The following is a 142,034-nucleotide window of genomic DNA, read 5'->3' as shown; positions in this document are numbered from 1 at the left end:
GTGAATATAGTTATGCTGCCCTTTAATCATACAATAAGGATAACAATATTTCATGATCCCCAACATTCAATACTAAATTGGTTTGTAACTCAGTACCAGCCAGAACGGATCACTTGGCAGCACAGTTCTGTCTGCTGGATCCCTAGGCAGAGTAGGTGAGCTCATTTAAATATAGTCTGGTCCTGAAGCCTCCCCACTCCCCTGGCTCATCACTAGCTGGCAGGGCAGAGCTCATTCAGACCTTGCTTACAAATCATAATTTGAAATTATAAGGTTGGTTGGCCAACATTGCTGAAACGAATGTGCCAACATTGTCAGAAAAAACAAGAGCTGTGTGAAGATATTAGGCTTGAAAAGTATGAACAAAAACTATTATACTTTTTCAGGCACATGTTTTTAAAATGTGTATTAATGTTTCAATTTCCAACCAATGACTAAATTGGCAACACTGCATGTAGATAGCTGAGCACCGGGGAGGTGTTGGGAAAATTTAGCGGGGAGGTGGGGGGGTTTACGCACCTACTGGGGCGTGCATGAAGGGAAATCCCTGCTCTACACAGTTTGGGGCAGTGAGCCTCCCACCTGGGGTGACAGACTTGGCTAGTGCTCTGGAAATAGCCTAAGGAACAGGGCAGGTGCAAAGATGTTTTGTGCCCTAGGCGAAACTTCCATCTTGCTCTCTCCCACCCCCAGTCCTGTGGCAGTCCTCCGCCCTAAGGTGCCCCCGCCCCCACGGCAGTTCCTCCCGGCCCAGGGAGCCGTATGGCAGCTCCTCGCCCCAGCTCACTTCTGCTCTGCCTCCTCCCTGAGCACGCCGTCGTTGTTCTGGTTCTCCTGCCTCCCAGGCTTGCGGTGCCAATCAGCTGTTTGACGCCGCAGGCCTGGGAGGGAGAAAAGCAGAGCGGCAGGGCATGCTCGGGGAGGAGGTGAAGCAGAGGTGAGCTGGGGCGGGAAGCGGTTCCCCTGCGTGCCGCGCCCCCCCTTACTTGCTGCAGGCGGCCCTCCCCACGCCCCCGGTCCCTCCGCCTAAATGCCGACAACAACCAGGGTGGCCGAAGATTCAGCTGCCGCGGTCGCCGCTGAAGGACCTGAAATGCTGCCCTTCCCCAAATGCTAGCGCCCTAGGCAACCGCCTAGGTCACCTAATGAATTGCACTGGCCCTGCTAAGGAGAAGGGTGGGCATTAGAGCCCAAACTCTAGCCACAGCAACAAAGCACTCTCTGTATGGCTGATTTTAGAGTGCTGGCGTGAGCTCGAGTAGGTCACCTCAGGTTGGGAGGCTCACTGTCGCACGCTGTGTACACAGATCTCTAGGTGCCGCACAGACCCAGATCAGATGGTCCCTACCCCCAAGAGCATTCAATGTATGTACCGAACCCATTTCCAGGGAATGAAGCTAGAGCAGAATTGGTGTGCTTGTTTCAACGCACCACGTGAGCAAACTGCAGGGCTGCCCAGCAGTAGCTTCCAGCCCTCCCACAATAACCAAAGTGACAGCAGTTAATGCAGGGCTTTGTCCAGACACTGGCAGTGGTCCCATGCACACTTGGGATGGGGCTTGTGCCCTCTGTGGGGCTGATGTGGGGGCTTCTCAGCCTTTCCAGATCCCTGGGAATAGCCCAGGCGTGCTACATGGTGACCCCCACAGAGCTCTAGTGAGATCCTCGGGAAGCCTGGCCCAGCACCTGCTAAGTGGGGTAGTCAGTGCTGCTGGCACCCTTCAGGGCTACCCAGATGGGGGGGCAAGTGGGTCAATTTGCCCCAGGCCCTGCAGGGGCCCCCACGAGAATATAGTATTCTATAGTATTGCAATTTTTTTTATGGAGGGGCCCCCAAAATTGCTTTTCCCCAGGCCCCCTGAATCCTCTGAGTGGCCCTAGCACCCTTCGAGAGTTTGTAAAAGCTCCTGGTGGCCTGCCCTGGGCAGCATCACCCCCTGGTGGAGAGGAGCCAGTGGAGGGCACATCTACATTGTACAGGTGATTTCTGGCTCACGTGGGCATATGCACAATAGCTCTGATCTAACTTGAAGTGGATCTGCAGCAGGGTTCCTCCATCTCCAGGTCTGTGGGCATCCAGTCCACATCACATCTCTGGGCATCACTTCTTGTGGGGAATTAGTGGCACGGCAAGAGTCTATAGCTCGGGCCTGTAGGCAGAGGCCCAGCAGCAAACAGTTAGATGGCCCAGGTCTTCAGGCAGGATAGGGCCACAAAAGTCTAGGGCTTGGACTTGTGGTCAGGGCTGAGCAGCAAGGGGTTCCGGCATCTTAGCTCTGGTGTATGGCTGACAAACACTGGCTCCTTGAGAGGCGGAGACTGGCGCCCCAGGTTTGGGGTGGCAGGGGGGTGCAGGCCCACCCACTCCACTGCACCACAGCCCAGGGTCCTAACAGTGTCAGTGGGATTTGCCACTGGGTCAGTGGGGATCCTGACCGCAACACTCTGACCTACGCTCAGGCGGTGCTGCAGCCAGACTAGGGTTGGCTGCCCCTGGGCCACTTCCTAACTCCCCCTTGGGTTGTACCTGTGTCTGTACAGGGTTGTCCAGATCATCTAGGTAGAAGGCCTGTGGTAGGGTTGGTAGCTCCTCTACTGTTGGGTCAGTGTGCGGCTCTGTCCAGTCCTCAGCTCCCCAGAGGCCGGCAGCAGTCTCCCAATTCAGGAGCAAGCAGGAGACATCTGGCTCCTCTGGTGGCTGGAGACCAACTGACCTTTCAAGCCCACTTTTTATACTTCTGCCAAAAGTCAGTGGGTGGGACAGGGAGGAGTGAGAATGCCCTGGCTCCGCCCACCAGGACTCAGTGAGTGGTTCCTCGCCCTCTGCCCTACTCCAGCTGCTGGTCATTCTACTCTGGCTGTTCTGCTGGCTGGAGCTCTCCCATGGCTGCTGTTGCTGTTCCCGCTGTGTGGGGGACACGGCTGGCCAGCCTGCCTTTCGGGGTGCAGGGCCTGACCCCACAACCACCATCCCTGGGTCTCCCCTGGTTGACTGCTGCTGCTACCTCAGAGTTTGCTGCTCCTGTTGAGGATGACTCCTGCTGTGGGACATTGTGGAGGGGGTTTGTTCTGGAACTGAGCGACTTCTAGCATCTTCGCTGCTTGGGTGGTGATAACTCCTGTTGCTGTTGTGGGGAGCAAGGGGGAGAGGCATGGAGCCGGTATCCTCACTCCAGTAGTCACCCCTCCACACTCCCACCCCACTGGTGCACTCCTCCCCTGCCTGCAACCTAGTGGGGAGGAGTGGTTGGCCTCTTTCCTTCTCCCTACCCCTGCCATTGACACCCTTCTCCTCAGCTTGCAGCCTAGCCAGGAGGAGTGGTAGACCTTTCCCCTCTGCTTCCCTCCCCCTGGTGTTGCCTCCTGCTCCTTGCTATTATCGCGGGGGTAACTGTGGGTGGACTCTGGGCCCCCCTCTGCCAACTTCTTCGTCTCTCCCAGTGGCCAACCTCTTGACCACTGGTCTGGACTCTGCCCCTGCTATGGCCACTACCCTCTCCGCTTCGCGGGGAGCCCCCTTGGCCAGGAAAAAGGGCCAGGGGACTAAAATGGGCAAGGACCCAGCCCAGACAGCCCAGCCCCCCCATGGTTGGGGTCACCCACCCTGCTGCATCCAGTCATCTGCCACAGCCCCTCCATCCCCCTGCTGTTCCCTTCACCAGCTCTGGGGGCATTCCACCCTTGGCTCCCAGGGCATACACCCAGGTGGCTGCAGCCCCTCCACATGCCATCATGTCATCTGCCCTGACCACCACCTCCAGCTCCATCTCTGGCAGCCGGGGTCCCTTCCCACCATGACCAGGAAGCACAGCATGTTACCTCTTGGTGCCAGCCTCACCCCATGTGGAGACCTACATAGGGGCATTGGTGCAGGTGGTGGGGCTCACAGCGGCGGTGGCCTCCAAGATGTATGGGAAGATTGTCTTCTTCCTGGCATCAAAGACTGCTGCCCAGGAGGCAGTGGAGAAGGGCCTGGTGGTGTGTGTGTGTGTGTGTATGTTCCCATTGAGCCCCTGGGCAAATGGGTGGTTTTTACCTCCATCACACCCTTCCTTCCCAACACTGCCCTTTTACCCTTCCTCTCCACCCTGGGAAAGCCCATTTCTGTTATCAGCCTTCTCGTACTGGGCTGCAAGGACCCATCCCTCGGTCACATCTGTCCTTCTGCCAACAGGTCCAGCTCTAACTGCTGGCAGTGCATGATGGGGTGGCACTTGAGGGGTCCTTTTTAGTGCCCTACCAGGGGCCCCACTACCGGGTGTACTAGTCCTCAAGGGACGCCAGGTGTTACCTCTGCCGGGCAATGGGGCACGTATGGAGGGACTGCCCCCTGGCCCAGCACGGAGGGGTTCCTGGGACTCCTGAGATCTGGGGCCCCCATCGCTGGGATGACTCTGTTGGCTCAGACCCCATAACTGTCCTTTCTTCTGCCATCGCTCCCGCTCTGGCTCTGGGGGCAGCCCCCCCATTGTGCTCAGATGAGTGGCTGGGCCCCGCCTCCGTCGTGTGTAGTCCGGCAGGGCCATTACCTCCCCTGTGTCCCCCCCTTGCTGCCCAACCCATGGCACCTTTGCCCTTGCCCCCTGGCCCCACCCCTGCTGGCCAGCCCTCCTCGTGCAGGGGAAGTGCGGCAAAAGTAAGGCTCGGGCTCAGAACCTCCCTCTCAACGTGTGTGTGTGGGGAGTCCCCCGCAAAACCATGAGGGGGGCAGCTGCTGCCAAGCCTTCTGCCATGCCCATGATGGAACCCACCAGGTGAAGCGGCCACAGACACTATGGCAGTAGAGGGGGGCAGAACCACCTCCCTCTTGGAGTCTTTCCCTGAAGGCGCCTCAGATGGAGCCCCCACAGCCCCTTTGTCACTTGTGCCCCCTGTCGGTGTTGAGGTAATTGGTGCCTTGGTTGCTGGCGGGGAGGACTGTGGGGAGGTGGGGGGGTAACTTCACCTCCATCTTTGAGGAGATCAAGATCTGACCCTGATCACCCCAGGGGAGGATGACCTTTGCCAGGGGGCCTTGATCTGGGTGGCGGCTTGGTCATGCTGCCTCCTCCTCCTCTTTCCCCCTTGCCCCAGGCTGCCACTCTCAACCTTGGGATGCCTCTGGGTTCATCCATCTGCCCGGCCGCAGTCTGAGGCTGAGGGAGGAACCTTTAGACACCTCCCAGGATTTCCAATAAGGCCTCACTACACAGCTAATCATACACCGTAGCTGTGGCGGTGGGAAGGGCCAGCCACCCCAAGGACAATCCAGGCCCAAATTGTGGGGCAGTAGCTGGGTGGTCAGGCTGTCCCCCTGCTTCCACCATGGCTACCCTGCCACGTTCAGTCTGGAGGCTCAACAGCCCCTCCCTAAGCTGGACATTGCACCTCTAGTGATGATGTAGATGCCCTGAGGCGAGGAGCCCTGGCCAGGCCCTGCAGCAGCAGAAGTGGGAACAGAACCCACATCTTCTGGGTGTCTGGCCTACATGTTAAAGGGGCCCTGGGTGGAGCAGGACCCTCCTGGCTGGGTATGGCTGGCATCGTGTGAGGACTCTCTTATGCCCAGCAGGAGCTGTTTGGCTCCAGCTGTTTGGTTCGCTCTGGGGCCTGACAGCCAGGCTGGGGTCCTTCCCCCAGAGCTCTGTGGGGCTAAGGAGAATCCAGAGCCCCCAAGCTCCATGATGGGCAATATGGAGTTAAGCAGACCTCAGGGCCCCCCCAGCTCAACACTGGAGCTCAGCATACCAAGCAGACCTTGCTGCTTGTGGCTGACCCATGGCTGATGCACGAAGTGGGGCTCTGTGCCAAAGGCTGCACCTCCTGGTCACTCCCTGGTCCCCCAGCAGCGCTGTGTGGCCTGGGACATTCCTGAGCTCTTTGAGCCTCTGGTGGCGAGTTCCCCATCCTGCAGGGCAGTTTCAGAGCTGGATTTGGCTCCCGCCTGGGTGGTGCTGAGAATCCCCCCAAGCCAGTGGGAGGATTCTGGCTTTGCCGACCCTGGTGTGTCATTTGGCTGGGTGTCATGAGAAGCCCAGTTGGGAGGCAGGGGCAGAGCTGGGAGGGCAAAGCGCAGTGAGGTGCCCCCTCCTTCCCTGGCACAACATATTACAGTCGCCAGTCACATCCAATCAGCCTTGCTTATGCTGAGGCCTCTCAGCATGCTCAATATTTCATGGCCCGACTCCTGCCTGGCCTGCGGCTATCTGGCTTACGCTGTTGCCTCTCAGCCGAGCACCCAGCAACCCTGTGCACACCCCCACTTCCCCCCACTCTGCTGAACGCTGGCCAGCCAAACACTGATGGCCAATGGCCACTCCCTAGTGCACAGTCCCACAGTGGGGTGTGTAGAGACACAGCTGTATGAGTCGCTCTTATCCTTAGTATCGGTGCCTCATTGAGCTGTACAGTGCCTCTTGCAAACGGCAAGCACTATGTGCCATCCTCAGGACAATAGCGCTCTACCCTGCCATAACACTTTGTATGGGAGCCACACAGAGGAATTTCACCATCATGCACATCCTGCAATGTAGTGCCCCAAGGGACCGGCCCTGCCGTGCAGGCTACCAAAGACTCCGAATTGTAACACGTGTGCACAGTTCTGCTTTCATACCGCAGAGAGTAGTGGTGCCCAGACACACTGACTGACAGGCTGACTCCTCCCATAACCCCAGTGGGTGTCTTCACAGCTGTTCATCTGGGTGATCTCTCGCACACAGAAACACACACACACACAGTGTCTTCACAGCAGTTAACCACCCTGGTGTTCTCATTCTCACACACACACGTGCGCGTGCACTGTGTATTCACAGCAGTTAGCCCTCGTGGTCAGCACTGGGTCTCATCTCCTGGCATAAGCAGCTGCGATGCAGAGTCCAGTCCCAGTTACTGCCTCCTCACAGGTGCTGTGCTCTCCCATGTGCATTGCTAGGACTTCTGGGGGGCACATCCCACGGTCCTTGGTGCAGCAGGGAGCTGAGCTGTGCTATGATTCCTTCCCAGTGAATAGTGGGAAAACTTGTCTGTCCTTCTGGGCACAAGGGGGGATTGTGGGAAGGCAGAGGAGGACTGTCAGCACTTAGGCGTTTCACCTATGGCCTCACTGCAAAGTGGGTGGGTTCCAGCCCAACTGAAGCTGCTGCACCCATGCTCTAACCTACCCGCCCCAGCCAGGCCAGCCAGCCCAGGTTGATAACACCACAAAACTCAGGTGAGAAGAGAAGAGTGGGGCTTAAGGCAACACCTGGGGAAGAATCTGGGCTTATTCTACAGTGAAAACACACACATGCCAGCTCAAAGCCATGTGCTTATATTAGCGAATTAACCCTCAATCCCCCTGTGAGGAGGGTAAGTACATGTCATTATCCCCATGTCACTGACTGAAAAGTTGAGGCAGAGAAGTGGAGTGGGTTGCCCAAGAGCACAAAGAATAGGTGGCCAAGTCAGGATTAAAAGGCCAGAGCCTGCTCCTATGTCCAGTTCAGCTCTCTGTGTGGCAGGCGGTGGTAGCTGTGTACCACAGCCAGCAACACACCTGTGTCCAGATCAATCTAGGGAGGATTTTAGGGGGTGGAGTGTAACTATGAGTCCAGATTTGGCTGGGCCCTGGGGCTAACGCTCCCAGCCTGGCAGTCTGTGTATTGGGTTTTTCCAGGACCACAAATAGTTCAGGTCTTTCTTTGATCTTTGATCCCAAAGTTACCTGCTCCCCAGCACAACTCTCTTGCAGTCACCAGCCTACAGCCTGGGGTCAATACTGACCTAGAGAGGCGAGCACAACCTACTGATTCCTCAGCATCAGTTCTGGGGGTGCGTGGGCTCTGTCCCAGCACTGGACAGGCCTGGCCCTGTTTTAGCTTATGAGCACCCATGTGTACTGCTGGTGGCTACAGGCCAAACCCTGTCAATGTCACACCCAAGCACCATCGCAGCCAGCACGCAACAGCAGAGGGCACAAGAGCACCTTACTTGGTGTAACCAGTGTGAGCAAATGGCTTGTCCCATAAGGGTTCGCCTGCAACAACCAGTCCCAGCCTTTCCAATCCTATTCCTGCTCCAGGACTCTAGGGTGGGACATAGCTGAAGGCAGAGAAACCCCCCAAAAAAGGATCTCTGGGCACAGTTACATGTAGGTTTACAAGGTCTTTTTCTTATCACATGGGCATTGCTCAGCCTTGGGATGTTAGTTTTCTGGTGCAATTTCTTTTGGGAGGAGCTATTGCAAACAGCCAGCTCTCTGCCTGGAGCTCTCTAACTAGAGTCAATTTTTGAGGCAGCTTTATCAGCTGGGAACTGGGCATTGGGTTTGGGCTGAGAGGCCTGGGCAAGGGGGCTGCAGCTTGTCCTACCTGTGACCCCTTCTCTAGCAGAACTGGTGTAGCTAGTGTAAATAAACCAGTCAGGCTGAGAACATGCCCAGACTCCACGTCATGGATTCTTCCCAGGGGAAGCCAACCTGCCAGGCCCTGAGATCTGCTCCCCCTTGGTGGAGTGTTGACACCCTGGTTTGGGGGCTGCTTTACCATTGCCATGGCCCTGCTGTGGTCATTGACTCCCGTGCAAAGTGACTGTGGAATGCTCCCATTTGGATGCACAGCATGGCACCCACTCGGCACTGTGTGAGTGGGTGTGGGCTGGGCTGTGGGCTCATCATCTCTAATACAGAGCTGTGGTCTGCACAGGCGACAGGTCCCAGCATGCAAAGCTCCATCTGGGTCTGGATCCAAGTTGCATCCTCCTTTGCCTGAATGCCATGGTGGCATATTGTCAGTGGTCCCTGCAGTCTTTGCAGGCTGGGTGGGCACATGGATCCCCTTGCAGAAGCTTGCAGGCTGCAGGGCTGCTCACCCTGCATGGGCTCTGTAGGTGTTCTCCTCTGCCTGAAGTTGCCTGGCTGCCCCCACAGGTTCTGCGTTGGTCTGTCCTGCTCCATGTCCTCCTCTGGCTGGTTTGCAGGGGGCGGGGGGAGGGGGGATCTGGCAAGGGAGAAGGGCGTAGCGAGTTGGGGACTGGCAGGGGGTCCGGGCTGGGACAAACACTTTGGGCTCATGACAGCTTGGCTGTGGTTTATTTTCTGGCCACTTCAGGCTGTTATCAGCTGGGGGGAAGGGAGAGTGCTATCTGCACCCACTGTGATGGCCTGGGGGCTTGGCACGGTCACCACTGCCCCTTCCCTGGCATTCCAGAGCTGCCACATTCCATAGGGAGGGATGGGGGTTCTGGAGGTGGCTTGCCTGGCTGCCAACACAGCACAGAGCCTGCAGGTCCTGGCACCCAACTCTTCTTGTTCTCAACAGGTTTTATTTCCAGGCTCTTAATTCCCCCTAAAGGGCTGGTGGAAAATACAATTAGAAACCAGCGAGACGAAGGTCGTGGCTGTGCCCTGCCTGGAATGCTGAGGCGCTGAGAGATGGGGGAGGAGAGAGAAGCAGAGAGCACCAGAGCAGCGCACTCGGCCACACAGAGCTGGGTGTTCATTTAACAGGACACAGCGAGCCAAGTAACCCCAGTTCAGCTCCTGATCCCAGAGCAGGAGGGACCGTGCAAGATTCAGGTCCCCACATAGGTACAGACCAAGCTCTCTGTCTGGGGTAAATTTCTCCACATACGCTGGGCTGCTGTCATTCTCCCACCAGAAGGCAGGTTTTCCTGGGCTCCATCATTCTTGTTCCTTGTCTCTGAATACTCCTGGGAGCTTCCTGTAACTGGGCAGGCCAGGGAGGGCCGAGAGCTCAGTCCAGCCATGCAGGCCTGTCCCTAGCCCAGCCGGCTGGGGCCAGTGGGTGGGGCTGTGCTAGCGCCTATGTTGTTCTTTCATTAAAAACTGCCAGATGGATAAACAAGAGTGAGGTGTTTATCTAACCTGGGGGGCTGCTGCCCTTTGGGCCGAGACCCTGGCAGGACATGCAACAGTCAGTGCTCAGCAGGGCTGGGAAGCATCGGGTGCAGACTGAGTGGGCGTGTGACGCTGGGGCACTGAGGCGAGTGGAGACCTTGAGACCCTTTAACCAAGTGCTGATGCTAGAGAAACAGCCCAGGCCTCCCACAAGCTGCACCAGGCATGCTGCAGGGCTCTTCGCTGGGCAGGCCACACAAGGGGTTAACGTACCTGTCTTTCACCTGCAGAGACCTGGGCTTTAAATCACAAGCACAAGTAGGCTGGGTGGGGCTGTCAGCATGTCCCCAGGGGCACAGCACAGCCAGGGGATCCCCAGATTGCAAGAGAGGTGTGCTGTGACTGGTAGAAGTGTGGGTGTGAGATAGAGAGTGTGCGAGTGACAGCCCCTAAGCATCCAGCCTGCTGTGGGTTACAAGACTGGGGTAGCAGTGGCCTGTGAATTACTGCTGAGGTGCATTGGCTGAGCTGTGTGGTCCTGAGGAACCCAGGGCTGGGATAGCAGGGGGGCTGCAGGTTGGGATTGAGGAGCATCGGCAGAACTGAGGGAGACCAGGGCTGGAATAATGGGGGACTGTGGGTCGGTTTGAGGGGCATTGATAGATCTATGGGGGAGGGAGCCCAGGATGGGAGTAGCAGGGGCTGCGGGTCAGGATTGAGGGGCCCCGGCAGAGCCAGGAGGGAAGCCCGAGTTGGGGAAGCAGGGCTGTGGGTCAGGACTGAAATGATCTGGCCTTGCAGGGTCAGGTCACATGCCCCCAGGTGGTCTGATCTGTCTGAAATGGCGCAGGCTGCTGTGAGGCTGAGCTAGCAGAAACCCCACCCCCCCACACCACCAGTCAGTGCCTGGCTCCCAGGCTGGGTGGAAGGAAAGCCACAGACCTGAAGAGGGCCCTGGCAGGGCAGCTGGGGCCAATGCCACTTGGGGCCAACAGCTTGGCTCTCTTGGGGCGTCTCTCATGGCCACCAGGGCCCACCGCCTCTCATGGGCAGGCCATCTAGCCACAGTTGCTCTGGGCCAGGGGCACTGGGGGAGGCTTACTCTGAGCCAGGCCACTGAGCAGTTGGACCAGGATGTGATCCCACACTCCTGCCCCCCACCAGCTTCCCTGCTTCCTCCTCAATGCCCCTCACTGCCCAGCTCCACGCTACCCAGAGCTAGCTGGGGTCTGGCCTGCAGCCTCCCTGCTCCCTGCTGCAAGGATGCTGCAAGAGGCCCCTGGGGAGCTGAGTTTCCAAGGAGACAGTGGCTTGTTGCATCTGCCTTATATGGCCTGGGAAAGCTCCTGGGCCAGCAGCCTCTGCCCTGGCTCCAGCACTAACCTCCCAGCTATGAGTGCTGTGCTCCCAGCTCCCGTGCCTCCAGGAGTGTGTGTGTGTGTGGGCCTCTAACCTCCCATAATCGGAGAGGGTTGTTCAGAGGAGTGGGGGGATGGAGTGGAGCGTGTGTGCCATTTGTGGCATGTTAGGGGGCAGGATGCACAGGGCAGGGGCAGGGGCAGGGCAGCATGTGTGGGGCTGGGGAGACATGGCCTAGCTCTCACGCACACCAGGGATAGGGTGCATGTGGCAGAAGTGAGTAGGTCATGGGGTATATGTGTGTGTGTGGAGGAGGGGAAGGCCTCTAACATCTATGATGTGGGGCTCTGTGATGGAGGGCACTTGCTTCTCGTGAGTACCTCCTCTTGGCTGGGGGCACTCCTGCACTCTGTCCTTTCTCCGCTCCCAGCACCCTGTTGGCTTTTGCCCATCAGGAGGGTCTCTGGCCAAGTCACACACATGAAGGAACCCTTCCGGGATAACAGTCCAACACATGGTTGGTTTTCTCCGGCGTCTTCAGCCCCATCTCTGGGCCTGTTTACATTCTAGTCCTTCTCTTGGGCTTTTAGTGCTGAGTCTTCTCCCCTTCTTGGGACTTAAGCCACTTCCCCAGCAGCTGTTGGGGGGACCCAGACCCACCCACTACTCTGGTTCCCACCCAGGGACCCTATAAATAGCAGCCACGTGCAGCTTCCCTTTAATAGTCACTGCTGCATTCCCTGGTCCGCATCCCACTGGCCCCATCACCCTCTTGTTTCTCTGTCCGTTCCCTGTTTGCGCAGGGTCTCACTCTGGCCTCTCTGCCAGGGGAGCCTCACAACCTTCCCTCCCTTCCTTGCACCTTCTGCTTTCAACCAGCCACTGACCCACTATGTCCCTGCAGCTCCTTTTAACTGAGCCTGCTGAGCTCTGACTGGCTGCTTCCATGCAGCCTCTCTAGGCAGGCCCAGAGGATCCACCTGCACTACCCCCTTCCTGGGGCAGGGTGCAGTAGGACTGCAAGGCTTCCAGTGGGGGGCATCAAAGGGCTTGGTGAGCCCCATCACAGGCTCCAGCTCTGCTCCTCCTGGCTCCTGGTGCACTGTGCAAGCTGGTCGCACAGAGACAGCCCCTGCCCCGAAGCCAGGGAGTGGATCCGATGGCTGCGGGGAGTGGTGGTAGTGGGGGGGAATGTGGCCACGGAGCAACTCTCACATGCAGGGGCTGGTGCTGCGGCCAGCAGGAGCACATCAGGAGAGCTTGTGAAGGGGTGTTTGGAAGAAGCCAGGCAGGTGGCAAAGGCTAGCACCGCCCAGGTGGGGTGAGGGGGTAAAGGCCAGCAAGGTGGGCAGGGCGAATTCGTGAGGGCCCTTAAAGCCAGGCCAAGGAGCACCTGCCTGAGGTGGTGGCAGAGGAGACGCTGGTTTGGGAGATGCTGTGGAGGAAAATGTGGCAGGGTGTGAGGGTCTGTTGGGAGGTGTGCCAGGCAGGAGCCCAGGGCACCGGGGATAATGGAGGTGCCATCGCATGCACACATGCCTGCCCCCTCCCCCCCCAACACACTTCAGACTGCATGGGATCAGGATGGGTGGCCGGACGGGGAGGGATGAGGTTCCAGTTTCGAGGGAGGCCTAGGGCATGCTGGGATTTTGGCTCTAGCTCCACAGGCTCCTCAAGGGGTTCTGGCCGTCCTGACGTCACATGTGAAATCGTTCACTCCCAGCCAGACTGAGCAAAGGGAGACACTCTGGGAACTTCCTGGCCCGCAGGCAGGGGGTGGCAGGAAGGGAGAGAAACAAGTGGGTGGGAGTGAGAGACCGATGATGGGAATCAATAACAGTGCTGGGGGGAGGGGAGTGACCTAAATTTAGTAACAGCTAAAGAGCCTGGCTACCGCCACAATGGAGAGCTGGAGAAGATGGCTGAACAAACATGGTGTCCCTGGGGGCAGTGTGGGGAGCAGCCTGAGGTGCCTGTGATAATACCAAAGTCAGAGTGGCTGGGGGCAGGATTTGATGGCAGCAGAACCAGGCTCCCCAAGGAGTTGTTCCCACTGGGGAGCTGGCTTGGCCTCCACATTTTGAGCACAGTTGCAAGTGACTTGGGCTCTTCCTCTGCGCTAGGTGTGAATCCCCAAAGGAGTCACACGCTAGCATCCAGAGGGAATGGCAGGGTTGGCTTAGGAGAGGCCCAGCTCTGGGACAGCAGGGGGCTGCAGGTTGGGATTGAGGGGAACAAGCAGAGCTATTGGTCCATGGCTGGGATAGCAGGCACCAAACAGCCAGGGACCCTGCAGCTGGGGTGCCTTAGCCTGGGCTGGGCCACGAACTCAAAAGGCTCGGGTAGTAGATCAGACTTCTGCACTTCCAAGGTTTGGGATGCATCTGGGCATCAGCTCCTGAGATCAGCCCACCAGCATGCACTGTGGGTCCTCGGAACATGGCTTTGGGACTCAAGGAATGAGCAGGTGGGACCTGGGAACACCCATGGGGGCTACCCATTCAGTAGTGCTTGTTTCAAAGAGGAGATTCCCAGTGCCTGGAGCATGAGGCCAAGCCCAGGGCAGAAAATTGAAGGAGACAAAGTGGGGAGGTGAACTCTGATCCTAATGGCAGCCACAGAGGGTACCTTCTACTATCCCAGTGCAGCCAGGGGAGATGAGTTCAGGCAGCTGTCTTGGCCCCTGCAGGCTATCTGCCTCCTCTGAGCAGTGCAGCCCTGAGCCTGGCATGAGGGTGTATTGTTTGCTGACTGTGCTCATCCTGGAGTTGGAGTGAATCAGCTGTTACAAATGCTGGGGAAACAGACATGGTCCTCCCTGCAGCAAGGTTAAGGGCACCTGGGAGTGATGAGAGCTGGTGTTTTGCCTTCGCATCGTAGGCTTAATAGAAAGCAGGGGTGGGAACTGGAGAGACCAGCTGCATTAGCTCATAGTCCTTCCCTGGGGGCTGGTGCAGGATGTGACGAAGTGGGACTATTCTTAATGCTTCCTCTGAATACTGTGTGGGTGCCTCAGTTTCTGGCCGACCCTCTGTCGCCTAGCAACTAATGGCCTGGCCCTTCCCCCCTGCAAGGGGATGCTAAAGGTGTGGAGAACAAAGAGGTCAGGTGACCTCCTGGCCCAGGAAAGGAACTCAGCAGAGAAGGAGGGGCTGGAGGGGGTTTTCAATTTGGGAGCTGGCTGGGGATGAGGAGTGAGGGCAGATGTGGGGGTCTGCCAAGGGGTCCAGTTCTCTGTACCTACAAGCTCTGTTTTAGACTGTGTTCCTGTCATCGAAAAAACCTCTGTTTTACTGAGAGTCATGTCTGACTGTGAAGTGGGGGTGCAGGACCCTCTGGCTTCCCCAGGACCCCACCTGGGCAGACTCGCTGGGGGAAGCACACAGAGGGGCAGAGGATGCTAAATGCTGTAAGGAGAGACCCAGGAGGTGAAGCCGTGTGACCTTGCCCTAGAGACAGGCTCCCTAAAGTCCTGACTGGCTTGGTGGGGAGCAGTTCCAGAGCATTGCCCCGGGGAACTCCGTGACACAGGGTAGTTATCTATTCTATGCTGTATTCTCCAGGTCCTAGTTTTCAATGACTCAAGCAATGGAGTTCCCAGCCTGTCTGTCCCTTGGGATACTGTTCCCTGGGCTGGACAATTGCACTGGCAGAGAAGATCTCTCAGTATTCAACCTGCATTTCCCTTCACTCAGTTCCATCCCTCTGTGCAATATACCCCTTGCTCTGCCTGAATCAGTTCTTTCTGCTTGGCACTTACAATCTGCAGGCCATTGGCATGTCCCACTTCAGCCTTCACTTGGTCCAGTGATGTGTAACCTGCTCACATAGGCCTGCCCTCAGCTGCTCTTAAATTAAATTAATGGAGATATCCTATCTCCTAGAACGGACCTTGAAAGGTTATCAAGTCCAGCCCCCTGCCTTCACTAGCAAAACCAAGTACTGATTTTTGCCCCAGATCCCTGGGTGAATGCCTCAAGAATTGAACTCACAACCCTGGGTTTAGTAGGCCAATGCTCAAACCACTGAGCTATCCCTCCCCCCTTTGAGCCTGCTCCCAGTTTACTGACACCCTTCCGGGACAGAGGTGCTCACAGTTGATGTGTGCTCTCCCCTCCCTGCTGCTTGAGCTGATGTTGAGAGGATGGATTCAGACCCTTTCCTAACACCTCCTGCCTCTTGAACCTCTGAATCGGGGCGGGGGGAAGGGAGGCACTTTAAGAAAAGGATTGCTCTATTGTTCATCTTTCCCCTGGTTAGGTACGATGTGGTCTCTGTGCTGAATAGTCACTGTCGCTCATTTCTACTGCCAGGCAAATACTTGCCATATTATTTATTAACTCAAGCAGTCACGTAACCATAGCATTGGACTAAATATTATTTGGCTTCATGGAGGCCCAGGCCTGACTGATTTCTGCTCACTGCGCAGAAGTTATGCTCATAGCAGGGGTGTGAATGACAGGTGAGTTAGCACCATTCCAGCTGCAAAGGAGAGAGAGCTCTAATTGCTGAGATTAGCAAAGGCTTTTCAGCCCAGAGGAAATGAGGCCCCAGCTCTGGGGGCTCAGTGGCTGGAGTCCCCGGATTAGTTCCTGGGACTTGGGCTGGCTTGTTCTTTAATGTGGACGCTGTCCTGTCATTGGTCTGTCTGGCAGATGATCCATCAGCAGATTGTGGTTCCTATCAGATTGGTCCTTGATCACAACTGCTCAGCCAGCGCTTTATGCAAACACGTTCTAGTCAATGGGCCATCTGGGAATGGGGCATCACGAGCAGCCATGCCATGTAATTGGCCAGATGAGTGAGCTGGTGCCTGTGCCGATTGGCACATTGATGCTTGCCAGACAGGAGGAGGAATCACTCTTTCTGCTTTATGGGAGATCGGTGGAGATCCCGTCATGCGTGTGATGAAGCCAGTCCCTGGAGCTGGCGGACATTCCTGGGGTGAGTTCTCGTCCAGGCTGCTATTCATGCTGGTGCTGGCAATGCTCTGGCTTCCCTTGGATGCCCTTGGGAGTAAAACGGTTAACAGGTGCCATGGGTCCCAGCCAGTCAGATGAGAGTAGGAGGAGCCTCCCATGGGGTCTCTGCTTTCAGTCTCCTCTGGGTTGGTTCCCTCCCAGCCACTTGCTGGGGAGCACACATCAGCATCCTGGAAGGACCCCCTGGGCTGGGGCTGCTCACCAGGCTGCCCTGGGTATGTGCTGTATGGCATGGCAGTGCTGCACCCATCCCTGCCTGTTCCACTGGGGTGCAGCGGGAACCCTGGCCATGCTGGCCTCCTGCCAGCATTTTGGTTCTGCCCTGCTCTCCAACCATTCTTCCTCCCAGCCCTTTCCGCCCCCTCCTGGGGCAGATCTGCAACAGCAGCATCATTGGAAAGTGCAGCCATGTGTCTCAACGGGTTGGATCCCTGAGCCGACCCTGTTACAGCCAGCAGGGGCATCGGGGCAGGAGGGATTCAGACTAAAGGATCCAGATCCACCAGCCCCACACCCTGGCTCAACCCAGATGTGCTGCAGAATCTCTTCCACCTCACCAAGAATGCGGCAGGAGTGCCCAGGCCCAGAAGCTCAGCCCAGGGCTGCACCACCCCTTCTCCCTGTCCCATGACTGCCCCCGGAACCCCTGCCCCTGACTGCTCCCCCGGCTGGAGCCAGCCACACCACCGCGCAGCTCATAACACCAGGTCAGGCCCTGGCTCTGCAGCTGTGCTGCCCCAGGAGCTCGCTGAGGCTGCAGGGGAGGGGGAACAGCAGGGGCCAGGCCAGGGGTAACCTCCCAAGGCAGGAGCTCAGACAGGGGTGGCTCTAGGCATTTTGCCGCCCCAAGCACGGCAGGCAGGTTGCCTTCTGCGGCTTGCCTGCGGAGGGTCTGCTGGTCCCGCGGCTTCGGCGGACCCTCCTGCCTGCGGGAGATCTGCCGAAGCTGCAGGACCAGCGGACCCTCTGCAGGCAAGCCGCCGAAGGCAACCTGCCTGCCGCCCTCGCAGTGCCAGCAGAGCTCCCCGCATGGCTTGCTGCCTCAAGCACGCGCTTAGCGTGCTGGTGCCCAGAGCTGCCCCTGAGCTCAGGGGCTGGGCAGGAGGGTCCCGCCGGCTGGATGTGGCCCGCGGGCTGTAGTTTGCCCACCTCTGCTCTAAGTTCTCATGCTAAGTTCTTATCTCTCCCAGGCCAGCAAGGAAAGATAATCACAAATGGGGCTGGCTGCCCCTTCTAGTTCCTCAGGTGGTTGCCTGAGGCAGGGCCCTTGAAGCTGGGCCTGCTCTCCAGCAGCTGAGCCATTAGTGCCTTGAACTGCAGAAGCCCCTTGACCCCGTGACCTCAGCCAGCTAACTGGCTGCTGGTGGAGGGAGAAGGTTTTTCCATATCTGTACCCAGCAGAAATGCTGAGAGGTCAAAGCATTCGGCATTTTTCCTTAGCTGAGAGATAATAATATTTTACAGTTGCTGTGTGGATTGTCTTTCCGCTAATGAACCCCAAAGCAGTTTACAGACTATACATCAGAATCACTTCTCCAGCCACCAAAATGCAGCCACTTCTGGGGCAGAACATAGCAGCTGCTTAGCAGCTCCCAGCAATGGCTTGTGGCTATTTAGGATGCAAGGATGTGAGTACTTTAGCCTCCTGAGATTGCAGAGGGAATATGGATCAGTGGACTAGAGTTAGCGATGTTGGGATTTGGCCAGAGCTTTATGGTTAATAGCCACCCTTTCTTTCTCTTGTGCTGGGCAATGTTTCCAGAGTGCTCAGGGCCTGGGCTTAACATGTCGGTTTGCGCCTATATCAGCACAGCACCCTTGAGCGTCCTGGACCCATCTTGCCAATGCTTGAATGGGGCGTGGACTGATCAGATTTGACAGTCGCCTACTACGCTGTCCCCAGAGTTGTCCCTGGAACCCTTGCCCCTATTTACTGGGACGCAGGGGGCCAGGAGAGCGCTGTTCATGCAGTCTGTATTCCCAGCTGACTCAGTGCTTACTCGCTGGCTCGTGCCCCTCTCCTGCGGCCTCACTCCCTCTCCAAGCCAAGGGTAAGTCCTTCCCTGTTATAGGGAGCAGCTCTTCGCTCAATGTCTGTGCCTCCATGTCGCTCTCTCTCTGTGCCTTTCCTGGGGGATGATCCCACAGGCTCAGAGAGCTGGTGTGTCTCCTGGGAAGGCTCCCGTCAGGTGTTAGCAGCCAGTATCACCCTCTGATGTCCTTTGTGCTGATTGAGAATCCTGGAGAGCCCAGGAAGAGGAGGCTGATGGGCATCTCCTCTTAAGTGATGCCAGGCTGCGGCATCACTGCAAGGAGGCCCAGGAGACTGGCCGAGTTACTAATGCCCGATTAGCACATTGAGCCACTTACCATGAAGCTCACAAGCCACGGGCAGGCAGGGGCACTTGGGGATGTCCACAAACCTGGAGGTGCATCATTTATTGCGTCCAGAACGTGGCGCAGGGAGGGGCCAGGCCGAGCCATGTGTCCGCACTTCCCCTGCTCATTAGCAGGAGAAGCTGAGCCAACTGCATCTGGTTCTGGTGCTAAGGCTGTCCGGGTTTGCAAAGGGGGTGGGAGGAGGGCCGGGGGAGGGGGAGTGCAGGTCCTAGAGAAAGGCGCATGTCCCTTTAATTGCACCAGCCCAAGGAAGTTTCATGTGAGCTGGAAACGCAGCTCTCCGTGGTGAAGTGAGGGCACTGAGAGTAGAAGCTAAGTGCTTCGCAGCCTCCTAACGCTTATGGGATGTGACGGTTGCAGCCAGGCGTGCAGGCAGAAGATTGCACTCTGATGCTGTCTTTGGGGTGAGAGGAGGGGGAGGAGAGAGGTGAGTCTCTGCAGTAAAGCACAGGAGCACAGCCAGACCCACAGCCAGGCCCTCTCCCGTTTCCTGTCCATGTTCACACATACGTGTGCCTTTCCCATCCCTTCGGCAGCACCTCGCCAACTGCTGTGCCACTGCGACCCGCCCCCCAGGAGGAGCCGAGCATCCTAGCACTGGGGCGGTGAGGTGCGGGGCTCAGTCCATGCCCGGGGACAAGGATGAGGTTCCATCTATCAGAGGAGATGCTGGCCAAATGAGAGCTGATGTCAGAAGAAAGCCCCGCCTCCTCCCACTAAGAGCTGGCCTCCCAGTTTGCTGCATTTGAACCTGCTGATGCAATGGGAACAGCCACAGGGAAGGTGGAGGCTCAGCTCTCAGAGGAAACCATCAGGAATGTCCATGGGGCCCTTCAGTTGGTGCTATTGCCATCGGCCCACACTCCATTCCCTCTGTTAGCCACGCTCCTGCCCTGAGAGTCATTATTGCCCTGCTGGCCCCAGAGGCGCGAAACTTTCCTGTTGGTTTGTTTTTTAACCAACAGCAACCTTACAGTCATTCTGCAGTAGCTCCTGTGAGTTCAGAAGGGTTCCCTGGAGGATAGCCTGGGGCCCAGGCCAATAGCTGTGTACAGCTCAGGTTAGTCCCAAAATTATAGCCCCACACCAACAAAAGAAAATATGCTGGGATTCCACCATCTCTTGGGGGCTAAAGCAGGGTGGGGTTGGATGGGAAACCCCAGGGGAAAAGAATCAGTGCTCGGGGAAAAGCCCAGCGGTGTGTAGGGAAGAGGGCTGCTGTGCGTAGCAGCCCTGCCTGGTCTGGGAGATGTGCGGTCAGTGAAGCAGGAACTGCAGGAAGAGAAAGGATGGTCTCATAGCTAAGGCACTGCAGTGGGACTAGGGCTTGTGGAGATACAAACAATCCCTGCTCTGGGGACGTCAGAACTGGAGCTGGTGCTGCGATTCCCCCCGCGAGCAGACATACCCCTGCCAGTGCACGAAAACCAGAAGTTAGCCGCGGTGGTGTGAGTGATAGGAGGGACCAGCCGCCCGGGTCTGATCCTGTGCGAGGCCCTAGGCAGGTACTGTGTGGCTAGCCCGTCCCGCTGCTCAGTCACCGCGGCTACGTTGCTTTAGTGCACTAGCTGAATCCAAGCTAGTGTGGGTATGGCCAGCTGAGCTGGACATGACCCCTGCCAGCTGGAGGGTAGATATACCCTTGGCTGGTTTCAGGGGTGTGGAGCCTGCTCCGTAGCTACTCACCCAGCTGGCTATGGGCTTCTTGCTCCTGGCACAGAGAAGCAAAGGGGAGAGCTTCCTCCTCTCCATGCTCACTGCCTCCCTGGCAGTGGGGCACCATTCTCTGTGCAGGTGTGAGGGGAATACAGGCCCAGGGCCATGTCTCTGCGAGTTCTTTGTTCACCCCGCTAAGCTTTGGCTGCCCTAAGCAAACTGGCAAGTGTCCGTGTCAAGCACTCTGGAGGCACTCCAGCAAACAGTGACTGGATGCTTGGTGGTGCCAGGCACACCCTGGAAGAGCTGCCCCCGACTCTGAGTCTTTGCCCTGGTATGTGAGGCTCAGCGAGGCACTTAGCACTCAGTTATCCAAGGCCATATGGTGGAGCAGATAAGGGGATCTCTGCTCCCCTAAGCCCCCAGCAGAGAAAGCGGAGATGGGGGAGGGGAGAACAGCATGCCTATCCCGCTGCCAACGCCAAGTGATTCCGAGTTCTTTCCACCGGCGGCCCCAAGTGCTGAGACAAGCCAGACGGGGCAGGAGTGATGTGCTGCCCCTTTTAAGGAAGCGAGGACCCCAGCAGGAGCTTTTTTCCTTCACACCGGGAATGCTGTCTGCTCTCCTCCAAAGGGAGAGCTGCTGTCACTGCAGAAAGGGGCCTCCTCACACTCTCCTCACTGTGTGCCACCCCGGGGAAGCTGGGGTCTCCCTCGTGACAGCTGTGAGGAGGGCTGAGGGCTGCTGATGCAGGTGAAGGGAAGGGATTCATCTCTGTGTTCGAGAGGCCTGAGGAACGCTCCGCTCGCGTTTAAAGTGAATTTCTTGCTGGTGAAAGCTGGTGGATTGATGGCCCTGGAACCTGACACCCAGGTGAGCCCCAGATAGGGTGACCAAATGTCCCGATTTTATAGGGCCAGTCCCTATTTTTAGGTCTTTTTCTTATATAGGATCCTATTACCCCCACCCTCATCCCAATTTTTTGCACTTGCGGTCTGGTCACCCTAGCCCCAGAGTAGGGGCAGGTCGGGCAATGACAGTGCAAGCCTTTTTCCTCCTGCCCTCAAGTGTGCCCCTGCCATGCTCACACCCAGACACTAGGATGATGGGCATGGTGTAAAACCATAGCCAGCCAGATTAGATAGCTGGGTGGGTGATTTCAAGCCAAACGCACAGGCTTACAAAATGTGGATAATGTTTGGGTGCTTGTCCAAACTGACTCCCAGCCTGGTGAGGTTCGCACATCACATGCTTGTACTGAACCCACATAGCGCTGGAGATTTCCCCTGCAGCACTGTGAACATTTCATTTCCACACATGGCCCAGCTCTAGAGTTACTGCCTTTAGCTGGTAATCAGACTTCCAAGGTTCCACACCCTACCCCACCTCTTCCCCCCAGGTCCTGCCCCTGCCCTCGAGGTCCAGCCCCTGCCGTTTCCCCCAGGTGCCACCCCTGCTCCATCTCTTCCCCCCAAGGCCCTGCCCCCGTTGCTTGCAGAGTCGTCACCAGTATGGCCAAGACCACCTTGTGTGCCACCTAGGGGCTGCACAGGGCCATGCACTACTGCGACCTGCACAAGCAGCCGGGCCCCAGAGGCAGCAGCTCCGGCTCCTTTCTTCTGCTTAGGGTTCCCCTCTTCCACAGATAAAACAAAACTGGACATCGGGCCTTGTTAAATGGCACCTGGGCACACAAGCCAAAACCCGTACTGTCTGGGTGAATACCAGATGGGTGGCAACCCTATTCTGCTCTCCAGGCTTTGCCGTTGGCCCCGCTGTGGAAGATCTGATTCACCAGCAGTGTTCCCCCTTGTGACTGGGTGTGGAGTAGCAGATTCTCCTGCTAGCACTCCCTGCTGAGGGTTACTTTGGCCCTGCTGCAATCTGCCTCCTCTCCTGACTTGGCCTTCCAGCTAGGTCAGATTTTGGACCCAGCCCTTCCAGGTTAACAACATCCAACACACAATAGTCCAATGTCTTTATAAAAGTCTTTGGCTCCACCTTTGGGACTCATGGTCCCCAAACTCTTCCCTCAGGGCTCTCTGTTGTCCTTGTCCACTTCTCAGGGGCCTTATTCCTTCCCCAGTGGCTGGCAGGGGAACCCAGGCTCACCATCTACACCGAATTCCAGCCTGGGGACCCAGGTCTGCTCTGTCAGACTGCTTGCTGACTGCCATCGCCTTGCACTTACAATAGTCTCTTGCTTAGTCCTTCTCCCCACAAGCTCACTAGGTTCACCCTTTCCTCAGGGCCACGGCTCACAGGGCTATCCCTAGGAATCCCCCAGCAAAATCCCAAACGAAGCATAAAACATCAGTTCACTCTACCACATTGTGCTAGATCATTTCCCCAGCTCTCTTCCACAGCCGAACACGTCCCTGGGCTCCCTCCCTGGAAGTCCAGCTCCTGCCTTGTCTCAGGGCTCAGCACCTGGGTGGCTGCTCTGTCTCTCTCCCAGCCTCTTGCCAGATGTCCCCTAGGTTTCTCTTGACCCTGCAGGCCTCTCCACACTCTGTTCCCTGAGATAGGCTGCTGAGTTCCTTCTTCTCTCTCTTCAACGCCCTTCTTCAGTCTCAAACACCCCTGAGGCTTTTCCATCACTGCCTCCAGCTTCCTCCTGGCTCAGGATAACCCGCCTGTGGTCCAGGCTGCCTGGCCTCTCAGGCGTCTCTCAGCCTTCAGCCCAAGAGAGGAAACTCCCAGCTACTTCTCACCTGATGCTCCTCCTTGGCCACTTCTCTATTGCCCTCTGCTCCTTCCTGTATGCAGACCCAGCTCTGTGCATTGGGTTTGATCACCAGTTGTGCCTAAAACCCCTCCAGTTGCCACCCAGTGACCTCACTGGGCTCAGGCTCCTGTTAACCATTTCATTGCTTGTAACCCACATCCCATCCCATCACTCTGGGACTCCCCTGCAGGGGCTGGGCTATCCCAGGTGCCTTCGAGGAAGACCGGCAGTGCTGGTGTCTCTGATTTCAGCATACATCCCTCATCTCCCCATGATCTTGGAGGACAGTCTGGTCTGCCAGATGGGAAGGTTATTTGCACCACAGGCTTTGCCAACATCCTGGACCTTCTGCCACATGGGGTCTGCTGGGTCACCTGTAGACATTTGAGGACCAAGGCTCTCCCTCACAGACCCATGTGTCACTATTGATACATCCAGCTCAGAGTGAGCCAGTGCCTTGAACCTGGTACTACTGCCCAGAATGGGCCCTGGGAAACATGGGTGCTCCATTGTCTCTGAGAATTTCTTCTCGGGCCCTGGGAACCTAGGAGCATGCAGGGACGCATTAGGAATGCACATCTGTTCCTGTGGATGTGTTCGGTCTCCTGCAGGGAGACAGCTGAAGAACAAGGCATCACCAGCTTCCTTGGGCCTGCAGGAGGGGAACTAGAGGCTCTCAGACCAAGAACACCTCTGCAGACAGTGTCTCTCAGGTTATCAACCCCAGCTCAGAAGTGTTTTCTGGCAGGCTCTGGACTCTATTGGCTCTTCCCAGAGGGCTGAGGAGAGTATTCCCTGGGCTCAGCTTCACCCATACTCTAGGGTGGATAGTTCAGCTCCTCAGCACCTTGTGTGTTTCAGTTTAGGGTTATCCTAGGCTATATCAGTGCCACGGCCGGTCTGTTTCCTCCTGGCTGGGGGAACTAGAAGTTCTGTGGAGTTTTGTAGTTTGTTACAGATGCCAGTTCATAACTGGCTTCCTCTTCTAGCCAACGTGTCAACCAGCCATCACCAATTTCCAGCTGTAGGCCTCCTTAACCCGGGCAGTCATGTCCCAGTGGGCTAGCCCCAGTGGCAAGGCCTGGTCAGTAATTACTAGTTTAGAATGGTGAGGAGTTTCTTACGTTCTTCATAGATAAGCTGTTAAGGCTTCTGGGGCGTTGGAGAGCAGGAAACACGAGTGCCTGAAGGAAGAGTGCCCCCTGGCCTGGCTGGAGTTAGTGTCTGGTGAGGGTGTCGACAGTTCTTGGATGGCAGAAACCAAGACTTGGAGAGTCAGACCAGGAAATGGAGCCAGAGTCAGGAGTCAAGAGCAGGTTGGAAACAAAGCAAGAGTAGGGCTTGGAACTAGGCTGGAGCAGGAGGAGGGCTGGAATCCGAGCCAGGCTGGAGCAGGCTCAGGCCTGTGGAGTCTATCATCACTATCAGGTGGAGCGAGTTCCATGCAATGCCATGATGTTGGGCAAACTGATCTGCTGCTCCTCCTCTGAGGCTTAGATGCCTGCCCTGAGAGTCACCAGACCAACTCCTGACTTGTGGATGGGCTGGAATCTCGTACAGGAGTGACTCATCCCCGCATGCAACTTACTCAGCTCTAGGTCAGGGACGACTCCTCACCTTACGCTGGGATTCTCTGAGAGTCACCACTTGTGGCTCTGATCCTGTTGCCTATGGCCTGTGGGCTGGCTGGAGCATAAACCTGCAGGCTCCCAAACCACACCCTCCTTGGGACAGCAAGGGCGTCTCAGTTCCAGCATCACTAGGCCACATATCACATATCTACCAGGTCCCTTTTAGGTGGAGGCTGAATTGTCAGGCCATGAGCGATCAGTCTCTGGCTGGTTTCAGACTGGGGCCTATTGGCCGTTGGGTTCATGGGCATCCCTCAGCAGTGTTGGATCTGCTGGTGCTGGTTGTGTCCATGGTGACTAAGAGTGGTTGCTGGTGAGTGTGGAGTTACCCTACAGTGGTTAAAGTCATAACTAAAGGATAGGAGTCAGCACCAAGGGGTTCGCAGTGAAGTGCCCCTCCACCCCTCCGAGCTCTGTACCATCTCTCTTTTGACTCAGTGCATGTATAAGGCTTCTTGGCACGATATTTGCAAACACAGGGCAGGCTGTAATGAGTGCATAGACAGTATGCAGTTGAAAATCCCTGCCCCGGTGCAGAACTTCTGTTAGGTTTCCCCATCACCTGAAGCTTGTTCAGAAGACCAACTTCTGGTTGCTCACCACTTTAAGGACCTCAGAGCAGAAACATGTCCTTTAAAAGATCATCCCTGTACACCAGGAAGAAATGAACTCCCTTTGCACACAATGCACAAAGCCAGGCCTCGTTCCTAAGGAGCTTCTCTTAGGCAAAAGTGGGGAACAACCTAAAGGACAAGGGCTAGGAAGCTAGGGACCAGGCAAAAGCAAATTGTACCAAGGTCTGGACTCAGGAAACACCAGATATGGGCTAAAGGCAGTTTCAGGCCTTTATCTTATTGTATTGTGTAGATCCATTTTACTTCAACATGGTAGCTTGAGGCAGAATTTTTTGTTTCCAATTTCCTGATTGGAAAATTGAAACATTTCATCAAAATCTACATTCTCCTGGGGAGAAATATTTCATGGGAAAAACTTCAAGCACCTCTGTTGAGAGATTTATGCACCTTCCTTATCCTCTCCATGGAGCCCAGGTGAGACACGCTGAGATCTATGTGGCTAAGACCTCAGGGTTAACGGATCAGCTAGTTAATGGTCTCAGACTGGCCCTAAGGTAAAGATCCTTATTAAACCTTTGTCCCAGATTCAGATAGCAAAGCGGAGGATGGACCTTGCAGGCATGACTGGTGTGAAGGGCAGGGAGATGTTGGACTTGGTCCATGAGCTGTGAAGCATCTGGTCAGTGACGAGCTGCGATGATCTACATGCTACAGTTAATCTGCCGACCCTTCCATTTACACCTGCTCTGTTTAATGCGGAGCATTCTCTGAATCACTGAAACCCAGTCTCTGCGTGGCCCAGGAGATGCTGTAGCTACAATGGGGAGCATTAGCTGCTCCATGCAGAATGGGGAGCAGTGATTCAGAACTGGTGGCTCCGAAAAGAGAGAACTTGCTACAAACTGGGAGACCTAGAGAAAATATTGGATCTGTTCCTCAGGTCTGGGTAAGCTGCACTTTCGCAGGCTCTGCAGGTGGGGAAGGACAGGCTCTAAGTCAGCCTGCTCCTGGGGATGGCCTCTGCCAGAAGTTACATCACCCTCCGGGCTGCAGTATGGCCAGGGATCCGGCCCACAGGCTTACTAGATTCTCGGTCTGTGCCACATGAGGCCACAGAAATGGGAATTTCCCACCATCTCCCTGTCACACCACTTTGCCTTCCTCCCCACACCTGTGTGTTTCTCCATAGTGTAGGAGCTGCACAGCAGGGAAAGGCAGCTGTCATGTGGATTCTTGATATTCTGTAGGAGGGGAGCTAGATATGGCAATTACGTCCTCTTTCCCTCCTCTTTGGCCCTCCTGACCTGCATGGTTGCACTCCCCCAGCCAGCTGCAGTGCAAGGCTCTCCCTGCTGTATGCAGGAGTCTCCTCCCTGTCAAAGTGCAGAGAGCTCCTGTACAGTGTTGGGGCATTTCACCTCATGGTACATTTGAAGAATTTCTTCAATAAGTCAAAGGATCCTGAAAGGTTGTGTAACACTGCTGCAGAATCCCCCCCACACCCTCCGACTGCAGAACTTCCCCACCTGCCACCAAATCTGCCCCACCGTGACATTTCCCTGCTGCAAGATTCTTGCCCCAGTGCAGAATTCCCTCCTCTGTTGAATTCTCCCCGCTGTGGAACCCAGCCAGCCCTTACCTCAATTCCCCTTTACCGCAGAATTTCCCCCGTGCTGCGGAATTCCATGGTCTCTCTGTGTATTCTGTGTGCTAGGAGTGCACCATGAGTGTGTGCACTCCGTGTATGTATGCATGCTGTGTGTGCCCGGGCGTGTGCATGGTGAGGGAGGGCACTTCTGCTAGGGGAGATGAGCTCAGCCGAAGGAGCTAGGCTGTCCCTGACGGTTTGCACCATGCACTGATGTGATTCCTTCTGACAGCTCCTCTACACACCACCAGCAGAATGGCGGGTCTCCCTGAAAGCAGGGGCCAGGGCAGGGTGCATGGTGCACAGAGACCAATGTGGATGAGCCCCTGGGAGTGTAAGGATGGAGACCCCCTGTGCCAGCCTGTGCCGCAGGCACCCAGAGCACTGTCCTCTCGGGCTTTCCAGGAGCACAAGGGATAGAGACTACCGAGTTCCTCAGTCTCACTTCCCCTGCCCCCTCACATCACACATCCCCAAATCGCCCCCTCCCAGACCATGTTCTCTTCCTCTCAAAGGCTCATCCCAGGGAGAAGCCCAGCCCTCACCCGCCTCTGGGTGTCTCTTCCACACTCTGTTACGTCACTAACCCCTGTTCCTGGGCAAGCCAGTGGGCGTTCTGCTAGGAGACAGGGCCAGGCCTGCATCACGTCCCGTTGTGTGCTCACCCTCCTTCCTGTATCTGCCGCCCTGCTGATGGTGCAGTCCAGCCTCTAAAGCTGTGTTGCCCGGGCTCCCCTCACTGCTCCAGGCTGGGCCCTCCAGCTTGCACAGGGTTTGCTGCTGAATTGTAATGCAGCCAAGCCACAACTGCCACTTACCCAGCTTGGGCGACGGGCCACGCTCTGAACACAGGCCTTTCTAGCGCCCCCTATCACAGCCAGGTCCAATACTTCCCCTTCTTCCTCTTCACATTCCTCAGATCTGCCAACACTCTCCTCCAGGCCTCATCATCTTCCTCCTCCGCCTGCTCCAGCCCACTCAAGACATCACTGCTCAGATCAACTTTCTGGTCTGTTGCTCACCCTCCTCCTTGGGGCCCTCGACTGTCTCCCCCTTCTCCAGCATGTCTTGTCCTCCCCTGTGAGTCCCTTCTCAACTCTGCCCCCACTCTGCTGTGAGCCAGCAATGTCATCACTTGTTTATCCCGCCAGGGCCTTCACATCTTCTGCCTTATCAGGAGCAGCGCCATGGTTTTTGCCGCCCTAGGCAGCAGCGCTCCTCCTCTGAGCATTCAGCGACGGGGGTACTTCCGCTCTGCGTCTTTGGGGCATTTCGACGATGGGTCCCAGAGCGAGTGAAGGACCCGTTGCCAAATTTCTGCTGAAGACCTGGAGCAGAAGGACCACCTGCGGCCGAATTTCCGCCAAGGGCTGCAAAATGCTGTCCCTCAAATCCTGCCGCCCTAGGCGACCGCCTAGGGTTGCCTAGTGGAAGTGCCAGCCTTGTGTCTTATGCATGAAACTCTCTCCCCCTACTCGGCCAATAAAGCTACTACTGCCCTGCTTCAAATCCCCAGCAGGGCCAGAGGATTGCAGCTCAGCAGGGAACACAGGTAGGTTTATTTATTTCACATTTTCAATGGCTCTACACTTCCTAGGGTAACCACATGCTCCCATCACCGCTGCCTCCCTCCCCTCCCTGGGTCTGCTACACCTTCGCAGCATCTGTTGTTCTATAGCCAATGGTAAGTTCTTTGGGGAGCACAAGAATGCTTAGGGTTCTTCAGTTCCTGGCCCCAGTCACCTGAGCTGGGGCAGGGTCACAGGACCAGCATCAGTCTCCCGTGGCTTCAGCGGCTATTTTTGTTTTTGGCAGATGAAATGCAAATAAAATAGACTGTCAGTCCTAAATGACAGCCCTAGGTGAACACAGCCCCAGACACAAATCCCAGCCGAATAGGGGAATCCAGTGCCCGACCCCACCTGGCACATTAGAGATCCTCTTGCTTCTCATTGGACATCTACCAAGACCTGCTCTCTGCGAGTCTCTAAGGCTCTCTGCCCATCTGGCCAGTTCCTGTGCTCAGTCCTGCTCCATTTGTTTAGCGCTGAGATACAGCTGGGGTTAGGTGAGAGGAGCTCAGCTGAAGGAACTGGGTAAGTGGGTCGGCCTGTGCCAGCACAAGGCCCTGTCAGCAGTGCTCTGGGTGTCCTCTAGAAACAGAAACAGCATCCTCCTTGGCTTTGCTTAGCTGCCTCTGTTCCTCCCAGAAGCCTAACCTTGGTGTGAAGGGCCTTGCTGTTCCCTTGGCCAGCTGCACTCACTTTCTATTTGGACCAGGCATTCTCTGCCCTTGCCGGGGGGCTCCTGCTTACCATTCTTCTCGGAGGATTTCTCCTGTTCTAGTTTCCTGGTGAATAATGCTTTTGTAACTGCCTGGGCTAGGAGGGAGATTTTTTTGGCTCAAGAAGAGGTTGACATGAAAGTTTTCGTCCAGCTGTCCATGAGTCTCTGAACTGGGAGTCTAATAAAGTGGTGTGGGCCATGCTGCCCTATTCTAACATTTCTAAGTAAGCATGAATCCAGCAGTGCTATTATTTTATCAGGTTCTTTGCCCTTTTCACTGACTTGTCTGCCTACCCACTTGCCTGTACGTGGTAAGGGCTTGGCACATTGCTCTTGAAATCGGATTGCAAAGAGTATTGCTGAAATGAATCACTCAGCAATTGTGGGCCATTTTCTATTATTAACTCATGTGGGTCCCCATTGGGAGCAAACGTTGCTTTACACTATGCTATGACTGTGCTACTTGATGTGTTGTGCAATAGCTCTGTGTTAAAAAAACAACTGAGAAGCAGTCCACTCCTAAGAGGTGATCTTTCCTGTTTAATTCAAAAAAATCTACGCCAAGCTTGGACCAAGGGCAATTAGCAATTTCTGGTGACTTCTGTGGATCTTTTTCATTCTCATACCTTTATTGGCCTCAGATTTCACACATGGTTCCCTTCCTTCAATGGCATCTCAGGCTCTTTGTCTCACATTTCTCAATACTCAGCTGGGCAGGGTGCTTTATACTTAGCATTTCTGACCTCGGGCCATGTGGTATCATGACACAAGGTCCTTGGTGCGGAACTGCAGTAATTCCATCTCCACAGTCCCAATACTTTCTTATACTTGGAGGTGCCTGGGCTTTTTCTGTTGCCTATCCATATAGAGTCACTCTCTCAAGCTGTGGTAAGGTTGGATTAGTTTGTGTTTCTTGGCCGAGTCTCTCAAATTGTGTTTTGGAAACGAATAACACTTGAGTCATTTTTATGTCAGACTCCTCCTCGTGCAGCTCCTGGCTTTCACTATTGATAGGTAGTCTTGGAAATGATACAAACTTACTTTCTGGGCCTGTAGTTCACATTTAACAACTACTTGTGCAATTTCATGAGCATCATGCCTGCAAACTGCATGGAATTTTTTTTTTTTTAAAATAATCATAATAGAGGCTCAAATTAAGTGAATACTTCAAATTTAAAATGAACAAAAAACAGTAAGAAGACAAAAGAAAATGCAATCATGGCTAAACAACAGAGTAAAAGAGGAAGTCAGAGGCAAAAAGGCATCCTTTGAAAATTGGAAGTCAAATCCTACTGAGGAAAATAGAAAGGAACACAAACTTTGGCAAGTCAAGTGTAAAGGTATAATTAGGCAGGCCCAAAAAGAATTTGAAGAACAACTTCAAATAAAAGACAAAAACTAAAAACAATTTTTTTTTTAAGAACATCAGAAGCAGGAAGCCAACCAGTCAGTGGGCCACTGGACGATCCAGGTGCTAAAGGAGCACTCAAGGAAGACAAAGCCATAGCAGAGAAGCTAAATGAATTCTTTGTATCAGTCTTCACTGCAGATTCCCACACCTGAGCCATTCTTTTTAGGTGAGAGATCTGAAGAACTGTCCCAGACTGAGGAATCGATAGAGGAGATTTTGGAACAAATAGATAAATTAAACAGTAATAAGTCACCAGAACCAGCTGGTATTCAGCCAAGAGTTCTGAAGGAACTCAAATATGAAATTTCAGAACTATTAACTGTGGTATATAACCTATCACTTAAATCATCTCTCTACCAAATGACTGGTGGATAGCTAGCGTGATGCCGATTTTTAAAAAAGGCTCCAGAGGTGATCCTGGCAAATTACAGGCTGGTAAGCCTAACTTCTTTACCAGGCAAATTGGTTGAAACTATAGTAAAGAACGGAATTCTCAGACACAAAGATAAACACAATTTGTTAGTGAAAAGTCAACATAGCTTTTGTAAAGGGAAATCATGCCTCACCAATCTACTAGAATTCTTTAAGGGGGGTCAACAAGCATGTGGACAAGGCGATCCAGTGGATACAGTGTACTTGGACTTTCAGAAAACCTTTAACAAGGTCCCTCACCAAAGGCTCTGAAGCAAAGTAAGCAGTCATGGGATAAGAGGAAAGATCCTCTCATGGATCAGTAATTGGTTAAAAGATAAGAAATAAAGGGTAGGAATAAATGGTCAGTTTTCACAATGGAGAGATGTAAATAGTTGTGTACCCCAGGGATGTGTTCTCGGACCAGTGCAGTTCAACATATTCCTAAATGATCTGAGAAAAGGGGTAAACAGTGAGGTGTCAAAGTTTTCAGATGATACAAAAATTACTCAAGATAGTTTAGCAGACTGTGAAGAGTTACAAAGGGATCTCACAAAACTGGGTGACTTGGCAAAAAATGGCAGATGAAATTTGATATTGATAAATGCAAAGTAATGCACGTTGGAAAATAATCCCTCAAAGCTTCCATATGAGGAGAGAGAAGAAGACTGGGACTGTTCAGCTTGGAAAAGAAATGGCTAAGGAGGGCTGTCATGAGATTCACTCCATTCACTGCTGTGGTGCCTCCTTCAGGCTCATTTGGGGATTAGCTCACCACTGGTTTGATGCCTCCTCTTGCACTTTCTCAGGTTCCTTGTCCCAATCTTTCACTCGGCAGCATCTCTCATGCTCCAAGAGCTTCAGTGCTTCCTCTCTGTGGGTTGGGCCCCTGGCCAGGTCATCGTAGTTTCCCTCCCTCTCAGGTTATCAAAGTCTCTGTAAAGAAATCTCCTCAGGCACTCTTCAAAGTCCACTGCCCTGTCCATGCCATATCCCCAGTGGCCGGTACAGGAACCTACACCTGTCCTCTATACAGGAGTCACCAAATGAAATTAATAGGCAGCAGGTTTAAAGCAAACAGAAGGAAGTATTTCTTCACACAACGTACAGTCAACCTGTGGAACTCATTGTCAGGGGACGTTGTGAAGGCCAAAAGTATAACAGGATTAAAAAACGAGATAGATCAGTTCCTGGAGGATAGGTCCATCAACGACTATTAGCCAAGACAGTCAGAGATGTACCGGGGAGCATGGCAAGGCTGGCGGGTGGTGGAGAGACACTAGAAGACAGCCTGTTGTGGCTATGGACACAGGGAAGAGCTCCCTAGTCACAATGCTGGGATCCTCTGCAGCCTTTGACTCAGTGGCCGCTGGGTTCTGCTAACCCACCTACATGACATAGCATTAGATGGCCCAGCACTACAATGGCTCCGGTTGTCCCTCCGCAGCACAACTCAGAGTGGTGATGGGTAGTTGCTCCTCATCTCTGAAGGCTCTCGCTTGTGGGATCCTTTACTATTTCTGTTTCTCTTCAATGTCTGCATGAGCCCGCTGGGAGCGACAATGAGATGCCATGGGCTCAGCTAGATCTCACTGGCAGCTTGTGCAACCACTGCTGAATGTCAGAATGCCTACAGGAAATCAGCTCTTGGACGAAGAGCAGCTGGCTTCAGCTGAACCCAGGCAAGACCAAGTGACGCTAGTCAAAAAGGGGAATGCTTTGAAGAGCTGGCCAAGACATTGTCTGTCTCATCTTCCATCACAGTCGCACAGCCCCTGTTTCTCAGAGTGGGGCGAAGCCTCAGGATCCTGTCTGACTCCTCAATAAGTCTGGCTGACTAGGTGGCACAGTTTCCCCAAATGGCTTCTTTCTCCTCCAGCTCACTAGGAATCTTTGGCCATTCCTCTCTAATGAGGCGCTAGCCCCTGCGATCCAGGCATGCGTCCCCACTGGGCTGGACCACTGTAACTCATTGTGTCTGAAGCCATGGCTACACTGGCGCTTTACAGCGCTGCAACTTTCGTGCTCGGGGTGTGAAAAAAACACCCCCCTGAGCTCTGCAAGATACAGCGCTGTAAAGCCTCAGTGTAACTAGTGCCGCAGCGCTGGGAGCACGGCTCCCAGCGCTGCAAGCTACACCCATAGAGGATGTGGAGTACGTACAGTGCTGGGATAGCTCTTTCCCAGCGCTGGCGCTGCGACCACACTCACACTTCAAAGCGCTCGTGGCAGCATTGCCGCGGCAGCGCTTTGAAGTTGCAAGTGTAGCCATATCCTGAAGCTGAATGCCTTGATGATGCCCAGGTTCCAGCTGATACAGACGGTGGTTGTCTACTTGTCCATGGTTAAGGCTGCTGTGAGCATATCAGGCCTGTATTCTCATCCCTTCACTGGCTCCTGGTCAGCTTCTTATCCCAGTTTCAGGTTTTTGGTCCTAATTTTCAAAGTAGTTAATGGCTCCAGCCTCAGCTACATCAAAGACTGAACATCTTTGAAACCCTGCAATAGCTGCGCTCCTCTGGGACAGTGCAGATGACAGCTCAGGATGAAGCATGTGAGAGCTTCGCTGTCCAGAGGATCCAGCTTTGTAACAATCTTTCGGAGGAGATCAGGTGAATCCAGAGCTTGGTTGTCTTTAGGAGACATGGAAAGGCCTTCCCCTTTTGAGAAAGACTTTCCACCGTACGTAAGGTACAGGTATTTTAGTACAGGCATTTTTAGTAAAAGTCATGGACAAGACGTGGTCAATAAACAATAAATCACGGAAGCTGGAGCCCCACCACATGAAGCTGAAGCTGGAGCCCCTCCACACTGTGCAGGGCTGAAGCCACAGCCCCACTACACAGGGCTGAAGCCAGAGCCCCAGCTCCGCTGCGCAGGGGCTGCATTATTGGAATTTTCAGGCCGTCGAGGAAGTCTCGTAATGTCATGGAATCCGTTACCTCTGCAACAGACTCATAGCTGTAACCGTAAGGAACACTCACTATTCAAACACTCCTTTTACCCCCAACCCTCTACCAACGTCGCCCACAAATAAAAGCACCCTGCTCCGAGCAGAGTTCTGACCCCAAAATGAGGGAAGTGCCAGAGACTCCATGAAGTCCACTAAGGGCTTTGCTATTGCTGTTCTTTTTACGTGGAAGGTGCTCAGACACTACAGTGGTGGGCACCAGTATAAAACCTTAAGAGAATAGATAGATAGAGGGGGTGTATGGGGATAGATAGATAGATGATATGCGTTAGACCAGGGGAACATCCTGCCTCCACAGCCCCATGGGGACCAGCAGCAGGACTTCATCTCTGTGGGGTATGGTGCTGAGGTGAGAAAGACCCAGAGATGAGGTGAGAGTCATGGAATGAGGAGAGGTGGCTCTGGAAAGTTCCCCCTTCGGTCTTTTCCCTGCATGCTTCGGGGACTGGCAGTTGTGCAGCGCTGTGAAATATTCATCGGCTCGCTCTGCTCAGGACATGAAATTGCTCTAAACACCTCTAAATATTTCATCCTGTGGGCTGGAGTAGCCTCCCACCGCGCAGGCCTGCTCGGGTGAGGCAGCGGAGATGGCGAGGCTGCCTATTCTGCTCCTCACGGGCCAGCAAGGCAACCAGGCTGGCCCAGCCACAGGGCAGGGGTGGGACAGTTCCAGGTTCACTCAATGGCTTCAAAGACCAGACCCTGGGATGAGAAAGTCCCAGGCCCAGTTTTATAGCTTTCACTGTCTGTCTCACATGCTCCTGGCCTCCCTCCCCTTCAGCCCTCCCTTGCCTCCACTTCCCCTCCCTGTCTCTCACACGCTCCCTTTCCTCTGAGCTAGCTGTTCACTGGTATTTCTCCTCCGTCTCCCCATCGCCCAGCCTTGCCGTAATCCTCGTCTCGCTAACGCCTTCGGAAAGGAACATTTCTTGTCCATGTTTTCCTTGTGAGCAATTATTCTCATTAAAAGTGCAAGATCAGGACGATGTGTGGGATATTCTGGCCTCCTTCTGGCTGCTGGGAACGTGGGGCCTGATCCTGCAGTACTGGCACTCCCCATGGACATCTGAGGGGAAGAGGATTGTGGCATGGCTCCCACATGTCTAAGTCCTCCAGAGGGCATGGGGAAGGCTGAGGAAGCCACCTAAGGCAGTACTGTCTGCAGTAAGCAGAGATGCTGTGTGCATCGTGCAGAGGTAAATGTGGAGTCACAGCAGGATTATGTGCCAGATGTGGTTGCAGCTCTGTATGTATCATATGCACTAAGCAGAGATTCACTTACCAGACACATAGTCTGCAGTGACTGAGGCTCAGCAGTCTGTGGGGCAGCAGGGTGGGTTACACTGGCCTCCCTGTGTGCTCGCCATGCACGACGTTTGCTGTGAGACAGCATCAGCAGTGACTGTCAGGTGAGTTGTGGGTTTGCTTTGTGATGGTTTGAGCACTCTGGTCTCTTTCCCTACTGATGGAATCTCACTGGTTGGTGACAATCTGTCCGTGGTTCAGATTTATGTGATGAAGTTTGTTTGGATCTGGGGACTCTATATGTCACATAGTGGCACCTTGGGGTTGCCCTTGGCAGCCATGTCTTGGAGGACAGGACGCCCCCAAAGGGTTAATTCTGAGGAATGCCTGCACCCTGCACTACACAGAGCCAGTTCCCCTTGCATGTGCCAGACTCTGGCTCCCACTCTGGAGGCCTGGCTGCCACGTGGCCTCCCTTTGGCTCTCAGCTGTTGACTATTTAAGGCAAACCTCCTTGCCTGATTTTAAACAAAGCCCAGCTCCTCTCGCTCTCCTGGTTTTAAATAACTCGCCTGGAGTAAACATTGCAAGGCACGAGCCTATAAATCAGGCATTCCCAGGACCTGCCCAGCAGGGCGTGTGAGCAGGAGGGCAGCCCAGGCCTCCTGGACTCCAGCACACTCAGCAGCTCTCGCGCACTTTCCGGAAGGGATGACGGGGCCTGCTGGGGTGGGGGGAAGGCAATGAGTTCCCTTGGAAGGTAGAGCTGCTGACGGCGTAATGGGACAGAGGTGCTGGGTGTGTTGTAGCCATTGGGGTAGAAGTAACTGCTAGAATTAGGCTGCCAAGCAGTTTCCCTTACAGCCCATGCTTTCTCTTGACATTCCCCACTGTGACTGGAAGTTTCTAGCCACGACTCCTGCCTGACGATGAATTATTCCCCTGGGCACAAGCTCTTCAGACAGTTTGGGATTTGGAGAGAGTCAACACTGGGTTGCTTCGAAAATAATTGCAATGCCTTTTGTTCCCTGACAGGGATAATTCTAAGATGGCTGCCCTATGAAATGGCACCATCAGCATGGAGGGGTGCCTTGGGGAGGAGGTTCATACAGCAAACCGATGGCATAGAACATACCCAGCAAAAACGGCTGTTGGTTTGCACTCAGATGAGCACACGCAGCTAGCTGGGCTGGGAGCATTACTAACCTACGTGTAAGTGTGGGGAATGGTCCCCCTACTGTGGGGAACAATCCTGGCTTATACACTACCCCGGTGAAATGGGCTAGCGAAAGGATCTGAGACCTTGCTTCCATTCCCTTTACCCAGAGGCCTGACTGACTTCGTGGGCTCCCCTTCCACTCTCCTGTGTGGCAGAGTCCTCGTAACCCCAACAAGGGTGGGTCCAGGATTCCTGGGGGGCTCAACCCCCAATCTTGTTGTGGTCACTTAGGACAGGGGCTAAGGTGTCCCCACTTCGGGATGCTCTCTGTGCACTGGATGCTTCCCTGACCCAGTGATCTGTGCTTATAGTTTGAGCAAATACAATTTATTAAACAGCGACTAATTAAAAAAATAAGGAAAGGTGAAAGGAAAACCGTCACCTGACTCTGTGGCACGGTGACATCACAACCAGCCCTGGCTGGACTGTCAGGGCAGTTCACAGCCTGTTCCTCACACATCCCAGGCCCCTGCCCAGGCCCTGGCTGTGCTTCAGAGATGCCGCAGGTTGTACACTTGCTCTGGTGATGGCCACACGCTTTCAGATTCTAGGTGACAGGTCCTTCTTCCCAGCATCAGGCCCCCTCCCCTCCCCCGTTGGGGTCATGATCCCCCTCCAAGGCCTCTTGGCTGGTGAGGTCTCCCTGTGCTCAGCCTGCTGCCCAGGGTCCTCCCTTGCGCTCCCCTGTTGCTCACTGCACCTGCCTCCGAACTGCTCCAGCTCCAGCCCCAGCACTGCTGCTACACTTCCTCCAACTCCCTGGGCTGCTTCTCTGAGCTCTCTGGCTCTGGTTGCTGCAGCTCTGCTCCCAGCGCAGGTCTGCTCTCTGGGCTGCTTCTGTGGCTCTGCACCCAGCATTGACCTGCTTCCTGGGCTGCTTCTCTGGATCTGGCACAGCTCTGTTCCCCAGCTCACCTTGGGCCCCTGCTCTCTCTTTAGCTTGGCCCAGCTCTGGCCAGGCCGCAGCTCCAGCTCACATGGAGGACAGGGTCCCCCTGGCCTCCTGACCATAGGCGCCGACTCCGTGGGTGCTCTGGGGCTGGAGCGCCCATGGAAAAAAATTGATGGGTGCTCAGCACCCACCAGCAGCTCCCCGTGGCCCCGCTCCCCTGCTCCAGCTCACCTCCGCCTCCTTCGCGAGTGCGCCGCCACATCTTGCTTCTCCCCCCTCCCTCCCAGTGCTTGCGCCACAAAACAGCTGATTCATGGGCAGGGAGGGACAGGGGAGGAAGGGGAAAGTGGCACACTGGGGAAGAGGTGGGGCTGGGGTGGGGATTTGGGGAAGGGATCCAACAGAGGCAGGGAGGGGGTGGAGTTAGGGAGGGGACTTTGGGGATGGGATTGGAATGAGGTGGGGCCAGGGGTGGGGGTGGGGATGGGGTGGAGTCAGGGTAGGGAAAGGGGCTGGGAGGTGCGGGCATCCACCGGCGCCGAAGAAAGTTGGCGCCTATGCTCCTGAATCCCTCATTAGCCTACCAGCCCTGTCAATCAGTCTGACCTGGCGTATTGGCCTCTCCCCATTGTTCCTGGGGACTGTCAGTCTCAGAGTCCTGATTTCCCATCTACCCTTCCCCTTTCTTTTGGTACTGGGAGCTAGCCAACCAAAAAATCTCCACTGAGTTTTAGTAAGGGGCCAACAGTCCCCTTACATACAGGTTCCACTAGCAGAGTTTGGGAGGTTTGGGATTTGCTCCATCAGCTTCCACACCTTGGAGAGTAGAGCCTCTTCTCCACTTTGCTTCCTTTGAAAAGAAATCCTAGGAAATGTAAGGCTAAAATTCATACCAATGCAATGTCAAGGCTGCACAAAAATGTGGGCATTAGAGTTAAACATGTTCACTCAACTTCCATTCAGTTGCTTCACTGAACTGTTGAAAATACAGGATTTATAGTCACAGTTACATGTTAACTTAGGAAAAACTCTTACAGAGAAATACTCAAGCCTGAAAATGTCTAAAACATTGAGAGAAATGAAGATTCAGCTATAAGATATTTTGGATCTGAGAGATATCTGAATTTCACATCATCTGAAATTCAGATAAAAAGGATTTGAAAATCTGGAGTTTACCGATATCTAAACGTGTGTTTATGCTGTGGTCATAAATAGCTTTTATATGATATTTATATTAATTCAGAACTGGTAGCACCATCTACAGTGAAAGTTCCCCAACAGTTACCATTGTAAGACCCTATTTTCATTTGCTTATAACCAGAGCTGTGCAAATAACAAATTTGTCGATTTGCTTGGCATGACTGAAAAATTAAAAAAAAATAATTTCAGGTCAAACTGAAAATGAATGTTTTCAAAATTTTCAGTGAATCCAAAAGTAAAAAAAATTGATTTTAGGTTGAATGAAATGTTTTGTTTCAATTTTGACTATTTAAATATGTTTCTGATTGTTTTTTAACATAGAATTACAGGAAAATTTGAAACAAAAAGTAATGTTGAACCAATTTAAAAAAAATACAGGAAAAAGTTTTAATTTTTGGTATTTTTTTAAAAGTTTTTTTTAATTGAAACAATTTGCAAAATGTTTTGGTGTCACTGAATCTGCATTTTTTGCCAAAAAAGTTTCAGACAAAATTTTGCCCAGGTCACCTTATAACATTGCGAAACCATTTAGGATGAATGTTTCCAAGCCAGGTGTCCAACTCAGGCTGAATATTTTTGGAAAGTTTCAGTTTAAACAGTTTAGGCATTTTCAAGAATGATGTTAGGAAAAAAACATGTTTTGGCTTAGAGAAGGGACTTGAGATTTGGCAGGAGGGGTCACCCTCGTGCCAGGGATGTGCCTTTTGCTGTTTCTGTGAAAAAACACCCAAATCTGGACCAGTAATATCCTTTGAAAAATCTCATTTTGCACATGCTCAGTTGAGACTTTTTGAGCTGGACAACTAAATTATCTGAAGATTCCATCTGTACTGTGCTTGCCAGGGCTAAGCAGGACTTTCCCTGCAATTGCTCTTCCTGGATGCTGCAGGCCACCGTAGTGCAGGGCACCAGAACTGAGAGCTGGCAGACTGCTCAGTGCCTCCACTAATAGTGCGCAGCTGATGTGGAGGAGGAAGCAGCCCTCATGGAATACTGACAAGATTTGGATGGGGGTGGGAGAAGGAGACTGTAGATTCGGACAAGGAGTCTGTGAGGAAAGACTGAGGTCTGGGACAGAGAAAGACTGGGGCTGGCAGGGTTGGCAGAGGAATGAGGCAGGGGTTCTGTGGAAAAAAATTGTGATAATGTAATTACAGACTATTATAATGCATACATGCTAGGGAGGTGAATGAATGTTGCACAGGCTACATAAATTCTGACATCTCATAATGTTACTTGACTTTTCAACCTTCTTTTCATGTTGTTTTTTGGATGTAATATTGGATGCAATGAGAAATAGTGTGCAATGTAATTAAAGACTTGTGCAATGCAGACACAAAAGGGGGCAGAGTTAAGGTTATACTTTCAATCATTCCTTGGCCTGTGTGTAGTTATGGTAACTGTGCAGCCTCACGGCATCTTTTATTTGGAACACCTATTCCTCTCTAGATACCTAATCTCTTTCTCTACCAATGGGTAAGTCAAAGAACACGTACAATTATATAAAACATCTGCTAAGAGATAGAAAGCAGGAGTCTGTGGGCAGAATCTTGCAGAGGGAAAAATGCCAAAGAAATCCACCACAGTAGCATTTAACTTCAAAAAGGGAACTACATAGAAATGAGGAAACTAGTTAAATGGAAATTAAAAGGAATAATAACAAGGATGAAATACCTGCAAACTGCATGAAGACTATTTAAAAATCCCATAATAAAGACTTAAACTAAATGTGTACTCCAAGTTAAAAAAAAAACAAAACAGTAAGAGGACAAAAAAATGCCACCTGGTTTAAACAGCAGAGTAAAAGAGGTGATTAGAGATAAAAAGACATCCTTTAAAAAATTGGGAGTTAAATCCTACTGAGGAAAATAGATAGGAACATAAACTCTGGCAAGTCACATGTAAAAGTGTAATTAGGTAAGCCAAAAAAGATTTTGGAGGTTAACTAGCTAATGACACTAAAACTAACAGCATTTTTTTAAAGTCCATCAGAAGTAGGAAGTCTGCCAAACAATCAGTGGGGCCACTGGATGATCAAGATGCTAAAGGAAGACAAAACTGTGGTAGAGAAAATACATGAATTCTTTAGGTGACAAATCAGAGGATCTGTCCCAGATTGAGGTGTCACTAGAGGAGGTTTTTGGAACAAGCTAATAAATTAAACCGTAATAAGTCATCAGGACCAGATGGTATTCACTCAAGAGTTCTGAAGGAACTCAAATATGAAATTGCAGAACTACTACCTTTGATATGTAACCAATCTCTTAAATTAGCCTCTGTACTAGATAACTACAGGGCAGGTGATATAACACCAATTTTTAAAAAAGGCTTGAAAGTTGATCCTGGTAATTACAGGCCGTTAAGTCTAAATTCAGTACCAGGCAAATTGGTTGAAACTATAGTAAATAACAGGATTATCAGACACATAGATGAATACGATTTGTTAGGGAAGAGTCAGCACAGCTTTTGTAAAGGGAAATCATACCTCACCAATCTATTACAATTCTGTGAGTGTGTCAACAAGCATGTGCACAAGGGTGATCCGTTTGATACAGTGTACTCGGACTTTCAGACAGCCTTTGTCAAAGTCCCTTACTATCTTCAGCAAATAAGCAGTCATATGATGAGGAAAAATCCTCTCATGGATCAGTAACTGGTTAAAAGGAAACAAAGAGTCGGAATAAATGGTCAGTTTTTACTATGGAGAGGTGTAAATAACGGGGTCCCCCAAAGATCTGTACTGGGACCTGTGCTGTTTAACATACTCATAAATGATCTGGAAAATGGGGTGAACAGTGAGGTGGTAAAATTGACAATGATACAAAATTACTTAAGATAGTTAAGTCCAAATCTGACTGCAAAGAATTACAAAGGGATCTCACCAAACTGGGTGCCTGGGAAACAAAATTAGAGAGACAAGATGAGTGAGGTAATATTTTTTATGGGACCAACTTCTGTTGGTGAGAGAGACAAGCTTTCGAGTCACACAGAGCTTTTCTTCAGGGAAACTAAATAGCAGTTGAAATTCAATGTTGATAAATGCAAAGTAATGCACATTGGAAAAAAATAATTCCAACTACACATACAACGTGATGGGGTCTAAATTAACTGTTACTACTCAAGAAAGGTCTTGGAGTCATCATTGATAGTTTTCTGAAAACATCCACTCAATGCATGGCATCTGTCATAAACAGATAGTAAGAGTTAATAGAACAGAAGTACTTTATATCTCTTTTGACCGTAAAGGGTTAACAAGTTCAGTAAGCCTGGCTGTCACCTGACCAGAGGACCAATCAGGGGACAGGATACTTTCAAATCTTGAGGGAGGGAAGTTTCTGTGTGTGCTGTTAGTTATTTGGGGGTGTTCGCTCTGGGTTTCTGAGAGGGACCGGACGTGCACCAGTTTCTCTCCAATCTCTCCGATACAGGGCTCTTCTAAGTTCAGAATATGAGTACTAGGTAGTAAGGCGAGTTAGGTTTATGTTGTTTTCTTTATTTGCAAATGTGCATTGGCTGGGAGGAGTTTAATGTGTATTTGGCTGGAGGAGGTTCAAATTGTATTTTGCTGAAGGATTATTAATTTGTACTTGTATACTAGGCTGGGAGGGTATTCCCAGATGTCTTAGCTGAAAAACCCTGTACCTAATCCATTTTAATTACAAAGATAATTTTACTGTTTTCTCTCTTTAATTAAAAGTTTCTTGTTTAAGAACCTGATTGTTTTTTATTCTGGTGAGACCCCAGGGGACTGGTCTGGATCCACCAGGGAATTGGTGGGGAGAAAGGAGGGAAGGGGAGAGAAAGGTTAATTTCTCTCTGTGTTAGGTTACTTTCTCTCTCAGGGAGAGTGTGGAGGGGAGAGAGAAGGAGGGAGGAGGTGAATTTTCCTCTCTGTTTTGTGATTCAAGAGTTTGATCACAGTGACTTCCAGCGGACCCAGAGAGGGGAAGCCTGGGAGAGGCAACAGTGGGGGAAAGGCTTTACTTTCCTTGTGTTAAGATCGAGAGGGTCTGGGTCTTGGGGGTCCCCGGGCAAGGTTTTGGGGGGGACCAGAGTGTACCAGGCACTGGAATTCCTGGTTGGAGGCAGCGTTACAAGTACTAAGCTGGTAATTGAGCTTAGAGGAATTCATGCTGGTACCCCATCTTTTGGACGCTAAGGTTCAGAGTGGGGAATTATACCGTGACAGCATCAGTCAAAAATGCTAACAGAATGTTAGGGACCATTAGGAAAGGGATAGATAAAAAAACACAAAACATCATAAGGCCACTATATAAATCCATGGTGTGCCTGCATCTTGAATACTGCATGCAGGTCTGGTCACCACATCTTACAAAAAGATGTATTAGCACTGGAAAAGGTGCAGAGAAGGGCAACAAAAATGATGAGGGGGATGGAACAGCTTCTGTATGAGGAGAGAGAAAAAGCCTGGGACTGTTCAGCTTAGAAAAGAGATGAGTAAGGGGGGATATGATAGAGGACATGAAATATGTGGAAAAAGTGAATAGGGAAGAGTTATTTACCCCTTCACATAAGACAAGAACTAGGGGTCAGCTGGGGAAAGTAATAGGCAGCAAGTTTACAAGAAATGTAGGGAAATACTTCTTCACCCAATGCACAGTTAATCTGTGGAATTCTTTGCTATGGGGTGTTTTGATGGGCTCAGAAAAGAATAGATAAGTTCATGGAAGATAGGTCCAACAATGCATCTGATGAAGAGGGTGTTCACCCACGAAAGCTTATGCTCCAATACATCTGTTAGTCTATAATGTGCCACAAGACTCTTTGTTGCTTTTTATAGATTCAGACTAACACGGCTACCCCTCTAATACTTGAGGTCCAACAATGGCTATTAGCTAAGATGGTGCCCAAACCTCCAACTACAGGATATTGGGCTAGATGGACCATTGGTCTGACTGAGTGTGGCTGTTCTTATGAACCTGACAAGGTGCCTCTGGGAGCACCATCCAAATATGGGGAGGTGGAACCTTGGCAAGCAGAGGCAGCAGGGTCTATGGATCAAGCCCCAGCCAGGAGCCAGCAGAGCTCCTGAGATCAGCTATTGAGTTGTTATGTGGGTGAGTCCTTGGGTGAGTCCTTCCCCCTTCCCTGGCCTCTTGCTGCTCCACTGGACATGCGGATGCTGCTGCTTCCCAGGGGGAGTTTGGACTGGGAAGGGCTGGGGTGTGTGCAGCACTGGGAAAGAGGATGAAATGAGAAGTTGAGAGGAGACAGGTCCCTCACTCCCTTCCAGCCCTTTGAAAATGCAGTGCATTGCTGCAGGACTGTGGAATCAGAGGCACTCAGGGTGGACTCCGGAGAGAAGAGACTGATTCTCCTCATTTTGGTAATTCTGGGCTGGACTCCATGATGGTGGTGCCGGTGATCCAGTCTGAGAAGAATGCCCCCTGCCCCAATACGGAATGGCCACCACAGCCAGTCCAATCAGCCAACAAAGCTGCCAGGAGGTAGTGCAGCAGGGACAACATAGGGGCTGTGCACAGATGGGGCTAGGAACCTGTGCCTCATCTTTGTGCTTTGCACGAGCAGTGGTGGCATCCCAGCGGAGGTGAGCTCCTTCCCATCTGGTTGCTGTAGACCAGCACCATTCAAACCTCTGCCCCCCACTGGCTAGCTCCTTCACCCTCTCCTCTCTTCACCTCTCCCTTCCTCCTCTCTTGGCATCTCCTCAGGCTGTGGTGTCTCCTGGCCCCTTCTTTGACACACTGGGTCCTGGGCTGGTTCCCCTGGCTTATCCAGCTCGCCCTGTCTCATTTCCTCTCTCTCAGTCTCTTTCCTCTCTTGTCTGTGGGGAATGCCCTCCCAGACGCACGGCCCCAATGCTGGTAGCAGCGTTGGAGAGGCCAGTGTAGGTCAGTAAGTGACATTCCTCCCTTTCCCCATGTGTCCAGCCTTGCTCAGAGCAGGCCCAGCTGACACACTGGTACAAACAGCTGAGCCCCATCTTCACTAGCTCTCATGCCTCCACTGCCCCCAGGGAGCTGTGCTGGCTAGTGCCACGCTGAGGGTGGGAGTGTTGGCCTCTGCCATCACCAGTGCTGACCTGCCTTTGCTGTAATGCATTCACCTTGGGCCCATCTTCTACCCCTCCCCCGCTTCTCTGTTCCTTTCAGAGTGTCTCAGTCTGTTTTGCCTCCCTCCTCTTTCCTTTCAAAGGCAAACACGTGAGGGATCGAACAGCCTCTTCCAGGATGATGCTTCATTTAGCTCTCATCCCCCCCGATTTGCTAATCCCTCTTGTTATCCACATGACTGAGGGGCCGTATTCTAAGTTCAAAAGGAAACGGTGCAGTGTCGGTTACAGATCGGATTGCATCCTTGGACGGGGAGCATTAGCTCCACCAGCGCTAGGTTTGGGGGTGTGTGTGTGTGTGTGTTCGAGACCGCTCACACCTTCAGAGCAGAGACAATGGAAAAGACGGGGGTGGGGAAAAGCAGGGCTGGGGCTCAAGAGTGTGCAGGCTGCCATTGGGTGTGGAATGAGAGCTGCATCGTGCCAACACCGTGTGACCATCAAAGGGCTCCCAATTGGCATCTGGCTGTTTGGAGGGATTAGGATGCCAGATTCTTTAACTGAGGAGTCACTAAGGGATCCTTTACAATCCCCAGAGACCAAGCATCTGAGGGATGGTCTTGAACCTGTCAGTGAGGGCCTATTTCTCATTGCTTGGGTCATCATTGATACCTGTGCACGTGGGTGCAAAACTCCCCACACTCTCCACTCTGTAAAGGGTTGAACAAGGAGCTAGCCAATGGGGCTCAAGTCCTGCCTTTATAAACCATCAACAGCAGGAGGAGGGAGCAGTTAAGAGTCATGGGGAGGGAGATATGAAAAGAAAGGAGCTGATGAAGTGCTGGAGGCTGTTGCAGGGTGGTGAGGACTGCAAAGGAGAAGGCTTTTATACTAATGTTGGCCAGACTGTGAGGACAGACCAACTTTATGCTGCACGTCTCTGTCTTTCACTAGCTGCTGCTTTGACATGTCAATCTACCTTTGTAAATCAAACTGTTTCTTTCCTGCTCATGGAACTGATGGTGCTTAGTCTAGTGCAGCATTACCAGCACCAAGTGTTCAGAAATCATGAGTCAGATTCCAAAAATCACGAGATTGGTTTATAAATTGTGGAGTTTTTTTTCCCCTACTGAGCCTTTGGGTCATGCTCAGGTCACATTTCCAGGCTTTTCTCCAACCATGAGGGCTAAAAAGATGTTTCTTTCAAAAAAAGAAAGCCGGTTCTTATAAAATCACATGCCTCCAGGAGCTGGAGTTTGAAGGAAAATCCAGAATACTGCAAGGCTTATGCTAAAAACACAAGAGATGGCATTGCTGCTAGTGGCTGATTTTAGCATGACAGTTTCCCAGCGTAATTTTTGTTGGTGGCTGTATTTTTATTAATATTCCTACAAGCTTTTTTCCCATTATTGTGATTACAGATGGGTCATTTCTAACAATTTTCAATTTCTAACACCTTTGTTAATTTCACTTTTCTAACTATAAAAAGACATCGGATCACAAATGTGTTGGTTGGTACAAGGGCAAGCAGGGAAAATAATAAATCAATTCAGCCCTAAGAGATGTATCCTCCTGAGCAGAGGCTGCCAATTGTAGCAAACTGAAACCACCAAACTCTTTTCTTTTGTGCCCCAAACCCATTTCAGGTCTTGAGCAATGCAAGTCACTTGTTGCAACTGAAGGTGCCTGTTCCTTTAAACATTGCTTTGAAGCCAAGCTGAGAAGTGTTACTACAGCTATGGTGCTTGTGCCTCAGACCACCCAGCCATCCTCTGCCGAATTCCTGCTCCGGCAGCCTGGTTATTAGCAACTTCCATCTGATAACACAAGCTCCACTTCAGCTTATGGCACTTTGCAGTGACAGAGTGGGGCTGATGGTCTCCAGATCCTCCCCCGCAGGCTCTTAGGGCTCCCCATTGGCTGCTGGAGAAACGCAGAAAGCGTCAGTCCTCAGCTCCCTCCCTCGGGGCTCTTTTCAATGCTCTCTGAAAGGCTGGTAAAAAGCTGCTGCCCCGAAGGCTGTGCTGGGGTTAGGAACCTTGGCATGTAGACATGCTTTACAACTGCCAGGCCTTGAAACCCACATGTGACCAGCTCCAGTGGCTGGAGCAGAGCTCTGGTGCTGTCACCCACAGAGAACACATCCATTGTTCCCAAAGGGCAACTTAATGCCATCATCCCCATTTCACAGATGAGGGAGCTAAGGCAACAGAGAGGGGAAGTGACTTGACCAAGGACATACAGAGAGCTGAGGGCATTCCTGGGGCTTGAACCAGGAGTCCTGACATTGCAGCTCCTGTTTTAACCCATAGCCCCCTGCTCCCACTGAGGAGAAAATGGAGCCCAGTGTGTGTTCTGAAATGTAGGGGAAGGCAGTTTACTTCTCACTGGCGTAATGGAAGGAGTAAGTGTTTGGGACTGGGAGGGTCTGAGTCCCCTCCCCGTCATCTAGGTTGAGAGTCCCCCAGTAATCTCCCATGGGAACATCCAGACAGCTCTTCACTTGGCTGGAGGCTAGCAGGGAGTGAGTGGAGGAGATCCAACATTCCCAGCCCAGCACCAGGTCTGAACATCTCTCCTGAATGATTAGGGGAGCAATCACAAAGGCTAGGACTTTCCAGTGGGAGATTATCAGGAGGTTCCTGGGCTAGATTATTGGAAGGGGGCTTGTGAGGCACACTGGCACAGCGGGGTGTGGGGAGCCCCTGTCCCCCATAGCAGGGGGTGCAGGTCAGCTAAGGGGTACTGGCAAAGCTGAGTGTAAGGGAAGAGTTGCAAAGCACTGCCTCATGCTCTAGCCGTCACCCATAGTTCCACGAACACTAGAAATCTGCAGAAACATTTAAAGCAGAACAATTAAAATGCCCAGGCTCTACATGAAACATAGAGCTTTTCCTGGTCCTGCCAGGGCCAGCTGTTTACGTCTCTTCCCTGGAAGGAGCCCTCTTCACTAGCCTTCAGTCACCGACTGGCCTTCGTTAAATTCTCTGTGAATATCTGTGGCCCCATCTACGCAGCAATTTTTCAGGAGTCAGGCTCAGTGCTTTGAAGCCACTGTCTGAAACGGTTGTAGCTAGATTGGTTGTACTAGCATTCAGACCACAACACCATTCTTGGAGCACAGGCATGTTGGCCGCAAAAGCCTCTCTGCACCTACAGCACTCTGCATGACAGTTTGAAAATATAGACACTTGAACAGGGCTGTATGTGCCTGTGCATTGTGGGAACTTTAGGCAATTATCCCACAGTGTTTAAGCAACTGGTGCTAGGAGCAAGGCATTGTGGGTGTTTTCCTAGGTCATCCACTATTGTCACCTGGCAATGCCAGTCCCAGAATCCATTGGTGATGACTCAGGGTACGGTGGGCGATTCCAACCCGGGAGCCAATTCAGGGTGTTGTATTCTCTGGCTTTGCAAGTGTGTTGCTCTAAGCCTTTGGCAGGAGAGAGGCTGCTGCAAATCAGGGAGGCAGCAGGACTCTGTCACAGACATCCCAGGACATCTGCATTTCTGATCTGTGTCATAAGGGGATGAACACCTAGGCTGCGCGTTCCCTGTGGCTGGGACAGAGTAGCAAGAGGAAAATGGACCAACTGGGAATGGCTGGCCAACTTCTCAATGAGTGAGGCCTGTGGTCAAGATGCAGCTGGTGGGCAAGCAAATGGGTGTTGCTTTGTGGAAGTTGACTGCCAATGCTCCCTGGCACATTTATGTGGTACAAAGAATGGTATGACTGGCGGTAGCGGGATGTTATTGTGTTGGAAGCATGCCCAGTTTCCTGCCACATGTGGCAACCATTCACAATGTCTCTGAGGTAACAGAGGGGAGTGAGTGTGAGTGCAGTTTTGCTGACACCTGGGGATGCCACAAATGGCACATACATATCTCCACATCTTATAAAGCTGGAACCCCAAATGCTTTTCCTCTAGAGTGGTGCAGGCTCCACTAGGGTCCTATTGCTGGTTCATTGATACTAACACTGAGAATTGGTCAGAATTCCTAGGGAGGGGCAGCTTTCCCTGCTTCCCACTAGAGAAAGGAACGGGTTACTTTTGCTGCCATGTCTCGGGGGAATCCAAGCTGCCCCTGGTTCCTGGGTAATATCAAGATAGGAACCAGGTGTCTTCTGCTATCATCTCAGCATGTGCTGAGTGGTGGCGGCCAGAGGAGCTCCTCGGGGCCTGTGGAAGGTGGAGTGTTGAGTGAGGCTCACCAGCTATGGTATGAAATAAGTCTCCAAGGTTATTGCTGCATGCTGTGAGCTGCACATCTCTGATTAGAGAGGGGAGTGTTCTTCAGAGGGTGCTGGGCTGGGAAGCCAGTGTAAATGCATATTGGCAACTTGGCATTCCTGCTCCGAGGAAGGGAGTTTTGATGGCATCGGCATGTTCTGTGCCAGTACCTGGCTCCCACTGTAGCTGGGGAGGGAGATGCAGTGAAAACACCTATGGATTGAACTCGGTCTGCTTCTCAAGAGCCTTTGCTAGCTGCAACTTCCACTTGATGTACAGCTTTTTCTAAAGAATTGCAGCTCATCCCTATTGAACATTAGTACTGTGTTTCACATGGTGAGCTAAATCAAAGGCAACAGGAGCAAGGTTGAGTATTCCCATTCCCATTCTTTTCTGATTGTGAAATACTGATCCTTCCACCTGTAATCACGCAAGTGCCTCTGAACAGCTATGGGAGTTTGGTGTAACACCTGTCATTTGTTCATCTCCATGAACTTCAGCACCTGTTGTTCATAACTGGACACTTGCTGGGCATGCCTCTTGTTTGCATTATTCACAACTGTGTGTTTAGGGAGGAAGATGGCAGCATGAGGTGCTCCCCTGTGAAAGATGCTGCTTAGGTGAGCCCTGTTTGGAACAGTCAAGAACTCTAAGGAGCGAGCTGTATCAGAGCACAAAGAGTGGGGTTGACATTGCTATGATCTCAGGACATATCTACACTACAAAATTAAGTTGATCTAACTTGAATCATCAGCATATAGCCACAGTAGTAATTATATTGCTTGTGCACGTCTATGCTGTGCTCCTTGTGTCGGCGGTGCGCATCATCACCAGGAGTGCTTGCACTGATTGAACTGTCAGTGTGTGGCATTGTGGGATGGCTTCTGAAAGCCCGCAACAGTCTATTATGCAACCAACAGTGCCTATACTGAGACTGCATCGACCTAACTCCAGTGACTTTGACTCTATGCCTCTGGTGGAGGTGGAGTTACTAACATAGGTGCTCACTTCTTCTCTACCCAGGGGGTGCTTGACCCACTCTCCGCCACAGGCCCCGCCCCACTCTGCCCCTTCATCCAAGCCCCACTCCTGCCTTGCCTCTTCCCACCCTCGCTCCACCCTCGCCCTTGCCCCCACTCCACCTCTACCCCCAGGCCCCAACCCTCCCCAACTCTTCCCGCCCCTGCCTTGCCTCTTCCCTGCCTCTTTCCACCCCCCTCCCCAGAGCACTCCCCGTACCTTCTCCTGCCCCTACCTCCGAGTGCCTCCTGGACACCCTGGAACAGCTGATTGCAGCAGGCGGGAGGTGCTGGGGGGGAAAGAGGGAGGGAGGGGAGCTTGGCTTCCAGTGGGTGCTAAACACACACTAATTTTTTACGTTGGGCAGCAAAATACTATAGTGGCCCAAGTAAATCCGGCATGAAGAATAGCTTCTGGTTATATGAATTAGAGGTAATTACATGGGACACAAATTAGGACTATGCTGTAACTCTTCTGTAGTTAATGCACCTGAATTATGAATGTATCCAACAATACAATAGCAATCTAAAGTTAAGGTCCATACATCGCAGTGGCTATGGCTCTCTGGGTCACTGCTGTAGAATTCTGCAGCTTAGTCCTTCTCAGACTCTCAGGCCTAACATAACACAGCTAAAAACACCAAAGCCCAGGATATCCCCACTCTGCAATCTCAGTCATGAAACTGTATTCTTATTTTGATCCCATTTTCCAAACCAACCTGCCTTCTCCAATTGCAACCTGCCTGCCACCAGCGCTGCACATGCCACAGCTTGAGAATGGTTGCTATAGGCTATTTTCAGAGGATTAGAAATCAGGGGTATTTCTATTTGTTCTAAGTAACGTCCTACCTATCTCGTTTCTTAAAGGAATTCTCCAGGCAAAAGCCAAAGAGCTGAAGTGGAGACCAAAGCAACTATGTCATCGCACAGACTAACAAGCTGCAAAGCATCTCTCCTGACCAGGAGTGTCCCTGAGCCAGAGGAACACAAGGCAAATCACAACTGTAATCCATCAGAGAGGGGCACTTATGCTGGCTGTTCCTGTTGCTGTTGACCTCTAAACAATCATTTCACAAAACTTAAGTTTGGGGCACTGTGAAATTCACTTTTGCAAACTTAGCCCCCTCGCAGCCCGTGGGATTGGGAAAACCTGGCTGCTGCTTTTGGCTGGAAGCAAATTTAGTATTGGATTTGAAATGTCCTCATAAATGGCAGGCGAGGAACGTCCTCAAACCCTGGGCTGCAAGCAGTGCTGCCAAGAGCTGCTCTGAAATGCCCTTAAAAGAAGATTTGCAGGGATCTGATGCATCTGGAACAAACATTTCCCTACACCTCCAAGGCGCTTGTCTTTCTCCGTTAGCTTCAGATCATCCTCCCAGGGGAGGAGGACAGAGCCGGGGAAAACGGGCAGTGATGTGCAGACGGGCAATTAAAGATTGAAGACATACACTGAGGTTCTTGGAATATCTATGCTGGGAATGTTAGACAAGCCCTGACATTCTACAGCCCTGTCAAGCCACAGAGTCATGTTGTCTATTGCCCAGATTCCTCCAGGCCCCTCCTCAGCCCCAGTGCTGCATGATGTGCTACCCAGAACCCCTGGGGACCCTGTCTAGACACCAAACCATCTGCCACCCTGAGCCCTCTGGCACTACATCCCGTTCTTTGTCAGCCTGAACCACTAGCCTTACACCCTGTTCTCTGTCACCCTGAACCCCTAGCCCCATACCCTGTTCTCTGTCACCCTGAGCTCTCTGGCTCCACATGCCCTTCTCTGTCACCCTGAGTTCCCTGGCCCCACATGCCCTTCTCTGTCACCCTGAGCCCTGGCCTTACACCCCGTTCTCTGTTCCTCCTTGCCCTTCATCTCCTTCTTTCTGTCCGTGGCTCTGAAATTAGTTGGGCTCGGCTGGGGATTGATCTTGCAGCCTTTGCAGCCATCTCTGTGATGTCTAGGATGGCTCCTGTGTAGCACATGAGGCAGGGCCATGAACAGTCTGACTGTAAGGCTCGGCTTGCACAGACATGGACAGGCTGACTGTGAGTAGGGTTGCCAACTTTCTAATAGCAGAACACCAAACACCTTTGCCCCGCACCCTGCCCCACCCCTTCCCAGAGGCCATGCCCCTTTCCCGCCCCTTCTCCAAGGCTTCACCTCCACTCACTCCATCCCCCCTCCCTCTGTTGCTTGCTCGCCCCACCCTCATCCTCTCGGTCATTTTCACTGGGCTGGGGCAGGGGACTGGGGTGCGGGAGGGGGTTAGGCCTCCAGCTGGGTGTACAAGCATGTGGTGGGGCTGGGGATGAGGGTTTTGGGGTTCAGGAGGAGGCTCCGGGCTAGGATAGGGGGTTGGGATGCAGGTGGTGGTGAGGGCTCTGGCTACGGGGGTGGGCAATTACCTCAGGTTACTTCCAGGAATAGGCGACATGTCCCTCCAGCTCCTAGGGGGAGTGGGGCCATGGGGTCTCTGCATGCTTCCCTGCCTGCAGGCACCACCCCCACAGCTCCCATTGGCCGTGGTTCCCAGCCAGTGAGAACTGCAGAGTTGGTGCTCAGGGCGGGGGCAGCGTGCAGTGCCACCGTGGCCACCCCTATGTCTAGGAGCTTCAGGGACATGTCGCCGCTTCCCAGGAGCCGCATGGAGCTAGGTAGGGAGCCTGCCTGCAGCACCAACCAGACTTTTAATGGTCTGGTCAGTGGTGCTGACCGGAGCTGCTAGGATCCCTTTTCAACTGGGTGTTCTGGTCGAAAAACTAGACGCCTGAGTGTGAGGCTGGGCCGGCACGGCCATGGACGGTCTGATTGAGGCTAGGCCTGCACGGCTATGGATGGTCTGACTGAGGCTGGGCCTGTGCGGCCATGGACAGTCTGACTGAGGCTCCCACCTGAGTCAGCGCAGGGAAAGGAACTGAGAAGACATAATAGCTGAGTGGGCTTCGCATATATCTCTGGAATGGGGCATGATGAGAGGCTCTGTTGAGGGGAGGGAAGGATGAGGGAGCTGATCTGACCTTCAGTCACTTGTGGCAGGATTAATAAAACCTGTTGGTAAAAGTTTAGCAATGGCCATTGAATCAGTCACCAGGGCTTAAAGGGCCAGGAGGCTCCCGAATCCCACACAGTTACCTGGACACAGTGAACACCTGGAGCATGGGTTCTTAAACTGTGGGTCGGGACCCCTCAGGGGGTCGCAAGATTATTACATGGGGGCGTCATGAGCTGTCAGCCTTCACCCAAACCCTGCTTTGCCTCCAGCATTTATAATGGTGTTAAATATATTTTTAAAATGTTTTTAAATTATAAAGGGGGGTCACACTCAGAGGCTTGCTGTGTGAAAGGGGTCACCACTGGCCTAGAGCCCCGTGCGTCTTGCTATGGGATCCAGGTGCATGGTTATCGGCATTACTGTACTGTGTACAGCACCCAGTGCAAATTGGCCCCTTGGCACTGCCACAAGCATCATCCATTCCTCATCCTCCTCCCATCTGGGAAGCAGAGCCGGACGGCTTTGTGTGGGGGAGAACAGGCAGGAGCACCAGTCCTGGCTTGCTGGATTCTTTGTTTTTTAATTTTTAATTTATTTAACTCAGTTGCAAACTGACAGCCTTTCAAGAGTCCCACCGGGGCCCTGGCCACGCTGCTCTGAGCAGAGCACGGGAGTGTGCTTCCTCGGTGGGAAACATCCTGACATTAGGTCTTTCCCAGACTCCTAGATGCTTCTCCTCTGATGCTTGGCTCCCATGCAGAGGGAGATGTGTTCTGAGGGCAGATACCATTTGATAAAGCTGTACATGGGGCAGCATTCAGTTACCTGGGGCATACTGGGAATACATCATTTTGCACATGCTAGAGAAGTCCAGCCAGGACCAAGACAATCTCAGAATGTTACTCAGATTCTTGTCTTAACAACCCGTCTTTCATAGTGTTTGGATCAGAATCATGGCCCATTTAGCAGCACAGAAGAGCCATGTAGGGATCTAGTCTGGATTAGAGGTGGCATTCACCTCTGTGCAAAGGGCCAGCCCAAGGCCAAGGGAGGATCTAACTGAAGCTCTGTTTTGAGGAGTGTAAGGCCCTGCGAGTCTAGAACCAACCCGGCAGCAGCTGTACCCAGATTGCGCTCCCATTGGGAAGTCTTGCCTCAGGGGGTCTAACAGGCAGCAGCCTCGTGGCTCCTGATTGGCTTCCCACCCTATATAAACCCAAGGGGTATTCCAGGAAATGTCCAGGCAATAGTGTGGCTTGCTTGTAGCTGCCATGACCATTCCTACTCCCGGCATCAACCTCACCTTGATTGGACTTTGCCTCCTGACCTGGACCATGAAAGCAACTCAGACTCTGATCCTGGGTATCAGCCCTGGCCTGGAACCTCACTATGAACTCCTTGGCTACTCCCCGCCTCCGGTTTGACTCTGCTCTGACCCTTGGTACTGACTGCCCTTGTTAGGATCCTGACAAAAAGCTGCATAGGCCCTCTGCACAGGGGAGAGTGTTGCCGATACTGTAGAGTGAAAAGACTGGGCTCTGATGGGCCAGTTGTTTGTTTAGCGCAATCCAACTAGGTTTAATGCAATTAAACACACGGGAAAGGCTGGGGTTTTCTGTGCCATGCCATGTGTCTAATGGTTGACTGTGTTCTACAGTGTTATCTGTGGGGTGTTAGCGTGTGTGTTGCCTCCAGTGCATTTGTCTGTCCTTTCTGTGTCCGTTGCAATGATGCATCTTTTAGCTATCCTAGGAGCGGTCCTGTCTCCAGTGGGGTGGTGCTGTTTGTATGGAAGCTGGGTAGTTAGGATCATGGAGATGGACAGGTTCTGCCAGGCTCAGCATTCTGTAAGATCCCTCCTGGGGGGAATGGAAAATATGCTGCCTGAATTACCCCACCCCACTGTTCCCAAAGTGCTTGCTCATGGGAGGGTCCAACTTCAGACACCTGGGGTCTGAATCAGGGGCACTGAGCAACCCAAGCCTTATTATAATGAAACTAAACTATGGTTCTGTGTATTACAAGCATATTTAAAATGCTATGGTGAAAATTATGCAAGCTGTTGTCACTTTAGAGACTGGTACTCGGCCACAGCTGTTTACCTTCAACCGTGACTGTCAAAGGTTTTCCAAGTGCAAAACATTAAAGAAATTAGTGATTTTAAAAAACTCAATAAAATGAATGTCAGGATTACCCGAGACAATTACAATTCAGTTCTGAACTGTGGATTAGGTGACCAGAACTGGTGTGCGTGTTGTTGTAACAGGTTGGGCTGGACCATCTTGGACATCCTGGGTGGCTCTGTTTCACTGGGGAGAAGGACAAGCCACATATCACACCCCGTCAGATAGACAAGCAAAATCTTACGTAGCCTCCTGTATGATAATAGACTGGTTAGAAGTTTCCTCAGAGACCTAGACATATTACTTTAGAGTAGAGCCCTTTTCCTGTGGTTGACATCCCAGGGTGGTGATTCAGCACCTGCGGGTCTTGGCCACATAGTGGTTGCATCTGGAATTGAACTCATTAAATAAACTATAGCACCCTCGTGGCCAAGATGGAGTCCACTCCGTGGGTGGCTCTGGACAAGAAAAGGTGCATCCAAAAAAACAGTGGGGAAACTCCCCTCTACCCTAGAGGCACCTGTTCCAACTCCCCCTGGAGTTGACACACCCCAGAATAGTACAGTGGAGACAGGAAAGACAAACATTTATTTACAGAGGGATGAATGGAGAAAAACAGGGGGAGTATGACATTCTGGAGTACAATCCAGACCACTGAGGGGCTGTGTCATCTCTGCCCTGCAACCTTGGGTGCCTCACAAAGCTTTGCTCCTGTAGCTTTGTGACATTCCACTCTGGTGTTACCTGGACTGGTGATCTGCTAAGTCATTCCAATCTTTGACTCTGGGAGCCAGCCTTACCCTGCTCTGCTATGAAAACGCCCATTCCTGGGCTGTTCACGCACAGCCGCTGGCATGTAAGCTGCTCTCAACTACTTGCAACCGAATGACACTAGCCAATACCTCTGGTCCCAGAAACAACCCTAGGAACCTCTGTCTTGCAGTGTCCAGTTATACCCCCTGGATGCTGCAAGCTTATATGAATTCGTCACTTTAACAAAGAAATCAATATGTATCAGGCTTGTTATCCCAAGGGGATTCTCTGGCACACTTCATACCAAACGCACTGCTTCAGGTAGAATAAACAAAAAGATTTATTAACTACAAAGATAGATTTTAAGTGATTATAAGTCAAAGCACAAGTCAGATTTGTTCAAATAAAATAAGAGCAAAATGCATTCTAAGCTGATCTTAACACTTACAATGCGCTTACAAACTTAGAGACTTCTCACCACAGGCTGGCTGGTTGCTTTTCAGCCAGGCTTTTCCCTTTGATCAGCACTTCAGTCACTTGGTGGTGGTGTCTGTAGATGTAAGTGGAAGAGAGGGGAAGAGCATGGCAAATGTCTCTCCCTTTTATCATGTCCTGTCCTCCCCCTTGGCTTTGACCTTCCCACCTTCAGTGTCAGGTGAGCATTACTGAGTCTCTCCAAACAAGGCTGAGCAATTCCCCTGGTGTGGCCTCAGGCAGCTGGGTCACTGCATTGTAGCTCCCTTGCTGGACAATAGCTGTTGATGGGTTGTTTGACACCCCACCCAGGCATTGGTTACTTTCCTTGCTGTTGCCACTGGGGAGCTAATATCTGGCTGATTCCTCCAATTTACAGCATGTTTTAGTGACAACCATACTACACAATTCTCATAACTTCATTTGCATTAATGATATACATATATGGATAGAGAAATGACTTTCAGCTGGTTACAACCTTTCCCCGATACCTTACAAGGCATGATTTATACATAAGATCACAATTAGATGAAAATGAGGAATATGGAGATTACAGCATGCTACCCCAAGATATAGAATGTCACAAGGTTCCACCTGGGCTGCTCACAACCAGTCTGCAAGTCACATCCTGAGTGTGTGTAAAGCTGCAGCCTGCCAGCAAAACTCCAGTCACACTCTGGCTTTCACCAACCTGGGTTAACACTTTTAGGGTGACCCCAACACACTCTCAGTGCTGGAGCTCCCGCCAGAATGTGTGTTTTGCACTGTCCAGCTCTCTTCTGGACAGTCCAGATATATTAGATCCATTGCCCTTCTAAGGGGATCAAGATACAAAAGTTTGCTACCCTTGAATGGAGTTACCCACACAGTTCACAACACTGGATTAGTTTTGATGAAAGAATAAAACAAGTTTATTTAACAACACGGAGATAGGTTTTCAGCGAGTACAAGTATAAGGTATTAAAGTCAGAAATGATTACAAGACAACAAAGATAAAATGCTTCCTAGTACTACAACTTAACAAACCAGACTTGATTGAAGGTGAATTTCCTTACCCAGTAACATTGCTGACCAAATTTTCAGGCCCGTATCTGCTCCCAAAGTCCACAGATTGTTTCTTTTGTCCTAGGTGAAAAATACCTGGATAGGCGGTGATACTATGGGGGTGTTTTTGCCCCTCATTTTATAGTCCTGATCTCCTTTGAAATGCATTTTTCTGACAGTTATCCCTAGATAAAGTTCATTCCCACTGTGAGGTTGGAGTCATGGAGTTTCAGGGTGAAAAAGAAATGGGTTTACCCAGACTTGTATGGTAAACACATTTCAGACCTAATTTCAGCTTATGTTTATAACTTTATATATAATGTTGCTGCATGCATTTCATCATGATATTATTGGCAGTAAGTCTTGGGTGGTCCTGTTTATCTCTTGACTCAGTGAACTTCCCTACAGATTGCTCCAGTGCCATCTTCTGCTGCTCTCTGCAAACCCACACAGAGTGACAGCTTCCCCACTTAACTAGCTACAGCCCCCCTCCTTATCCCAGTGCAAAGTCACAAACCCCAATATTCATGGCCCCATTGAGTTCTGGGCGACAGTGATGCTGGTTCCAGCTCTGGTTTGTCCTTCTCAGATAATTCCTTCCTGGCTCCTGTCCTGGGATGTCTCCAGCTGGCCTCTCTGACGGGCTTTGGGCTGGTTCTTGGCTGGTTTACTGTGTGAGGGCCTGCTTACCATAGGCCTTCTTGTCTGAAGCTACAGACACCCCCCACACCCATGTCTCTCTCCCCATCTTGACTCCCCTCCACCTGGAACAACCTCCACTTCCTCTCCCTCAGGATGAGTTTTTTAAAGGGGCCCTGCTCTCTAAACCCCAAGGGGGTTACAAAAGTCCTTGACTTGATAGTGTTAGAACAACTTCTATGGGTCTTATTAGCTGAAGCCCAAAGTTGGGACCAAAGATTTCGGCCACGTGCTACCGAAGAGTCTGTAGAGAAGAGAGAGGCCTAGCTAGAGACCTGTGGTACTATTGAGTAGCTCAAACAAGGGCCCAGGTTAAGGGTATTGTATCAAGGGAAACGGGGCAGCGTCAAACCCCAACCCTCAGAGGTCAAAGGCATCATACAGGTAGAGAAATTTCTAGATGGTTTGATGCTGCAATTATCCCAGGAGCTACCAATGCACCAGGAGCTCCTGCAAACCTACAAAGGCCCACTGGGGTCACTCAGGAACACTATATGGTTTGTTTCCACTGTGCTCAGCCTGACCATATACAAAGAGACTGCCCCCTTATGGAATGCAACAACCTGGGTGCTATTATAGCCAAGTTTGTGACCTTGGAGGCTTTCTTAATTGGTGTCGAACCCAACTGTATATAATGCTTTTTAGATGAGGGCACTGGGTAATAAAAAGCCTGGTCGAGTCTGACTGCAGGCAGTGGTTAGTCTGGGGAAGCAGTCTCTGGATAAGTTGTCGGACACCTGCCAGTCCACATTTCATGTGTGCATGGCAAGACCCACATCTGCCCGATAGCAGAGGTCAAATGGAAGTATGGGGTCAGCAAGATCAGCTGAGGATAGGGGTGGTAAGGATCCTCCCTGGCCCATGACTGTGGGCTGAGACTGTGGGGTTTCCTGATGTTGATGCAACACAGGGTACCAACCGAGTCGATTGTTGACAAGTGCCAGGAGCCAGACTCGGGGCCGGTTAGCCCTGCCGAGCTGGCAGGAAGTGATCAGAGAGATCAGACGCTCCATGCAAGAGATATTGAAAGGGCCAAACAGGAGATTAAGTCCCCTCAAAGCCTGGAGGTGCATTACAAGAGGCAAGGTGAGGGGCGGAAGAAATTAAGGCCTCCTGGAAACAGAGAAACAGGAACAGGAATTAGTCCAGACAAAAACAGAACTGGAACAAGAAAAGTATCTTTGCCAACTGCTAGAACAAGAGCTGAATATGTGGTAGGCAGCAAAACAGGGCAGTCACTCCTGTAAGCTGGGAACAGGTATCCGTTGGGGCTGAAGAGGAAGGAAACTGGGCAGGCCTCTGGGAGAAGGACAGCCTCTGGGAGAGGACAGGGGAGGCTGCACTAGCCACAGAAACTAATTTTTGACTTCAGAGGAAACCGGAGAAAGTTGAAGTGAGGTCTGGAGCGCATGCACTGAGCAGGCTCTACAAAATGTGACACAAGTAAAAGTGGTTGAAAGGAGATTATCAAGAGGTCCTGGAGGAAAAAGACTGATGGCTTATGTGGGTGCATGAACTAGAAGAGGAATTGGAAGGTGGTTTAGACAAGCCTTGTAATGTCCAAAAAGCATCCCATTGGGAAGAAGCCAATTGCTGATTATGGCACAGGTGCAATAGATGTATCTAATTAGACGTTTGTTGGCCAGCAGAGTGGGATGGGGAGGCAGCAGGTGACAACTTAATGGACAGCTGGGTCCCATAACAGTGGAAAGAGTTCAGCCCCAAAGGAGGAATCACAGGGAGGAGGAGGACTTCTGTGAAAGAGCCTGAGTCAGTCTGCAAGAGAGCGGAGATCTCAGACCAGCTCGTTCTGAGGGGCCAGTACTCAATGCTGGACCTGGGGGAGGAGCCGCGGAAGAAGATGGAGGTAGATTTGTTGAGAGACTCCAATTATTAGTTTGAGCTTTTGTTGCCCTGAAAGGGATGGACTTAGATACTTCTCAGCCGGACGACTGAGGCATGCACAGAGACAGATGACTGGCAGGTGGCACCAGAGATGCCAATTTCTGCATCATCATACCCTGGTGCAAGGGGTTGCTGTAATGGAGAGTGTGCCCCAGAACACAACATCCAAACAACCCCACAGTCTTTGCTCCAGCAAGACCTAGGAAAGGAATGGTGGGGGTGGGGCAAGGACAGCCTGTCAAGATGGAGGGGTGTTGGCAGAGCTGAGAAACAGGCCAGGTCTGGACTGGCAGAGGGTTTGCAGGGCAGGACTGAAGGGCAGCATCAGAACTGTGGTTGTAGGATGCCCATCAGGTGGAATAGCAAGGGGCTGTGGGGTGGGGCGGAGGGGCCTTAGTAGAGCTGTGCCAGTGATGGTGGGGTGGGGGGGAAGCCTAGAACTGGAATAGCTGGGGGGAATGTAGGCTGGGAGTGTCTATAAATAAATACAAGCAAGGAGCATGGGCAACAAACAGGAAAAACTAGAAGTATTAATACATAAACTAAATTCTGACTTAATTGGTATCACTGAGACTTGGTGGGATAAGTCTCACGACTGGAATACTGGTATAAAGGGGTACAGCTTGTTCAGGAAGGACAGGCAAGGGAAAAAGGGAGGAGATGTGGCATTGTACATCAAGAATATACACACCTGTTCTGAGGTCCAGAAGAAGGTGAGAGGCAGATGGACTGAAAGTCTCTGGGTGAGGATAAAAAGGAGAAAAAAAAAACAGGGGCGATGGTCATGCCACCAAATCAGGAGGAGGAGATGGATGAGGCATTTCTAGAACACATAACCGACATATCCAAAACACAAGACCTGGGGGTAATGCAGGACTTTAACTACCCAGAGAGCTGTTGGAAAAGAAATACGGCAAAACTCAAACAGTCCAATAAGTTCTTGGAATGTAAAGGAGACAACTTTTTGTTTCAGAAAGTGAAGTAACCAGGGGCAGTCATTTTAGACTTAATTCTGAAGGTGGGAGGCAATTTGGATGCAAGTGATCATGAAGAAGTAATGGGCTTAAGGGAGACTAATTTAGATATTAGGAAAAGCTTTCTGACTATAAGGGTAAGTTCTTGAATAGCTTCCAAGGGAGGTTGTGGAATCTGCATCCTACAGGCTGGACAAACACCTGCCAGGAATGGTCTAGGTTTACTTGGTCCTTCCTCAGTACAGGAGGATGGACTAGATGACCTCTCGAGGTTCCTTCCAGCCCTACATTCTGATGTTAGCAGAGCAGTGTGTGGAGCCCAGAACTGGAATAGACAGGGATCTACAGTTGGTTAATGAGGTGCAGGCAGAGCCATCAAAGGAAATTTCCCAGCATCTCCTAGCACTGTATCCGGAGGAACTCATGGCTCTTAGCCCTTCTTTCACAATTACTAAATTCAGTCATAAATCTAAACAAGCAGGAAATAGCCCAACGTTCTCCCCTTTGTCCTAGGACGAGTTTCAGACCTTGCCGTTATCGCAGACAGCCAGCAAAAAATGGTGAAATGATGTTGGCTGCCCTGGCTCCGCTGGCCACAAACCTCTATTGATTTATTTACACATCTGAGCTCTGCGAAGACTTCTTGTAAGGAAAGCATAGCTGGCCTGATACCACTCTTGCGTACACTAGCTATACACCTGCGCAGCTGTATTGGCTCCACAGAGTTACTCCTGATACGCACCAGCGATAGGATCTGACTTTTTGAGCATTGTCTTGATTCCGCTTTAGATTGTTTTAATAAAACCAGAGCCAACCAGTCCAGAAATTATCCCTGGCAAGCAAGGTGACCATCACATCTTCTCCCTTCTTCCATGCACTAAATCTTTCCTGCAGACGTGACAGTAGCCAATCAAAGCTGGATGCCTGCAGAGCACGACTTCTTCCTAATGGTATTTGTCCACCCTCATGCACGGTTTCTGAACGCTTACTTGAGGCAAGATTCAGATGGCCTAGGGCCACAGACACCTCCATGCAAAGCAACTCTGCCCTGACTTGCAGAGGGAGCTATTTTCACCTCTGAAAATCAAGCCTCAAGCAAGATTTCAGTCTATTGCACTGGGGGAGATTCTCTCAAAGCTTCATCCACTGCCTTGTGTCTTCATGGACTTAAGGCTAGATTTCCAGAGACCCCACAGTCAGTGCATTGAGATCCAGAAAATCTGCCCATTAATGTCCAGCTCCCCAACTGATCTCTGATGACAACGGGCTTTTATTATCTTTAATGCTCCTGGTGCCTGAGTTGCGCTTTGCAGATGTTAGCCAAGCCTCACAAGCCCTTTCAAAGCAGGTCAGCATTGTAGTAGTAATAACAGAAAATTATGCCAATTTTACAGATGGGTAAATAGAGTCACAATTAAGTGACATGTCCAAGGTCACAAAATGAATCGTTGGCACAACTACAAATAGAACCCAGATGTCCTAGCTTCCCATCCTTTGTTCTAACCTCAAGAAGACATGCCCTCCCTTTTATTAATAGGAATCAACTGGGTCAGACCCAAGGAACATCTTGCCCAGCATATATTTCTGACAGTGGCCAGAACCAGCTGGTTAGAGGCAGGTGTAAGAACCCTGTAGTAGCAAATTGGGGATGATATTTTCCCCCCTCCCTGCCCATAGGTCTCATCCTGGCTAACAGAGATCAGCTTAAGCACTGAAGTAGGTTTAATGTCATTGTCAAAATATTTGTTGGCATAAACTATGGTAACTCTGGATATTCTTGTGATCCATAGAAATGTCCATCCTTTTTGAATCTTGCTAATTTTGTGGCCTCAGTGACTTCCTGTGGCAGTGAGTTCCACAGGTTAATTATGAACTGTGTGAAAAGGAAATTCTTTTTATCAGTTCCACATTTTAATTTCCTTGACTTGCCCCTTGTTCTTGCAAAGTAGTAAGCAAACATCAAGGAATGCACCAGGAACTCTGTAAAAAAAATGTTTCCTCTGGCTTGAGCTACTGCAGCTGACACTTGTAGTTCAGCAATAGTACACTACTCTGAGGAAGCTGCAGGTTTTAGCCCCACAACTGACTTCTCCATGGAGGCTGGTTAATTATAGCCCTATTCCTAGATATTTGAAACTTATCTGGCCCTATTACTGTAGTCTCTGAGCACCTCACATTATTCAATGCATTTATCCTCTCAGCCTTCCTGTGAGGTAGGAAAATGCTAGTGTCCCCATTTTACTGATGGGGGACTGGGCCACAGAGAAATGGAGTAACTTGCACAGAGTATATCTGTGATGGAACAAAGAATTGAACTCTGAAGTCCCAAGCTACTGTCCTAACTATTGCACCATCTGTGATGAAGTGGAGGGTTTTCTTGTTTTTCTGTGGTTTTCCAGTGGTTTGCATGCAGAGGGGGTGAGACTTAGTTTCCCTGGGTGTTACTGGTTTAACGAGGTGAGGGGAGAGGGAGTTTGTTGTTACAGAGGACCAGAAAGGGAACTTGGGACCCCAGCTGATGGCCTGGAGAATCAGTGACTAGGTTAGACCCTGTTTACCTGGAGAGAAGACAATGGACAAAGGCGGGGCGTGGGGCCAGTGATATCAGATGTCCAGCTGGGAAGCAGAGGGGCTCTGGGCTGGAGAGAGGGAGCAGGCAGACCCTACCTGGATGCAGGGAGACTGGGATGTGCTGGGCTGAGGGAGGCCAGGCCTGAGGCCGAAGAGTTTCCTGTGCTGTGTTCAACTCTCAATAAACCCTCTTGTTTTACACTGGCTGAGAGTCACTCCGGTCTAGAGAACAGGGTTGCATCAACCCCTTTGGGGGTGGAGGCCCTAGGAGTCCAGAGAGAGTGGCCTCCCTGAGGGGACCCACAGAGAGAAACAGGTGTGCTAAGGCTCAAAGAGGTGCAGCTCCAGGAGGTGGAGGGACCTCACCCCGAGAAAGAGTGGACCCCCTAGAAGGGCTGTCTCACTGAAAGGGGCACCCCCCATGGACCACACGGGGCCAAGAGTGGGCATGATCTGTGAGTCCATGACACCATCCTTCCTCCTTCCCTGCAGGTGCAGATAGAGGACGGATTTGGCTTGTGCATGTTTGAAAGGAAACGTTCCCAGCACTGGACATGAGTCAATGTGAAATGTCAGGCCACCGTGCACTAGTGGCCCAGCTTGGTTTTCATCAGGTTCCGTGGGTAGGTGACATCTTGCTGCCTTGGTTCAAGGGTGCTCATGGTCTAGCGCTGCCTTGCCTGCACAAACTCCTTGTGGCAGCATCTGGCCAAGGTGATGTTCTTGAGCAAGCCAGAAAGTCTAGGCAAATCCAAGAGTCTGTCTCAGCTTTCCTTGTCAACACCGAGGCTGAGCTGTTGGAGTGGATCATATGGAAAGCATAACACAGGCAGCGCAGTGCCTTTGAGGGTACATCTACACAGCAAAAACAAATCCTCCGGCAGTGGGTCTCAGAGCCGGCGTCAGCTGACTCAGGCTGGCAGGGCTTGGGCTGTGGGGCTATAAATAGTTGTGTAGATGTTGGGCTCAAGCCAGGGTCCAGGCTCTGAATCCCACCCCCCTGGCTGGGTTTCGTATGGATGCTCAGAGCCCAGACACAATGTTGTGTGATGAATGGGCTGCTTGGTGCTCCTTCTCCAATGTGCACAGGTAAACTATACATGTGTACCTTAGTTCAGGTACAATAGCCCCTTGTATGGCCCTTCTGGTCCCCAAGCATTTTATGCAGCACAGGGAGGGTCAGGAAAGTGATTTCACAGATGAAGAAACTGATTTTCAGAGAGACAAAAGCATGTGCCCAAGCCATCCAGTAGCAGAGCTGGAAATAGAATTAACAGAATTATTCAGATGTTCATAAAAGTCCCGGGAATAGAATAACCAAGACTGGTAACAATTCGTGGGCTATTGGCCATGCTGGTAGCCCAGCAGCAATGACCCAGGACTTCCTACTGGAGGCACAGTGGACCCAAGGAGGAGATGCCATCAGGCTTCGTGCCAAGGGAAAGGGGTCTGTTCTTCCCTCCCATGGGGCTGGAGCTGACTTTGTGCTGCATAGAGCTGAGTCTATCAGGAAAACTCAATCACAGGACCGAGACTGGACACTTAGCCCCAGGGCTGGCTTTAGGAAGTGCGGGGCCCAATTCGTGGGGCTTGTACTCACTGGGTGGTGCTCCGAGTCTTCAGCGGCACTTTGGATTGCTGTGCTCTGGCTGGGGCAGTGGGGCCGTGGGACTTGCTGCGCTCTGACCGTGGGAGCAAGGCTGGGAGCTTGCTGCGCTCCGCCAGGGAAGCGGGTCGCGGGGTTGCTGCGTTCGGCCCTGCCTCTTGCCCGGCTTCCCAAGAGGGCGATGCGTCCCAGAGGGTGTGTGCTCTGGTGGCTAGGCTGCGGGGGTAGGAGCTGGGAACAGTGACCTGAGTGGTCAGGGATCTTCCAGCAGTGGCAAGTGATATCCCAGGGCAGGCTCTTGCCTCTCCTGCATTGGCTTCATTTCACTCCCTAGTGCAGACACCTTCTCAATATCCAGTTCACATGCCTCTGAGCCTCTGGCTATGAATCCAGATGTGCTCCTAGTGATGTTACATGCACCGAACATTAAAGGATCTCTTTTCTTTCTACTTCCTTGTCATGCTTTATCATTCTTGGCCTGAACCTTTCCCACCAAAGGTCTCCAACATTAAACATTTAATCGAGTTTCATTGTTATTACATTTATTAATGCTGGTCATTTTATAATCTTTTTATTATGATTACATTGATCAATATTATTAACAAATACAGGAAGTCTCATTGCGAGCTCTGGTAGTGCTGTCCCTATATTTTATAGAAAGTGAGATACCCAGAGATAAAGTGGCATCCTGGACATCAGTGCCAGTAACAACAACAGAACTGAGAGCCCAAAGGGCCAGGCCCTGCATTAACTGTTTGGAAGCACAGCCTCTTCCATGTAAGCTTTAGAAATACACAGGGACATCATACTAGTTTAACTTAAACTGTAATTCCAAAGGCTCTGTGGATACTCTGGTTTTGGTTTAAGAATAACTTATTCTGATTGAACTTAAACTAGTTCCTATACAACATAGGTTATGTTTAGGGTGACCAGATGTCCCATTTTTAAAGGGACAGTCCCGTTCTTTGGGACTTTTTCTTACATAGGTGCCTATTACTGCCCACCCCGTCTCATTTTTTCACAGTTGCTATCTGGTAACTCTAGTTATGTTTTCACTGGCAGCATGTCATAGAATCATAGAAATCTTGGGTTAGAAGGGACCTTAGGAGGTTGTCAAGGCTGATTTCCCCACTCTGGCACTTCGAGAGCAGAAAGTGGGGGCCCGCAAGGATTCTAAAAATTAATACTGGCCACTCCAGGCTTGTAATAAACTCCCAAGGTTACAGCTTCTCTCTGACCTTGGAGGGGTAGATGCTGCCACCACCCATGTGAGAACCTCTTTTGAGAGCCCAGGAAGGTGCACTTGGGAATTCCTTCCTGTGGGGTACCCTCAAACCCTTTCACTCCCGCATCCAAGGAAGAGCTGAGGGGAAAAAAAGAAATCAGCTGTTGCCACCAGCTAATTAAACAACGTTCATAAACCTCTTAAAACACAAAAATCCAATTCTGTTCTTAAAAAAGGTTAAAAAAATTAATAAAAAAAGAGAAAGAAAATACACCTGGAAACTCAGACTATTGCTAGATTTTAAAAGAGCAACTACAAGGATTAAGCACCAAGAATAGCTTTCTTGAGGTCCAGCTTAAAGGTTACAAGCAAAACAAAAGTACCTGGGGTTAGCACAGAGGAATCCACAAGCCGTAACAAAATAAAAAGGATAAACCTAATTGCATCTTCATATCCATTTCCTGATCTACTTACATATCTGGGGTTTCAGATGAGTAGTTTCTAGGTGTAATACTGATGATTTTTCATAACTGGCCCAAGTGTCTTACAGCACAGTTGCTTTCCTGCCCGCCTCTCCCCGGAAGAACAACAACAGACAAACAAAAGAGGAGTCTTTTTTCAAGTTTAAAAAGTTCTAGCCTTCCCATTGGCTCTTTTGGTGCTCTCACTTCCTTTTACCTATGCAGAGCAGTGCGACTTTTTAACCCTTTACAGGTAGAGCAAATAGAGAACAGATACTAAGAGGGATTTTATAGCTACTGGCTGGTTGGGTGTCCATAAAAGGAAGCTGCCCTCCCCTCCAGCATCATTTAACACAGAGGTCAACAAGTCCAGCCCCCTGTGCTGACACAGGACCAAGTAAACCTAGACCATCCTTGTGGGTGTTTGTCTAACCTGTTACTAAAAACTTCCAATGATGGGGATTCCACAACCTGCTTTGGAAGCCTGCTCCAGAGCTTAACTATCTTTACGGTTAGAAAGATTTCCTAATATCTAACCTGAATCTCTCTTGCTGCAGATTAAGCCCATTACTTCTCATCCTACCTTCAGTGGTCATGGAGAACTGTGGATCACCGTCCTCTTTATAACAGCCCTGGACATATCTGAAGACTGTTGTCAGGTCCCCCTCAGTCTGATTTTCTCAGGACTAAGCCTGCCTGGTATTTTTAATCTTTCCTCATAGGTCAGGTTTTCTAAATTGTTTTATTTTTGTTGTTCTCCTCTGGACTCTCTCCAGTTTGTCCACATCTTCCTTAAAATGTGGTGCCCAGAACTGGACACAGTATTTCAGCTGAGGCCTCATTGTGTAGAGCAGGACAATAACCTCCAGTGTCTTACATATGATACTCCTGTTAATGCATCCCAGAATATTAGCCTTTTTCGCAACCGCATCATGTCGTTGGCTCATATTCAATTTGTGACCTACTATTACCCCCAACTCCTTTTCAGCAGTGCTAACACCTCGCCAGTTATTTCCGATTTCGTGGTTGTGCATTTGATGTTTCCTTCCCAGGTGAAGTACTTTGCACTTCTCTTTACTGAATTTCATCTTGTTGACTTCAGATCAATTCTCCAGTTTGTCGTGGTCATTTTAAATTTGAATCCTGTCCTCCAAAGTGCTTGCAACCCCTCCCAGCCCGATGTCATCTGCAATTTTTTAAGCATAATCTACATTCCATTATCCATCTCATATATGAAAATATCGAATAGTACCAGATACAGACAGACTCCTGTGGGACCCCACTAGATATGTCCTCTCTGTTTGACAGCCAACCATTGAGAACAACTCTGAGTACAGTATTCCAACCAGGTGTGCACCCACCTTATAGTGATTGCATCTACACCACTTTTCCCTAGATTATTTATGAGACTGTAATGTGGGAGCACATCCAAAGCCTTATTAAAATCGAGATGTATTATGTCTAGTATGCCAGTAACCCTGTCAAGGAAATTAGGTTGCTTTGGCATGATTTGTTATTGACAAATCCATGTGGGCTATTACTTGTTATCCAATAAGGTGTTTACAAGCTGATTAATAATTTGTTCCAATATCTTTCCACATATCAAAGTTAGACTGACTGACTGGTTTACAATCCCCCAGTACCTCTTTGTTACCCTTTTTAAAGAAAGGGACTATGACATTTGCCCTTCTCCAGTTCTCTGGGACCTCAGCTGTGCTCCATGAGTTCTGGAAGACAATTCCTAACAGTTCCAAGATGACTTCAGCTAGTTCCTTAAGTACCCTAGGATGAATTTCATTAGGACCTGTGTCACAGAGTCACCGGGGCAAAGATCTGGAACTACTCCCATGAAGCCAGTCAGGACTCTGGGGGGAGCCTCTTCTCGCTGAGCAGATTGTCTCCAGGACAAGAAGCTTACACAGCTCCAACCTTCCTGAGTCTGACCTTGGAGCATTCAGCATCCTCTGCCCCTCCGTGTGTTTCTTACAGCGAGAATGAGTGGGATATGACAGAAACACTGGGCAGGAAGTACCTCTCTGTCCCACTCAGCTCCAGGGCTCTGGTAACAGCAGCTCCTCCCCTCTGCTAGCCAGGTTATTTGCATTTTCATTGACTGCTTCAGTCTCAGCTGATTGGTTCCATGGATTGAAATTCAAATTCTAGGCCATTACAGAAGCAGGGCCTGGATCTTGCCCCAAACAGACACAGGCCTGGTCTACACTACGCTGTTAAACCAATTTTAACAGTGTTAAATCGATTTAACGCTGCACCCGTCCACACTACACTGCTCTTTATATCGATTTAAAGGGCTCTTTAAATTGATTTCTGTACTCCTACAAAACGAGAGGAGTAACGCTAAAATCGATATTACTATATTGGATTAGGGTTAGTGTGGACACAAATCGATGTTATTGGCCTCATTATTTTACAGTAGCTACCCACAGTGCACCGCTCCAGAAATCGACGCTAGCCTTGGACCATGGACGCACACCACTGAATTAATGTGCCTAGTGTGGACGCGCACAATCGACTTTATAATATCTGTTTTATAAAATCGGTTTAAGCTAATTCGAATTTATCCTGTAGTGTAGACGTAGCCTCAGTCATCCCCCAACAGGACCCCACAGCCGATATCTTGGAGAACCCCAACTGCCAGTCAGCACAACCCCTCCTGTGCCTGCACAGGGATCCGGGCCATAGGCAGGGCCAGGGATTTCATCCCTGGGACCTTCACCCAGGTCACACAGCCCTGAAGCATCTGGTGAGGCTGCACCATTGGGGCCTGACAACAGTTCTCTCCATCCCAGGGGCTTGCCACCCCCGGAATGTCTCCCCATTGACCACCACCTTCCACTCCCACTGGGGGTCTGAGGGGCCTGAGCCCAGGAGAGTCCACGCAGACATATATGCTGGGGCCATGAGTGAGGTCCAATCTGCCACCCTGCCCATCTGGTTAAACAGGGACTCAGGAAGGGGGCTAGACACTGAAGCCTTTCTGCAGGGCCAGACTGGCTCCAATTGCCAGCCTTCCCAAAGGCCATGAGACAGGCATCTCTTTCTCCCCCCTCCTTTACCTGGGGCAGCAATTTAGTGTCGAGGTGCCCTGCGGAATTGGCACCTATGGGCCCATCCCCACTCATCCCTGGATGAGTCCCTCTGCCTCTCAGCTCAGCCATCGCCAGTTCCTGCTGCCTCTGTCTCTCCTGCTGTTCTGCTTCATGCCTATCCAGTCTCTCATGGTCCTCTGACTCCTTCGATCTCAGCTCCAATTCCATCTGTCTCAGATCCACTGACTGGGAACCCTTGTGGGTCTCTCGTGGCCTCAGCTGGGTCAGGAGCTGATGCAGATCTTGGGGCTCTCAGCCTTTCTCGGGCCCCCAGCTGGGTCAGGAACCAGCTCCTTAGAGTGACCCTCCTCTTCCAACTGAGTAATCAGCTGTGCTTTAGTGAGCTTTCCAACCTGCAGCCCTCTCTTTCTGCACAGCTCTACAATGTCCTTCTGAAGGAGATGGTTGTAGGGCATCTCCATGCTGTTCCCAAGTGGTCACGAACTCACAGGCCTGTGCTCTCTCCACTCCCCACCATCCCTAAGAAACCCCTTAAGCGTGACAGCCCTTCTCGGGGGTCCACTCTCTCGAGGTTAAGCCATAGGCTCCTCTGCCTCATGGAACCACACCTCTTGGAGCCTCCAGCATGCCTGTCTCCTGCTAATCCCCCTTCGTTTTACTGCTCCCCAGTCACTTACTGCAGGATGCTCTGTCCGCAGGGTGCAGTTTATCCCACCAATGCCACCAGTTGCCACCATGTCACCAGGGCAATGCTCTGGAACTACTTTCTACGAAGCCAGTCAGGACTCTGGGAGAGCCTCCTCTCGCTGTGCAGACTGTCTCCGGGGCAAGAAGCTTACACAGCTTCAACCTTCCTGGGTCTGACCTCGGAGCATCCTCTTCCACACCGTGCGCTTCCCGCAGCGAGTCCACCCAAGCGGGGCTCCTGGGAAAGCCAGAGGGCCCTGCACCCCAACACTGCAGTCAGCTGGTAACACAGAAGGTTTATTAGTCGACAGAAACACAGCGTAGAATGGAACTTGTTAGCACAGAAATGAGTGACTTACAGCCAAGTCCATCTTGGGAGAAAGGGAGCCAAGAGCCAGGGCTCTGGCCCTCCTCCTGTGCCCCAAGCCAGCAGAGAGTGACTAGCTTCCAGCTGTTCCTCCTTCGGCCTTTGTTTCACTTCCCAAGCCAAGAGTCACCTGGTTGCGTCCCCCTCCTGGTCTCAGGTTATGAAGGGGTGGCCATAACATCCACGCAGACAGCTGGAGCAACCCCCACAAAAGTCACACACGCTTATTCCCACCACCTAGACATTGGTGCAATGCCAAGGGAAACTGAGGCACAGACAGCATTCATGCAGAACAGTAGGACTCATACAACATCACAGGGGAATCTCTCCACTTTGCCACACCCTGCCAACTTGAACACATCTATCTTATCTAAATAGTCTTTAATGTCTTCTTTTGCTAGTTCGGCTGGTGTTCCTTCCCCCTTTTGGTTAATATTCATTTTTTGGTCACAATTACCCTTTTTATTGGGGACTGAAGCAAGACAGGCATGGAATGCTCCAGGCTTCTTGATGTCATAGAACGTCAGGGTTGGAAGGGACCTCAGGAGGTCATCTAGTCCCACCCCCTGTTCAGATTAGGACCAGTCCCCAGAGCCCTAAATGGCACCTTCAAGGATTGAACTCTCAACAGCGGCTTTAACAGGCTAATGCTCAGACCACTGAGCTACCCCTCCCCCTGTCAGTTAGCAATGCTCCTTCCCTGCTGAGTAGAGGACCTCCACTTCCCTTCTGTCTTTTTCCTGCTATATTCACAGAACCTCTTCTTACTGTCTTTTATGTCCCTTGCTCGGTGTAATTCATTTCGTGCCTTAGCCTTTCTAATCTTGTCCCTGCTTGTTCTTGTGCACTCCTGAGCAATTTGTCCACATTTCTACTTTTTGTTTTGTTCCCTTCTCTTTCCAGATCATTGAAGAGCTCCCGAGGGAGCCTCTTATTATTCTTCCAACCTTTCCGACACACCAGCGTGTTGCTGCAGCTAGTCAAGGTAAATCCTAGCTGGGGGTGTAGTGCTGACCTCAACTAGCCCCAGCGAGGTTAAAAACTACAGAGCCTTGTTTCCACTAAGGTTCCATACTGAGATGCTCTCTTGAGGCACCTATCTCGCCGTGAAAAGCACACCTGTTTTACAGTGAGGACATCGTCTTAAGCTAATGTGAAATAAATTAGGCTTAAATCAAAATCAGTGGGGTCCACACAGCCTTTTGCCCCGGCTTCAAATCATCCTGTGAAATCTGTGCCACTGAGCACAGGCTGGTACAGATCAACCTTGGTGGTTCACAGCATGGGCAGGGGACCCCAGAATGCAGCGAACATTGACCATTACTGTTATCTATGAAAAACACCTTTTCATTGCCCTAGAGCCCTGACACACCTGAAAAACCACCAGGCGCAAAAGCCCCTGTAGACCTGGTACCTATCTGCACTTCTGTTCTCCCATCCTTTGTCAGTCTTGTCTATTTATCTTGGAAGTTTCTAGGAACAGGGTATCTTACTACCCTGATCTTACATCTTTGCTGTGAGTACTCCAACACTACTGCTAATAATCACAATCGTGTTGTGTCAAGTATAAGCAGGACTCTTGTAGTACCTTATATAACAATACTGTATCCAACATACCTGTGTAAGTAAACACGGACCCTATATAGCAACAGTTCTCAATCGGGGGTCCACGGAGCCTCGCAGCTAAACCCGGTGGCCCAAGCCCCAGCTCTGAAGTCGGGAGCGGTGTGGGGCTGAAGTCAGTGGGCCCCCCACCCCAGCCGGGAGTGGTGCAGGGTTGAAGCTGGTGGCCGCCCTGCCCTGGCCTGGAGCGGCACAGGGCTGAAGCCAGTGATCCCTCCCACCCCAGCCAGGAGTGGTGTAGGGCTGAAGTCACCACCACGCCCCACGCCCCAGGCCCCGGAGCCAGGAGTGACATGGGGCTGAAAGCCGGCAAGCCCCCCCTCCGAAGTCCCTGAAGCTGGGAGTGATGTGGGGCTGAAGCTGGCAAACGTCCCTCCCCAAGTCAGGAGCAATGGGGGGCTGAAGCCGGGAGCCCCAGCACCCCCTGCCCCACTGAAGCTGGGAGCTGTGCTTGGAGCCCCTTCCCTGCCTGCACCCTGAGCTACCCGCTGCTGCACACCGCCCCTAACTACCCCTCCCCAGGAGTGGCTCCAGGCCCCAGCACACCAAGCGCGTGCTTGGGGCGGCGAGCCACGGGGGGCACTCTGCCAGCGCCACGAGGGCGGCAGGCAGGCTGCCCTCGGCGGCTTGCCTGCAGAGGGTCCGCTGGTCCCGCGGCTTCGGCGGACCTCCCGCAGGCAAGCCGCCAAAGGCAGCCTGCTTGCTGTGCTTGGAGCGGCAAAATGTTTAGAGCCGCCCCTGCCCCTCCCTGCACCCTGAGCTACTCCCCTCACTTCACACAGCTCCTAGCTACCCCTTCCCTGAATCCTGAGTGGTTTTTAAACTTTTTGAACTGAGTTCCCCACTTTGAGTTATATTTTTGGTTGCATCCCCCCACCCTCAGCCCAGACAGGCTGGGTGGCCTCCTGAGTGAGTCAGGGGGTGGAAGTGGCACTCCCTTTCCAGACCCTGCTGTGCAGAGCTGGTTTGAGTCCTGCCAGCCCTTGCCCTCCCTCCCCCCAGAAGTAAAGCTGTGCCTATGCCCAAAGGTTCCTCCCCAGCTTGGAGCCCCCTGTTCTCCCTCCCTGCTGGGCCCTGGTGTTTTTATAGCATGTTGGGGGGGGGGGGGCTCAGCAAGAAACAGGTTGAGAACTCCTGCTATATAGTACAGTCTGAATCACTGCATTGGACCTAATACACGTACTTCTGTCTGCATCTGCCCATCTAGAGCAAGATCAGCCCACATAATGGGCTGGTTTGATTGAAGGAGTCTAGTTTTAGTGAATATAGGCAAATCTGCTCTGAACTAGCTGAATGGGTGCCCTCTGCTGTTGTGCTGAGCTGGATCCCGCCCTGTCCGGGAAACAAAACATCTCCCCTGCCCCAGCTGCATGTTTTGTGTGGCTCTGACAATAACGCTCACATGTTGCTTGTTGGCGTGTGAGCCTGTAATGGCATCACTGTAAGCCTTTGCCTGAACATCACCCGGCCTTCTTCCTAGTGTATTTGGGCTTCCTTGCTGCATTGGCTGGGGCAGTGCAATCTATAGTCTGTAGCTGTGAAGGCACGTCACACAGGAAGGGTTGGGCCAGCAAGAACACATGGCAGAGGCCACAGCACAAATGCATTGTGGCTATTGGGTGGAGAATGGAGTCAATGGATTCCAACCCTCCCAGTGGAAAGCATGGAGTTTGCATGAGTGATGCAGTATCAGTGGACCCACTTCCATTGTTGTGATACTATAGTTCAGGTTGCATTCTGCTAATCCTTAAAATGGGCATTCAAATGCATGTGCAAAGTGCAGTGTATCTGCCCCAAATATTCAGCCCCTACTCTCCCAGTAAGACTGGAATTTCTGCAAGAGTTTGAAGAGAACCAGTAACTGATTTCCTGAGTTCTAATCAATGACAAATTGTCCCCCAGAAGTTCACATTCTGAGTCTCGTGATCTTTCAACCCCATTGGCTTAAAAACTACAAACTGGAGAAAGTCAAAAAAGTGAGCCCAATGAGAGTTTGGTGGGCTTGTTGGGGCTACATCATTATTTTGTTAATTAACCCAAATTAAAAAAAAGTTTGGATTGTTCATCAGAACTGAATCTGTATGAATGGTGGTGATCTGATTCATGATGGCCAGGAGTAATATCTGGTGGTTCATCAAGGATCAGGGGGTACATCTACACAGCAAAGAAAAACCTATACTGCCTGGTCAATTGACTTGGGCTGATGTGGCTCGGGCTGAAGATGTGTTTTGCAGCGTAATTGTCTTGCTGGAGCTGGAGCCTGGCCTTTGAAAACCATTGCAGAGGGAGAGTCTTAGCGCTGAGGTGGGAACGTCTACACAGCTATGCCTGCAGCCTGAGCCCCACAAGCTTGCCTGGACTCTGAGGCTTGGCGCTGCAGGTTTTTCTTTGCAGAATACACATGCTCGAAGAGTCACAGAGTTTAACGCCAGAAGGAACTATCAGGTCCTATGTATCACAGGCCACCAGCATCACCCAGCACTCATACACCAAGCCCAGTAACCAGAATTAGACCAAAGTATTATAGTTTCCTGACGATCAAGATCTTCACCGTAGAAACTGTTGCCTCCGTGAAGTTGTTTAGGACCTCCTGAACTGGCTGAAGATTTTAAAGAAGACCAGAATGTGGGACAATCCATTGCTGCTTGCTCTGCACTGATGGAGCCATCGCTATGGCAGAGATCCAGCTCTTTGTGCAGATGGCTCAAGAGCTCTGTTCCTGAATCACCTGGACAGGAAAGAGGGTCAAAATTTTTGGATGAATTTCCCCCCCGCTTCAAATAATGGTCTTTAAAGCAAATGTAAATAGTGAATCATTTTTGCAATAAATAAATAAATAAACGTAGTATTTTCAGGCAAAAATGGCAGTTTTTTTGACAAAACAATTCACATTCAAAAGACTCCAAGCGGTTCTACCGTCCAGTTGATTCAGGGCAGAACTTGTGAACCAGCTAAACAGATAAATGAAGCTCAGGATCTCTGACTTAGCAGGGGCTCATTTCATGCACACCAGGATGTTGGTAAACGGAGTCATTGCTTTGTCATTGTCTCTTGGAAATAACTGGGAAATGAATACACAAAAATACTGCATTGTGTGTGAGTTAAGATTGCTCTTAACAGCCTCCAGCAAGGCAATGAAAAGATGAGGTTCCCAATAGTCCGTGCCTTCTGCTCCCAATTCCACAGACACACATTACTGCATTAGCTTGACTACCTCTGCCACAGCAAGTGCTCCACAACCATAACTCCGTCCAGCTGCAGGACCAGCCTTCCAGCACCTCCTTAACCAAACCTGAGGGTCTGCAGCAACAGCTGTGAGTAGGGGAGTCTGGTCTGTAGTTGAGAGTGGTGGAATTTTCAAAAGCAGCTTCTGATTTCGGACGTACCCAACTTGAGCCAGATAGGACTTGAGCTGTGGAAGTGCTCAATGCTCACACCTCTTTTTGCTCACGAGAACTGTGCGTGCATTCAGCAGCTTGGACAATCCTGTGTCTCAAGGTGGAGTCAGCCCAAAGCCATGGCTGCTGTTGAAAATGTGGCTGTGAGTGATCTGGCCAGGGCCACACAGTGAGTCAGTCGCAGAGAGCGGTCACAAGGCAGGAATAAAGCTAGCTGGCTATAAGGGAACAATTGTGATTTCTGAATGGAAATTTGTTGGTTCTGTTCCCACCTTTTATAGCAAGCGGTTCTAGGACGCTCATCTGAGCAAAATGTTATTGCCAACCAGTCGCTGAAGATAAATTCCAGGCCTGCTGCTGAGATGCGCTCAATTGTAGAACAAATTGAATGTTGTCGTGAAACTCAGTTCATTTTGGGCAGTCGGGGAAGTGGATGCTAAAGGTTAGGTCACCCAGTCAGAGAACAGAGATATTTCCCTGTAACTGAGGTCAGAGAGGCTCAGACTTCTTGGATCACATTTTTGTACAAAGATCATTTCATAATCATCTGTCCTTACATCCATGATCCCACAAAACACCACCCTGGCTGTCCACAATGACTCAGCCTCTTCCTCTCCCCGCTGTGCTCACACAGACCATCTTCACGCTTTCACAAAGACATCACCCTCCCTTCCATTCCCAGCCACACTACTCTGATCCACTCCCGTCCCATGTACAATAGTGTGCTAACAGCAGCCATTACTTCCATGGAAGGGTGATATGAGAAGGTATTGAATGGACTGTAGCGGTCTGTGCTGCAGTTCAGTAGCTGGAAGGAAGGAAGAAGAGCCAGCGCTGTGTGATCAGTCAGATCCTATGGAGCACAATTTGTGAAGCTGTGACTTTGGGGACTAAACACATAGCTCTAATAGGGTATTCTCAGTGAACGGTGCAGGAGCATGGGCTGACAGTTGTTCACATAAACTATTCATTGAACAGTTCCCCTGAAGCATGACCTTCTCATGGACAGTTCACCAACTGAAATTCACAGAATATCCTGTCTGCGGTGACAAACTGGGCCATGTCTGCTTCTGCCTCCCATTCCCACATGTCGCTTGCTAGATTCCATTGCCTGCTGGTCACATGCCTGAACAACAACATGCACCAAGAGACAGTTAAAAAGCCACCAGAGAAAAGGTGAAAAACAAAGCTGAGAAAGCCCTGAAGTTGGGCTGGGGCTCACTCTAGAGCTGTGTCGACCCTGACAAATTTAGGACCAGATGTTGTCACTGTGGCAGATCCACTGGCAGGGGAAGCAGCAATGTAGAACAGGAGTCTGGTATTTTATCCTCATGTTGCCTCGCTCTGCAGGCAAGAGAGGAGCTGAGGGTTCAAACACATTTATGGCAGGCTTGGTAAATCTGCCGCAATACCAGCTAAATGAAGGAGTCTTGGTGGTGGTCGCACAGCTTCTTGCTCCCTAGGGAACAGCTAAACTAAACAAAAGAGAAATTCAATAAGAGGGATAGGTTAGAGAAACAATTACAGGATTATTATATCACCCACCCTTCAGTCAAACACAAAACTAGACAGCATCACTTCTCTATAGGCATTAGAATTTGCAGGGCAGGGTCAAAATTCACTGGGTCCAGGTGCCAAAGCTGAGTATTTGTGGGATCACAATGGATTTTATTGGTGCAATTGCAACAACTAGGCTTGTTCCCTACATAAACAGCAGAATTAGAGGGAGCTGGACCAAAACTGGACTAAAATTGCCATATCCACGAACAAAGAGAGTGCACCACACTGCATACAGTGACCCAAGGAGAGCACAGAAAAACACAGGGATTCGTTACCTAGTTAGGATTTTAACAATTCCCACCTTTCTGATTTGTGGTTATTTGCGTATTCCCCCAAAAGGCTCTTTCTGGCTTCCTTTTATGGTAAGCTACATTTATTGAACTGTTCAATAAAGCACAAGAACAAAAATCACAACCAGGAGATGGTCACAAGCCACACAAAGGAAAGACCCCACCTTGTGACTGGAGCATGCAGTCTAAAGGCAGACAATTGCGACTATCCTCATCTCACAGGGCTCCGAGACACAGTCATCCTCGTCTCTTTTAAATATTGATTTCTCCTCTTAGCTGCTCCTGCTCCATCTCCCCTGTTCCCCACTCCCCAAGGGCATGCCTTGGCCCATTGGGGAGATGAGCATTGATTAGCGGTCTGGCACAATCCTCCCGCCGAATTCCACTGCCTAAATGGAGAACAAGTCTAGCTACTCGCTTGAGCATCAAGAAAAGAGATCTAGGTGTCCTGGCATAACAGCTCTGGAAGAATGTATCCAGCCCATATTTAAACCCAATCCCTGCAAACTGCATTGGTTCAATAGAGACAACCCCCCACCCCCACCCAGTGCTGGATCTGAGTTCTGGTGGTGCTGTTGTCCTGGAATATCCTGGTGTGTGTGTGTGTGTGTAAATGTCTGCAGTGTTGTTGTAGCCTTGTGGGTCCCAGGATACGAGAGAGATAAGGTGGATGAGGTGATGTCTCTTATTGGACTAATTTCTGTTGGTGAGAGAGACAAGTGTTAGAGCTACACAGGTCTTCAGGTGTGGGCAACGTACTCAGAGTGACACTGTGGGCTGGAGGGAAAGCTTGTCTCTCCCCCCGCAACAGAGGCTGGTCCAATACAAGATATTTCCTCACCAGCCTTGTCTTTGTAAGGCGAAACGTCAGGGCTGGATCCAGGGGCTAGATGTGGGTGCCCAAGGTTATGTGCTGAGATGCAGCAGGCTCCCAGTGGGACAATAGGAGAGGCTCCACTTGTTGTATGACATTCCCTACTTCAGGGCTTAAGCTAACCTCTCCCCATGGAGATCAGGCTGGGGGGGGGGGGGTGTCACAGACCCCCTCTACAAGGCTCTTCTCCCTTACTCTGAAGCATCTTGGTGGCCCACGGGCCGAGCCAGAGTGACCCGGCCTTCGGGATCTATTTGTGCGCACACCCCAAGCTGGCTGGCGCTGCGAGGGGGGGCGTCGCACCGGGGACAGGGGGTGCCCTGTAGGCAGCAGAGTGGGTGGGTGGCGCGGCCCGACCGGTCAGAGCCGGGGGAGCGGGCCGGCAAAGTGAGGACGGGCCGGGACCGGCTCCGGGCGGAACGGGGTCGCTGGCCCTTTAAGAAAGTTCAATCGTGCGAGTTCATCAAAGTTTAAAAAGTTTTTCGTGGAAAAAAAGCGGTGGGGTGTGGGGGCAGGAAAGTTGGCTGCGGGCGGCGGGGATTGGCTGCGGGTTCCCCGGGAGACGGTGATGCAGGGCGAGGGGCCGGGCCGGAGCCCAGCTGAGCCCCCCTCTCCTCCCCCCCGCCCGGGCGGGCTGCGCCGAGCCATTGATGACCGTATTGAAAAGGCGCAGGCGGCAGCTCGGGGCTGCACTCGGGGCCGGCGGCTGCAGCTCGTTGGCACCTTCCCCCTCCCTTAATTGCTCCTCAGCCAACTCCATGTGAGCCCGGCCGGGTACAAATAGCCCCGCGCCGCGTTTCCCCCCACACCGCGCACCTCGCCCACGCCGCACCCCCGTTCAGTTGGGCAGTGGCCAGCCCGCCCCGCACCCTCCCGGGCAGCACCTGGGCACCCTCTCCGCACCTAGCTGCACCCCGGAGCCTTTTGTTTGTTGGTCACCCACAGGCACCATTTCCAAGCCCAGCCCAGGACCGCAGCTCCCCCGAGAGCCTCCTGCCCCCAAGAGAGCCAAGCCGGGGGGAAGCCCTGCGATCCCTGGACAAAGAAGCTACAAGGAACCCAGGACCGTCCACTCAGCCCCCTGCACCCCCGCCATGAGCAACCTCAACAAGGAGAGCGAGCACAGTAACAGCAGCAACAACATCGAGGAGGAGGTAGGGGGCTGGGGAGCTGCTGCTGGGGGGCTTTGCCCCCTTCCTGAAAGAGGAGGGTTTGGGGGTCGTTGCCTGGCTGAGGGTGGGGTGGTATATTGGGTAGGGGGGGATAGGGCTTAATGGGGAATTTGGATCCTGGTCTCTCTACCCTTAGCTAGGTGGGATGGGGACCTGAGTGTGTTCTTGTCAGGGGATGTGGGCATGGGCTGGCCTCACAGAGCACCTAAGGTGCTCCCCACAAGTACACCCCACTTCCCCTCTGCAGGGCTGAGCCTCCCTTAATCGGTCCAAAGTGTCTAAGTCTACCAGAAATGTAAGCCCTACTGTTCCTCCAGTGCCCACCTTGTCTGGGGCTGGGAGGCTGGCTGTGCAGTCAGATTCCTGCTCTCTTCCGGCTCAGAGTGGAGCAGTGAAAGAGAACAAACTAACTTTCTAAAAATCTGCTGGGTGGGAGCCCTGCTCCAGCGAAAGCCAGAGCTGCTCTAAGCCCAGGGCTGGTGCTTCCATTTAGGCGACCTAGGCGGTCACCTAGGGCACCAGGATTTTGGGGGGGGGGGTGGCATTTTGCCACCCTCAGTGGCAATTTGGTGGCTGGGGGAGGCTCCGGGACCTGCTGCTGAAGTGCCCCGAAGACCGGGAGTGTGGAAGGACCCTCTCCTAGGGTGCCAAAAACCCTGGCGCAGCTCTTGTCTAAGCCCTGCTGTGGCCAGGTAGCCAACCCAAGGCTGTACCTTTCTGTTGAGCTGGGAACAATCTTGTCTGAAGCTGGGAGCAATGCTTGGCCTCTGCCATCCCTGAGCTCGGCTCTTGGTCTGGGATAGTTTTCTGTGCCTTCAGCTGGGACTGGCCCGAGATTCTCCAGGACTCTATTCATGAGCCAGGAGAATTTTCTCTCTCCATTTCACCCTTAAAAATCTTGCGCTGCTTAGTGCTTAAAGTGATCTCAAAAGTGTGTGTGTGTGAGGGGCTCTGCCATAACCTGGGAGCAGCAGCTTTGGCAAGTCAGGAAAAGTGCCCCACTGTGCGCTGGTTTGATTTCTTTCAAAGAAACCTTGGCTGGGTCTGTGAACCCCTAGCTACACCCCACCCCCCAAAATGCATACACGAAGTGCTGCGGCAGGTGTAGTGCATCCATTCCTGTTTGCATTGATGGGCAAAGGGCCCCTCACAGCCCCCCGAGGGGAAGCATGAGACCCCTCATCCAGCCCTGATTCCCCTTCACCCCAAAGCTTGGGCAGAGGGGTTCCTGGGGGCGGGAATATCTCAGAATTAAATGACCCCCTGGTGTGTAGCTGGAGTAATGGAGGGGGCCTCATAGGGAAGTGCAGCTGTTTAAGCAGACCTGGTCTGGTGTGGAGAGGTGCCCTCCTTGGAGTCTTGAAATGCTCACTAATCTGGTGCGAACTGCATGGTCGCCTCCTGCTCTCCTCTGTGAATGCACTGGCTTCCCGGCCAAGGGCTGTTGCAGGCCAGCTAGAGGTCAGGAACATTAGAGTGAGAAACAAGGTATTTTGTCTGGCTTGACCTCCTGTGTGACCTTGGGGAGATCGACTAGCCTGGCCCTGCCTGGTGCAGGAGCCCTAAAATGTGACACTGGGGAATAAGGACAAGGCTCCTTAGCTTCTGGGCTGTCCCCAGCTTGGCCAGAACAGGGTTGCCATGCTCTGCTGGAGACCTGCCTGCTGTCAGTATTATCGGTGGGCAAGAGCCCCTCAGGGCACAGAGGGTTGCCAGGCTCCTTTGTCTCCTCCCTGATCACTGATGGCTAGAGGTGCAAACCAGGACTCTGGTTAGCTTTGTGCTGGCTCTGAGAACCCTGTGTCAGAAGGGAGGGCAGAGCAACCTGGGATACTGCTCTCTGCAGGAGAAGCCTAGAACAGAAACTGTTCAGCCTGGTGTCCGGATGGCTGCACTGTGGTGACTTCTGCCTTGTGGCATGCTGCTGGGCAGCAGGGAAAACAATCCCCCCTGTGTCACTGCCATCTCAACCACCACCAGAATGTCCATCCCCCTTTAGTCACTGCACCAGAGTACTTAGCATGGTCTCTGACTTTTCATGGGGCTCTGAGTAGTCTCTGAAGTAAGCCCAAGATGCTCTCCCTTTGGGTGGAGACCTAACTGTCGTATGTGTGTAGCTCTCAGCGCTGGAGGGAAGTGTGATTCCCTGGTGCCTTCAGTTGGCTATGCTATTCTTCCCATCCCCTCCCCCTGCTCTCCTAGAAGGAGCCGTGCACCATTGCTGGTGCAGAATGGCGGCCGTGTTTCCACCCTGGCACTGGGCGAAATGCTCCCAGTACATTGAAGCATGCTGAGCTATTGATCAGGGAACTCTCAACAGCTACATAAGAAAACCCCTTAATGCTGAGGCTACCTGTCCACCCTCACACTGTTCTTGGGGGGGGGGGGGGGCGGTGGCGTGTGTGCAGGAACAAAGGATAGCACTTACCTAGGTCTGCGGGAAGTGGGTTGGGAAGATGTTAATGGCTAGTGGAGTGAGATGGCGCAAAGCACTGTCTGGGAACAGGGTGGTGACCGCTTTTTCCATAGAATTTCTTAGGGTTCAGATGGAGAGGAGGGGTCTAATACTTAAAGTCTTGGTACAGCTGGAGAGATGATGGTGGCTGCGGCAGTGGCATTTTATAGCATGCCTGGATTTCTAGTCATGGGTTAACTTCAGGTTTGTCTCCCCCTGCTTGGCACTTTCCTAGTTTTCCCCCTCCTTCCCTCATCCCTAATTAGCCAAGCTAGTCCAGTTAATGCTTCTGTAACACAGGAAGGGGTTTATTACCAGCAGTTGATCAGCACTGCCTGTGGGGAATCTGCTACAGTACAGCCTAACTAATAGGCACTAATGCCTGGGAAAACCCATTGCAGATCCTTGATCTGGTTATTCACTGGCAAGTTCTGCAGGCCAGTGAAACCCAAGATCCTGGGTCCCTTAATTAGTCAGGTGTAATTTTGTTTCAGCTACATCTCTGCTGTGATATAACGCTGTCCTCAGGAGCCAAAAAATCTTACCACATTATAGGTGAAACTGCATTATATCACCCCCTGGAGCGCTGCTTTACTGCGTTATAACCGAATTTGTGTTATCTCAGGGCAGAGGTGTACCATCTAGTGCACCCCATACCTTGCAGAACACTTACTGGCACGCTGATTTGGCAGGCATCAGTCGTCATGCTGGAGTAAGGTTTACTGTTGCTACATCTGCTGAGAGCTATTGGCTGGTGGACTAGCAAAGTGGAGACTTGAAGCTCTGCTGTCCTTGGATACATGCTGGTATTGTGACAATATGCTGTTGCATGGGGAAGGCAGGAACACCTGGCCCTTCCGACAGTGATGTGTGGTACTAGGATGGAACTGACTCTTCCAAGAAAGCTAGTCTCACTGTTTTTCAGTGTTTGTCCACCATGAGCAGTATCAGAGCAAAGGGGTGTGAATAAAACAATTGTTTGGCATGCTGTCATCCTGCCCCACCAGTAGAGGGGGCTGCTGTGCATGCCCACGGGGTGGGGAAGGGGAGCAGCATCTGCAATCCACAAATCAGAGCTGCATAGGCTTGTATAAAAGCCCAGATAAGTATAGTAGGTCTCCTCCAAGACTAACATCTAGAGCATGGGTTTTCAAGGTGGGGGTCATGGCCACCTTGTCATTTCTAATGGGAGTGAGTGTCCTTTACCCTGGGAGCAGACCAGCAGCCTCTTTCCATGGATCGAGAGCCATGGTATGGAAAAGGCTGAGGGCTTCTATGCCAAGACGCTTGGCCCCTCCCAAGCAGTCTTGTTCCTAGAGTACACCACCTACTAGTTCCTTGTTGGATGTAGCTGCCTAATTCTCAAAGCTATCGGGCTTGAACTGCTTCTTTGGGAAGAGCATTCCAGTCAGGTTGGGTCCTTGTTTGTCAGACATTTTTCCCTTCCCATAATTCCTTGTTACACAGGACTTCTCTGCATCACTCAAATTCCTCTCCCTTCTCTTATCTTCATCCTTCTAAGAAGACATGGCCATCTCCAAACATGCTTTGGGCTAAAGTCTTTCCTCCTAGTGTTGCAAGCAACACCTTGGGTGACTCGGAAGGGGGCTCAATGTGTATTCAACAGCATGATATAGAAAGATTCATTTCCCTTATATAGCCAACTACCCCCACCCCAAGCAGCAGGGAATCTCACATCAATGGGGGAGGGATAGATCTACTTAAACAAGTGACTAAAACTAGCAGGGGACTTGACATGACTTTGAATTTGGGGTCTGGAAACTGACTAGTCTTGTCAGTTTCAATGTTGCTAATGTTGAATCATGGCTCACTGTAATTCTGGAATATGACTAGGACCTCTTCCCTGCCACTGGTGAGGCAAGCAGTATGTTATTTAGCATCTTCACTAAGATCTAGTCCTTCCTGCCCTGACCTGAGCACGCTGCTCTTATCAGAACGCTTTCAAACATCTATTCCTAGATGTGTGCCTCTGCATGGGTAATTTGGTCTGTTTGCCACATCACGCTGTAAACTCCTATCAGTTGGCATCCACAACCACCCTGTAAGCCTCTCAGCAAAACCAGGATGTCCCTCTTGCTGAACACACGTACCTTGGCTTATTCTCCTTGTCTGTGTTGCTCCCAAATTTAACTTCACTAGCACCTAATCTCAAGGTCCCTGTCTTTCACAACCCCTCCTGATTAGTGTCCTCTGTAGATCTCATTAATGTGCCTCTCACTCCCACTGCTTGGTCATAATGGAAAGCTTAAATAGCAGGGCCTCACACTTGTCCCTGGCCTACCTCACCAGACACCTCCCCAAGCCACTTATCATTATCCTTTGTTTACATGTCTAAGCCAGTCATCAGTCCACATGCCAAGCTATTCTGAACTCATATGCAAAGTTGTCTCTGCAGCCCTTCTTCCAGCCACTAACTTTGGCTCAGCAAACAAACAGCTCTAGTAAGTAGCACTGCTGCTTGTGACATTGGTACACAAGTAAACAAAACAGCAATGTACTGATACTGCACCAGCATCTCAGGACCCCAGTATGCCTGGTGCTGTACAAACAGAACCAGGAGAGCACCCCCAGAGCAGGATTTACAATCGATTCTTTGTGTTTAGAACACCATTGCAGTTGACAGTTTTACCTGCTAGATGGCTGTCACCCTGCCCTCTCCCTGGAGTGGGAGTTTAACTTTCACAGCTGTGGTAGCCAGTAGACCTACAAGAGGTTCCATGCAGCTCCTAGCCTGCAGCGAATATAAAGGAGGGGAGAGGGCATATGGAGCACCTGTGAGTTTGGGGCAGAGACCTGGTGAGAAGCCAAGGGATCGGTCCCTGGACTCCTCTTGAAGAGACTCATCTGCTACATCCAGCCTCTGGCTAGGATGACAGATACGTTGCATGAGAATTCAACAGGAATCCAGTCTCCTGCTGAAGTCCTTCTGCTCTCCACCTCCTAGGCTGGCTCTGTCTCCATTAGAGAAGGACTGAGTCTAGATCGCTCTAGCTAAGCTTGACCTAAACTCAACCACTCTTCCTAGCCATGGTGTAATGGGGCTGGGGGAAGGTAGCTCACACTTACCACTCACCAGCTGGTAAGAGATGAGAATAGATGCTCTTATTTGCTAATTGCTGTTAATCTTTTAGTAGTCCTCATGCAACCACACGGGGCAGCTCTTGTTCCTTGTCTCTCCTCTTTCAGAGAAACTGCTCTGACCTCAGTTATGTCTCTGGATGCCTATGCTGCATTCTACCCAAGTGGATTTTTACTTTCTCCAGATGTACTGTACTTATCTCTCCAAAACATACTCTTCTGAAACTGAACAACCCTGGACCATTGTGTTCAGTGCCCCTGCTCCTTACTATGGAGAACTTGACTAGCTAGTGGCAGTAGCTGCCGTCAGTGATAACTCTGCTTGTCTTATACCCCTTTCCTCCTATCCTGCATTTTGTCTGCTTGGATTATAAACTCTTCAGGGCAGCGCCTGTCTGTACAGTGGCTAGTACAATGGGGCCTGTCAGCCCCTGCACACTACTGCAATAAACACCTGTAATAAGCTTTCCTGTTCAATTGCTGCATCCCAAGCAGGGAAGAAATACCTGGAGCCAGGGGGGTGCCTGTGCCTTCACTTCCTGGATTGTAAAAAACATCTCAGTTGAACCAGTCTGAACTGGCAAACATTTGTCACCAAAGCCCTAGGAGAACAGTGGCTGAGTGCCTGGATCACAGGTCCTGGAATTCTGTTCCTGGTGGCTGTGATATTTCCACAAATGCTCTATCTACTTTTGGTTCCTGATTACTTATCCTTCCCCAACAGCTCTCACCGCCTCTCAATTAGCCAATGAGATCTTCCTGCCATACTTGTGGTACTCAGTGACTTCCACCTCTTCCTGGTCATGCACCCCAGTCAAGTTTGGATCTATCTATAGCAGAGGGTCTCCAACTCTTTTTACTGGTGACCCCTTTCTCACAGCCTTTGAGTGCAACCCCCCAATCAATTAAACACACTTTTTAATATATTTAACACCATTATAAATGCTGGAGGCAAGCAGGGTTTGGGGTGGAGGTTGACAGCTTGTGACCCCCCCACCATGTAATAACCTCATGACCTCGGTTTGAGAACCCCTGATCTAGAGTGATCTCGCAGCTGTCAATCAGGCATCAGTTACATCCACTAGAGCTGTCTCCATGGCTTCACATCTCTAGGCCCTGCTCTTCCATGTTACACAAACAGGAGTTCTCCAACTTTTCACTGGGCCCCCCTTTGAAAATATTTCAGGCTGTGATGACCCCCCCCAAAAGTGATAGCAGATTACTGTACATACTCATAGGAGCACTAAATGAAGCATGTAATCACTATCCCTACAGTCAAAGGCACTGATGCCCTTTGAAAAGTGTAAAATAGGGTGACAATATTTAAAACTCCCAAATCGGACACTGCTAGAGGGCTGGGGAACAGAGTGCATGTATGGGGGAAGTACAGCAATACCGAACCATGTCACCCTTACTTCTGCACTGCTGCTGGTGGTGGCACTGTCTTCAGCGCTGGGCTCCTGGCCAGCAGCTGCCACTCTGGCTGCTCAGTGCTGAAGGCAGTGCCTCCACCAGCAGCAACACCAGTAAGAGTGGGAATACCATACCATCTCATGACACCCCTGCCCCCCATAACTGAGACCCCTTTTTGGGGTCAAAACCACCAGTCTGAGAAACAATTAGAACATGGGTACAGATGTCTGGGTGTTCTAAAGCCAGGCATATAATCCAGTCTTCTGCCTCTTCTAGACAAATCTCCAACAGACCAGATGGATAGTGTAGCCTTAATTACACACCCCCTCGAAACAAAACCACTTACTATTTAAAAAGTCTAGCTCTAGGGCCTGTTCTCCTCCCCTGCCCCCCAAAACCCTTGCTATTGCTAACAGATAGCTCCCTTTGTCAGATCAGAGTCTGGGGATTCTTTTCAAAGTTAGTGGAAACAACTCTTCATGTCTCCATAATGCATCTTAGGGAAATAAAGCATAGCTTAGGTTCCTGCTGTCATGTACGCTAGCTTTCCTTGCTGGCCTCTGTCTCAAGCAAAGCACTCCTATTCCATGCAGCTCAATGGGATCTCTGCTTTCCTCCTTATGTTGCTTGTCATGTTGGTAGTGACAATGGCTCCTTTTCAACTCCTGAAGAGCCCTGTCAAATCCTAAAACATTCCTTGGGTCAGCCACCAAGCACCACAGCTCCAAGTGCAAAAGTGAAACTGATGGGCCTAGGCCACAGCTGTGCCCCTAATCCGTAACTATGTACTGAAGCTATAGCTGTCTGACCTTTCATAGGCACTGAGCACCTGTAGCCCCCAGTCAGCTATCGCTGCCTGCCCTCAAAGTAGGCATGTAGAATCATAGCTTAAAATGAGAACTCTGGCCTCTAGCCTTCAGTATGGTGCCCAGGCAAATGAAATATAGTGGGACCAGTCCAGTCCTGTCTGTCAGCTTTGACAAATTCTAGACTTGTCAGAGGAAGGCACAAGAACCACTGTAATAGGAAGGTTTCCCCTATGTTAATTAATCCCAAGAGATCTGCTCTAAGGATTACTTTGGGGAAAGTCTCTGGCCTGTGTTAAGAGGTCAGACTAGATCACAATGGCCTTTTCTGGCCTTGCCATGTGTACACTTACTCCACATCACTTAATGGCTGGGTTCTACCTTGAAGGAGGCTTTATAACTGACAAATGTCTGCCCTAGCTTGTGTACCTGAATAGCCCTATTTGTTTGACCACTGAACCCTGCTAAGCTCTTGGCTTCCATCTTGTGGAAGTGAGTTCCACAGTCTTGACCAGTTTTAAATGTGGTGCCTCTAACATCAGTGGGTATTATCTGTATAAACAGAAGTAAATGGGACCTCCTGGCTTAGCTGCCACTTTGCTGTTCTAGCAAGAAGAATTTAATATCTAATCTCAAAGGCTCCAACAAGCCTCACTTGTGATCTGCTTTCTAAAATTATGTACCGATTCAGACAAATCGTAGAGATGCATTAATTTGAATCTTCTCACCTAAAAGACATGTCAGATCAGGAAACCAAGTCACATGACACTGGCTCATTCTGGGTCTGAAACAACACACAAAATGGTAGCTGTCTCTGCAGAAGTCAAGGAAGCTCCTATGTTATAAAGATACCATTTGCCTCAGAGGTGGCTCCAGGCCCTAACATGCCAAGCACGTGCTTGGGGTGGGAAGCCGCGGGGGGCGCTCTGCCGGTGCTGCAAAGGTGGCAGGCAGGCTGCCTTCGGCAGCTTGCCTGCAGAGGGTCCACCGGTCCTGTGGCTTCAGCAGACCTCCCGCAGGCAAGCCGCTGAAGGCAGCCTACCTGCTGTGCTTGGGGTGGCAAAATGCCTAGAGCCGCCCCTGGATTTCTCTACAACAGAGAGACCCCTTCCCTCCCTTTTTCTGTTAAACGTCTAAACAATTAGCTGAAATCTGGTTCCTCTTAACTGGAGTTTGGTCTTGGTAACCTAGTGCACATTTACCTTCCAACAACTTCGTCTGACATGCTGGAATGTGACCCCCTGTGCTGAAAAGGCTCTGCATGATGAAGTTGCTGACATGAGAGAAATGACCTTAATGCTGGATAGGGGTCCTAAAAGTGGTAACTGTTTCCAGACAAACATGTACTGACAAAATATTTTGTCAGACCACCAGTTGTTACCTTCATCTGGAAAGCACTGAAATTCACAGGTTCAGGTGTCCCATGTTCTGACACCTGTCATGTAGCCATCCCACCAGTCTGAGATCATGTGACCATCACATCTCTCAGGTGTGATCCCATTTGGATGGGAGACCAAGGAAAACCCAAGCTGCTGCAGGAAGTGATGCTGGTGACCTTTATAGGTCAAAGGAGAGGCAGTGCCATCTGACCTGCCCCTGGGCATGGTGGGAAGGAGTAACTGCATTTTTAAATGAGACAAACCAATCCTGTGTACTGAGAGGCGGTGGCTAGTGCAACAGACAGAATGAGGAAGTGTCACTGCTGAAGGATCAGCCCTTGCCCTGAAGAACTGAACTTGCTCCTGGGCTCTATCCTCATTGGCACTTGGCACTCAGCCAGCCGCACCCACTTAGGCACACTTGCAGAAACCTCTACTCTACTGTAGTTTCACTCCTTCGTTCACACTTGTAAACCACCACTTTATTACTGGGGAGGTGCTTGTGCTGGAGTGACGAGGGCCATATAAGTCCCAATTGGTGTGGTGCCAGCCTAGAAGGAGAAACTTTTGTAGACATTTCTCCTAGTCTAATTCCTACCCTTTCTTAGACACGAGGGGGAGGGGAAGAGAGAAATGTTCCTCATAGATACTAGCTGTGGCTTAAAGGCCAGAGCCAGCCCTAGGCAAGCACAGCCGCTTGGTGGTGCCCCTTGCAGCCAATGTGCTGGAGCTGAGGCAGTGCCAACTGTTCTTTCAGTTGGAAGGCAGGGTGAGCAGCAGATGCACATGGTGGGGACAGCTGAAGCAGGTGCCCCTGGGAACTCTAGCAGTGGGGCCAGAGCTGCAAGCAGTGAGTGACCTTTGCCTGGCCTAGCAACCACCTGTGTAGAATGAATGGAGTGGACTGGTCTGGTCTGGGATCAGGCAGCCCCCACCTAGCCTCTTGTCTCCAAGGTGCTGACTAAGGCAGGGACTGGTGGAGAAGTGGGTGGGATGACTATGATATCCCTTCCAGTAGAGGGAAGGGAAGCTCTAATGATGATTCTGGCAGCTGTCAGGGTCAAGGCTGAACTGCCCCACCATGCAGGCCTGACACAGGAGTACTACCTGGAAGCTTCCTTTTTGATCCAGGTCCTATGAAGAGGGCCCAAAGTTTAAAGGCAGATGACCCTGTCACATGACTCTCCCAAGTCAATGGCTGGCTACATGCCTTGCCATTCACATGGGAAGGTGGTGTGTGTGTGTGAGAGAGAAGCTTTGGACTGATCCTGCCCATAACTGGCCAAGAGCTATGCAATGGGTGACAGGAGGGAGTTGTCTTGAACTCCTACTGCCCACTGCACCAGGTTGTCTCAGAGCACTACAAGCATGGTCAGGAGCCAGGCTTGTGAGCTGGGCCTAGGGACTCGTGGGATGAGGAGGACAGGGCTGCCCAGAGGATTCAGGGGGCCTGGGGCAAAGCGGGGGAGCTGCAGCGGTTGTACTCATCCGGTGGTGGTCCAGGTCTTCAGCGGCATTTCAGCAGCAGGGGGCCCTTCAGTCGCTCCATGTCTTTGGCAGCACTGAAGGGGGGGCCCCCCTGCTGCCAAAGACCCAGACCATTGCTGGGCCACATCTCATGGGGCTCAGGGCCTGGGGCAAATTGCCCCACTTGCCCCCCCACCCCACCCTCTGGGCGGCCCTGGAGGAGGATCCCATAGGTACATGATATTCTGGTCTTGTGGGGATTCTGCTGCATCTTCCCCTCTAACTGCCCGTGAAGGAAGCTCATGGAGCCTGTGCAGACTCTGTCCAAGCTTGGCTAGAGAGCTGTGTGATGTCAGGGGGAATGCAGCCTCTTCATTGCAGCTCCCTTTTAGAGTGGTTCTCATTCAGCCCTGTTAGGTGTTGGTCCAGTGTGGTGTAGGTAGCTAGATATCTGCCTGCTCCTGGACTGGGCAGAGCTGTCATTGTGTGGGGCAGATAGACCTTGCACGCTGGAAAGACCTAGCATGCTGGAGTTACCAGCTGTGCTTTGGCATGGATACCCTCTTTAGTCTTCATTGACAGCAAGGCCAGAAGGGCCCATTGCAGTTCTAGTCTGACCTGGATAATCTCAATCTAAACCAACAGTCCTTGGAACTGAGTCCACAAGAACACTAGGTATTAAACATGGTGGCATAGCCTAAATGCACATCTCCTCCAGGGCAGAGCTTCCTTAACAGCCTGTGGCACCCTAGATCCCTGCTCCTTTCCTGGAGGTGGGGAGAGGGGAGATGAAGCAACTCCAAAATGGCTGCAGAGCTGCCTCTTCCTTAAATGCCTTGGTGTGTCTGGCCAGACATGGCTCCTCCTGGCCTCTATGAAAACTGAGTTGTCTAGAGGCAGGATCCAGAGCTGTCCTAGAGAACATGTCTCCAAACAAGAAATAGGTGGGTTGACTGGGCTTTTGAAGTAACCCCTGGGTCAGAGGTGTGCCTGCAGCACACATAGACATGCTAGCTTTAATCTTGCTTGGGTAGACCTACATGTGCAGCCATTACCTCCCCTCCCACCGCAGTGTTGATGTCCCCCAAGCCCATGGGCACACTGGAGGTGCTGTGTATGTTGGATTTGAGGGAGGGGAAGGCTGTCTTCTCTTCCCCACCCTTTATGGTAGGCTGTTCCAGGGCTCCCTTGGGCTGGAGGAGGGGAAGCAGTTCCCTCTGCTGTGTTCTTTACTGGCTTCTTAGTGCTGCCCTTTCCCTTCCCTTCCCTTCCCCCTGCTCTGTCCTAACTTATCACTTGCTTTCTGAGCCTCCAGACTCTTCCTCCTGGGCTTCCTGCTCTTGGTTGGTTTTGCCTGCCTGTGCCTCTTGTGCTCACACCTCCATGTCTGTGTTTGGAGGCTATCTCTTTCCCTCCCCACGTCTTGCCACAGGCTGCTACCTGCCTCTGTAGCAGTGGGAGGGTCAGAGCATGGATGCTGGCTAGTCAGGGGCCCCTGGCATGTGCTGGTGCTGCAGTTGTGCTGCATATAGACCCACCCCTAGCAGCACTGACCAGAACTAGGGACTATAAAAAGCTGGACTAAACTCCTCCCAGAGATGTCCTTTGTTTCCTGCTGTACTAGGACTGCAGAAGCCAGTGTCAAGACTACAGGAACTTGGTAGCTCATCTGGGGGAGGGGAGCAAGACATCACTGGGGGCTGTGGGGATGCTCACAGGCCTGTTGCTGCTTCAGGTGACTTCTATACCTCTGCAGCTCCTCTGATCCGTGGCTCCAGAGACCTGGAATTCTTCCTGCTTTGCATAGCAAAGGATGCTGCAGAGCCAGTCTAGGAGCAAGGCCTGTCCACTCCAACAGAAACAGCAGCCTGGGAGTGAGCGGCACACCTGGGCCTCTGGCAGGGTGTGTCAGGGCTGAGCAGCCAGCTGGATTGGGTGTGATTGGCAGGGACCTCAGCTGGAGGGGGAAGACAGGAGTACCTCTTGCTTGGAGGAGCTAAGCAGGTGTTCCTGCAGGGGGCCAGCTCCTTGTGGATGCTAGAGGGTACCTGCAGCTGCTCATGCAGATGTATGTCCATCAAACTAAACATCTTGGTGTGATAGGCCTGGTATAAGCTAGGAAGAGGTGCTGGTGAAGCCAATGCTCTCTGCAGCTGCAGATCAGGCACACAACTAGGGCTGCCCCTTGACTTCCAGGCTCACCTAATGTACCTTTTGCTGCTGGAAGGTGGGAGGCTGACAGACATGGATACAGATGTTCTTGTTCCCCTAGAACAGCTACAGCACATGCTGCACAGGCTTTCCTGACCCAGAAACTTCTGTAGGGGTGTGCAGTTCAGTCTTGTCCTATCTTACCATAGCAAGAGATGCCAGTTATCATTCAGAGGGTGCAGTTACTAGGACCTGGACTGAACTTTGTACATGCCTTCTAAACAAGCTCCCTGGAGAGGAGTCCCGTGGCTCAAAGTGACCCTGTGAGCTACAGTCCCTGTGGTCTTGACACCAGCTTCCTAAAAGGCCCAGTTGTCCTAGTACCACTGGAGACGCATGACACCTTGGTGGGAGGAAACCTTTCCCCAGCTGGCTCCCTGTGAGCACCTGTGCAGAAGCTCTCTGCTCCAGCAGCACAGCACTGACACAGGGCTTCAAAATCTGAGCAGCGTTATGTCCCCTAATACAATGAACACTAGCAAAGGACTGGCTGAGTGACCTTCAGGATGTTGACTGTTCCTTAGTCTCTAGCTGCCTCTGATGTTCAACCCTTGTACTCAGTAAAGCAGGGGGGGAAGTACTCAGAGCGAACAGCCTCTGGCTGGTCTAGGAACAGGCTGAGACTTTCTGGAATTGATCATATATTTGCTGAACTCCAACAGTTACTTTCAGGTACCCATGAGTGCTTGGGACTCAAGCAGCTGTCCTCTGGAGGAACATCTCATGGCAGGCTTGTCCAGCTGGCTGGGGTAATCCATGGAAATGGGCTCTCGGTTTAAATGGCAGACTTGCTTTCCCTGAACAGACTGCAGTGCTGATGAGAAGGTCCTGTTCGGGCAGGTGCTCCCGCTGCTAATGCATGTGCTACAATATCCAAAACGTGCCCCCAGGCTGCCCCAAGGAGGGGAGCTGGGCTAGCAGAGCAGTAAACCAGCTTGGTGCAGAGCTAGGCAATTGCACTGCAAGGCTTTCCCAGACCAGGCCAGTGAGTCTAATCTCAGGGTGCACACAGTGGTGCATAGCCTGGTGTACCAAGCTAATCTCCAGCTGTAGGCTTCCTGCCCCTTCAGGGAGAAACCCATGTCTGTCTCCGCTTCCCAGCTAGCTCAGTGCTGTCTTCCTGCCTGGCCCCACTGTGGCTGGACTAAGACCCAGTTTTAGAACCACTCCTCCACCCAGATGTGCAGGAGGATGAAATGCTTGAATAGGAGCCTTTAAACAGCCTTTATTGGCAGAGGCAGGGGAACATCCCTCTGTGCATGCACATGGTTCTGCCTTGTAGCCAGCACAGCTGTATTTATATCTGTTCTCAATGGCTGCCACTGTAAACCTGACTCTCAAACACTCAAGCCTCCATCCCCATGCCTCCTTCCCTTTCAGAGATGTTGCTGTACTTGCTTTGGGGCCAAGATATTGGCATTCTCCTGTGGGGGGGGCAGGGATGGGCTTCCTCTGACTCCATGACTTATTGTCAATCCATGCTTGGATGGGCGGAAAGGCTTGACTGTCGTGAGTCATGGAGGCTGAATGTGCCAGCTGAGCAGGGAGGGTGGGCTGCTGTGCCACAGCTGGATGGCGCAGTCTAGGGGGAAGGGATGATCTCTTCCCCTTGAGCTCTCAGAATGAGGCTTCAGCTCCTCCATGTACTGCACACTGAACCTAAATCTTCCCCCTTTCTCTTCCTCAACTGCTTCCTGGGCACTCTGCTGGGTCTCTGATCTAGCAGAGAAGGGCATGAAGGCCCTGTTTGACTTGCCATTATAAATCCCTGGCTATTGATGGTGGGTGCTTGATTTCCTGGCCTGTGCCCTAAGGGGCAGGGTAGTGGTGAGGAACTCTCTCTTCTACAGACACATGTATGGAGAGATCTTTGGCTTGGTCTTCAGGCAACTGGGTCACAGTGTAGACAAATGGCGAAGAACTCTGCTTCAAAAACTGAATCCAAATGCTTGTCAGGATCCTGGTTATGTCACTGGCAATCTGGTGTTTGGGGAGAGCAGGGGGGAACCAATGAAATCACTTACAGCACTGCTGTGCTGTGTACACTGGATGTTTCTGTACCTACTTCAGTAGTATGGCCACTTCTGGGGTGCAGCACACAGCTGTTCAGCCATGCATAGCAGTTGTGTAAACTAGTCCCTCTCATTCCTGTCTTAAAATCATAGAATATCAGGGCTGGAAGGGACCTCAGGAGGTTATCTAGTCCAATCCCCTGCTGAAAGCAGGACCAATCCCCAGACAGATTTTTTTACTCCGGTTTGCTAAATGGGCCCCTCAAGGATTGAATTCACAACCCTGGGTTTAGTAGCTCAATGCTCAAAACAACTGAGCTATCCCTGTTTATTAAGTAGCTCTCAATTTATTGCATTTATCAGGAAGCTCAGCTTGGCAGTCACAGCCAAAGATGGCATGTGGCTGAATGGGGGCACCCCCACCAAATGCCATGTGCCCTTAAATGACTAGGAGCAGTCAGGAACTCTGCCTCGCAGCACAGGGTTACCTGATGCTACCTAGCACCTTCCCTCTTCAGAAGGGAGAAGGCTAGTACTGAATGGCTAGCTGGCAGCTTCAAATTCATCTGAGCTGGGAGGTTCCAGGCTGAAGCAGTGCCTGCTGTTGCAGCCATATAGGCCACAGACCTAGTGCTGAGGAGAAGCCTGCTTGTGTGCAAGGGCTTGCCACTTGAGCTGGGCCATATTGGGTCACCTGACTTCCTCCTTGGCCTCTAAGTGGGCCAAACACATGCTTCTGGGGTGACTTCCCTCTCCACTGAGCTTCTAATTGAGGCCACTGCTGGGCCACAGGCTTCAATTCACTCATCCTGAGCTGGCAGCTAAGGTTCTGCAGCTCTCCAGGCACTGTCTATAAAGGGACTTCTCTTACCTACAAAGAGCAGGAAACTGGGATTTAAGGCATGACTCCTGTTTCCAACCAAACACCAGAGTTGCTGTGACTGACCAAAACAACCAGCTATAGAAAGACCGAACTTACAGGGACATGGTTTGCTTTAGTCTGGCTCTTAAAAGGGCAAAGTACTAAAGAGGGGAGGAATGCAACATACTAGGGGAAAGAAGGGGACAGTGACCCACCTACTTGGTATGTTTGCATTTTGTAGAGCACTCCATTTCAGAGACTCACCGAATCTGCTCCCTCTAACATGGTGCCTAAGTTCCTGTCACTAACAGGCTCTGCTAGAATATCTGGGACTGAAAGATTAGGCTGCCAGCGAATGTACTATTTGTAATCTTCATGGTTAAGATTCCAAATGTTCCCTTCCTGCCATTTTTTGTTTTGCAAGCCCCATGTTCCTTGCATCACTCAAGCCTTATAAGTCCCGGGTTTTAGAGCAGGCCGCTGCCTCACAACATTCCATCCGGCTATCGTCAAGTGGCCCCAGCTGCATCTCATCCAGAGCTGACACAACTCTGCAAAACAGCAGCCGTGTGCAGTGGCCGGATCTCCTGTGAACAGGCTGGGCTAGTAGCTCACAAGCCCTCCACTGCTTTCTCATGGGCAGGGCAGCTATGCCCTGAGCACACAGCACAATGGGCCTTAAGAGGAGGCACAGCTGATATTTAGAACCACTCTGTTCCACTGACAGACTTCCAGTGCTAGCAGCAAAACTCTGGCAAAGCCAAAAGCATTTGTATCTATGCTGACCTCTTTCCTCCCCAGTCCCCTTGTGACGGCCTATATTGCACATGGACACAACTCTAGAACTGGGCTTGGCACAACTTGATTGTCTCAACTGACTTGATTTTTGACTTTTTTTTTTCAGTGTGTGTGTGGGGGGTGGTTATACAACTTAATGACGGTTGAAATTTAGAAAGTGAAAGCTTTAACAATTCAAACCTAGATTGCATTGTCTGTCTGGCAAATAGCCTTAAATCAAGTTCCTAGTTCAGGCAGTGCTTTCTGGCTTTGCTTAGTGGTAAATTTAACTTACCAAAGGAAATATCTTCATAAGCTTGTGTCTGGTGAAAACACTTACCAAGAAACCAAATTCTTCCAACCCTATATGCAACTTGCTGAAGGGGTTTGCTCTCTGCTGAGGTGCTCTGATTGCAAGGCTTTCTAAAAAGTTCACTTAACTCCACCTCCCTGGCTTGGTTACAGATGTTTGGACAACCTTGGTCTGTAGGGCTCTGTTTGCTCCAATGGGCTTCAAGATGTTTCTCTGTGTTTATATAAAGCAAATTAATGTAGGGCTTTCCTGCCGCAGAGCCTGCTGGTCTCTTGGTTGCCATGATGGACAGGCAACAGTTCATCTTGGCTGCTCTCTAGCTGTTTGAGGCGAGGACTGTAGAAGAAACCATTCTCCTCTCCTTCTCCCTCCCCCTCCCCCCCAACCTCACGCCAGCTCTCTTGATTCTTGCCTGGGAGGGTGCCACAGGTTTTTCTAGGCTTCCCACAATGCCACGGGAGGGGAAATGCTGGGTAATGCTCTGTCTCTGTACCAGGCTTGCTGCTGGGGGGTGTGTGTGTGTGCGCATGAAATGCATGAAGACCCAAGTGATGCCTCACACTGGGCAAGACAGCCATGGCATTGTCCAAGTCACCACTTCACTCACCTGGCTGAGTGCTGGTGATATGGAAAGTGATAAGCCACCCTGCTTCCTTATCCCAGGTAGCTTGGGTGGAGAGTTGGAGGTGGGATGGGGAGAAGCTTCTGCTGTGGATTGGGCTGGGCTGAGGCTTTGGGATTGGGCTGAGTGTGGTGGAGCAGTACAGTGGTATGGCTGGGCTAAGAACGGGCAGGGCTTGGGTGTGTGCAGGGAGCATTGGTAATAGCATAGGTGCCCTAGGCAAGGGGGTCCCTAGGCAAGAATTGGCTGGCTTGGTTTCTCATCTGAGGAAAATACCCTGTTGCTGGCAGTGGATGCAGGTTCCCCAGGATGAGTCCCACTCTCCCTCCCCAGCTGGTGGCCAAACAAGGCTTCCTGTCATGGGATGGTGCTTGAGACCTGGGTCTCTGCCATGGTGCTGAAAAGACTCCTCCGGTTTCATCACGCTGGTGGTGAAACCAACTTGAACAATGCAGTGGGGGTGGAAGGTGGGGAGCCTCTCTAGGAGCAGTCACTGACAGTGGACCCTTTCCTAGTGTAGATGGGCTCAATTCAGAGTGGGCTACCAACCATATCCATCTTTGTCCTGAGTCTGACAGAGCTTTCAATATATTCTCCAGTCTCCTGGGTCTTTCCTGCTCATGCTGTTCTCTGGGACTGTCTGGTCCTCAAGCTAATGCTGCCTCTCCCTTCTAACATGCTTGTTAATAACAGTACAGGACCACTTTCAAAACCATCTGACTTGTATCTTGCTGCACAGAGACCATCCCATTCTGGGACCTGAGCACATCCTGAAATATTGAACAGGGAAGGCTGTTTCACATGGCTGAGACATGTGCAGGCCTAGCATTGGTGACATGGCCACTGCCTGTGTGCAAAATGGGCTGGTGTCTTCTGAAAATGCACAGCAGATGCTCCCCAGCCTCTCCATTAGTGCTGCTTGCTCATCAGCTACATGCAGGCTGTGGCTGAGCTGCTGGGTCCCTGGTTTGTCTTAGCAGCTCTGACGAGCAGTTGTACTGCATGAGAACCAGTCACCTCTCCGGTGAGGCTGCAGGATTGACTTGCACAGCTTGATGGTGGCTGTTTTTGATAGTCCCAAGGAGCACGTAGTCCAGCTGCAGGAGATGGCCATCACTCTCAAATGCTACTTCTGCCACTCACTACCCCAGGACTCACCTCAGCAAGGGTCCAGCCTGCCAAGACCAGGTACAGATTAAAGGAGGCCACTGATAGGTAGAAAGAACCTAGCAGGCTGAGACCATACCTACAGCAGAGTGGATTTTGTAGGTGGCCAGGAATGGAAGTGGGTTGGAGTAGGCAGGACAGGCCCAGACACTATGCAGGTTTCTGTCACTTGCTGGACTGGAATGGTCTGCTGGACTTTGGTGGTTGCAGGGAGTAAATGGCTGTGTCCCCAGTGAATTAAATGATGAATGTATGAAAATACTTTTTCTATATGCTTATGCTGAGGCTAAGGCACAAAATGACTTACCTAGCAGAGGAGACACGAGGCAATAAGACTCTTTAAGTATATTAGAAACAAGAGACAAAGGGAAGTGTAGGCCCTCTACTTAGCAGGGAAGGAGAGTTTAAAAATATCAAGAAAGCTGAGGTGCTTTAATGCCCATTTTGCCTCTTTCTTCACTAGAAAGATAAGTTACTCAACACGATACTGACAACCAGGGAAGGAATGAAAGCTAAATAGGGAAAACAGGTTACAGAATATTTATACAGATGTGTTCTAGTCATAGGGCCTGATATTTGTCTAGGGTATTTATTTAAGCAACTAGCTGCAGCAATCTTAGAGCTGTTAGCAACTTATCTTTTGAGAATTCCTGGAGGACAAGAAGGTCCCCAAAGACTGGAGAAAGGTACTGTGTTTGCTCTCCTCTAAAAAGGTGCACAAGGAGGACCCAGGGAATTATAGACAAGTCAGCTTAACTTCAATGAACTTGCTCCAGTATCTTTCCAGGTATTGAACAATGCACTTGTAAGCAGCTGGAGGGTAATAAGGCTTATAAGGAATAACTAGCAAGGATTTGTCAACAAATCATGCCAAACTAACTTAGTTTCCTCCTTTTGGTAGGGTTACTGATCTAGTGGATGGAGGGAAGCAGTAGATATGACAGACCTTGAGTTTTTAGTGAGGTTTTTAACAGGTTGTTTCTTTTGCATGACATTCTCATAAGCAAACTAGGGAAATGTGATCTAGATGAATTTATTATGAAGTGGGTGCACAACTGGATGAAAGACTGTACTCAGAAGTTACACCCATCCAACATGACAGCAAGGCATTTGTATCTAGTGTGGCCCAACAGGGGTCAGTCCTGGGTCCAGCACTGGCCAATATTTTCATTAATGACTTGAATAATGGAGTGGGGAGTCAGTTTATGATCCTTGCCCATGGAAAGGGTTGCAAGTACTTTTGAGAACTTGTCCTCTAATTTATCATGGTCCTCTTTAAGATGGTCTGAAATCAACAAGATGAAAGTCACGAAGTACAAAGTACTTCACTTAGGAAGGAAAAATCAATAACTGGCTAGGGGGTAGCAGTGCTGAGAGAGAGCTAGGGATTAGTGGACCATAAACTGATTTGTCAATGTGGTGCAGCTGCAAAAAAGGTAATGTTCTAGGGTGTATTAACTGGACTGTCTGTATACAAGACACAAGAGGTAATTGCCCTGGTCTGCTTGACCCTAGTGAGGCCCCAGGTGGAGTACTGGGCAATTCTGGGCATCACTCTAGGAAGGATGTTGACAAATTGGAGAAAGTCCAGAAGAGCAACAAAAATGATAAAAGGTTTAGAAAACCTGACCATGAGGAAAGATTAGGGGAGAGGGATAGCTCAGTGGTTTGAGCATTGGCCTGCAAAACCCAGGGTTGAGTGTTCAAGCCTTGAGGGGGGCCATTTAGGGGTCTGGAGCATAAATCTGTCTGGGGATTGGTCCTGCTTTGAGCAGGGGGTGGGACTAGATGGCCTCCTGAGGTCCCTTCCAACCCTGATATTCTATGTTTGGGGGGGAACTCCCATGTTTAGTCTAGAGAAGACTGAGGTGCAACTTGATAAGCCTTCTAATACTTCAAGGACTGTTATAAACAGAAGGGTGATCAATTGTCCTCACTACTTGCTCTCCATGTCCAGTGAGGGAACAAACAGGCTTCCAATGATGGGGACTCTACAACCTCTCTCCTTGAAAGCTCTTAAAAACAAGCTGGACAAACACCTGCCAGAGATGGTCTAGGTTTCCTTGGCCCTGCCACAATACAGGGCTGGAATGATGACTTCTCAAGGTCCCTTCCAGCCCTACATTTCTAAGGTTCTGTGACTCTTCAAGGTCTCCAAGATGCTGGACAGAAGACCAAGGTTCTGAACCTTGGTGCAGGTGGGGTTGAGCACCATGGAGAGTGCTTGCTGCCTTGGTTGATTAACTTGTCAGAGTGGAAACTGTAGCAAGCAATGTCCTTTGACAGGCAGGTCTTACCGCCTTCTGCATGACATCCATGTCTATGGATGCAGAAAACCTCTATGCACTGTGACAAAGTTCAGGATCTAGCAGATCTATGTACTGCCTGCATCACTATGGGTCAGGAGTCTGGACCCCCTTACAGGCAGATCTGGGTTTGTCAGAGGCATTCCATATGCACTGCTCATGCCAAATTCTGAGCATGAAGTGTGCAAGTCAGTCAAGCCAGTCTTGCTAAGATCTGGGCTTCCTCCAATTGCTTACCACATGCGGAAGTGGCATTGTGTGCTCTTTGGGTATGTCTCAGACCTCAGCTACAGTGCTCTAAGATGTCCATTGAGGCATGAAGGGGTGCATGCCTGGTATTGCCCTGGGCTGTCCCAAAGATTTATGGATTTGCAGGATTGAGCCAGAGATGGGAATGTCACGCTAATACCATCAACTCACTCCAGCAGCCATCAGTGGACTATGTGCATATGGTGTGACCTGTCACCACTGGGGCTTTCAATGAACATTCTCCATTGGTTGTCTTGCTGTCCTTTGAGTCTGTACCCAGAAGCCTAATTCTGGGCTCCTTACTTTGAGAAGCATACTGAACTCCCTGCTAGACCCTTCCTGCACTGGTGATAAGGATGGAGTAGGTCTAACTTCCATGACCCTGCAGGATGTTCTGGGGCTGTGTAATGCCAAGAAGATGGGCTGGTCACCTAGGCAAAGATGACCCCTTGGTTGGTGGAAAGCTGCAATATTTCAATCCCACTGTGTGTTCACTGTGCACCCAGCAAGATCTTTGAGGCAAAACAACCCATCTCAAAATTCCCTGTCAGACTTTAATCCAGGCTCATGCATTTCTGAGCAATGTCTCAGGCCCTGCTCTAGTGTCCAGGTTGTGCTGAGGGGCAGGGCCTGGGCCTAGTAGAGCCATAAAGGAGCACATGCAGCTCTGTTTTGGGTGTGAACAGTGACTGTACATGGTTCTGTAACTTGAGAAGCTGGCTCAATGAACAGTCCTGATGGGTCCACCCCCTCAGAAGGAGGCACTGCAGTGCCTCTGAAGGTGATCCAGCAGTTTGAATGACCTCTCTAGCTAGACACCCCTTCCCCCAAATCTAGGAAGCTTGAGTTCTAGAGCTAGAGCAGCATTTCTACCCCCAGGAACATGCTGCCATAGGGATGACACTCCCCCCCTCTCTCCAGGGAAAGGCTTGGAATGCAAAGGGTGATGTATTGAGGCCATGTCTCTGAAATGCATGTGTTACCTAGCACTCCAGCCTCTGCCTGTCTGGCACTCAGTGTGGGCCCATCTCTTCTAGGTACGGACACTCTTTGTCAGTGGCCTTCCTGTGGACATCAAACCCAGAGAGCTCTATCTGCTCTTCCGACCGTTCAAGGTGAGTAGGTGCAAAACCAACCTAAAGTGGGCTGCCCTGCTAGCAACATGCCAGTTAGTCCTCTAGATGGCCTGCCTTGGGCAGCACAGGCTGCTGTCTGCTTGAGGGAGTGTTTCTTTTTTGGGGGACAGGATGATGTGGGGGCAAAGGAGATGTTCATAGAATATTAAGGTTGGAAGGGACCTCAGGAGGTCATCTAGTCCAACTCCCTGCTCAAAGCAGGACCAATCCCCAGATTTTTACCCCAGTTCCCCAAATGGTCCCCTGAAGGACTGAACTCACAACCCTGGGTTTAGCAGGCCAATGCTGAAACCACTGAGCTATCCCTCCCCCCTGGGTCTGGAAGTCTAATGGGAAGAGTGAGGGGACCCAGGCTGCTGCTCAGTGGGGGTTGGGGAGGAGCCCTTCCGGGTAACCTGGTAGATGCTCAGTCACAATAGTGAGGCATCTAATGCTGGTGGCAGTTGAGTAACAGAAGCCTCAGCTGGGGAGTAGAGGCTATCCCTTCTGTCCCAGGCACTGCAAGCCATCAATCCCTCGCTGTCTTGAGCCCAGGGTGAATGGGAGCTTGGAGCTTGCCATACTCTTCTGATAACCCAGAAAGTGCCCCTTGGGGGGGCCCATGGTAGTTCCCTCCTTTCACAGGAGCTCATACCAATGTAGTAAAAGCTGCTGCAGGCACTGCTTGCTCCCCACTGCATCAGAGAGCCCTAGGGAGCAGGATGTCCCATGTTCTAGCTGCTGTTTGCTGCTCTAAGGGGAGGTGAAGAGCTCTCCTGTCCCTAATGTGCAGAGGGGTGAAATGTCTGACCCAGGTGAATCAGATTCCCTGTGACAGCTAAACTTTTTTTTTTGCTCAGTCATCACCGAGGGGTTGGAGAGTAGCTAAGCTGGGTAGAGCTGCTGAACAGCTACCATGGCAACTTTCCCTCCAGTGTACTTGGAGAACAGGCCTGTTTGGGGAGGAGGGGGCTGTACACTTCCCCCCCCCCCCCACCCCCCCTGCTGTGGCACAGACTCCTCTTTCCAAATGTTGCATGTCTCACCTGGATGAGAACATACTGTGCCTTGGGCTAGCCCTTGTCCTAGTGTATAGGGGTTGGGACACAAGCTACACTACCACAGAATTTTTTAGAGACATCTAGGCTTGCTTGGGGCACTGCCTCTAGTGTTAAGGACTCTGTGAGGCCATGTGCACTGCACAAACCTGGTGGCACAACAAACCGTCCCTCCTGGGCAAACCTAGATGTGCGTAACTGGTCTGGGAAGCTATAAACCCAGACTATGGGCTGCAACTGAACTGATGCTGGTGCTCTGGTCTGCAGTCTGTACTTCAGGCCAGTGGTTTTCAACCTGTGGACCCCTGGGGGTCTGCAGACTGCCTAAGATTTCCAAAGGGGTCCACACCTCCAGTCAAAATATCTTGACTCTGCAAAAGAGAAGGTTGAAAGCCACAGGTCTAGGCAGTTCTGCTGCTCTGGATGCATGGGGACCAGAAACCAGAATAGCTGCTCCAGTATTCCTCCTGTTCAGTAACCTCTTCATCAGCTGGCAGCAGCATCTGCTGGGGTTAATGTGCCCCTCCTCCCCCCGGCATCTAGCTTCCTGAACAGATTCTGAATCAAAGGTAGGACAATGGACAGAGGAGGCATCTGAAGTTAAAGACCTGACTCCTGTTGTGAGCAGCTGTGGGGAAGCTGCTTTTGCTACTAAGTAACTCTTTGCAGGCTCTCCAGACCTTTGTCCAGCATGCGCAGGTGGGAGCAAGCACTCATGGCGCATGCCAAGTCCAGCAGGGTGGGAGATGAGAAGAGGGACCAGGCTGGGAGGAGAAGCTAACATAGCTCAAACACCACAGCTGGATCATCCAGAGTTATGCTGGTGGGGGATTCCTGGAGTCAGTTGTGTTGTCCAGACACCTTGCTGGTTGCCTTATCTTTAAGGAGTCATAACTTCCTGTTTGGTGTGTGTTTTTTTTTTTTTTTTTCCCAGGGCTATGAAGGGTCACTGATCAAACTAACATCAAAACAGGTAACTCGCCTTATTCCATCCCCTCTCCCCTTCCCTGGGCACTAATTCAATGGCTTCTGGTGTAGCAGGGATTAGGTTCCGAGGATGGGACTCAGGGAGGATGCCACAGTCCTTGCAGGGTGAAATGCCATCCTTTGGTAACCCGGGCTCTCTCCTCAGTCCCTGCTCCCACCTGCATCCAGACCCTGGCCCCCAGCCCATGGTGCAGCTTTCCCAAATGTCTTCCCAGCCACCTCTGCTGGGTGGCAGTGAGCCTTGGAGCAGGACCATCAGTGACTTCCCTTGAGGAACAGAATGCTGTGCCCCACCTGGCCTGTTCCACTTGGCCAGCTAAGCCCAACCTGCCAGCTCTTGTAAGCAGAAAGCATCTTGCAGGCAGACTAGACCAGAGGCCATTTTGATAGCGCAGTGGTGGGGCAGAGGCAGTCTAAGGCTGTGGAGAGATCCTTTGGGTGAGGGTTGCCCAGCCTAGGCAGGGCACAGGCCTGTGAGTCTATCGGACAAGGTCAGTGGGTGCTGCATTGCCTCTGCCTCAGATGTGGAGCTGTCACTCCAAGCTGACATGGCCCTATGGTCCCTCTTACTGAGAGCTGTGCTTCTGTGTGAACAAAGCTGACATGCAGTCCAGTGCAGCCCCCCTCCAACAATGCTGGTGAAGGGTAGCCACAGAACAACCAGTATCTTGCTGGGTCCCTCCTGTTTGAGAGGCAAATGTTAGTAGGAAATGGGAGGCAGAACTGTGAAGCTGCAAACTCCAAGCCTCTTAGCGTAATCCCCATGGGTAACTGGGGCCCTCCTGCCCTAGGTACTGAGAGGTGTCGCACCTTCCTACGCAGAGCTCCCCAGACTCCATAGATGGAGGAGGCAGGGGGGATGAATGCTTAATCCAGGACCTGAGCTGGCTGCATGGAAGTGTTTGTTGCCCCTTCATAAAGGCTGTGTGGTGTCCCCTCCCACCTCCAAGGCTTAAGCATGTGCTGGTCTCAGAGAGGGGGGCGTGGTTTGCTGCCCTGTGTCCATGCAGCTCTCTGCAGATGTGACATGACCACAGGTGAGATAAAGGGGTAGGATCTGACACTACTCCTCAACCCTCATGACTTGTCTGCCCTGGCAAAACTATCCCCCAAACCCTGATGAGCTCAAACACTGGCTGGAGCTGCAATTCAGACATTGTTCCAGGGCCAGAGCTGAGGGCGATTGGATCTCTGTGCCCTTGAAAGAAAACCATGTGGTGTCTGGTGCTGGGCAGATGGATCCTTAGGCCAGTCAAAATCCCATAGTGCTAACAAGGCAGCCCTGGGCCCAGGCCAGAAGAAGCACCAGGGGCAGGAATTGGAGTCATAGTATGACCCTTGGGCTTCTCTCTGAATTTTCTGCCCCTAAATTCTGGTTTAGAGCAGCCACACTGGCCTCTTCCTGCACTCTGAATGCTGCAGGATTCTGGTCTGACTGGAGCTGAGCCTCTGGTGTTGGCAGCCTGGGGAGGAGTAGCATGGGAAGAGGTGCTCAGACCTAACCAGTTGTCTCCTCCAGCCAGTAGGTTTCGTTACCTTTGATAGCAGAGCTGGTGCTGAAGCAGCAAAGAACGCCTTAAACGTAAGTACCCATCCATGACTCCAGCTGCAGTCTCGTGTGGCTAACCCCAACTTTAGCAGCTGATGCTTAGTACCACTTCTAACCAGGCAGCAAGCTAAATGGATACTTAGCTTGTCAGCAGCATGTGAAGGATCCCTGCCCCTCAGCTATATCCTGAAACATAGGCTGCCAAGGATCAGTACCTGCACTAGGACTTCAGCCTGTTGTAGAAACTAGCTATAGCCAATGCAATGAACTTCATCTGCTCAGAACTCCTCCACAGCTAGGTAACATTGCATTGGCCTATCTGCTGATCGATACACTAATGAGCTGGGCACAGCAAATACTGCACAACTTCCCTCTATTCACTGCCAGCTTTCAATCCCCCTTCTGTCATACCTTTCTGCTGAAGACTAAAGGTCTCCTGTCCTCTGGGTCTCCAGCTCTGAGGCAAAGGGTCTTCACTGCCTGGTCACAGCCTGCCTCATTCGTAACCATGTCTTATTTCAGACACTAGCTGCAAAACTGGCGTATCAGACTGGAGTATGGGGGGCATGACATAACTTGGGTGACTTCTGGCTTCCCTTGGTTGCGGGACAGTCAAACAAGCAGAGGATGAATCTTAGATTCATGGATTCCAAGGCCCAAAGAGATCCCTGTGATCCTTTCATCAGACCTCTGTATAGCACAGGCCAGAGACTCCCCACAACAATTCCTTTTGAACTAGAAAAAAAGCCAATCTCCTCTGGAGAAGCTGCTACAATCCTTGAAGTTGTTCTGATGATTAATTACCCTCACTAGTAGAAATGTACACCTCATTTCTGGTCTGACTTATTCTTGCTTCAATATCTAGCCATTGGGTCTCATACCTTTTTGAGCCTATTACCAAATACTTATTCCAAATGTAGGAGCTTATAGGCTGAGCTCAGTGGTGCATTTAGTGCCCTAACTTGCAAATGAAGATGCAAGGACTACAGACCCCTGGTTCTCCATTGCTGGGTAGCAGTTAGCTACACCCGTGTGGTGGTGCTGCCAGAGGAGGGCTGCCTTGCTGTTAGTACTGAATGGCTAGGTGCCATCAAGCAGGGAGGGTGACAAGTAGCTTCCACAGGAAGCTATTGTGGATTGAACTTCTGAAGCCCCCAGCACCTGGCTTACAATGGGCCCTGTAGATCTGTGGGGTCTCTTTTTTTTTTTTTTTTTTTTTTTTTATGACTTCTTTTCCATAAACCATGGCATCTGGGTGTTTGCCAGGGACTAATGCACCTACTGGCTCAGATACACTGAGGGTATTATCCTTGCAAGTGTGCACCACTCATCACATCCCCTTCAGCCATGCATGTCGTCTCCTCCCTGCTGCATAGCATCCTGCCCCTAAGCCATCTAATAAACCTTGCTAAGGTGACAAGCCAAGCTATTGCATGTTGGGGAGCCCATCTTGCTGCCTCCTACTTGAGCTGAGCAGCTGCTGCCTGTGGCAGCCTTTTCTGCACTAGTGCATCCCCACCCAGTGTTACCAGGCATCTAGCCCTTCCCATTGCCCACAGGAGGAAATGCAATGTGGACAGGGCTCTCTAATCTCCAGCACAGTCAACTTACCCTGAGCAAAGCTCCCCCACTCTCTGAAAGATGGTGCTGTGTGGGGCTTGGTCCTGTCCACATGCGCATGCTTCAAACACCAGATCAGCTGTACCTGTTGGCAAGAGGGAAAAATTCCCCAGTGCACAGAAGGCTAGAGAGCCAGCTGTCCTGGGTGAGTCAAGCACGCTATTTCTGATCTAGTGTCCCCTGGCCTCACCCTGCTGTGCTCAGCCAGTTATGCAGGGCTCTGGTCCCTGACCAAGGAGAGGACTAGTCACAGCTTATCTGAACCCACCTGGGGAGTGGAATTGGCTTCAGTGCAAGACTCTGTGCTTCCCTCCTGCAGGGCATCCGCTTTGACCCGGAGAACCCACAGACCTTGCGGTTGGAGTTTGCCAAAGCCAACACCAAGATGGCAAAAAGCAAGTTGATGGCCACACCGAACCCCACCAACATCCACCCTGCCTTGGGCGCACACTTCATCGCACGGGACCCCTGTGAGTAGCCCCCAGGGCCATGCTGGGGAAGGAGGGGCTCTGCAGTGGAGCAGGCGCTGTGGCTGCTTCCCTTGTTAATGCCCATGTTGGGCAGGAGCCTGGCTTCAGATGTGCCAGTGTCACTACTGTAGGCAACAGCTTGGCTGTTGGGAGGGCATTGAAATGAAGGAGAGCTCCAGCTTGGTCCTTCACCCACAGCTGCAGCAGGACCTGCCTGTGGGCTCTGCTGGGGGCAGCCTGCTCCACGTACAAGGGTTTCCCAGGTGTAGATAGCAGCATGAGTACTCTGAGCTATGGAGGCTGTCAGGGTTAGCCCCTTCGGCTCTCCACAGTAGCTAGACCTCTCCTCTGGGGCAGGAGAGGAGGTGGCATTGCTGGCATTAAACTTCTCCGCACATCAAGCCATAACTTTCCTAAGCTTGATCACTGGTGGCTGAGCTGCACCAGGCTCTGGGTGCAAGGAGCTATTCAGGGCATGGAGGCAGAGGAGTGGCTTTCCAGAGGAGCTCCAGTTTGCTTAGATCTCTAATCCTTCCCTGAGGGATTTCTGGAAGCAAAGCACTGCTGAGCCTTGGTCTTGCTGCTGCAGAGTCCAGCTCCGTTTCCCCTTGGTGCACATCTCAAACACTGACTGCTGTTTCTAAATGTCTAGATGACCTGGCTGGAGCAGCTCTTATTCCAGCATCTCCAGAGGCGTGGGCTCCCTACCCACTGTACACCACAGAGCTAACCCCTGCCATCCCCCATGCCGCGTTCACATACCCAGCTGCTGCCGCCGCCGCTGCTGCCCTTCACGCTCAGGTGAGTCATGCCCAGCTGCCCTGCTCCCAAGGGAAGTCCTCTCTCACCTTCTGGAGAACCATTAACTTGGAGCCTTATTTGTTCCTCCTCCTCTCTGTATGTTTGGCTTGGCCATTGGCTTCTGCACCTTGACCCACCTACTGAGCAGGGGAGTGCATTCCTGTGCTGCTGCTCTAAATAAACAGGCTGTGCTGGGGGCCCTGATGAAAGTGCAGGCTACTGAGCAACAGGCAGCCTGAGGTCACCTGTCCCCCCATGCAGTGAAAGCCCAGACACTTCTGGCACTGCAGGTTCAGTCTGCTTGGCTGCCGACAGCAGGGGAAGCCTGCCCTTGGGACTTGGCTGGCAGGGAGTGCATCAAGCCAAGCAGAATCCTGCTCAGCAGGGCTAGAGGGAGGAAATGCTGGCAGATTGGTGCAACCTGCTTATGGAGGGGTAGGTCATGACTCTGTAGCCAAGTCTGCGTTCCATTTGCTTGTGGGGCAGGGGTTCTATTGGAGTTAATTAAATTAAGTACTTAGGAGATTCAGCTTTGTTCTAAATGGTGCTTTTTCGAACTTCTCATTGCTAAAACTAATGGGAACTTTGTGCACAGGCTGTGTTTGAATCAACTCAGTAATAGCTAGGCAGAGTTAATGCTCATGCTATAGACAAGGTGAGGTCAACAGCTCAGATGACAAATCCAAACTCCACCAAATCTTGCCCTTCCATAGCTTGTCTGCGTGGAGTGATCTTCTTTCCAGTAAAGAGGTGGACTGGTCACTTCACTGGTAGATGACTCTGCCCACCTGTTAATCATCTCTGATGTTCTGTGGCCATATGCTAGCTTGGGGAGCAGTCTTTAAAAGGCTCCCCATGGCTCTGCTGCACCAGAACCTGGAGGTGAACTGAGGCAGAAGCCTTGGTACCCATAGGGAGCCTGGTTCTTGAGGCTCGTGTCCTAGCTGCAGTCTCTGGCAAGGATCAGATTTACAAGGTTGCTGTGGCTGCTTTGAGAGAGCTTCACAACTGGAGCTTGCAGGCTGCTTTGGCATGCCCGTGAATCTGCCCTTTCAAAGTTAAAAGACTTAAGGCTGTTACTACCAGCTCTTTGAATATGGAGCCATTGCATTATTTTTGGGCTCCTTGTTAAAGGTTAGTGTAGATTTTTTTTCTCTTAAAATCCAAGGAATTCCAAGGCCACCTACACTAAAATGGAGCTAAGGTTGAGTGTGAATCCCTCAGGACAAAGTACAAGGATGTTATAATGGTGCCCAGACCAGTGACTAACCCCTGCACCTGTTGACCATTGCACTGAAAACCCAATCAAAACATGTTAAGGTTTTGGGTGCTTCTGCCTGTAGTGATGCCCTGCAGGGGAGGAGGGATAAGAACCTTAAACAAGCTTTTAACTCTAATCTGGGACCCACAATGTGCTAATTAAACCTAGCATGGCATCACCATGGGGAGGCAGAAGAAGGAAGGTTCAGTGGCTAGACCCCTGCCTAGACCATGGAAGAGCAGGAATTGACCCCTGATCTGCCACAAACAGCCTGGGATGGCCTGAGCAAGTCACTGGCTATGCCTCAAGTCCCCATTTGGAAGAGGGGATTAAGAGCCCAGCCTTGTCTCCCAGGGTGGGGCCACAGGGCTGTGAGGGCATAGAGGTACATGGACAGTTAACCTTGTCAGGGAGCCTCAGCTCTCTATTGCTGCATCTTAATGTATCTGGTTTCAGCCGATGTGCAACAAAGGGCTATGGTTAGTTGCTCTTGTTGTTGCCATGTAGCTCTGACATCCCTGCTTGAGGCATTGGCACATGTAGGCTTGGGTCCTGATGGACAGGATACAGGACACATCAGACTGAACTATGGAGAGGCCTCCTCTGTCCAGCTGTGCCTCTTTAGCCAATAGTTTGGCATTTTACTACATAAGTGAGATCCAGCAGGCTGCTAAGCTGCATAGGGCTGGACTGAGAGGTCTGTCCTTGTATTGACTGACAATAGCTTGGTTGCTCAAGTCCCTGCACTGCTGTTAAATAGTCTAAATGGGCCAGTAGTGACTTGGGATACTGTACTCTAGAATGTCTAGGGTTCCTAGACCAGTCACATACCATGCCTCTCCATACAGCCCTAGGCTGTTGTGAGATGGCTAGAGGAAAGGAAGCAATTGCAGCAACTACATTTTACAACAATGGCTTGAGAGGGAAGTCCAGTTGAAGCTTACCCAGACCAGGAAGCCTCACCTACCCTTCCCTAGGACTTGAGCCAGAGGGGCACAGGCACCAACTTTCCTTTGAGCTGGGAGGTGCTCAACCCCCAGGCCCTGCCCCTACTCCACCCCTTCCCCAAGCATGCCATATCCTTGCTCCTCTCCCATCTCCCCACCCGCCCCCTGCCCAGACTCCTGCATGCCACAAAACAGCTGATTGCAGGTGTGGGGAGAGGTGCTGATGGGGGAGGGGGCTTTTCCCAATGGGTGCTCCAGCCCCAGAGCACCCATGGAATCAGTGCCTATACAGAGGGAGATTAATACACTTGCTTTACAAGATCAGCTCTGCCCATCTAGCTCATGAATCCTCTAAAAGCTCTTCAGTTGGCTCCACTTCTACAGGGCTGGTATGTCTAGAATTCCTCTTAGATGCCCAGCAAGCAGCAGTATTGGAGCTAATGCCCACTAGCAGGAGCTCTGCCCTAGGCAGTGCTGCCATGTTGTGCTGGGTGGCTGGGCAGATGGCACTAGCTACAGTACAGCCCATGCAGCCAGAATAGAGCAGTAATGGGTTAACTTGTCCAAAACTGTAGAAGTCTGTACAGCTCATCCACATGCAAGTAGCATTCACCTGGCCTTTCCCACTCAGGGGGCAGGGAGGGAAGAGGAGGAGTGTCTGTCTGGCAAAGGGCTGTAGTTTGATCAGGTCTCTTCATTAAAGTAGTTTTGGGAAGAACATCCTCTCCTGCAGCTCTGAGTCACTACCAGGTTTCTCCCCATGCTGTGATCTCTAGTTGGCATGTCCTCAGGCATTCCCACATAGTGCACAGGTGCCCAATAAAAATGTATGGAGTTAAACATTACTTGGGTGGCTGAGCTGGCAGCAGCTAATCCCATAGGCAGGAGCCTGCTGCTGCAGAGGCCCAACTGGGTGGGGCTGCAGGGTGGGGTGAGATTAGAGTGAGGACTGTAGTTCTTGAATTGTGGATAAAATCTTTGCCAAGTAAGTAGCCTTCAAACCCTGTTCTCAATATGTAACAAAACAGACCACTGGCAGAGTCCTCCATCCACACTGGCTATGGTGGCTAGTAGAGAGGCACTGTTCTTGCTGTGATGCAGCATACAAGCACTTCCACAGGTTCATCACTGCAGCTGCTCCTTCCCAGGAAATCAGGGTGAGCAAAAATGCTGGTCTGCCTGGATGTTCCTCTGCAGTGTGGGACCTAGTCCCCCTACACTGGGCTTCAGCAGCTTCATAGCCCGTTGGAGACACTCCTGTAACACCTTTTTTTTAGATCTCTTGGTCTCAGACCATGTGCACTATGAACCCCTAACAAATTGTTAAAGTACCCCAAGTAAAGCCAGACCTGTGACATGTGGCTCTTGTCTGGGCACATGGCTCATCCTTGAGGGATCCCATCCCCTGGTGGTGTGGCAGCTGGAGGGGTGCATACTGTTTGCCTTCTTGGCTGTAACTCTAGGAGTGACTCAGTGTAATAGCTCCAGCCAAGCTGGCTCCTTGGGACTGGTGCACATGTCTCCTGCTCAGATGGCAAGCAGTGGTATGAGGCCGGTCTAGGGTCTCAAGTAGCTTTGAGCTTTCAGTAACCTGCTCATTGACTATTACCCGTCTCACTACCAATACTACCTGGGCATTACTGTGGCCCTCCTAGAGATGACACCATAGCCCAATGGGCTGGCACACCTGTGACTGCTTCCTGTGTGGTGCTGCAAGCCTCTGCCAGGGGAACTCCCACAGTGGCCAATCACTGACTTAAATGATACCATCTACCTTCCCTCCCTCTCTCAAATCCCTCCTTTGATGTCCCTAGTGAACGCCAGCCATGATGCCAGCGCAGGCTAGCCCTGAAGCTCAGAGCTGTCCCTGGAGATGGGACACCCTAGTGATGCCTAATTGCCGCTAGTGGAGTGGCTGTCCTACAGCTTCATTCCTAAGCGTGATGGCCCCCACGTCTGGAAAGACTGGTAAGGTAACCATCTCTTCTCCAGGGTGCACAGCGGGATTTGCAAGCTTCTGCCCATCTCTGTAGCCCATATCTCCTTGGCAGTCAGTGCATGGGCCTCACGCTACCCACCCACCAGAGCCTGGGGAATGAGATGCCAGGCATTCTTTCTAACCCACATCTCCAACTTGACAGCACAATATGGCACCACAGCATGGCACCATCTTACATTGAACTTCTCCCCAGCAAGCTAGGATTTACTTAGCCCTGTCAGAGGCTGAGGAGCAAGGCGGGAGGAACCTCATTGAACCATGGCAGGAAAAACCTGCTACTAGGCATCAAAGGAGTTCATCTCTCCCCAGGCACCCCCTCCAAGGCGACTGGCCACACCCTTGTCTCACTCATGTCACATGGTGGGGGAGGCCAGCAACGTGATGACGGAAGCACACAACTAAATTCTCTACTGTGCACGTTCGAGAACAGCACTTGTCAGGCACTTCCTTCCAGACTCTCCGAAGGGATAGACTCAGTCCCACGTTGTCAGGTCTAACCTTCACCTTTCCTCCCCCGTTAGCACAAACAAAGCCAGCTCCTGCCTGGGGCTCAGCTCCTCTCAGCAGACTGCCAGTGTTGCCAGGAAGGCTGCTCCAGAGAGCCCTAACTAACGTGTGGGGGATTTGGGGTGAGGGGGGAGCTGCACAGAGCAGCACAGCAATGTGCTCCCCAGTGCCAGGGGAGAATGTGGGGTCTCTGCAGCAGAACATCTGCCACCACCGCAATGCTCTACTCAAGCAGAGAAGTTAGAGGCACCGTGCAGGGACACTCTGGCTCTCCTGGCCTGAACTGCAGTAGGAAGAGGCGCAGGGAGGCTTTTCCTTCTCCTAGAGCAATCTCTGAGCCAGTGCGGGGACCAGGACCTTTGCTTCCTGTGGCTGAGGCACTGCTATGGGCATGGCAGATCAATTTGCCTCATACAAACATGGCCCTTCAGGGAGGGGCCAGGCTGGGTCCAGGGCCAGATCATCTGGCTTGATCTAGAAGTGCAAAGTAAGGATCTGCTATAACCCCTACTGCTGCAGGGTCAAAGGGTCATAGTGCCCCTGCTGCAGTGTGCTGGCCAGAGTCTGGCCGAGACTCTGCATGGGAGAGTGTGGGCCTCTTGTAATCTAACTTGTTCAATAAGCATTATGTTCCTGTGCCTGGCCCCTGGTGGCACAGCTCTCCTGTAAGGGAGCACCTCACTGAGCTCAAAGCAGGCAGACTGGGTGAGCCAACCTGCTTCTGGAAGCTCGCTTCAGTGCCTGAAGCGATTCTCCAGCTCCCATGTGCTTTACCCTATCTTCTCTTGGCTGCCTTCTCCTGGCTCACAGCTGCCTTGGCAGGTCCTGTATGTAGCCAAGACCAGGAACAAAACCCAAAATATTCCCCATGGACATGGATTGGATGCAGGTGGAGAGCAGAGCACAAAGGAATGTATTCTTCCAGCAGTGCAGCCTGTCAGAGGCCAGCTACTGCAGCCTCTGCATCCAGCCGCAGAGTTAACCAGCCTGGAGGTGACGCATGCATGGCTCATTGGTCAGCTCCTTCCCTGAAGGGGTGCTATCCCCTTAGTGAGCTGGAAGTGGGAAAGGGATTCCTCCATGCAACATTTGGCTCTCCAGACTTGGTATGGAGGCGGCAGAACCTGAGGCTTTCCAGCAACTGGAGGCAGAGCCCATCGATGGAAGGGGAGGTCAGTGACTAGCTACATGCTTTCCCCTCCCAGCTGATATTTCTGCCTTGCCCAGGCTTAATGGGGAGCTGGCTGCTCACTTGAGGGCTTGTGTCCTGCTGGAACTGAAAGTGGTGGCTGCAGCTGACTACCCTGGTACCCAGCAGGTAGATGTCAGTGGAGTGTGCATGAGGGGGTGTTGGTAGGTAGGACAGGTCCTGGGGGACTGCAGGTGATGTCTCTGGAGAAGAGCAGATGCTCAAATAGCTCTCAGCTCCTGCTGAAGAGGACTGAAAGCCATTGTAGTGCTGCACAGTGACTTCAGCTATGCCATGTGGCTGGGTGGCAGAAAGGCCAAGTAGTGTGAGCACTGAGGTGACCTCTAGCAATTGGTATCTTGGGGGAGCCGCTTTCAGGGCGATAGGACTGTTGAAGAGTCCTGGTCTGAAGCCATCTGGAGAGCATCCAGGACATTAGATCTCAGGTGGGCTTGGCTTCCTACCTGACTTACCCAGCAGAGGAGAGCCTGGAGCTGGAGAGCTTGTGTTGTGTTGGCTTTGAGGATCTGGTGCACAATTGTCCTTTTCAATGGGAGGTCTGGCTTGCTCCTCTGGAGGAGGCAGTGACTGTTACTGGTTAGCAGTTCTGACTTACTGCAGAGTGGCTCTAATACTTGTCTGGGAACCAACATCTAGTCCAGCATAATGTCCTGTCTTTGAGTCCATAACATTCAGTTGTTACCTGCCCAGTAGGATGAGTGCTTCAGATTCACAGAACTTGGTGCCCTGTTGGGATTGTCTGAAAACAGGCTTCTTTAGTTGCCTAACACAGAGTAGGGATTCTCAGGTGCCTTCAGAATCTGTTGGAGGGGGAGCCACTACTTCTCAAGCTACAACCAGCTTGCTCTGGCCTAGCTGAATCTCATTCCGACCCCTGCCCAGGTGATGCCTTCCTAAGGCACTGTGTGGATGAGGCCTGAATGGTCATTGAAATGCTTCTCCTGAGCAGCAAATGCCCATGCATGCACCAGCCCTGGAAGGCCCTTGGTAGGGAAGAAGCTCTCATCACCGAGCTTCTTTCTGCCTCCTCAGAACCAAGGCTGCTAGGAAGCCTGGGCATGTGTAGCAGATGCTGCACTCCTCCAGCTGGGCCCTAGGAGGCTCTTGCTGGAGGCAGGCTAAGCTATCTCCATGCTGCATGTTATGGTCCTAATGCCAGACCCTTCTGGCCAAATGCTTCTCCTTGCATCCCAGCCCTCTGGAACACCCTGGGAGCAGACGAATTGAGTCAAGTGCCTGCTGCTGCTCAGTGGTGGGGCAGCTGACAGTACTTTGCCTGCCACTAGGGTGATCTAGCTGTCATTTCCTTGGCTAGTCACATCAGTGACTTCCACTCTGGATTGCCCGGGCCCCAATGGCAGGGAGGCAGTGTCAGCTGAAACCACTTCTCCCCCTGGGTTCCCTTTGGCTCTTGCTGAGCTCAGCTGGCATCTCCTTTCCATCTTGTGAAGACCTCAGCCTACAGGGCAGGGTGGCGGCTGGCACACTGACCTGCAGCCTGCTGGAAGTGCAGCCGCTAACAGCCCGTGGCTGGCTCTCTTGGCAGCCAGACAGCACATTCCTTCCTGCGCTGTGCCAAGTACTCTCAGCATGTCAGGGCTGCAGCTTTTCTATCAAGGTACAATCTGGAAACTGATTCCAGCCTGCAGCTGCCAGGTTGAGTGACTCCAAGAGACTCTTCTGGAGCAGTGCTGGGGACTCTGAATTCGTGCTAGTCCACCTCACTCCCTCAGCCAGCTAGTCTGGCATCCAGGGCATGGTGCAAAGTCAGTCTCATTACTGTGCATGAGGGGCCTGAGGCTGACAGCTTGGAGTTTTTTTGTTAGCAGAATTTACTGTATAGTCAGCTAGAGGCTGCACTGGGTGCCTTTGATTAACCTGAGCCTGCCTCTGAGAACTACTAAACTAGCTCTTGTCTGTGCAAGGTGGCAAGCAATGCAAAGGGCAGTAGTCAGCATGTCTGCAGTACAGGAGTGTATGGGTATGTCTGCACTGATTAAACCCATGGCTGGCCTGTGTCAGCTGACTCCTGTTAACAGGCTGCTTCATTGCTGTGTAGATGTCTTGGACTCTAGACCCCGTGAGATGGAAAAGTCCCCAGAGATTGAGTGTCTACACTATAATAAATAGCCCCTTAACCTATCCTGAGAGCTGCATCACAGGCAGGCTACAGCTGTCTAATTGCTGTGTAGACATACCCTAGGTGGCTGCCCTGGGCTGGTCATCCTTTTGACAGATTGCTAGCCCGTGGGGCTGAGTAGTGGGAGTCCTGCACAGAGAGCAGGTGAAGGATTGGGTTAGCTCAGGTGACTGAACTCTCCTCCCACAAACATTCCAATTTTCTTCCCACAGACTGGAGTGAGTCTTCACCCTTCCTAATATTTCTCTGGTCAGAAATCCAGGGACAGGTCTAACTGGTTTGGGAGAGCAGTGGACTGGCTGGGTCATCTTAGCTCAGCCTTCTGGCTTCTTATATGCTAACATTTCAGCTCCCAGATGACTTGAAGTGTCAAACTGCAGCTTGAGTCACTGTATTTCCAAGGAGTAAGCCTCTCTGAACAGAAGGACAAGGGGAAAATGCAAATCCTTGCACTGTGCAATGCAGGGAAGCACTTGGAGCTGCTGCAAGTGTGAGGTGCTGGTGGCTGGCTCATGGGCTGTTAGGTGGTAGATTCTCTGCCACTGCTGATGATACAGCCCTGTGCCCTTGGCGAAGACCCTAAAGTCTATCCCTGCTAATGCTCTGAAGTGGCAAGTAGCTGTGGTGTGCAAGGCAAGCTGAGGGAATGCTAGTCTCTTTGTGATCGGACAAGGGATGAAGAGCTGGGTGCACAAAACTCTCTCCACTAAATCTCATCCTACAGAAACATTTTTGGGGCAAGGAAGCGGCCAAAGCTTCCACCTGGGATAAGGAACCCGTTGTACTAGGTCCTCCGCAGACATAGGAATATGTAGTCCCTGTTCTGAAGCTCTCTCAGTATGAGTTGGGGTGGCCTCACAGAGGAAGACTCAGCAAAGCTCCTGTCTATAGTGAGTCTTCCCCCCCCTCCCCCTCCGGAATGATCTCTTCCAATGGTCATGGTGTGAACAAATCCAAAAACCATTATTCACTCTCCTATCCAGTCCATTAGGACCTGAGCCAGCACTGGGGAATGAACAAGTGCCAAAAGTCATTCTATACAGGAGAATTCCAGCTGGATTTGTGTCAAATGTCTACTTGTGAAGGGCTACCTCTAAAGTACTCATCTAAGTCCCATGGCAGGCATTTTGCCTTGTTCCAATAAGCAGCTCACCTTCTGGACTCTGTGTTGGTGTCTCTGAAGTCTCTCTAGAGACTGATCTGATGTGGCTCTAAAAATGACTGAGACAGCAGCATCACTTTGTCTTCAGGAAACTCCTTTATCCATTGTAGCCTCCCAACACCGGCTCGGGACAAATTTTTCTCCTTTTCAGCTATGCATCTGACCCAGAGCAGAGGCTTGGATACACTTGTAGGTCCCTGGATCTATTATAACTCCCCCATTCACACTTCCACCATTTCCTACAATGGCAGAAACTGATGGCATCTTGGGATATCCCAAGAATTTTCTACCTCCTGTTTTCAGTAAGCTTCCTTGAACTGACTATCTCCCTCCAGGAAAGGAGTCTGCCTCAGGCTGCCCACTAGGCTGCAGCTCTCAGTTCTAACTGGTCAGTTTCTCTAGTTCTCAGGAATGTGGCTTCTCTCCCAGCCTGTTTGTCCTTTACACATGAAGATGGCATGAGCATCCTTGCTGTATGTCTGTTCTAGCCACAATCCAAGAAACAATTCTGAGGTGTTCCTCATGGAGGTTCCTGCAGTCTTTCCCACTCCAAGCAGGGGAGCTAGTCTTCAGCAATTCCATCTTGGAGGCAGGTGCAGGCAGTGGTGGCTGCTTCTGCCAGGCCATGGGGTGGGTGGGGGGTAGTAGGTGCTCAGAATACACTGCTCCCCTAGGGCCAAAGCTGGTGTCTCTTCCAGCCCCAGTCCTGTAGGGATGCTTGGTATGAGCCTCTGGGCAGCAGGTGAGGAGGCAGATGTCTCCAGTGCTGTGCAGGCCATGTGGAATGTGGGGTTTAAATCCTAAAGTGGGCCCCCTCACCTGGCTTAAAGCACCTCCAAAGCCACCTCAGACTTGTATGGGGATGCTGGGAGGAGTTGGGGGTGAAATCTGGATAAGAGTCCAGGTTTTCTACCGTGAGGACACCCTACTCTCTGCTAGAGACTGAAAAAGGGCTAGATCGAGGATCCTCTTTGGCAGGGATTGCAGCCTCATGTACTTTGTGCTTGGTGGCTGCAGCCTGGGTCTACAAGAGTCAGTCTCCTCAGCCCCGTGCAAAGGAGGCTCAGCTCAGTTCTGGGGCTGGAGCCTCTCTGCAGCAGAGGCTGCTGGCCCAGGTTACACTGCATAGTAAAGGGGGAGGATGGAAGAAACTAATTCCAGATGGTGTGGGGGAGGGACAGAGGACATGGAGTATGGGAAACTTGTATAAACTCTAGCTGTCCCTGTGTGTGGAGGGATGTTTGGGGGAGGAGGACTTTGAAATGTGACATAGTAACTGGCAAGGAGCAGCAGTGACTGGCCTGAATCTGTAACTGGATTCAACACCTGTGGCTCACAGGGATTTCCTCTCCCTGGTGCAGTGGGACCAGGAGAGAGCTATGTGAGAGGGCGAGGATAAGCAGCAAGGGGGAATTGCCCTAGGAGAAGGCTCTGGAAAGTTAGGCCCTGGTGGCTCACCAGAGCAGACTGCATCTTCCTGAAGAGGATGGGCATGATGATCTCTAAACTTATGTCTACGCTGCATTATAAACCAGGAGTGGGACATAGGCTTGGATGCTCAAGCATAGGCTTGGAAACACCTGGGTTTACAACTGTTGGACCTGGGTGTTTCAGCTGTGCCAACACATCCATATTGTGCAACTCAAGCCTTCTGACTCAGCTCTGCTGCTTGAGCTGCATCTACACTGCAGAATGATAGGGCTTAGAGCCCAGGTCCGGCTGTGACTCAGGTCTGACTTGCCTCTCCCCCAGCAGGGTCCTTGGTGCTTGCTGATGTGAGCCCACACAAAGGGGAGTGACCTGAGGAGGTGGAGTAGGCTCAAACCTGATTCAAGCCCAGGCTTGGTGTGCAGTGTAGACAGTCCCTAATGGGCTGAGCTTGGAATTCTAATTCCAACTCAGACTTGCGATGGCCTTTGTCCTTCCACTAGTACCATGGGGGAAGTGTGACACACCCAGTTATTTCCTAGCTGAAACTTGTTCCCTACTGCCCTCTGGCAATGCCACTTAAGCCAGATCCCCTGGCTGGAGGCTCTGCATCCAGTCCAGAGTCTGGTAGGTTGAAGGGGATGAGAGGGGAGACCCTACCATTATACAACCCAGTAGTGCCTGGCATGGCCTCTGCATGCCCTAGGCTGGTGAGCTTCCTGCAGCCTGGGAGGGACTAGTGGGGTCAGGCTTTAACTTTCACATGTAGATGAGGAGCCGTGTCTGAGTGGCTGCCATATTGTGGATGCCAGTTAGCCTTAAAATGAATGAATGGGTGCAACATGAAGTGACCTGAGTGCCAATGACAAGTAGGAACAGAGGCTTTGATTGCAAGCTCATTGGGGCAGGTATGGTCCTGCTATGTCTGAAGCTCCATGCATGTGACTGACACAAGTCCACTTGAAACTGGACTCAGCAGCAGTTTCAAAGGGCCCAGAGACTAACAGGGCCATTAGCCTCAATCATCCCACTAGGCTAGATTAGTAGGGCTGTTGCGGGGGAGGATGGGGGGACTTCCTCTGCTGTTCCTGTCCTGTAAACCCACAGCACCCTAGTCTCTGTGGCTGTCAATCCAGCCGCTGAACCAACACAATCATAGCAATACTCTAGCTCTGACAATTTCAGGCTGTTTCAGCTACCCTAAAAATAACTGTCTAGGACCATATGGCTGCCTGCAGCAGCTCAAGTCCGCTTCCATTGCATCTCCAGGAGTGATTTCTCTCTCCTCTTGAAAGAAGGCTGCAGGTATTATGGCTCAATCAATGCAGAATGCCCTGTCTTACAGGGCTGTGAAATTCTTGGCCCAATCTCAAAACCCCCTCCAAACATCCCATCTCCCTGATGGGCCAAATGAGCCCCAGATCCCAATGCTGGGAAGGTTTTGGTTCTGAACTGCACTTCTTGGGCTCAAATGCAGTTTTGGTCTGCTCACCCTTCCCCAGCCTGTACCAACCTTTTAAGCTTGAAAGGCTGTTCCTGACTGACCCTATTGCTGCCAAGTAGGGTTGGGGAGCAAGGCAGCAAATGTGTCAAAGGAAAGAAACAGCATAAAGTCACACAGCTGAGCCCCTTGGCCTCTCTGATCAGGAGGAGTTCCTCCTTCTGTGGGAGGACTGTACCCAGAACACCTATGCCACAGGGTGGAAGACTCCTCCAGCTTTCCTGCTATTGAGCTAGATGATGCAATATGCTGAGTGACTAAGCAGGGGGTCTGTCAGCCAGCCCACTTGCAAACCCCTCCCACCAAGGAGGACTTCCAGCACAGCCTCTGAATGGCATTTTTCTGCAGCAATCCACTGGATGGCTGGATTCCTAATATTAGCTCCTTTCCAATGTCCTACCTGCACAGTAAGACTTGCTGTACACATGGGACTCAGGCTGCCTTGGAATCTACTTTAAGAACAACTGAGTCTGTTCTGTGAACAGCTTGCTCCTTCTGCAGTGAGGCCACAGCACAGAGCAAGTTTACTGCTTGTACCCCTACCAGGCCTGGACCCTCAATACTGGGTCTGTGCAGCTGGATCAGCAGGATGGAGGGGTCTGGCTTTCCAGCACTTGGGTTGGAAAATCTCCAGTATCTTCATCTGTGTGCAGTCAGCCTCATTCTCCTAGCATGCCAACACCTTCCTCATACCCAGAGGTGCACAGCCTCAGCTTGCAGAGCTTTGATCAAACATGGACTAGATCTCTTGATGCGCTTCCTGTGGCATCCCTAGCCTGGCCTGCATGAGAGCCAGTGTGGTGACTAATACAAACCACTTCTTTCTAGTGTGTCTGTTGCAAGCAGCTGGCTGTAAGGGATTAGCTGGAAGTAACTGGCTTAACCCCTCACAGGCTGCAGCTACAGCTCTAAACTCCAGGTGAGTGTGTGCCCCCTCCCCTCAGGCAGGAGGTGGAACTTTATTGCAGACTCTTCCAGGGTAACTTCTAGTGGTGTCCGCTTCAAGCCTCTAACACAAGGAAGGTGCCATTTGCTAGCAGCCTGGATACAATCATCTGCTCCTGTAACTCTAGCGTCTCCCTTTGAAATGGATAGTCTTCCTGATGCTGCCATTCTCACTCTGTGAAGAGGCCAAGATGCACCAGGTTCTAGCTCTTTCCTGGCATTGATGCTTGGTCAGTGGTGCAGCTGGCACCTTGCAGGGCTAGGCAGTGCCAGCTGTTAGCAAGTGAATGGGTGTTTAAATAAATATGGGGCAGGAGTATGGTGCTGCCCTCTAATGGAGGAATTGGAAGGTAAAGGACCTTCTGCTAACCTGAGCTAAATCAGGCTTTCTGGCTTGGTGGTGGCCTGTGCAGTCTCTTTGCTCTTCCCCTGCTAGGATTCTAGTCTCATTCCCCTGGCAGAGCTGGAATTATCCAGTGATTGTCCTCTGGGAGCTTCCCTATTCAGAGTGGCACAGCCCTTCAGCTCTAGGGGCTGTGTACATTTGGCTTAGGTATGTGGCATCTCCAAGGGGAGGCTGGGAGAGGGCCAGCCCAAGGCAGTGAGGCAGGTCACCTTGAGGCCCAGGAAATGTTTGTCTTCCCTATTTGCTGCATCATGGTAATGCCTCCGTTTCTGACTGCTCCCAGGGTCCTGGGTGCCCCCCCTTCTCTAGCTGATCACAGTAGGTGGCTGCTGCTGCAGTGTCCCCCTGCTGGGGAGGGGGGGGAGAGGAAGCTCAAAGACATCACGTCTTGATATTGGCCAAGGCTCCCAATCCCCCTAAGTAGCAGCTATCCACCAGTGGTGGTCATGGCTGTTCCAGAGCATCCCTCCTTGTGCTATGGACATGTGACTGAATTTCCCATGAGGACCGAACACTTCTGCATCCTAGTGATGTTTCTCCCATATGCTGGTGGCCTCTTCACTGGATCAAATACCCCTGCTAGCAGGCTGGATGAAAGTAGATGGGCAGAACAGGCATCTGGCCATCTTTCTTCTATTTCCTTTTTACTCTGGCAAAAGTTCTCTCTCCTGGCCTCCCAGCTGTACTGAGCCAGTGACTGGGAGTGGGGTTGCAGTGCTGGGTGTGGCCCACTTAATGAAGGGGGAAGCCAAAAGTAGGCCCTGTGACTCAGCTGTGCCAAGGGCATGTCCCTGTCTTGTACCATCTGTCTGATCAAGTTGATGGAGTCAGGCTTGTCCTTCAGGTTTCTCTCCTGGGGTCAGGATTGTAGGCCCTGGTGAAATGGGTGTGGGTGGGTGTGGGCATACATTGCCATAAGGAGGCGCGACTTGGCATGAAACAGGAATGCCACAGGAGGTGACCTATGGGTTCCATGTGCCAAGATCACTAGTATAATTACTGTGATGTGAAGACCGCAGCAGGGTACAAATGCCAGATGGCTTGATAACCCCCAGCACCCTTGCTGGTAGCTTAAGCATCTCCTAACTGATCAGTGTTGCTCCTCTTGCGAAAGGGGTTGGCAAGCAATAGAGTCCTCCCTTCATTTTCTCCATGTGCTAGGGCTGGATGTGTGGAGGAGGATTGGGATGTAGGTACTAGCTGCCTCTGGCTAGGCCCAGGCAGAGAGGCTGAAGTCATATTCTGTGGCAGTGCTGTGCCACCTTTTAGTCTCTTCTAGGGGATGCAGTTCTGCTGGATTGTGGATGAGATATAAGGCTAGGGTCCTGCATGGGTCTGGACACTAAAGATCTTATGGCAGGACATGAGACCTGATGGTGGAAGTAGGTTCCCTCCCCCTCCACATGCCCTATTTGGGGGACAGAATCGAATGTCCCATGACTTTCTTCCAGTTGAGTATACTCTAAGATTCCTTCCCTAATGCTAACCAGGGCTGCTGGGCATTGGTACTCTGCCTCCTTCCACCCAGAGTCTCCTGTGTCCTTATTTTAAGGTTTGAGTCAGTGGGAATTTGTAACTAACTTGATGTCCATAGCTATATCTAGATAAGCAATAGGGGAAACTCCCTCCCCTCCCCCCAGCTTCCTCATGAGTTGCAATATTAGACACTTCCTGTACAGCTGGAACTCAGCAGGCCAACTTGAGAAGCTTTCTACCCCCAAACTCTGTAGCCTATGTATCTTGTAACAACCTGTGCGTGCGCCCCCCCCCCCCATGCTAGTCTGTCTTGCTGCTATCAGATGTACTTGCCCTTAACAGTGACTCCATGAGTGACCTTTTCAGAGGAGTGCATGGCAGTCAGCTGGTAGCTCCCTCTTCCTTCATGGGAAGTTTTCCTCCCCAGCTCCATTGGGAGAAGTGTGTAGTGTGAAAGGACCCTCTCACTCTAATGGTGTTGAAGTGTGTCACTTCTCCAAGCCCCCAGGTAAACTCCCCTAGGAAACCGTTGCCAGGGCCCATGGTATTCAGGCCTGAAAAGGCAGATTGTTGTGCTTGGGGTCTTAGGGTATGTCTACACTACCCGCTGGATTGGGGGGTAGTGATCGATTGATTGGGGATCGATTTTATTGCATCTAGTATAGACTCGATAAAATCGATCCCCGATCATTCTGCCATCAACTCCAGAACTCAACCACAGTGAGAGGCGGAAGCTGAGTCAACAGGGGAGCAGCAGCAGTCGACTCTCTGCTGTCCTCACAACCAGGTAAATCGACCTAAAATACGCCGACTTCAGCTACGTGATCTTAGGCTGACTCCTCCCAGTGTAGACCTAGCCTTAGACTCGAATCTGAGTGGTGTGACCGAGTACTCTGGTTAATGACTTGTCAGTGTGTTAAAACAAGGGCTATGATGCCGCAGGTTTGACAGGGCCCCTATTGTGGGCTCCTACCAAGATGGCTTCTAACAATTCTGGATGCCAAGCCATGCTCCCGTTGTATTTGATAGGCTGGCATTGCCAGTACGTATGCTCTGGGGTGGGGGGGCAGCTAAGATTATCCAAATCTGAACAGTTTCCACATCTTGGCTGAACTCCATATTGGCCCCATTCCTAAAGACTAATCTTATGTGCTAAAGGGGGGGAAGAGGCTCTCTTAGGCTAAAGGGCCTAAAATGGGAATAGGAGTCTCTTGATTTATCCCACAGTAACTTGAGCTCAACTGTACAAGAGTCCTTGGTGGTGCTGGGGTCTGGATTTCAGCATGTGGAGCAGCATGCAGCCATAATGGTAGACTTGAGCAGCAGGCACTCCTGAGGGACAGCATCCGGGTATTGGTCTAGAGGCCACTCTTCCCCATGTGCTGGGTGGAACTGGCACTCTGTGGTGCGAAGGGACATTCAACTCTCTCTAGTCTCTTGGTGCGAAGTGTTATCACAGTAGCAGAATGGCTTTCTCTTCCAGATGCGCTGGTATCCTCCCTCCGAAGCTACCCAGCAAGGATGGAAGTCTCGTCAGTTTTGTTAGCTCTTCAGTAAGTATGTCTGCTTGGAAGTGGGCCGGGGACAGTGCTGCTGTCTGTTCTGGATCCTTGCATTCCTGACCTCCAAGCTGCATGAAAATCTGGCCTGGCCTGGCCTTGCAGTGCTGCCTTGAGTGGGACTTGTATGTATCATTGTAGGGGTGTGGGGGGAAGAGCCTCTCATCCAGGTAGTGTGGCAAGCATTCTCAATAGCCCACATGTCATCTCCTACAGCATCCTGCTTAGATGATGCAGGGACAGGAGTAGCAGAATTCCCTCTTCTGTCTTCCTCTGACTGCATGAGTTCTGGGGCTCTCTTGTTCCCAACAGCTGATGTGTAAATACACTGACCCCAACCCAAAGACTGCATAGGAAACTGGCCAAATTAATGCTAAACATTGGCCTGGGTGTGTTGCATTAAGGGTCTGAATGTCAGATCTGCTCGCTCAGATTGCAGCCGGCTTGGAGAATCCTTAAAGGTATGAAGAGTAAGTGTAAAAAGGAAGATCCTGCTAGTAAACTTTGAGTCCCATCATGCCTGCTGCAAGTCCAGCACAACTGTTCTCCAAACCCACTCCTTTAAAATGAGCGCCTGGGTAACACTGACACTTGGACAGAGCTCCAGTGCTGCTAAATGTTACCACCTCAGCAGGAAGGAGGCAGCCCCTCACTTGCTGTGTCCTTTGATGAGGGCGAACACACTATCTGCCCCAATCGCAATGACGTGGTAAATGAATTACAGGGCACACTGAGCATTGCTCTTCTCTTATGTTCCAGAGTCTCTTGGCTTGTTCCCTTCTTTGTCTCTCCATGGAGCAATGTGCCAGGGATGAAGCAATGGATCCATCAAAATCAGTTTGGTTTGTGGACACTCCGCAGTAATGTCACATTTCTCCTGGTACGGCGTTGTGGGCTTCCCCATTAGACTGTGCATATATCCATACCCAGCTCAATGGACTGCATTCTGCCTGTCCTCTCCTTCCCTTCCCCGCCTCCCCTCCTAACAGATTCCCAGACTGAGTTTCTCCTTCCTGCGCCACTGAAGCCTAGATGGAGGGACTCAATCCTGGTGGTAACAGACGGGTTTGTCCCTACAAGACACTGGTGCCAAATGAGGCCTAGCTGTACAGAGCAATACTCAGGCTGCCTTGCCCTCAACTTTGTGCAGCTCTGCTGAAGGAAACAAAAGACAATCAGTTTTGCATGTTTTCTGGCATGAATTTAAAACACTTAACTTGTGTACGTGTGAGTGTGTGCATTTGTTCTAGCATTTGTGTTACTGTAGCAACAGGTCTTGGCCTAACTATTGATCCAGCAAGGTTTTTCATCTTGCTTCTGTGAAGACTTGGCTTTCAAAAATCCTATCCTTGTCTCACCCCTCCTGTCTGCCTCCCCCGCCCTGCGTTCTCCAGTCTGACCAGAAGATTTGAAAAATGTTTGTTTAGAGTACAATGCACTGGGTTTCTTTTCCTGTCCGGTCTCTTCTCTTTTCTAAAAAGTCAGGGTTCGCTTTTTCCTCATCCTTAGATATAGGACAGCTGTAAAATATCTAACTCTTTTTCTCCCTCCTCTCCTCTTCCCCCCTCCCCCCACATCCTTCTGATTGGAGAGATTCCAGTGTTGCCAAATCAGCTATCCTTATGGGAATTCAGAACAAAAAGTACGAGTATTTTTGTACTATGTGTAATAAGGAAATATTTATGCATCAAAGAATTTTTGTGTTTTTTGTGTGCAATTATTGAAGAGAAACTGTAATCCGGTAAGATAAGTTAATGTTTAGTTAAGCTTGAAAGAAAAGTTTTTTCTGTAACTGATTCCGTCAGGCGTAGTAAACAACCTGTGCAATTTTTGTTTTTTATTTTAGCATCTTATTGCTTGGTATTGAAGTGCTTAAGTATTATATAAAACCATGGCTGTCTTGCTTGTATTAAGACTTCTGAGAATAAGTTGCTAGAGAATTGCTGATCCTATGAGAATGTGAAACTGGATAATATATGAAATGCAAAAAATATACCCAGAGGCTGCTGTGACTCTTTTCTGTTGTCTGTGGTCTTCTTCTGAGCACCAGAACTCTCAAAGCACCTCACCTGAGAGGAGTCTTGCGCCACGCCTAGGAGGCAGGTCTGTCATGCCCATCGTAGGTAAGGAAAGGGAGGCACTAGGGTTGAGTTAACCTTTCTAAGGTCACAGCAAGTCAGTGGCAAAACAGGCATTCTGGTAGAAACATACACACTTTCCTACTCTTGTGGCAGAAAACGCTTGGGTTGGCTTGCACACCCAAATGGGGAGCAGCTTGATTGTTTGTTTCTCTGAAAAAACACAAATTTACCAGCCCTAGAGTGACTTTCTCCCCCTGCAAGCTAGGAGCCTCCAGTGCAGGGCTGGCTCCAGGCACCAGCACTCCAAGCATGGGCTTGGGGTGGCGCTCTGGCTTTACTTTTATATGTAAATATTTTTTGCTTGGGGCAGGGGAAAAAGCCGGGAGCCGGCCCTGGCCAAAGCCCTGCCCCTGAAGAGCCAGAGCAGCATCCGCTTGGAGCTGAAGGAACCAGGAAGGGAAGGAAGCAGGATCTGGGATGCAGGGAGGGAGGAGGGGTCCTGCTGCTGCTCTGAGTCTCCCCAGGGCAGCATGGCATTTCCCCACCCCAGTGGGCTGTGCAGGGTGCTGCTGGGCCAGGTAGGGGGTGCACATCCTGGCTCACATGCTGATGGGGCAAGTGGCTGTGCAGCTGGAGTTTCCCCACCCCAACCCCCCCCACCAGCACCTGCCCTGCCCCAGACCCAGCCTTGTGCACATTTCCCTGCCTTGGACCCTGTGCTGCTGTCCCGTCCCGCAGTGCTGGGGGCAGGGAAGGTAGCGCAGCTCAAGCAGGGCAACTTGGGATTCTGCCCTGCCGGGGGAGCCCCCGCAGCTCAGGCACCTAGCGTCAGTGTCCATCCTCTCGGCTCTGTGTGCATGGGCTGGGAAGGCTGTCAGCATCTGCCTCTCTCCGACTGCACCCCCCTGATCCTGCTCACGTCTCTTCACTGTACCCTCTCCTTCCCCTGCCCTCTTCTCCCACACGCCCTCCTTGATACCCCTCTCCTCTTCACAAGCATCACACCCCACTTCTCGTCTGACCCTCGTTTTACTAGTCCCCATCCAGTATACCTTCCATGTGCATTTGTAGCCTAAAATGAGGTTGCAAAGGGACAGGGTGGGATGAGACTTCTACTAAATGAAATAAAAATTAGGAGAATGGTTTGATCCCCCCCCCTGCGAGTGTAAACAGGGATTGCTTGCTGAACGAGGAAGTCACATTTGTGTGGGGAGCCCAGGGTGGCTGGTGGCAGGGGGTGTGGGTGGGGGAGGAGGGGAAGAGAGCCCAGGGCTGGGGGGTGGGTAGCCAAACTTTTTTGCTAGGGGGAACAAAAAACCTAGAGCTGGCCCTGTTCCACTGTCAACTCAAGTGTCTCCTGATTCTTGTGATCACATGCTGAGACTCCCTCCCAGTCAAATTCAGCATGTGGTGTACCAAGGCAAGGGCACTGAGTAGTCACCTTTCTATCCACTCTGGGGCACCCTGGCTGATGTCTGCAAAGGGTTGTCATCTTGCTCTGTCAGTGACCTGCTGCTTCACTCAGTGTCAGAGCCTGCCTGGATGGAGATACTTCACCTCACCACCTGCAGTGTCTTCACAGCCCTGCTATGTGTACAGCATAGCTTCTCCTAGGTCAGAGGGACTTCCTCATTCCTGAGGCTCCTCGCCTCTCCTCCATCCCTTTGTGGATGCTTCAGGCCCTGACCTGACCAGGTCTTGCATAGAAGCACTGGCTGAGACCTTTCTTTTGCCCTTCAACCTATCTCAGGATGACTCTAGGGGCTTTGGTCTGTGTAGCCCTGAAGCTTTCAGGTCTAGCTCACACCCCAGTCAGAGGCAAAAGGAGACATTTCCTTTGCTGCTTGTACGTGAGGCCCTCTGCTCTTGGCACGGGTTGGATGAGGTCAAACACTTCCCCAAGCTGCTTTGTGTGAAGCCTAAGATGTATGCAAAGTGGAGCCTACCCCTTTCCAGCCCCCTTGAGTCATTCCTTTGGCTTCTAGAAATCTGTCTTCCTGCCCTGACCCTTACTGGCATTTCCCAGGGCTAGAATAACAGCTGCCCCTAGATGTGCTCTCCCCAGGACTAAGGGCTTGGGTGTTTTTGTCCTGGCCAGGTGCTGCTTCTGAAGTTTTCCTGGTTGTTGACATGCTCCTCCAAAGTGCATCATGCAAGCACTTTGCCTGCTGCTCAGCACAAGCTGCCCATGCCCCCTTCCCTTGCTCCACATGGCTCTGGTTTTAGCCTCCTGCTGCTGGAAGGAAGCAGTCATGGCCTGGCTGAAGTGCTGTCTGCCTGTAGCAGTCAGAGGCAGTTTTGTAACCCTGTTGGTCCCTGGCTAGTAGTGACAAGGGGTGTGTGCATGAGAGAGGTAATACCTTTTTCGGGGCCAACTTCTGCTTGTCACCACCTCTAAGTTAATCAGAGGCTCTCATCCATTTTGCTGCCCTTCGAGCGCCTCCTCACGAGGCAAGGCTGCTCTCCAGCCTTCTGCTGAGGATAGGAAGGGCTCTCCCTTGGCTGTCAGAATGTTTTGCTGTTTTTCCTGAGTAGGACGGGAAAGCGGAGATCTCCATAGAAGGAAAACATCCTCCACTGCTGCCTGTGGTTGTACTCCTCGTGAGTACTCATCCTGGAGCAAAGGAGTGTGAGCTGGCTGGCTCAGCTGCCAAGCCCTTGCTCTATGCCATGGTAATGCAAAGCTCCAGAAGGCAAGGCAGGGAAGAGGACAGGAGGGTGCAGCCATAGCAAAGTCTGTACAAGGCAGCGTTAGTCTGGCAGCCCAGGCCATGCGCTGGGCCCAGTCCCATGTTGTTTGTTAGCTGCTCACTTCTCCCTTCACTTCAACCTTTGCTGCTGGCCCAGCCATTGAACACTGACTCAAGTGTGACCTACAGCTAGACTATCCTGAGATCTTAGCCAAAAGCAGAGCTGCTTGAGCAGAAGAGCCTGGCCCACCCTGGTTGCTCTGGGATTCCAGCAACTGAGGGCTGATGCTCTAATCAGCTGCCAAGAGGGGCTGGGCTGGAAGGCTTCCACTCCTGTGTTGCTGTGCTCCTGACTTGGGGAGCAGAGTGTGCTGGGTGACTGACTGGCTCTTTACAGCAAGGCACCTGGCAGGCCCCTTCCGTCTTCCAATATTTCCCATCCACCCCCTGCTTAAAGGGTTGCTGTGATTGCAGAAGCCAGCTGGGTGAGGGCTCTAGGAGCTTGCAAGGGTGGGGCCAGTGCTGCATGGTGGGCTTCCAGTCAACACCAGCTCTTGCTGTTAGGCTGGCAGAATGGGCAGCCCTCCCCCCCCGCCTGCACAGGCTCAGGGCCACTCTGGGGGCTAGTGGAACATCACACCAAGCTCTGAACCGAGAGGTGTGTTCCTATGAATAAATGAAAGAGCCAGGCAGGTGGAAGTGATCACTCTAGATTCCTTCAGCTGGAGGAGAAACAGGCCCTTCAGCTGATAGGGAGGGGGTGTGTGGCCTTGCTCACCCCATGCTGCATGGGCCTTCCAAGCCTAGCTGTGAGCCAGTTCCTAGCTGCAGGATGGTTGCTCTGGGGTAGCTGTGTGCAGCTGGACCAGCTCCTTCCCTTGCTCCTGGAGCTGCTAGAATCCCATGCTAGGGTGGGCCTGTGGGGGAGGGGGGACAGCCAAGCTGCCCCATGGTGTCCTAGCAACAGTGGTGTGGGGCAAAAGGAGGCCTCCTGTTCTGTGAGTTAGCCACTGGTGGGGTGGTGTAGCTGGCTGGGGTTGGTCTCCCTTCCCCTTTGCTGTGGCACAGCTCTGTGATGAGTGGAGTGGCAGGTGCTTAGCCCCAGCAGGGGCAGCACTTGGTGCCTGTGGGTATCTTCATTGCTAGAGCACAGGGGTAGCATCACCGCTACTAGCATGAGCTGGGAGGGAGCATTTAATGGCTGGCCACAGGAGGGGAGGAGACCGGACCCTCCTGGCCTTTAACTGGGCTAGCTCCTGCTGTGGGCCCCACGCTGCCCTTCAGTGGCTCTGTGCAGTCTGCTGGCTGAGCTGTACCTGTGCTGGCAACCTTGATCCCCAGCAGCCCATGTGATGGCTCTGATCTCACAACCAGCTGTGCCCGCTGATGGCTCTGCTTCCTCCTGCAAAGGTTGTGGCTTCTTGGACTTGTTTTCTCTCTCTCTCTCTTTTCCCCCCCCAGAGCAGGGCCTAGCTCTCCAAGGACAGAGCCAGGCAGCTTAATAAAGGCAACAAGCAGAACCAAGGAGTTTAAAAAGTCAGCTCTAAAAATAGCCATTCTGGCCACAATGCCTGGGAATTGGCTCATGCTGAGGTCAGCTGGGCAGGAGAAACAGCTCCGAGCAGGGCAGCCTGAGCAAATGTCTCTGAGTGACCTCCCTCCCTCCCTGGCTCCCTGCTTTGCTGGGCCTTTAGAGCTGCTTCACCTTCTGCTCTGGGCTGGAAGGTGGGGCTGGGGGTAGCTCCTTGCACCTGAGATCAGCGTGCCCTGGACGCAGGGGCTAGGCCAACCACGAGGCCAGGAGACCGAGCCCCTCCACTCTGCTCGCTTTCAGGAGGATGCAGCAGCAGCAGGGGTGGAGGCTGGGGCCTTGGCTGGCAGTGCTGGGGGAAGAGAGCTCTGGGGAGCCTGCAATGGGCCCCTTCCTTTCCTTTCCCTTCCAGGAGCGAAGTGGTTGATGCAAGTACCCCACACACTAGGACCTTGTCCACTGCATTGAGGGCCACACATCACTGATTCAACCTCCTTCCCTTGCCCTGGGAGGCTGTGCCTCCCCTCTCTCCTAGGGTTGGCTCTGGGGTCCCTAGCCCTGCCCTTGGAATGGGCCGGTTTTGTCACTGGGCTGGGTTCTCAGGGCCTGCCCCAGAGCCTCCCCTGACACTCAAGAGCTCTTCCCTGCTCAAGTCTCTGGCTGGGTTTGTGGTAAGCCTTTCTCCTCACCTCCTCTCCCCTCCGTCTGGCTGCCAGATCCAGCCACATCTCAGCTTTGCTCACCTAAGCGGAAAGCCTCCCAGAGGAGAGCCGGGGGCCAGCGCTGCTGGGCTGCGGGGCTTTAAATTATAGAGAAGATTTTAAAAAACCTTTAGCACATGCATTAACATGGCCTGGGCCATGAATAATTGACACCCAGTGCTAGTCAGCTTTTACATAGGGTCCCAGCCCAGCCTGTGCTGCCGCCGAAGTAGGTCACGGCTGCTCCAAGCACTCCTCGGCCGTGGCTGGTGTAGAAACTGCGAGTGTGTGTGTGTGCATGCTGACCTAACCCCATCCTGTGTGTGTGTGTGTGTGTGTGCAGGCACTGACCCACCCACTCCCTGTGTGTGTGTGTGTGTGCACTGACCCACCCCCTCCCTGTGCGTGCACACGCTGACCCACTCCCTCTGTGTGTGTGTGTGCACTGACCCACCCCTTCCCTGTGTGTGCACACACTGACCTCCCTTCCCTGTGTGTGTGCGCGCGCAGCAGCCGGCACTGACACACCCCCCCTGTGTGATGCACACGCTGACCTAACCCCCATCCCGTGTGTGTGTGCACTGACCACCCCATCCTGTGCGTGCACACAGTGACCCACCTTCCCTGATGTGGTTGTGTGGTGTGTGTGTAGGCAACTGACCCATCCCCTCCCTGTGTGTTCACAGGCTGCACATACCCCTTCCCTGTATATGCATGTGCGACTGAACGCCACCCCTTCCATGGTGCAGCACACACTGACCCAACACCAGCCTGTGTGTGTGGCGTGTGCTGACCCACCCTCACCTGTGGTGCGACACGGCCTGACACCCACTTCCTTCTGTGTGGGTGCACTAACCCAACCCCTTCCATGTGTATGCAACACACTGACCAACCCTTCCCTGTGTTGTGTGTGTGTGTGTGCAGGCACATGACCCACCCCCCTCCCTGTGCATAGCACACACTGACTCCCTCCCTCTGTGTGCTGTGTGTGTGTTGTGTGTGTGTGCACTGACCCACCGCTTCCATGTGTGTGCACACAGCTGACCCCCTTGCCCTGTGTTTGTGTGGTGCGTGCAGCGCAGAGCACTGACCCACACCCCTCCCTGTGTGTTCACATGCTGACCTACCCCTTCGTGTATAATGATGTGCGCTGACCCCACACCCTTCCATGTGCGTGCACACACTGACCATACACCAGTCCTGTGTGTGTGCGTGTGCTGACCCACCCTCTCTCTGTGTGCACACCGCTGACTACCCGCCCTGTTGTGTTGCGCTGACCACCCCCTCCGTAGTGTGTGGTGTGTGTTGTGTGATGTGTGTGTGTGTGCAGGCACTGACCACCCCTTCCGCTGGTGTGCACACACTAGAACCCCCTGTGTGTTTGCTGACCCACGCCCCTCCCCGTGTGTGCACACAGACGACCGCAACCCCCCGGGTTCCTGTGTGTGCTGACCCACCCCCGTCCATGTGTGTGGCACACGCCTAGACCTACCGCTGCTGTGATGTGTGCAGGCCACTGCCCGCCCCACCGTGTCCTGTGTGCTCAGGCTGACCCAGCCCCTCTCAGGGTGTGTGTGTGTGTGTGCATGTCCCTCCCTCCCTGTGTGTGTGTGTGCGTGCGTGTGCCCCTCCCTGTGTGTGTGTGTGCGCATGTGCCCCTCCCTGTGTGTGTGTGCTCCTCCCTGTGTGTGTGTGCACGCGTGTGTGCCCCTCCCTGTCTGTGTGTGTGTGTGTGCGCGCGTGCCCCTCCCTGTGTGTGAGGATCACAGGCTGTCCCTGCCTGGCCTTGTCTTTGTGTGGCTGGGCACTGACCCTGTCCCTGAGGGTGGGTACAGCAGTGGCTGTGGCTGTGCAGTCCCTCCCCTCACCCCCCATGGAGTCTCTCCTGGGCAGGGGCCATTCTAGCACGTCCTAGCAGCTCTGGCTCCTCCTGGCTCCCTTTCCCCTGCCGTGGTGGTGGTGGTGACTCCTGCCCTGAAGGGCTCTGGCTCAGTTTGCCCCACAGGAGCCTATGGGACTCCCGCTGGGCAGTGGCAGGGGCTGCTCTCCAGCTGGGTGCTGGGGATGGTCAGTAAAATCTGGACCATTGAGCTGGGTGGCACATCCCTGTCACTTTAACAGCCTCCTCCTCCTGTCCCTGGGCACAGCTGGCAGGGAAGCTCTGACTGGCACAGCTCTGGGAAGGTCAGCGGCAGTGCCCAGGGGAAATCCAGACAACTGTCCCTGAGGCTGTGAAGAATCTGCTGCCAAAACAGGGGGCTTGGCAAGGAAACCTCCATGTGCCCAAAACTCACAAGTCAGGGCCCCAAAAATCACATGACTGGCTAAAATCACAAACTTTTATAACTACAGGGAGCGTGAGGCTCTTGTCCGTTGCCAGCTGGTTTCTGAGCTTTCAGGTCACGTTTTTCAAACCTTTCTCTGCAGCCACCAGGGCAAAGACTTCCTTTTTTTACCAGGAAAGCTGAGATTCTCCGGTCATCACTTGCCTCCAGGAGCTGGGGATTTAGGAAACACCTCAAATATTGCGAGAGTCACACTAAACTGGGGAACGCTGCCAGCCCTGGGAGTTGGTGTCTGTTTCTTGCCTTGTGTCCTACCTTTGCCCCGTGTGTTACAGATGGGATGTATGTGTGTGCGCGTGTGTTTGTGACCAGGGGCCTGCTGCCTCTTGCTGGGGGCAGGATGGGGGCAGAGCCATGGGTGGGGCAGTACTACCTGCCAGCCACACCCAGAGCCACACTGGGACTGCAGGCAGCTGAGTTATCCAAATGGCCTGGCATGTGCGCTGAGCGAAGGAGACGGCTGCACTGAGGCTCATGGAGATGCAGCAGCAGCCTGGCTGCCCGCTCCTTTGCTGGGTGTACGCCCCAGGCGGGACTCTCTGACCAGCAGCACCTCGTTCTTCTGCTCCTCTCGTGCTGGGCACCTTTCTGTGCCATGGTAGCATCTTTGAGCTTGGAGGGGATTGGCTGGTGCCTTTGCCTGTGAGCTGCCCTAGGCCGGGCAGACAGGCACAGAATTGCTGATGCAGGAGGCACCAGGGCATCGGGTGCCAGGGGGAGGGGCAGCAATTTGGGGGTGGATCAGCATCAGGCCTGGCTAGTACCGTGAACACCTCCCTCAAGACAAGCCCCAGCCTGCCCCACCCCAGCCCCACGTCTGCTTTCTCTGTCCCGGCCCTGTGGCTGCCCAACTGCTGAGCGCCACCCTGACCCTACTGCTGGTCCACACTCTGCAGTGAGTGGCCCTACAGTGAGCACTAGGGGGACAGATGCACCCAGCTCACTTGACACCCCCCAACCCCTGCTTGCTCTGAACAGACTCCAGGGCCCCACATACCCACCTGGCACCTCCTGGAGGACAAAGGGCAGCAGTAGCCTGGGCTGGGCAGGATGCAATGGGACAAGGAGCCTTTATGTTGGTTTGTGGCAGCTGAGAGAGGGAGCTGGGCTCTCTCGCATTGGCCCTTGGCTGCAGGCTGTCATGGAGTCCCTGGGCGATGCTCTGGAACTGCTCTCCACAAAGCCAGTCAGGACTCTGGGGAGTCTCCTCTCCCTTGGAGCAGACTTGTTCAGGGCAAGAAGCTCACACGCCTTCACCCCCTGCATCTCTCCTTGGAGCATTCAGCATATGCCCCTCCGTGCACTTCCCCCAGCGAGTCTGCCCAGGTGGGGTCTTGGGGAAGCCAGAGGGTCCTGCACCCCCACTTCGCAGTCAGACGTGACTCTGTCAGCCAGTAAAACAGAAGTTTATTAGATGACAGGAACAAGGTCTAAAACAGAGCTTGTAGGTACAGAGAACAAGACCCCTCAGCCGGGTCCATTCTGGGGCCCAGTGAGCCAGACAACCCCGTCTGCCCTCACATCCTGTCCCCAGCCAGCTCCAACTGCAACCACCTCCAGCCCTTCTTTTCTGGCCTTTGTCTTTTTCCCAGACCAGGAGGTCACTTGATCTCTTTGTTCACCTTTAGCTATCCCCTTGCTGGGGGGAAGGTCCCCAGCCATTTGTTGCCAGGCTACAGAGTGTTGGCCATTTTTGCACACTGGAGACTTAAGAAATGCATTGGGGAAACTGAGGCACACACACAGTATTCAGAGGAAACATTAAGAACAGTCCCACTTCATCACATCTCTCCCCCCTTCGAGACTGAACTGAGTGAGGTCACTTTAGCCGGTGACCTGGGGAAGTTCAAACCCACCAACATTCCCATGGATGCCCCATCATCTCTCCCATTCCTTGGTGGGAGTTACACCAGGCCCTCCCAGTTTCACACCCTCCCGTGGGTCTCTTGTGCTTGATGGTGCTTGTAGGCTGCATGTGGGAAGGTTTATGCGGCCTGTACCCTTTTGCCACCCCAATGCCCCTGAGATTTAAACTGAGATTGGGTCTTTTCCCAGTGATCCAGTTTGGAGGGCTGCAATTCGGGCTCCCTTGGTTAAGAGCCTCCATCTTGACCTTGGCCACCCTCTGAACAGGTGTCTCTGTCTCCAGCAGCTCGGCATCAGCCCCTGGCATTTGACACCACATTGGAGGACAGTGGTCAGTATACACAGTAAAGCGCCACCCACATAGATACAGCTGCAGCTTTCTAAGGGCCTGCACCATGGCCAGGCATTTCTTCTCTGAGGCCGCATAGTTCTGCTCTCGGGGCAGCAGTTTCTTGCTCAGGTACTCAATGGGGTGTCTCCCCCCCTCAACATTGGCTTGCATCAGCTCCGTGCCGAGCCCTGTGTCTGAGGCGTCAGTGAACACTGCAAAAGGCTTGGCAAAGTCTGGGTTTACCAGATTCACCGGGGCCCTGGATTAGAGTCTCCTTCAGTATACAGATAGCCCTCTGGCACTGCTTGGTCCAGACCACCTTGTCTGGATTACCCCTCTCACATAGCTCAGGGATGGGGGCAGCTCAGGGGCTAATGTGTATAAATCTCTGGTAACACCCCACCTTCCTGATAAAGGCCTGGACTTGTTTCTTGGTCTGGGGAATGGGCAAATCTCTGATCATCTCCATCTTGCCCTTTTCGGCTTTTACCGTCAGTCCTGCCTCCTTGAGGCAACCCAGCATCCTCTTCACCTGGGACACTTGTTCCTCCCAGGTCTGGTTAAAGACACATGTCATCGATGTACGCCAGGGCCACTTTCTCCATCCCCCTCAGCTTGTCTAGAATCTCCCCAGGCCTAGGTGAGGCCTGTGGGCTGTTGAACGCCTGGATCACATCTAAAGCCAGCAGGTCCTTGACCTCTCTCTCCAGGTTCTAGGCTGTTTTCCCAGTGACTCTGAACAGGGAACACTTGATGAGGAGATTGGTTCCCACCTCAGGGAAAAGATCCCCCAGGGGGTCTTCCCCCTTCTCCTTCCAATCCTTCCTTTTCAGGTCCAGGGTTTCCCTCACTTTCCTTCCATCCAGAAGCTCAAAAGGGAAGACCCCCATGGATTCCTGGGGCACCACCAGCTGCCTCCTGATTCCCCACAGTTCTACTTCCCCTTGGGGAGCCCATTCCCGGTAGAGGAATCCCTTCTCCCACAGGACTTTGTCCCTGCAGCCTTCCCCAAGGGGGTTTGCGGCCCTGTAGCCAGCAAGTTCCCTTAGCTTTTCCAAGGAGGGATCTTTCCACAGCTGAGTCTGGAATTCAGCTACTGGGGAAGGGAGTGGGTCCTGCTCCCTCTTGCTGTCTGGGCCTGGGGTCACAGCCCCCTTGAGCTCGGTCCCTGGTAGCTTCCTCCCTGCTGTGTAATGACTTCCCAGCAGCACGTCTGGACCAGGCATGGAGCTCTCTGCTCTCCTTACAGCATCAGAGCCAGCATGAGCCCCATCTCCCGCGTGCAGGGGGGCGGGGAGCATCTCTCCCTCCCACTCAGCCCCAGGGGTCTGGTTACAGGTCTGGTACCCTGAGCCCTGCAGCCCCTCCCTCCTGCCAGCCAGGTCATTTGCATTTTCACTGATTGCATTTCCAGGGCCTGGATCCTGTCCCAAAGAGACACAGTCACCCGCCAACAGGACCTCACAGCCGATATCCTGAAGAACCCCAACTACCAGGCAGCCCGACCCCTCCTGGGTCTTCACAGGGATCCGGGCCCGTATGCAGGGCGAGGGCCTTTATCCCGGGGACCTTCACCCAGGTCACACAGCCCCTCAGCATCTGCGGCTGCACCACCTGGGGTCTGACGACAGTTCTCTCTGTCCCAGGGTCTCGCCACCCCAGGCAGTTCGCCCCATTGACCACCACCTTCTGCTTCCACTGGGGGTCTGAGGAGCCTGAGCCCAGGAGACTCCACGCTGACATATAGGCCGGGGCCAGGAGTGGGAGCCTGTTCACCACCCCACCCATCTGGCTGAAAGTGTCTATGGCCTTGGGACCCAGCAAGGGAGCTAGATACCGGAGCTTTTCCGCAGGGTCCCCCTGATTCAAATCACCAGCTTGCTTGCAGACCGTGTGGTGGGCCTGTGTGTTCTCAGCTCCCCCATGGTTTCTAGGAAGAACCCCTGGTGTGCCAGCCCTTCTCGAGGTCACAACCTCTTTGCCAGGGTCGAGTTTCAGACTCCTCCGCCTCTGGAACTGCTCATTGCAATCCCCAGGGAAACCCTGTTACTGCAAAAGTCCTTCTCTCTCCCAGGGTCAAGCTGCATGCTCCTCCACCCCTGAGACTGCTCGCTGCAGTCCTGGAGGGGACCCTGTTACTTCAACAGTCCTTCTAGCTGGTCACACACTCCCAGAGGTTAATTGCCCTCTGGAACCATCCCTCTCTGATCCTTCAGCACGCCTGGTCCTCATTATCCCACTTTTGTTTTACTGCTCCCCAGTCACTTACTGCAAGCAGGGCCGGCTCCAGGGGTTTTGCCATCCCAAGCAGCCAAAAAAAAAAAAAAAAAAAAAAAAAGAAAAAGCTGTGATCACGATCTGTGGCAATTCAGCGGGAGGTCCTTCGCTCCGAGCGGGAGTGAGGGACCCTCCGCCGAATTGCCGCCGAATACCTGAAAGTGCCGCCCCGCTCTGGAGTTGCCGCCCCAAGCACGTGCTTGATAAGCTGGTGCCTGGAGCCAGCTCTGACTGCAAGAAGCGCCATTCACAGGGTGCAATACATCCCACCACTGCCACCAATTGTCACAGAGTCCCCGGGCAATGCTCTGAAACTGTTCCCCACAAAGCCAGACAGGACTCTGGGGAGCCTCCTCTCCCTTGGAGCAGACTTGTTCAGGGCAAGAAGCTCACACGCCTTCACCCCGTGGGTCTCTCCTTGGAGCATTCAGCATATGCCCCTCCTTGCACGTCCCACAGCAAGTTTGCCCAGGCGGGGTCCTGGGGAAGCCAGAGGGTCCTGCACGCACCCGCACTTTGCAGTCAGACGTGACTCTTAGACAGCCAGTAAAACAGAGGTTTGTTAGATGACAGGAACAAGGTCTAAAACAGAGGTTGTAGGTACAGAGAACAGGACCCCTCAGCCAGGTCCATTCTGGGCCCAGCGAGCCAGACAACCTTGTCTGCTCTCACTTCCCATCCCTAGTCAGGTCCAGCTGCAACCCCCTCCAGCCCCTCCTTTGTGGCCTTTGTCTCTTTCCCGGCCAGGGGTTCACCTGATCTCTTTGTTCACCTTTAGCTATTACTTTGCAGGGGGAAGGTCCCCAGCCATTTGTTGCCAGAATACAGAGTGTTCAGCATTTATGCACACTGGAGACTTAAGAAATGCATAGGCACCCACACAGTATTCAGAGGGAACATTAAGAACAGTTCCACTTCATCACACAGGTGGCCTTCTGTGAGTGGGACAGAGGCTGCATTGCCCTTCTGGGAGCTGCGGGGCAGGCAGTGGCAAATCCCTGAGTTCTTGATAGGGAGGAGGCAGATGGGCTTGGCACTGAGCACATGACCCTGCCCCCAATACTGGCTGCTTGCTGACCATTTGGCTAGCCAGTCCCAAAGGCATATGCCTCGCCATCAGGTGGGCCAGAGCTGCCATCTGGTGGTGAGCTGTGTGGGAGCGCGACCCTGCATTCACCTCCCTACTGCAACCTCTGCTCTCAAGGAGACCTTGGGCCTCAGACAGTCAATGTGTGACCAGAAAAGCTGGGCCTGGTGCTGGGAAAGCCGGTTCTGGCACAGCCCACTACCCTCCTGGCAGGAGGCTGCCAGATCTCGGGTGCTCCTGCAGACAGGCAGGATTTTGCAACTGCTGTGTTTGTAAATTGCCTGAATAACAGTAATCTCTAGCAGTCCCCGAGCACTTGCCAGCTGCGGACCTCAGCATGCTTTACAAAGAAGGGCAGTCACATTAGCCCTGTTCTACACCTGGGGAAACTGAGGCACAGCACAGGGAAGTGACTTGCTCCAGGCCACCCAGCAGGAGAACCAGAATAGAGCCCAGATCTCCTAAGTGTTCTATCCACTACTAGGCCCCAGAGTTGGATAGGCGTCACCTCTGCCCCATGCAGGGTCGGCTCCAGCATTTTTGCCACCCCAAGCGGTAAAAAAAAAAAAAAAAAGCTGTGATCTGTGGCAGCTCTACCGCCGCTTCATTCTTCAGTGGCAATTCAGCGGCAGGTCCTTCCCTCCCAGAGGGACTGAGGGACCCACCGCCGAATTGCTGCCAAAGAGCTGGACGTGCTACCCCTTCCCCTTGGCTGCCCCAAGCACCTACTTGCTGCGCTGGTGCCTGGAGCCAGCCCTGGCACCATGCCCCAGACCTACAGAGAGGGACGCAGGGTGGTGCCGGGGCTGCAACCAATATGGAGAGTGTGTCTGAGGACAGGCACTGTACAGGATCACCCAATGAGGAGGGGGAAGGGACGGAGACAACAAAAGAGCCTACAGCCCAGAATAGCTAATAGCCCAGTGGTAGGGACCCTCACGTAAGATGCTGGTATCTCAGCTGTACGTCCCCTCAGCTGTACGTCCCTGTTCTGGACTGTGCAGAGCAGTGCCCACCCACCCCGCCCCCCTGGGCGTCTGAGCTGTTGGCTGATTCCGGGTGTGGAGCTCTCTGCTTTTGTCACACAAAGCCTTGAACAGTCTTGGTGTCATCTGGATGGGGAACAGGAAAATCAAAATGATTTGTGGGCTGAGGTCAGCGAAGCCGTTTGCTGCCCAGTGTGTACTCCAGAGACCAGAGCGAAGGCATCCACCCCCCTTTCGGACTGAACGTGTAACAGGTTGTGCATTCTGTGGCAGCCAGTTTGGTATTAAATGCTGTTATAGTAAAAGGGAAGCAGGAGGGTGCTGTGTGTAGGAATTGGGTAGTAGTGCTTTCAATAAGTTGTGAGCCATCTAGTGGTTCTCACTATGGTCTATGGTTTAGAAACCAGCAAAATATAAGTAGCTAGTTTTCACATAAACAACAAGAAGTCCAGTGGCATCTTAAAGACTAACAGATTTATTTTGGCATAAGCTTTCGTGGGTAAAACCCCCACTTCTGCAGATGCATGGAGTGAAAGTGACAGATGCAGGCATTACATATTGACGCATGAAGAGAAGGGAGTTACCTCACAAGTGGAGAACCAGTGTTGACAGGGCCAATTCAATCAGGGGGGATGTAGTCCACTCCCAGTAATTGATGAGGAGGTGTCCATTCCAGGAGAGGCAAAGCTGCTTCTGTAATGAGCCAGCCACCCCAAGCCCAAATTAATGGTATTAAATTTGCAAATTAATTTTAGTTCTGCTGTTTCTCTTTGAAGTTTGTTTCTGAAGTTTTTTTTGTTCAAGAATAGTGACTTTTAAATCTATCCAGGGAGATTGAAGTGTTCACCTACTGGCTTTTGTATGTTACCATTCCTGGTATCCGATTTGTGTCCATTTATTCTTTTATGTAGAGACTGTCTGGTTTGGCCAATGTACATGGCAGAGGGGCATTGCTGGCACATGATGGCATATATCATATTGATAGATGTGCAGGTGAATATGTCCCTGATGGTGTGGCTGATGTAGCTGGGTCCTCTGGTGGTGTTGCCAGAGTAGATATGGGGACAGAGTAGGCAATGACGTTTGCTACAGGGATTGGTTCCAGATGGGTAACAACAGCCCCCAATGGGACTCAGGTACATTCTCCAAGTCAAGCATGTGCCAAAGTGCTTTGTTGATTTGGGGCCACTCTCCCCCTTCTCTCTTCCAGCAACACGCTGGCACTAACACTGACTTGCTGCCTTGTCAGGGTGCAGGAACCACTCTGTGATGATCATATTTACAA

The 142,034-nt window shown here is 51.9% G+C and overlaps 1 protein-coding gene across 2 annotated transcripts; it reads left to right on the top strand.

The window, feature by feature from the left end:
• The first annotated feature begins 78,903 nt into the window (after nt 1–78,903).
• On the top strand, nt 78,904–126,871 carry RBPMS2 (RNA binding protein, mRNA processing factor 2). Of its 2 annotated transcripts, XM_032791184.2 has the most exons (8): nt 78,904–79,557; nt 101,751–101,828; nt 103,821–103,859; nt 105,393–105,455; nt 107,362–107,512; nt 108,165–108,313; nt 124,779–124,848; nt 125,614–126,871. In XM_032791184.2, the coding sequence occupies exons 1-7, from the start codon at nt 79,498–79,500 to the stop codon at nt 124,839–124,841; spliced, it is 603 nt and encodes a 200-aa protein (XP_032647075.1). In that variant the 5' UTR covers nt 78,904–79,497; the 3' UTR covers nt 124,842–124,848; nt 125,614–126,871. The 2 variants fall into 2 exon arrangements, with proteins under 2 accessions (XP_032647075.1, XP_074925543.1); XM_075069442.1 differs by lacking the exons at nt 124,779–124,848; nt 125,614–126,871 and adding an exon at nt 112,336–112,422.
• Nucleotides 126,872–142,034: the final 15,163 nt, after the last annotated feature.

This window comes from Chelonoidis abingdonii, chromosome 9, assembly GCF_003597395.2.
Source record: "Chelonoidis abingdonii isolate Lonesome George chromosome 9, CheloAbing_2.0, whole genome shotgun sequence".
NCBI lineage: Eukaryota > Metazoa > Chordata > Testudines > Testudinidae > Chelonoidis > Chelonoidis abingdonii.
Note: the sequence above shows the minus strand (reverse complement) of the source record. Positions and strands in the feature narration are given on the sequence as shown.

Coding starts and splice junctions, on each gene's coding strand:
- RBPMS2 (XM_032791184.2), top strand. CDS start 79,498: ATGAGCAACCTCAACAAGGAGAGCGAGCACAGTAACAGCAGCAACAAC. Junction 79,558..101,750: donor GCAACAACATCGAGGAGGAG/GTAGGGGGCTGG, acceptor CATCTCTTCTAG/GTACGGACACTCTTTGTCAG. Junction 105,456..107,361: donor CAGCAAAGAACGCCTTAAAC/GTAAGTACCCAT, acceptor TCCCTCCTGCAG/GGCATCCGCTTTGACCCGGA.